Raw genomic sequence first — 144179 nt, forward strand, 5'->3', positions numbered from 1 at the left:
TAATAGGTATTGACGTGGAGGCCCAAACGTCCAGTAAGACTTCATGAAGGGCCTGTGTGAGCGTGGTGAACCAACCATAAATAATACCGCACCAGGGACGACTAGCAGGACAAAGCCATTGGCACCCCTAGGCGGATGCAGCCATGGGAAGGGGACCCTCCTAGGATGTATGACCATAGGTAGACGCATGAAGCCATTGCCAAACCACAGCCCGACAGCAGTGAGCTGGGGGAAATAAATACTCTGACCTCAAGCGCTCTCGTTGTATTCAGTCGTCGGACATAACTCCGTGTGGATTCAGGAACTCCTTACCTTAAGTTCCAGTGGATTTTTCCGAACAACGAACAACCAGCTTTGCGACTGCCAGAATGTTCAAGGACTAACTTGGAAGAGAAAGAAAACACTTAGCAGAAAATCGAATCAGCCTTTTTTCTCCCCTCTCCAAACCAAATCTGAAAGGCTCACAAATCGATGTATTGCATTTAGAGAACAGTCCAGTCTTTGACCGGCAGCTCGACTCCCATTCTGAGCTGAAAGCAGAGACGTGGCAAATTTCGTTAGCTCTGATTTATAGGTGGGAAAAGACCTATTGGGGGAGGTGAGTCCACATTGATTGCTGGTCTACAGGCTCGCTTAGTTCCTCCTGTGAGGGTGTTAAGAGGAAGTGAGCAGAGCTTTATTTGTTATTAAAACAAAAGCCAGGCTCCGTCTCTCTAGATGTCTAATTATAAGGGATACGAAGTCAGGGCATCTTCATTTCACAAATTACATCTGAACACTTCCTGTTAGGGTAAATGTATTCGTTTTGAGGCATTTAGCTGCCACTAATCCAATAAGGAAGTATTTCCAGGATTCTAGGGCTTGAGACAGCAGTTGGAGAAACATGCGGACATTAATCCTCCGTAAGCTGTGGACAGACAATGTGTCTTTTTGCTCTGAACACAGAAGCCCAGTGAGAGACAGCCGGGAACGCTCCCTGGCACTACTGTATTTGTCTGCAGAGAATTCTTTTTTTTTTTTTTAAGATTTTATTTATTTATCCGACAGAGATAGAGACAGCCAGCGAGAGAGGGAACACAAGCAGGGGGAGTGGGAGAGGAAGAAGCAGGCTCCCAGCGGAGGAGCCCGATGTGGGGCTCGATCCCACAACACCGGGATCACGCCCTGAGCCGAAGGCAGACGCCTAACCGCTGTGCCACCCAGGTGCCCCTGCAGAGAATTCTTGCCCCGACTTGTTTTTCTCCTATTGACCATCGCGAAGTGGAATTAGTCACAGATGAAAAGGGAATGCCTACTCACCCTGATGAGGTCAAATTTTTTATTCCTTTTTCTACAGATGAACACATTTTAAGTGGGTGGCACAATCAGGCAATAAATGTAGAGAAGAACGGACACTTACATCAAGTTAAAGATGGTGCTGTACGATGTAAGATCGTCAAGTTCATAGTAAGACGATGGAATTGAAGAATTGACCTTGGTGCGCCTTCTGATTATATAAATGAGAAAATCTGACACATTCAAAACCTAAGTGATTTGCCAAGTGTGCCTCAGGGAGACAAATGGCCAGGGTTCCATCCCAGATTCCCAAACTCCTTTCTGTAACCCAGGGAAGCATGATTTTTAATGAGTTACCAAGACATTTTTTGTCTGCTGGAGACATGGCGATGTCTTGATCTTCTGCACAAACAGGGCTTTATGCAAAGAGGGGACTCCACGGGCTCGTGTAAATTAAACCGGGGTGACTCTAGGCATGGCCGGGACCATGAACTCAAACAATGCCTTCAGGACCTCTCTCTGTTGGCTCTAGGTTCTTTGAGTTGCCTTTGCCCTCAAACTGGCCTTGCTCAGGTGATACCCAAAATAGGTCCAGGTAAATAGAGCTTTACTTCCGTGTGGCTCATGACCCTGGTAGAAAGAGGACAGATTTTTCCAATAATTCTGTAAAAGACTGGCGAATTCCAGTTGGACACCAGGTCACCTGTCGAAGCCTGGAGCAGGGCCATAGGCTCTGCCCCCTGACTGCACAGACAGGATGAGAGAGAGCTGATGGCTCAGAGATAGGCTCGTAGACGAACCGTGCGCTCTTTTCTTGGGAGGCACACCCATTCCTCTGAGCTTTTACTTCCTTTCCCACCTTCCCATCTGGACCCTCGAGAAGGCAAGAGCAAAAAACTAACCCATTTTTAGGAATTCGTCCTTTGGACTTTGAAGTCTCCCAATTGCCCTACGATTCTCAGACGTCAGACTCTGCACGCACTGAAATTCATGTCCGTTTTCTGACATAACTTTTCCAATCACGTGATGGTGATTTTCAGCCTCAGCAATTTCCTTTAGTGGAACGTTCATGTTGATCTAACACCAGTACTGAGGAGTCCTCTGTCCAGCACCCCGTGCCCCTTTACTCCAGGTAGTGGTGGAGCCGGGGCTGAAAGGCCCCTTTGGAAACACCTGTTAGGGAGCTACACACCTGCTTCCTGATGACCTCACCCCCCGGCCATGCAGACATTCAAGGACGGCAGCTCACAGCTCATAAATCCAAGCCACGGACCGGTCCTCAGCTCACACGTTGTATCAGGAGGCTGTCTTTCACATGACTTTCCACCCACAGTTTCTGGCAACGGAAAACTCTGATGTCTTTTGAGAGCCTGGAAATCCTGCACTGCTCACTATTGGTGGCCTTCTTTCATCATCCTAATGGCCGTGGAGGACTTATTTCTAAGTGTTGAGAAATGTATTGTCACCCAAATATGAAACGAGGGCTGCTGAGAGATGTTGTGAGTTAAAACATAGAGGGTGAGCCACAGGAAGGGGTAATATTCGGATCTTACTTAGGGGGATTATTTAGAGCCAAAGAAATGAAAAACCAAGATCTTTGGCTCTTTCAGGATGTATTACATGCTCCCCTACCTCGGGTCAAAAATCTTTCACTGAAGGCTGGGACATGGATAATACTAGCTGATAGCTATCAGCTGGTAAGCTGGGGTCAGGCTAGAGACAATTCTTCTGGAATCCACGGAAGCTGACCACAACGTGTGGACCTCTAGCTCCATGCCCAGAGGTATATTGAATTCCCTAGTGGGGCTCCGTAAAAATAAAGATTCTTGGGTCTCCTTCCAGCTTTCCTGAATGAAATCTCAAGGGAAGGGATTTTAAACAATCTCAGTTTTAAGCCAGGGCTTAGTTTGCCTAATTCATGGGGCAAGGGAAGCATTGCAGTTAGCCACAGACAACCGCAGGTTTACCATCTGGGGTTGGTGACTTTCATAAAGTGAGAGCCACCTTGAGACCACGTCTGTCCCATCAAAACTGCTAACTTCACATTTCACACTGAACCTGAAAACTTGGGTGCGCATATTTCTGAGGTCATGGTCAAAGACCCTGCTTTTAATTACTCTGCAACTCAACTACCAGTCTTCTAAGCTAACCACATTCCTTAAATGGTTTATACAGTGTTTTTCCTTTAATGGTCAACTTTAAACTCCATACAACGAGGCGTTTAAATGGTGCTATGCCACAATTTCCTCAAAGCATCCTGTTCAAATGTGGTCATTGAGTAGGACTACTTAGGGGGCCTAATGATTTCTGAACACTAGTTTAAAAGCGGATTAAAGCTATTCTGGTTTGCTTGGAATTCCAAAACTCGTGTCCGACTATGAGAATTACAATAACAAAAAGAGACACATTCTCAGGCAACCACATCTGGGGCTGAATATTTGATTTCCAACTCCTTACGCGTGCTTAATTAAAGAAGCTACTTACAAGATGTAATTCATTTCCAAAATTCCAATGCAACCGAAGTTTTAGTTCGCCTCCCTCATCGCCTTTAAGTTTTTATCTCTGGGAATCAGGAACAAAACATATGCCTTCTGGTTAATAAGATTTTCCTTTAGTGGATGATAAGGCCAGGTGATTAATAATCAGCAGGCCCTGATTGTTTTCATTAGAATGATAACATATGGGCATGCTGCTCAATGTCTTCACGGAGCCCCGAAATGGGATCATAAAAGGGGAGATGAGAAATCCTGGTTTAGATTAAAGCAAATGGCTTGAAGAATTGGCTCTGTGAGCTACAATTTACTGTTATAAAAGCTCGCAGAGATGAGCCTTCTGCAGCTTTCCTCTCCTGTGTTTGAGATTAGCTGGAGAGGATAGCGGGGGGGACCGTCATCTTTCTGTTTTTAGCAGCCTTGATTCCAATGATGTAAGTTATAAATGAGATGGGTGTGTGGGCCTCCACCAAATTCCCAACAAGCATTTAACCGTAGCCTCAAATCCAATGCACATTTATCATTATTCAACCCCACCGGTTCAGCAAAGCCCTAAAGGAATATCGGTGGGGTGGGAGGGAAGGAAGGAAGCAAGGGGAGTGTAGACATACAAGGAATGGAGTCATCGAATATGGCAGTTACCCGTGGCAGAGAAATGAGGCTTTATGGTACCAACTGCAGTATCCCAAAGAATCTGGGTGAGCGAGGAAGAGAGGCTAGTGAATAAATTCAAACCCTGGCTTTGAGACAAGGTCACCAGCCGTGGGTGGCACGTTGCTGCAGGTGTGGAGAAAGAAAATTAGTATTTTCAGAGCACCTGTGAATGCCAGACCCTGGGCTAGGCTCTCAGATACCTTGCCTCATTTATGCCTTACAACCAAGGGAAGGAGACATAATCATTAACCAAAGTGATCTGATTTCAAATTCTGATGATAATAAAAGTAATATGCACTCCATGGGGTTGTTGAGAGCAAGTAAGACAATGCATATTAAAAAAAAAAAGAAGGGGCGCCTGGGTGGCACAGTCGTTAAGCGTCTGCCTTCGGCTCAGGGTGTGATCCCAACGTTCTGGGATCGAGCCCCATATCAGGCTCCTCCACTGGGAGCCTGCTTCTTCCTCTCCCACTCCCCCTGCTTGTGTTCCCTCTCTCGCTGGCTGTCTCTCTGTCATATAAATACATAAAATCTTAAAAAAAAAAAAAAAAGAAAGAAAAGAAAAACAACTTGAGTGACTGATGCATACATAGTCAACAATATATGTCAGTCTCCCCCAACTCCCATCCCCCTAGTCCCCCAACCACTCACAAAACCAAATAACCACAGCAAAACCAAAAGCCTGCTAGAATGAGGTGAGCCCATTTCACAGCTGGGGCATGTGTATTTTCCAGGGGTCTGTCTTTGTCTACCTTTCTGTAATTTCCCTCTGTAGTCTGTGTGTCCGAACCCAAATTACCACATGTTCTGCCAAAGCAGAACATTTATTTATTAATAAATACACAAAATCTTAAAAAAAAGTCTCATTTTGGTTTTGATTTTCATTTCCCTGAAGACTAACATTGTTGGGCATCTTTTCTTATGCTTGTTGGTTATTTTTATATCTTCTTTGGAGGAATGTCTAAAGAGATACTTTGTCCATTTTAATTAATTTCTTTTTCTTTTTATTTTGAGTATTGAGGATTTTTTTTTTTATATTCTAGATACAAATCCCTTACCATACATATGACTTGCAAATATTTTCTCCCTTTCTTTGGGTTGTTGTTTTCCCTTTCTTGATAATGTCCTTTATTTCGAAGCACAAAAGTCTTTAATTTTGATGAAGTTCAACCATCTATTTTTTTCTTTTGTTGCTTGTGCTTTTTTTGCCTGCATATCAAAGAATCCACTCATTGCCAAATCCAAAATCACATGATTTATACCTGCATTTTCTTCTTGGAGATTTGGTTTTCCCTCTTACATTTAGACCTCTGATCCATTTTTTTTTTTAAAGATTTTATTTATTTATGTGACAGAGAGACAACCAGCGAGAGAGGGAACGCAAGCAGGGGGAGTGGGAGAGGAAGAAGCAGGCTCATAGCAGAGGAGCCTGACGTGGGGCTCGATCCCATAACGCCGGGATCACGCCCTGAGCCGAAGGCAGACGCTTAACGACTGCGCTACCCAGGCGCCCCTCTGATCCATTTTAATGGATGATTAGTTAACTTTTGTACAGCTTGTGAGGTAAGAACATCATTTTTTAAAGTCCCAGCTCATATGCTGTGTCCCCATTAAGTCACTTATGAGTTTACTAATTAAAGGACGATGTTAACAATAACACCAGCTACAATCAATAAAACATCTTCTAGGAGATAAGCATGAGTTTCTTTTGCTCATTTTTATCTTATTCTCATAATCCTATAAAGTTAATTGCTAAAAAGAGTTATTAAAAGAATGTTGGTTAATAAAGTGTGTTTACATCTATATTATAAATGCGGAAGGTTAAGTAACTTGTCCACGTTAGTGGCAGATCCAGGAACCAAATTAGGTCTGCCTCTACTTAATCCTGTTCCACACCGTCTTCTGAATGATACTAGCCTTCTCCCTCTTTTGAGCTCTAATGTGACTAATTGTGCTTCTTGCCCTCGGTACCCATCACATACTTCCTTGACTTATAATGCCTTTATATTTTAACTAAACTCTTGAGCTAAAGGGTCTATGTGTGCAGGAAACCCATTTATTTTGTGACCCCCATAGTCCCTATCACAGCACATAGAAAGCAGCTGGTAAATATCAACAGCAGCTCAGCTGAACAGTAAACTCAGCAGTTCACTAAAATCAAAGTCTGGAAATTCACTGTAGTTACCATTAGGTGACCAATGGGGATAAAAATAAGGTGTCGCCATCTTCAATAAGAACCTGGAAATGATACTGTTCTTTGACTAGCAAATAGCATAATAGCAGATCAAAGTAGAAATATTCAAGGTATACTTGCTTCTGGCTGGCATGGTTTGACTTTAACCTAAAGGAAGGCATTTTATGTCTAAAGAGGTAGAGGATGCACGTATCCCGCAGCAGGGCATTTATTTGGGTCATTGAAACATAGATGATTATTCTGGTTATCTATCACTACATATCTGTCTCTATCTATCACTACGTAAAAACTACTCCAAAACTCTGTGGTGTAGAACAATTTATTATTCTTTCTCATAGTTCTTTGGATTGACTGAACCCAGCTGGTTTCTCATTTGGGGAGTTTTACACAGGTGCAGACAGATACCAGATGAGGCTGCAGTCAGCTAAAGGTCCAGTTGCATTCAATGGCCAGGAAGACTCCTTAAAAGGCTGGTGGTTGAAGCCAGCTGGCCCTCTGCTGAGGTTGACAACAGGCACACCCACATGTGACTTTTCCATGTGGCCCAGGCTTCTTACCACATGGTGCGTGGATTCCAAGAGTGAGCAATTCAAGAGACCAAATGGAAACTATAAGGCTTCTTATGACTTAGTGTAAGGAGTCTTAGAAATAGTGTCACTTTTGCTGCATGTTATTGGGTAGGCCAACCAAGATTGAAGGAGAGGGGAATTAGAAGCCACTTCTTGACTGAAGAAGCAACATGCATGGACAAGAACAGGATGGTTTCATGGAGGTCATTTTGAAGAGAGCTACCACAAAGGTGGAAAGTAAGGGGTGGTAGAATCCATCCAAGGGAGAGTGTTTTCTGGATCAGGGACACGACTACCTATTACGGACTGATGATTATGCTCTTGTTTCTTTGAGGAACTTTTACTCACAACTTTCATAGACTCCAAGTTCAACCAGCAGCTCGGGATGCACAATAAAGACCAAAGGCTACCGAGTGATAATAAAAAGAAGACATATATCAAAAACAAACAGGTTTAACTGGATGCATCATGCAATCGCAATTCTTTTAATAGCTTCAGGTAAGCAAAAGACTTTCAATGGGCCAACCCCAAAGTGAAACTCTGTCCATCTGTCCATCCTTTCTTGCTGGACTTTCATCCTTGCTTGTTAATTCAGTCTCATTTTCTGAAGCTCTTCTGACCATTGCCCTTGACTCTTACATGTTTTAATTTCTTTCCCTGGTTCTGTGTCTCCACCCAGGCCCTGTGTTTGAACTGTAAACTGATTTCCCGTCCAAGAAATCCATCTGATTTTTATTATTCACCTTTTCAACATCTTGTGCTATAGCAATTACTTCTCTGATGTCACTTCATTCTTAGAATATTGAGTATTGAAACCTAAAAAAAAGGTACCTATTTTACTCATGAGTTTCAGCACACTTTAAGAGCAACTGATGAGAAAAAGGTGTGTTTCTGGATATCACTCTACAGACGATGTTTTACTTCTGAGCTGGGAAGAGGAGGGCACAATGATTCTTCAGCAATGTTTTGTTATGTGGACACTAAGACATGATCTGTATAATGTGATGAAGATGAAGGAAAGAAGAAAAAGAAGATAATAAAGCAGATTCTGCTTTACTCCTATGGCATAAGAGCTAAGCACTTCATAATATGTGGCATTTTTAAGCCTGTAACAAAAGTGTGGGGAGTAGAAATCCAGAAATAAGTCAGAGCAATAAAATTGACAGTGTCCACCACATTCAAAACAAAACAAAAAACAGCAGGTACTTTTGGATTTTAAAGTGCTATTAAATACAGTGGATATCAAAATATGAGATATGGTCAAGGCTGTAATCCCAGGAAAATGCATAGCTTTAATTGAATTAGTTAGATAAGGAAAATGCATGTAAATAAACCTTCAACTCAAGACGGTAAAAAATAACTTAAAATAAGTATGGAAATTAGAAGAAGATGCACAGAAATTACTACATTTAAGGCAGAAAAAAGTCTGCATAGCTGATAAATAATTCTAAGGACTGATTTCTTTGAAGACATTAACGAGATGAACATGTCTCTGTAAAGATTAGTGAAAGGGAAAAAGAATACATGCAAATTAAGGATGAGAGAAGACATTTACATACATAGAGGAGATTAAGAAATGAAAGAAATATATATTCTGGTCTATGTTAATAATCTGGATTAAGTGAGCAATTTACAAAGACTGTAAACCTTACTGCAGAAACATGAGATAATGAAGAGAAAAATTAGCAAAGTTGTCAAAGAACTATTTCCTCAAAAATATCTAGTCCTAGGCAGTTTCATGGATAAATTCTTTGGACTTTATGAAACTTCTGCTATTTAAATTGCTCTGGGCAGAGAAAAAGAAGGAAAGCTAACCTAATCTGCTTTTAAAATTTAGGTTAACCTTAAATGTGAAACTGGAGAAAGAAGATCTTTCAAAAAAAAATGGTATATCAGCTTTTCTTATTAACATAAATAGAAAAAATCCTCTCATATCCATAAATAAAATACACTACATGACCAAGTAGGTTTTCCTCTAGATTTCCAAATATATATACAGAAATATCTTAATAACCAAAAAAGACCAAAAAAATCATTTCAATTAATTCCAAAAAGATATATTTATAGAATTCACTTATATTCCTGACTTACAATAAGCACAAAGAAATCTAAGTAATCTAGTAATATGTGTCCTTAATTCACAGAATCAATGGAAGTATTGATACCATCACACTTTGTTTCTCCACAATACTAGGGTGGTCCCATTAAAGTTGGGGGTAAGATAAAGATGTGTGCCCATGAATTAGCCTCACACTGGTCTTCCAGCTTCTAATCTCACTGAACTTCCTCCCCTTCTCTGCAGTTGGATCAGAATGTTCCATTAATCTGTACATCTAGTCATATTACTATTCTTCATAACTTTAATTACTTCCTTTTGTTCTCAGGATGGGAACCGAAATCTTTAAGATGGCTTCTCTGTCCTGTAGGGTGTGGTTCCTCCCCAGCTCTTCTTCCTCACCTCAGTGGGTTGGTACCTGCAAATTACTTGGAGCAGCACGGGACAGACACAGAGATGGTGATGAGGAGGAGAAGGAAGGCATTCTCCCTGGGGCTCTACCTTCTAGACCTCTGGCCTTTCATCAGCCCCTCAATGGTGGTACGTTCCCTCCTTCTCAGGGCCCTCATGTGTCTCCTTCCTGCCCAGACCATGTCGCCGTTCTTCAGCAAGGTACCATCCTTCAGAACTCAGCCTCTTACAGCTCCTGGACATTGATCTTCATTTCACTTAGTGGAGCTTTAATTATGTGTTTGTGTGATTGTTTTTTCAAATCTCTAGAAAAGAGGGTCTGATTCATGCAATCCATGTGAGATCCCTCTCCAGTCTAACTAACTGTGTTCAGAGGTGACGGCCACTGTGGTTGCTGGCAAGCCCCCCATCTTCCATCTTGGATGGTGAAGAGGAGTTGCTAGTAATGAGGGGATTGGACAGGCTACTCACCATGAGCAGGGCTATTTGAAATAGTTCTGGAAGGGCTAACCAAGAAATATGAAAGATAAGAAAAAAGATACACATACACAACTGCACACATATGCATCCCCACACACATACATACACACATTCCTCACTAGGGAAAGCTTAAGTGACTCAGTAGAAAAAAAAATCTTTTAATTTTAATAAGACCATTTGTAAAGGTGTCACTTACAAAATTAGGGTATAGGATTATGATTCAAGATGACAGAATGAGCACGTATTTCCGTCCTTCCCCTCTTGTCCCAATCCCTAGACATTATAGCAAAAGGATGCCCACTTCCTAATAGTTTGAAAAGCGAAACAAAAGTGGTGACCTTTTTGGCATGAGTTATGTTGAATCCCTGAAAAGTGAAAAAGAAGCAAATGAGTTCATTTTGGATAAGCGAGTTTCATTTCAAAACATGGTAGAGCAGTTATATGCAGAAGGGGCAATCCAGAGGTGTGGACATCAAGAGTCATAGGGGTTTGGGGATAGAATGGAATAGCCCAGTGGGTAGCCCATCAGCATCTTACACCACTGCCTCCACCAACACGTGGAACTTTGGGTCAGGCAGTGAGTACAAGATAGTCTGACCCAGGAGTGCCTAGGAGAGAATGCCCAGTGCTTAGATGGTAAACATCCAGAGCAAACAGAGAGCACTTCCATGTGGATGAACAGTCCCTGGCACCTCCCACAGGGCAGCGGGGCCCATCATGTCCCTTCATAAAGAACACTGAGGTCAAGCATTTGTGAAGAGAACTTGGAACCATCATGCACTGACAGAACACTAACACCCTGAGAAAGAGCTGCTTGGCACAACTACCCAGAGAAAACAGAGTTAACACAAGACGAAGAGGACAATGGTCCCCAGAGAAATGCCAGGATATTCCACTGATGGAAGGTTCTGGAATTGAAAGCTTGATTGTCAATTTTTTTAAAAAAACAGAAAAACAAAACATAGGGTATTGTTTGAAAGTGTTGAATCACTAAATTCTACCCCTGAAACTAATACTACACTGTGTGCTAACTGAAATTTAAATAAAAACTTAAAAGGAAAACACAACACACCACAACCAGAACCCTCGATGTCATAGATGGGCTGGCAAGCAAATTAGGGAAAATGGAGAATAGGATAAAACAATTCTTACAAAATACAAAGTCAAAAGGATCAGATGTCTAATAAGAAAGTAGAAAATGAAGGATAGATTCTGAAGGTCCAGTGTCAATCCAATAGGAGTTTCATGAGGAGGAAACAGGGAAAATGTGGGGGAGAAATCCTCAAGCAAAAATAGGGGATACATGTTTCCAAATTAAAGAAGGGCATGTCTTCCAATTTCAAGAGGAGGATAATGTGGAAAAGGACTCTCACCTGTACAGGTGGAATTTCAGAATGTCAAGGACAGAGACAAAAATCTCTGAATAGGAGAAAGATGGACGGGATGTCGTAGTAGAACTAGACTCGGATGGGTGGCATTGGTGCCCTGGATGCTGAAAGGCAGGTGGGCGATACGTTGAATCATGTGGGATAAGTAACTTCATAATACAATTCTGCATCTAGAAAAACTGTCATATACGTGTGTAGACAATACAGAATCTTTCTGACATGCCAACAATTATGAATTTGATGCCCACGGACTATTCGGAAAGACTTGTAAAATAACGTGGTCCAACAATAAAGAACAAAACAAAACAAAAACCCAAGGCAAGAAATAGGATGGAAGAAACAATTAAAGATATAAATAACTAAGGTAGATAAAGTACCATATCAGTTGTATAAAGTTTAAATACATGCTGTACAATACTGTAGATCGTTTATGGACACATGTAGATACAGCAAAATATAAACCCATGAGGGGAATGATGCATTTTGAATTTAGAACAGAGGTTAACTCTGGGGAATGTGGAGTAACAGGATTGGGAGGTTCAATCTATAGGTAATGTTTTAATAAAAAAAAAAAAGATAATCTTGAGAAAATACAGCTAAGTGTTAACATCTGTTAAATTCGGATATTGAAAACATGGGGCTTGTTATATTATTATTTATCATTTTCTGTACATTTGAAAACTTTCGGAATGATTTTCAAGAGTGGATTAGAAGTGAGGGAGTGGAGAACGCTTGTGTTGATCACCTCTTAAGGTATTTGGTAGTGAAGGAGCAGAGGGGTGGGGCAGACATTGGAGTGGGTTGTGGCATCAAGAGAGAGTGTTGTCCATATGTGGAAGGGAATGAGCTGGTGCAGGAATGATACGGAGCTGGGGAGGACAGGAAGCGCTAACTGGAGGAACCAAGATGGGAAGAACGCTGAGCACCTGGGGAAGTATTTGTCTTTCATAGATTCCGGAAGTCACTTCCTCCCCTTGAACACGAGGAGGGAAGACAGAGGTGAGATAATGGACACAGGTGGGTTTATAGAACTTGATGGTGAAAATACAGAGCAATTCTCCCAAGATGTATTCTATTTTGTCAGTGGTAAGCACATTGAAACCATCATCGGAGGGTGGGCAGAGTGGTATGGAGATGGTTTTTTTGTGTTGCTAAATCAGGTTTTTTGAAGTATTATTTATAGAATGGTAAGATTCACTCCTTTTAGTGCAGAATTCTATGCATTTGAAAAACACACTTGGACACTGCCACAATTGATATAAAAAGTTCTATCATCACCCCAAATTCTGTTGTTGTTGTTGTTGTTGCTTTTTTTTAGAGAGAGAGAGAGCACACAAGCAAGCGGGGTCAGAGGGAGAGGGAGAATCCCAAGCAGGCTCCACGCCCTGTGTGGACACCAACACAGGGCTCAGTCTCATGACCCTGAGATCATGACCTGGCTGAAATCAAGAGTCAGACACTTAACTGACTGAGCCACCAAAATGCCCCTAAAATTCTGTTGTGCCCTTTACGGCCAACCCTTCTCCCTGCCCCCCTGCCAGCCACAGATCTGATTTCTGTCCTTCTAGTTTTGCCTTTTCCAAAGTATCCTATTGTTTTACATAGTATGTAGTCTACTGTTGTTTTAAATTTCATTCTGGTGTACTTAACATATGGTGTCATATTAGCTTCAGGTGCACAATAGAGTGAATCAGCAGCACTATACATTACTCAGTGCTCATCAAGATAGTTGTGCTCTTAATCCCCTTCACCCAGCTCCCCTCTGGTGACCATTTGTGTATTCTCTATAGTTAAGAGTCTGTTTTTTGGCTTCTCTCTCTCTCTCTCTGCCTTTGCTCATTTGTTTTGTTTCTTAAATTCCACGTATGAGTGAAATCATATGGTGTTTGTATTTCTCTGATTCACTTGTTTTCCTTAGCATTCTACTCTCTAGTTCCACCCATGTGATTGCAAATGGCAAGATAGCATTCTTTTTATTGGCTGAGTAATATTCCATTTTTCTAAAGAAGATATCCAGGTGGCCAACAGACCCATGAAAAGATGTTCAACATCACTCATCATCAGGGAAATGCAAATCAAAACCACGATGAGATACCACCTCACGCCTGTCAGAATGTCTAAAATAAAAAACACAAGAGGGGCGCCTGGGTGGCTCAGTTGGTTAAGCGACTGCCTTCGGCTCAGGTCATGAACCTGGAGTCCCCGGATCGCGTCCCGCATAGGGCTCTCTGCTCAGCAGGGAGTGTGCTTCTCCGTCTGACTCTTCCCCCCTCATGCTCTCTTTCTCAAATAAATAAATAAAATCTTAAAACACACACACACACACACACACACACACACACACACACACGAAACCACAGGTGTTGGAGAGAGTGTGGAGAAAAAGTAAGACTCCTGCCTTGTTGGAGGGACTGCAAGCTGGTGCAGCCACTGTGGAAAACAGTAGGGGGGTTCCTCAAAAAAAGGAAAAACAGAACTACTATATGACCCAATAATTGCACTGCTGGATATTTACCCAAAGAATAGAAGAATAGTAATTCAAAGGGATACATGCATCCCTATGTTTAAATCAGCATTATATACAATAGCCAAGATATGGAATCAGCCCAAATGTCTATTGATAGATGAATAGATAAAGAAGAAGTGATACATATGTACAATGGAATGTTACTCAACCATAAAAAAACTGGCTTTTAAGTCTGGTTTTTTGCACTTAACAGCACATTTGAAATTCATCTATGTTTTACACCTTTTACATGTATCAGTGATTCGTTCTTTTTTTTATTGCTGAGTGGAATGCCATTGTATGGATTTGGGCTATTTCCAGTTATTTCCAGGGAATTCTGAAGAAAGGCACTCTAAACATTCACGCACAGGTTTTGTGTGAATTTTCATCTTTCTTGGGTAAATACTTGGGAATAGGATCAGTGGGTCATATTGGTAAATTTATGTTCAAATTTATAGGAAACTGCTGCACTAATTTCCAAAGTGATTATACCGCAGATATGGGCTTTTGGGGTAATGGGGAAGGCATGAAATCAGCATCTGGGAGAGTAGCATATTCCTTATTCTCTGCACTGCTCCATAGCCTACGAGCCTCCCCTCCATCGACCGTGTTATCCTAATTTCCTCGTCTGCTGGCTCCTGGTTGGGATTGCCAGTGGAAGACACTGGCAGGAGACTGAGGTCAGGAGAGAGAAAACTCTAGCTGTTTTCCCCCTGCTCCTTCCAAAATCTATGCTCTTGCAAGATGGCCTCTTGTCTGTGGTTCCAGTACCCTCCATGATTCGGTAATACTCTTTCGTTTTCCTCTTGTCCTTTCATATTTTAGAAGGTAACAGCTCCCCACTTTTGCTCATCTCTGAGGATATTAAGGACATCTCTTAGTGTTTTCCTTTTTTTTTTAAGATTATGTTTATTTATTTGACAGAGAGAGCACAAGCAAGGGGAGTGGCAGGCAGAGGGAGAGGGAGAAGCAGGCTCCTTGCTGAGTAGGGCCCCCCCCCGCCCCCCATGTGGGGCTCGATCCCAGGACCCTGGGATCATGACCTGAGCCAAAGGCAGATGCTTAACTGACTGAGCCACCCAGGCACCCCTCTTAGTGTTTTTCTTCAATCTGTCCCCAGAGATCCTTTTATTTAAAAAGTCCTTTGAGCCATCTGATTCGGACCATGTTATCTGCTGGCATTTGACTAGTGTTCTGAGAAAGCACTCCTTAGGGGCCTCAGTAAGATTTCTAGGGGCTCTTGCATGCCTGTTTGACGTTTGTGTTGGAGAATTTTTAAGTGAGACCAGGCACTCTAAAGATATGATTTTATCTAGCAAATGTCAACTGTGCAGTTTTAGGCATGGAGATCAGATCAGGTTCAATCAAGGTGAAGATCGAACAAGAGAGTAGTGGCATTAAGAAGACCAGACTGGTTCTTATCCTTCAGGGCTCAGCTCAAAGGAACTATTTCTGATTGCTTGTTCTAAAGAGGCTCCCCTGACACCCTCTATTTTCTCCGCTGATTATTTCCTTCATTACATCATCACAATCTGTAATTTTCGTGCTTGTTCGCTTGTTTAGTTTTCTCCCCATAGGGATTAAGCTTGGCCTTCGTGAGATCGTCTGTTGTGTTCCCTGGTGCAGCCTCAGTGCTCAGGGCAGTGAGGGGCACGAAGTACGGGTCAATAAAGCATACTAATCTTTTCCACTCAACCCATGTTTTGCCTTGTTCATTTATCATAGTGTGTTTCCCTCTGAGAAAACAATCCCATATTCTCCCTACTGACATCCCTATTACGCATGTCAACGCATTCCTCATACGTGGTCATTTGAATCTGAATCAGTTTCTCTAAGGTTGGAAGCCTGGGGATATAAGCTGGTATCTTTTCATTAATGAAAAGGTCGATCATGAAGGTTCATACACATTCCGGTTGTGTCAGATGCAGGTATGAAGAAAGAATGAAGATATGAAGGAAGAAGCATCTATCTCTGCAGAGTGGGCAACACCAGAAGTTATAAAGCTGATTCCTTGGCCTGAATGAACATAGGGAAATTGATAGAAATAGGTTAAACCCAGAGAATTAGATCATCCAAGAAAGAAGAATTGGAAAGAATATTCCTTTCTCTCATAAAAACTTAAGTCATTTTATACATCTATGGCTCCCATCTCACAGACCTAAATAGATGACTTTTCATATAAAGAGACAAGGTGCAGCAAGGTAGTAAGACTTATTTAAAAACCAGAATTAATAGAGAATTCAGGGGCGCCTGGGTGGCTCCATCTGTTAAGCGTCTGCCTTTGGCTCAGGTCATGATCTCCAGGTCCTAGCTTGAGCCATACGTCGGGCTCCCAGCTCAGCAGGGAGTCTGCTTCTCGCTCTTCCTCTGCCTGGTGCTCCCCCTGCTTGTGCTTTCTCTCTTTCTCTCTGTCTCTGTCTCTTTCTCTCTCTCTCTCTCTCTCAAATGAATAAAAAAAAATTAGAAAAGATAGAGAATTCAACCTATACTAATATATATAAATACTATACACTGTACTTTCTGGGGGGGAGGGTTAAAGTTACTGGAGTCTTTCAATTTACATCTTTTCTTTGTTTTGTTTTGGTTTGTTTAGAGAGAGAGAGAGAGAGAGAGAGCACGAGCAGAAAAGGGAGAGGCTGCGGGAGAGAGAGAAAGAGAAACTCCATGCCCAGCATGGAGCCCAACACGGAGCTTGATCTCATGACCCCGAGATCACAACCTGAGCCAAAACCAAGAGTCAGACACTTAACTAACTGAGCCACTCAGGCACTCCTCACATTTACATCTTTGATATTTGGATATTGTTACAAGTGGCATGTATTACTATTGTATGAAGAAAAAATATAAATACTTAACATTAACAATTACTAGCTAAGCTAAATTACTTTACCATCAGTAAATAACCCAATGTTTTAACTTATGACAATAGCCGCCCTTGGAGAATGCAGGCTTGTGAGTCAAACGGACTTGGCATGGAATCCCATCTTCACTTGCCGATTGAGCTGAATGATACCAAGTTACCTCCCTAATCTCACATTTCCTCATCCGTAGAATGGAGATGATGACCGTTAGCTCCCTTTGGTGGTTGGGACACTGTTTCATAATTTGCTTTAGGTGTTCAGCATAATGTCTATCACAAATGCCGGCTCTCTCTCTAACTTCAAAGGGATGGGATACTCAGCGTGATTTTATGTATGTAGGTATGTATGTATTTTTTTTCTGAAACGAAATCACTCAACTGCAGAAAACATGCTCTCTTTCCATACCTTTCATTTTTCTGTTAATTGCACCTGTAATTCTCCCCGGCTTAAGCAAAACAAGACAACAACAACAACAAAAACTCTGGGTCCGTGTGTCTCCCTCCTTCAGTCCCCATATCCATCAATTACCAAATTCAGTTGACTTCTTTTTCATAGAACATCATATTTTTTTTCTATTTCTCCTACCACCCTTTGAGCTTCAGGCTTACCCCAGTTTCACACCAGTGTGACCCAGTCAGGCTTCCTGCTCCCTCCCACTCCGATACATGCCACCTTTCCCCTACACTCACCACCTGTCTCAGCCCCTACTCCTTTGCTATATGTGTCCCATGTCCTGGCACAGTGCCTGGGGCATGCTAGGTGCTCAACTGTTGCTGGGTGAACGAATGTTGGAGACTTTCTCAACCCCTAGCACAACCCTACCCAATTTGTGCGACCTCCCCCAGTAGCCACCCTCCCTGTCCTCCATCACTGTCCCGTTAAGCATATGACGTCATCAATCCCCTCTGCTAAAATTTACCTATTCTTTAAAATCCTTTTCACCATCCAGCTGTTTTGAGAAATCTCTGTTATATAATCTGCCTTTTTTTAAAAAAGATTTTATTTATTTATTTGACAGAGACAGAGACAGCCAGCGAGAGAGGGAACACAGCAGGGGAGTGGGAGAGGAAGAAGCAGGCTCCCAGTGGAGGAGCCTGATGTGGGGCTCGATCCCAGAACGCCGGGATCACGCCCTGAGCCGAAGGCAGACACTTAACCACTGTGCCACCCAGGCGCCCCATAATCTGCCTTTCTTCAAGCTTTTTACCACTTGCTTTTAATAGGCACCATGTAGACAAGCACACCCCTGTGCTCTCACTGGTATCCGTTACTGTTATTTTGCAAGTGTTGGTCATAACTAACGCTGCAACCAAACTGTGCCCTTCATGAGACCAGTGCCCAGGATTGACCTGAGCACAGAGCGAAAACTCTGTGTTTGCCAATAATTGATTAATACGTGAGATCTTTAGTTTTGAATACCATACACAAAGCTGAAATCCTCAATTTAAAAAATGCAGGAAGAACTCATGTGGCTGAAGCTGTAGGGATGTGTCGGATCTCTTGACTCTCCTTGGAGAATCTGAACCTTGGATTCTGGAACGGAGGATTGTGTTAATTCCTGTGGGCAGAATCTGCTTGAATATAATATCTTTAAATGAGACAACACAGAAATTATACTTTTCTATAAACCTGCTCACTGGTTTTCTGAGAGGGAGCCAGATGAGGGCAATTTGCTACATGGAACAGATTTGAGCTTGATGAATTACTGGGTCTCTTCTGTTCATCTTCCAGCCTTCCTGGAGCTCCCTTCTGGCACCCCCTGCCCCCGAACTCCTCTCTGCTTTATTTTTCTCCCCTGTACTTACGACAAACTACGTATTTCACGTGTTTGTTTCTTTGTCTGTCTTCCTCCTTGACGTGGGGATTTTTCTCTTTTCTTAACTGCTTCTCCCTTAGCACCTAGAACAGTGCCAGACACATAGCAGACATACAAAACATTACTAAGGAATAAATGAATGGATGCATGAGTGCGTGACTGCCTCTGTCAGGGACTCCCAAAAACTAGACAGGCTTGGTGAGTGATGACTGACTAGAATGGGGGCTCCCAGCTGATCTGCTCATGGGATTCTCTAGAACACGTGTAGAATTGGGTGGTGTAAGAGACGATAATTATCTCATGCCCCAGGCACAACTCCTTGGCCCACCATTGAGTCCAGCCAAGCTTCAGTGCACCGAGTTCTGAGCAAGCTCAGTTTTGTCGCTCCCCAGTACACTGAGGAGGGGAGCTCCCCAGAGCCTTCTCTAGTGCATTGGAGCCTGATGGGCCTGGGCAGGTGCAGCCACAACACACCTAAGCAAACATCCCTAGAGGCAGTCCTCCTTCCATGAGGGGCAGGAGCTGGTGGGTAAAAGTTCCAGTCCCTGTCTGTATGTTTTTATGCATCCCAGAAGGTCCTGGTGGAATTCGTTTCCCCTTGTCTGCTCCGTATGCGTTTTCTCTTCTTCCCTCTGTGACCTTTCCTGCTTTCTCATTCTAGCTTCCTGAAGTCACCTCCCACATAAACTACCTACCTACCATAAATCTCAGGCTTTGCTTTTGGGGACCCAAACTGAAGCAGCAGGGTGTACGAATTAACCCAATCGTGCAAACTCCAGCAGTCTCGCCTACCCCAAATAATTGTGTTAGATTAGGAGTCAGAAATGAGATTCTCATTCTGGTTGTTCCAACGCTTTTGACGCCAGACAGAATCACTCAATCACAAGCACTTAAGGTCATATCCTTATTAAAGTCACAACTTTTTAAAAATTCACTTCACTTTTTTTAAGATTTATTTATTTACTTTAGAGAGAAAGAGAGAGAGAGAGCGTGGGAGCAGGGGGAGGGACAGAGGGAGAGGAAAGAGAAAATTCTGGGCAGACTCCATGCTGAGCACAGAGCCTGAGGCAAGACTTGATCCCAAGACCTATGAGATCAGGACCTGAGCTGAAATCAAGAGTCGGACACTTAACTGACCGAGCCACCCAGGCGCCCCAATTCACTTCACTTCTTGATGAAATGTTCTCTGTGGGTCTTGCCCAAGACTTTTTCCTGTGAGTTGGAAAATTTCAGAGGTGGCAGGTCTGAGGAATTTCTCCCCAAACCTGTTTCCTAGTGCCCCTTAGGTTTGCTCTCATTCACAGCTGCACAGCTCAGACAGTGCACAAAATGGTACGAGGAAAGGAAAGCTGCATCCCTCAAAGGCCAGACAGTGCCTTCAGCCCCCAACTGATGGCACATGAGATGATTCTGGCCTTGAGATTTTTCACTCAATTACCAAAAGCTTCCTGCCAGGGGCTCTTCCAGTTGGTGTTTTATGGAGCCTCTTTTGCAAGTGTACGACGTGGGTTTCATTTTTTAATGATTTAGAATCATTTTTAATGATTCAAAAAGCCATTCACCAGCTCAAAATGATTTTATGCCAAACCCAACAAAATGGAGAGCAATACATTAATTTCTGCTCCCATGTCTCCTTATTACTTTGCATGCGGTACTTCCTGCCATCTCTCTGTTTATCTGAGACCATACTCGTAGATGTATGTTTTCATAAGCAACCTCATGCCTTGGAATTCAATTGTAAAAAAAGAATCAAGCACAGAATGCCCATTCACGTAAGATCACAAAAGGTAGTGCATTCCAGCACATGAATGCCGCCCACTGCATGTGATAATCCTTCCACTATAATCAGCTGTGTGATAACAGGTCCTGTAATAACAATGTCGTACCATTGATGTTTTTGTGTAAGTATTGGGTGTTTGTCACTTTTCTTTCTTTCTTTCTTTCTTTCTTTCTTTCTTTCTTTCTTTCTTTCTTTCTTTCTTCTTCCTTCCTTCCTTCCTTCCTTCCTTCCTTCCTTCCTTCCTTCCTTCCTTCCTTCCCTCTTTCTTTCTTTCTTTCTTTCTTTCTTTCTTTCTTTCTTTCTTTCTCTCAATAGGACTATTGGCGACTTCTAGATATTGTTAGTGATTCAACTTTCCACTGTTCCTCACTCAGCCTTCTGGACAGTTTCATTGAAAATTAATCTTGAGATTGTTGACCCAAGATTTCAAAAATAAACAAAAAGTAAGCAAACAAACCTATCATTTACAATGGCTTATCCCTGTGCTTTTGGATTCTCCTGTACAACCACCCAAAATACGGAGACAAATTGATTGCTGAAGCTGATGTATGACCTTCAGATTTGACCTTCAGATTTGAAATATATCCTTTTATAAAAATTGTCTCATTCTTTCATGAGTGGTATGAATTTGACCTTACAAATAGTCAATGGCCCTTTTTTAGTATTTAATAATAATTAAGTACTACTTTTTTCTACTTTATATGTTGAAGATCCCTGTAAAATTTAATTTTAAAGAGCTCTTGTTGCTAAAAAAAAAAAAAAAATTCTGAAAGCCACTCATGGGCACCACTGCAGACACAACCCAGAGTACATAAAGTGAAATCCTCTTTGTGAGATGAGGAACACCGTCTCCTCAGTCAGAATCCAACAAGCCATGACTTTCAGCCAAACTCACTTTCAATCACCCTAGCTCTGCTTCTTAAATCTCTGGCCTCTGCCTCTGTTTCTATTGATGCTAGGTAGGGAGAAAAATAAATCTGACATACAAATTTTAGTAACAACTAAAAGTTATGAAAAGGAAAACAAAACAAAAGTTATGAGAAGGATATTACTGAGGGCGCACTGTTTAGCTGACGAAACTTTCTGGAAGCTGGGGTCATTGCCCATATTCAGGTTAGCAGGTTAAATCAGTAGGCTATGTGAGCACCAAAGGATATTAAACCAAGGAATGAAGACATGCACACTGTTGCCCATAAAAGTACACTCTACCCTAAAGCTTCTGTATTATCCTGTGTGTTTTTATTCTGAAGCCTGTGATGTATCCTGATGCCTGTGCTTTTAAAATAATTTTAAAAAATCAATGCCAGTACTTACAGGCATTATGATCGTCTTCAACATAAACCATAACCTAAGCTGACATTGTTCATGATACAACAAGTCCATATACAGACATGTAACTAACTTTTTTGCATTTAAGCCATAGGAAAAAAATATATATGAGAGATTCCTTCGAAATGAAAGAATGAATTTTCATGCAAATATGCCCAGTGATTTTTGGGTCCTACTGATTGTTCAGCACCAGGTAGTAAGTAGATTTTTCTTCTGACCCTGAAGGATCCATACGGAGGAACCTTACACAGCCTCAGCTAGAACCTCAGGTATATGGGTCTCAGACCAGTCTGGACTATTCGGGGATGTGGAAAGAGACATGCTAGCTGGAATGGATAAAGATGATATACTGGAAAGGAGCCAGAATCATGATGTAGTGGGCACTTGGGCTTCACTGGATTTCCATATATAGAGAACTCCTATCCATGAATTTAATGCCAACAGTTTATTTCAAAGCCAGTGATTTGGAACTTGGAATTTAGAGTAATGCTATAAATAGTTCTTAGGCTCTTTCTGCTTGTGCTATATATTATAGTTGCCCTGCATAAAGTAATCCCAAAAGAAAGCTGAAAATCATGGTAATAATACAGAGAATATCATTGCTCTGAGCGGTCAGTCTTCTGTCTATTCCCTGGGTAAGAAAATTGGGTAGTGTTAAAACAGTAAAAGAAATAAAACAAAAATCAAAGGAATATATGGACAGCATTCCTATGGTTTTAGATGTTTATGCAAAGCACAGCTAAATAGGAATTAGAAAACCCAGTTTCTACCACCATGCACACATGGGATTTGGACAAACCAATTCACCTCGCTCCCCTTGGTTTTGACATGACGTGGAGCCCGTCCCTTTGCAAACTCACAAGTTTAGAGACGAGGACAATGCTGACTCATTTCATTTTATGTAACCATCATGTATGACCATAATGTCAAATGGGTAGGTGACCCTACATTTCTGTAGTCAATTCTAGCCCCCAATTTCCAACATGCATGGTTCACTCTTCCTTTCTCAGATCTCTACTGCCTCCTCCTTTATCTCAGAGAATAGGAGCAACCAAAGGAGATACCCACATACTTCACCCACTTACCTGCACCTCTGCTCCTACACTCCACCATCTTTTCTGTTGTTAAGGAAGGTGTTATACGCGAGTAATGAATCATGGAACTTTACATCAAAAACTAGGGATGTACTGTATGGTGACTAACATAATATAATAAAAATAAAATAAAAACAACAACAAATAAAATTCAACTATATTCAGTGGACAATAGACACACATTGAAGCATAAGGGATACTGAAAGGGTGAAAGTTAACACATGCAAAAAGATTTACCAGGCAAATACGAAATAAAAGAGATGTGGTGTGCTTTTATTAATATCTGATACATTGACTTTAAGACCAAAAACCATTATTAGAATAAATAGGGTCAGTACATAATGATTCCAGACCCGAATGTCCCAATGAAATACAGTTGACCCTCTAAAAATATTATTTTGGGGGCGCCTGGGTGGCACAGCGGTTAAGCTTCTGCCTTCGGCTCAGGGCGTGATCCTGGCGTTGTGGGATCGAGCCCCACATCAGGCTCCTCTGCTATGAGCCTGCTTCTTCTTCTCCCACTCCCCCTGCTGTGTTCCCTCTCTCGCTGGCTGTCTCTATCTCTGTCGAATGAATAAATAAATAAAACCTTTAAAAAAAAATAAAAAAAATAAAAATATTATTTTGAACTCTGCAGGCCTAGAGGGAAAAGACTAAATTCTGGAAATGTATCTTCTCTTCCTTATGATTTTCTTTTTTTTCCTTATGATTTTCTTCATAACATTTTTTTCTCTAGGTTGCTCTGTTGTGAGAATACAGTATATCATATATGTAACATTCAAAATATGTGTTAATTGACTATTTACATCATCAGTAAGGCTTCCAGTCAACAGTATAAATTTTGGGAGAGTCCAAAGTGATACGCATATTTGGTACCGTGCAGAGGGCCGGTGCCCCTAACCCCCATGTTGTTGAAGGGTCACCTATAGTCTCAAATTATATAAAGCAAAAATTGATTAAATGAAAGGATGAAACTGAAAAAAAAAAAAGGGATAAACAGTTTTCTGATCAGTTCTTTCCCTCCATTTGTCCATTGAATCTCAGGTTCTCTTGCCCAGTTAAGACCATGGCTCTTGCAACTTTTCCTCTTCCTTTTCCTTTCTTACCAGTTTTTCCTCCTCTTTTGGCTCCCTCCGTTCAGCATACAAAAGCACTACATCTCCCACCTCATACAAGCCTCCCTGGACCACACAGACTTCCCCAGTCGCCATCTGGTTTCTCTACAAGCCCCTACAGTGGAACTCCTCTGGGAAGTTTTCTGTAGTTGCTACATTCACAGTCACTCCTCCATCCTCCTCCAACCCGCTCCAATCAGACCACTCCACTGAAATTTCTTTTGTCACCAATGACCTTTCTGTTGCTAAGTTCAATGGTCATTCTCATGCCTTCATCTTACTCAATGTAACGGCAGCAATCAATGCAGTGAATGGCTCCCTTCTCTGAGACACTTCCTTCGCTTGGCTTCTAGGGCACCGTGGTGGCCCGGATTTTCTCCTTTTCAGTCTTTTTTGATGATGCCACCTCCTCTTTCCCATCTAAATGGGGCAATTCTCCAGGGCTTTGTCCTTGGACCTCTTCTCCAGTCTCATTCATGCTGGGTGATTTTATCTATTCCCATGGTTTTATACCGGTGGGCTAATAACTCTTTAATTTATATCTCAATCCTAACCACTTCCGTCAACTTGAACTTGGTGTATCCAATGGTCTCTTGAACATCTCCATATGAATGTACCATAGATATCTCAAACTTAACATGCATACAACCACACCCTTGATTTCTGCCTACCTCTCCTCAAACAAAACCAAAAGCAAATGAGCACAACTTGATCTTTTCCTAGTCTTTAGGATCTCGATATAAATGGCAGAACCGTTCTTTCAGTTGCCCAGACACAAAACCTTAGTCATCCTTGACATCTTTCTTTTTCATACTCTGAATCTAACCCATTAACAAATTCGATCAGCTCTGTTTTGAGGGTATATTGCAGGTTTGACCACTTCTTACCACCTCCACTGCTACCGCATGAGTCTCCCCTGAATTATTTCAATAATCTTCTAAAGGTCTCCTCTCCTTATAGCAAATTCCCCACAGAGAAGGCAGAGAGTTAGTGCTCCTTCGATACCACTCCTATGCTTGGGCGGGTGGGGAGGCTTCCCATCTTATTTAGAGTAAATTCCAAGTCTCTCACCACCAGTTACAAGGTCCTACATACATTTGCTGCTGACAACTTCTGTGAGCTCGTGTCCCACAGACCTCTCTCTGGCTCACTGTATTCTAGGCACACCGCTCCCTGGATTGTTTCTCAACCACTGTGGATGCTATCCCACCTCTGCGTTGTTCATTTGCAGTTTCCTTCAAGAATATGTGACCATCTTCTTTCAGATATCTGAGGGCCTCACTTACTATCCTTGTAAAGCTTAGCTTCTAGAGTGCTTTGAAGCGGTGGTGGAAGAGGGTTTGTTGGACAGTACAATCGTAGAAAGAGAAATATATTTTCGTGTCTGGTAATGCTATTTGTTATGCAGAAGGTAATAAAGCTGGACAAGGGTCTAGAAAGTGCTAGAGAGGGAGAAGGATGCTGTTTTAGATGTGGTAATCAGGGAAGGACTGTCTGGTAAGGTGATATTTGAATGACAGCCTTAAGGAAGTGGGAATTAGCTTCTTTTATACAAATTCTTGAGTGACAGATTTGGTGAATGCATGGAACTGTACTTGAATACATTTTTCCTAGTCTTCTCCGTCTTATGTACATTTACCAATCTCTCTCAAATTACTGAACCTTTGAGGAAATAATATACGATACCAGTTGTTGCTCAAAAGATTTGAGACACTGAGGTAGCCCTTCTTCTTAGGTGGTCTGTTTCCCTATGTATGTGTCAGAATGAACATTAACAGATAATGTGATTTTTTTACTCTAAGTTTTATTTCCTTTCTTGTCTTATTATATTTTTATCACTTCCAAAGTAATAAAATAGAAATAACAGGCACATGTTATTTCTTGATTTAATGGAAATACATCCAATGTTTCACCCGCAGGTAGGATCTTGATCCTGGTATAAGTTTCAAATATTGTCAATTATATCAAGTTTACTAAGATCTGTGTCTGTTCTACTGCAGAAAGATTTTGCATTTTATCACATACACTTCGACCTCTGTGAAATAGAATATGCTTTCTTTATCTAATAATGGGATGATTCCATTATCACAACTCCTCATATCATTATTACCCTGGTGTGAAGGCTGCTTGTTGGTGATGGATATTTCTATTAGTACACTCCTGGAATCCGTTTGTTTAATTCAGAGTGCTTGCATTTATACTCACAAGTGAGACTGGTGACAGTCTTCTCTTTCTTTGCTTTGATGAATTGTTAAATCAGAGCTATATTTGATCTACAAAAGAACCAAGAAGTTCCTTTTCTTATATGTTCTAGCACAATCTATTTTTTATTTTTTTAATAATAATTTTTTATTATGTTGTGTTAGTCGCCATACAGTACATCCTTAGTTTTTGATGTAGTGTTCCATGCTTCATTATTTAAATAGCATATGTCTTAGGTGGTGCCTGAAGTTTTGAAAAAAGATTTACTCATGAACCCCTTTGAGTTGGTGTTGTTCTGAAAGGTAGCACTTTAATTCACTTTATATTTTTTTCTCATGGTTAAAGCTATATTGGTAGCTTTCATTGCATTTTGAGTATTTTAAAAAAATTATACCTTACTACAAAATCACCTATTTCATCTGTGTTTTTAAATATATCAGGATAGAGTTGTATGAACTATTTACTATTTTATTGAATTTTCTCTGTATTTGTTTCCTAATTTTGTGAATTTGTATTTTCCTCTTTAATTTAATTTAATTTAATTTAATTTTTACTTTTTGTATTTGTGTCTTGTTTATTTCCTGATTGGGTTAAAATAAGTACTTCTACTGTTTAAGTACTTCTGGAAAACAGTTCTTGAATCTATTAATGAATTCTCCTGGTCTTCTGTTCTCTAATTCAGTTAAGAAACATTATGATTATCTGTGTAGCTTGTTGTCTGCTCTTACCTTTGGGAAACACTGTTTTATATAGGAGTATTTATTAGAGGAACTCAACGTATTCATTAAGCTGATAATTTTTCTCTCATAATATTTGTCTTTGATATCCTTCCTCCATACTCTAGAGAGATTTCATGAACTGATAGCTTAGCTTGCTAGTTTGAGTTTTTATATATTGTTCTATTTTCTGATTATTCATTTATTCATTTTTTCATGATGGCCCGATGCTGCTTTATCAACATTGAGTTTTGCTGACAGGAGAAAGTAAAAACAAAAGACTCTTGCAAAATGATATAGCCACTTTGGGAAAGGGTCTGACGGTTCTTTGGAAAGTTCAACATGGAGTCACCCTACAGCCCAGTGATGCCAATCTTAGATATTTACCTAAGTGAATTAAAAGCTTATGTTCACACAAAAACCGGCATACAAATATTTATAGTAGCTTTATCCATAATCAACAAGGACTGGAAATAACCAGTATAATCTTCTAAAGAACAATCAATAAACTGTGGTACGTCCATACAACAGAATAGTAGTCAGCAATAAAAAGAACTAGTGATCAATTCACACAGCAACATGAATAAATCTTAAATGCATTTTGCTAAATGAAAGAAGCCAGGCCTCAACGTCTACTTATTATATGATCCTATTTATATGATGTTTTACAAAAGACAAAACTATAAAAACAGAAAACAGAGCATTGGTGGCCAGGGACTAGGGAACTACAAAGGTGATGCATAAGGGAACTTTAGGGTCATTGAACTGTTCTGTATGGTATTGGGGTGGTGAATACATAAGTCTATGCATTTTTCAAAACCCACAGAACTATACATCATAAAAGTGAACTTCAATGTATGCAAACTAAAAAAATAATAAAAGAAAGTTGTCAAGAGAAAATGTTGACTGTGGCCAGTGAATCGAACTGTATTACATATGTAAGATAGAATTTCAGTGAGGAGATGGGGGAAAACAAGGAGCTGACCCAAGTTACTTTGGAAACAATGTTTTGACTGGAGAATGTAGGGCTGAAGACAAAAGGTACTGTGTATAATAAACACTTTATACAACAAGGCACTGGTTACACAACTTCTAGCTGAAGTTTCTCATGGAGACATGGGTTAGCAATTCTGAAATGGCTTTACTTACATACTGGGCTTGAGCCAATAAGCAAATGGCTGGAGGATAGTGGAAACCAGGTTCTGACCGCTGGAGAGGAAAAATGACAAGTCAGCCAGGAGAAAAGCCTAGAATGAACTATACGACACTGGTTTAGAATAGGAAACATCAATACAAACTCATGTTAGCTTAATACACACACACACACACACACACAGAATGGATAAAGAAATAACTATAGACATGTGTGAATACGTGTGTTTGTATACATATAACTATCTCCTAGCTCTGGCCACTGAGAGGACCTAGAAACTGTGGCATACTAGGGTATGATGGGTATGTAATATGTGGCAACAAGCATGCTTACTGCATAGATGTTGGTTTCGAAACACCATTCTCTAATAAGAGGGACAAGGGAGTCCTTGAGAAGTGGATTTTTCTTGGCCCAGACAGGAAAATTCATGTTGGAGCTGGAGTATCTTATAGCGACAGAAAGCAAGGAAGTGTTGAGGGGGGAAAAGGGGTTGGAGGTATGTGAACAGGACACAGAAGCCAACCCTTTGAAAGAGCCCCAAATAGCTAATGCTGAAGTAATTTAAGCAACCGGTAGATAAAATTGCATTGAGTGGCGCCTGGGTGGCACAGCGGTTAAGCGTCTGCCTTCCGCTCATGGCGTGATCCTGGCGTTATGGGATCGAGCCCCACATCAGGCTCCTCCGCTATGAGCCTGCTTCTTCCTCTCCCACTCCCCCTGCTTGTGTTCCCTCTCTCGCTGGCTGTCTCTGTCTCTGTCAAATAAATAAATAAAATCTTTAAAAAAAAAATTGCATTGAATTATAACCCAAAGTCTAAAAATACATGAGTGTCCACACTGATATAAATAAGTGAATAAATGAAGAAATAGGAGAGGAGAGAGACAAATCTTCTTTAAAGAAAAATCCCAGACAACATAGTAGATACACCTACTATGGGAGACGGAGCCTCATTACCCCCACCCCTTGAGTATCCATTGGGCTTGGAGACTCATTCCCAAAGAACAGAGTATGCAAAAGAAAAACTAGTAGCTTTACAGTGGGTAAACCTGGTGACCAGATGACCAAGGTTAATACCACCAACTGGGAAGCCATGTTGATAACATGCACCCCTGCTAGGGTCTGATGAGAAGGGAACTCCGCCTCTGGGGTATTTTCCACCCAGACCCATAACCCTAGTCCAATCATGAGAAAAATACATAGGCTTAAATTGAGAGTCATTCCACAAAATACCAAGTATTCTTCAAAAACATCAAGGTTTTGGAAGAGAAGACTGAGAAACTCTCGCTGGCCAGAGGGAACTAAGGAGAAATGACGACTGACTGTAATGTGCTGTCGTGCATTGGATTTTGGAACAAAAAAGGGTCTTGAGGTGAAAAACTGGTAAAAACCAAATAATGGGTGGAGTTCAGTTCCTAATTTACTAATTTACTCATGCTGGTTTCTTCATTTTGATGAATGTACCATGATTATGTAAAGGGGCTAACGTTAAGGGAAACCAGGTGATGGGTATTCAGGAACTCTGTGTTATCTTTGCAACTTTTCTGCAAATCTAAAATTATTCCCAAATAAAAGGATTACTAAAGTCGTTTTTGTTTGTTTCTTACAGAACTATTTCAGCAGGGACGGGGAGGAAAGGTTGGGGATGTTGCCTCCAAAAGTTCAGGCAAATCTTCCACTTGCCTTTCCCTCTCGTATCTAGTGCTATTTCTCTGGCTGTTGGTTCTTAGAGTGGGGGGCTTTTGTTCATTCTGGGTGGCAGACAAAGGTTCCCTCACAAATCGTGTGACACTCTACACAACTCTTTGTCTGCAAGCAACCTGTTCCTTTGGCAGCCCCAAAGCAGCTGGGACAAAGTCCTCTTTGGGAAGGACCGGGCACCCCCTCCACTGGGACCCGCCACCCAGAGTGAGCCTGAGCTCTGGCACCTCAGCACCCCTGTGATCTCGCGAGCTACAGCTTCCAACAGTGCACATCAGCCCTCGATTTGAAATCAGTGGATGTTACTGGTGGGAAATGGAGCCCCCCTTTCTTTCTCAATGGGCTTCCCTTCCACTTCTCTTGAAGAGTGGTTGGTTTGGCCTTTCCACTCCATGATCTTTCACCTTAATTGTTTCCTACTGAAACACTGGGATTCCAGCTAATGGGAGGGTCATTCTTTATGCTATGTTGGCAGTGTACAGTGTCCCTCATGTCGTGGGCTTGCTCAACGTCAATGGAACTTGGAAGGGAGAAGGGGTCAAATATGCTGACTTTGCCTTTCTAACCGAGCTCATGATTCAGAGTGCCGCATCTTAGAATTTAACAGCTTTAAGACAACAAATCATTAGAGAATGCTTTTATTCTTCTATTGGTAATCATTAAAAGCAAAGAACCAGAAAAAAATTGAACTTATATTTCTGTGTCATGTCAAGAATAAAGTAATATTTTATGATCTCCATTATGGTGAGATACATAATTAGATGAATTGAGATAAGACAAGATGTATGCTTAGTTCTACTTCAGACATAAAATTTCTCTGAAAATCCTATTGGAAGTATATATTTTAAGATCTTATTTATTTATTTGAGAGAGAGAAAGAGCAGGGAGGAGGAGCAGAGGGAGAGGGACAAGCAGACTCCGCACTGAGCACAGAGCCCCATGTGGGGCTTGATCGCACAACTGCAAGACCATGACCTGAGCCGAAATCAAGAATAGGATGCCTAACTAGCTGAGCCACCCAGGCACCCCGTATACATTTTTCTTTTTTAATTGTAAAGTTGTACTTTGTTTCTTTCAGGAAATCTATTTCAAAGGAAACACCGGGTTCTGTGTCTTTAGCATGACTACTGAGCTTTTGAATTACTACCTGTCATCTGGTCATTTTTCTGCAGCCATCACAGGTGTGCTCTGGCATTGGAAGATGGACTCTGTGTTTGGGTTAGTCTTCCAATCCCCCATGCCTAGAGAACTAGAGGCAGGGATAAGTGGATTTTCTCCAGGTCTGCTTTTTCTGATTATAAATGGACATAGAGGTCAGGAAAGAGGAAGTTGCAGCTGGAAATAGTCATAGCAGAAAATGTCACCTCTTCATTATTAGTGGGAGCCTGTTGAAAGGGAGGGAGCCGGGGCGCCTGGGTAGCTCAGTCGTTAAGCGTCTGCCTTCAGCTCAGGGCGTGATCCCAGCGTTCCAGGATCGAGTCCCACATCGGGCCCTTCTGCTGGGAGACTGCTTCTTCCTCTCCCACTCCCCTGCTGTGTTCCCTCTCTCCCTGGCTGTCGCTCTGTCACATAAATAAATAAAATCTTTAAAAAAAAAAAAAGAAAGAAAGAAAGGGAGGGAGCCAAATTCACCACTGCCCCTTCTTTACTTAACACGCCACTGGGCCTAGAATAGTCAAGATCCCTCAGGTGGGATCCCAGCCCCACACATATATCCGATCTCAGTGTGTTTTCGGAGGCATCTAGAGGGTTGTGCATTTCTTCCTGCCTCCAGGCAATCTCTCTGTGGTTTCTTTTTGTCTTCAGTCCCTGCTGATTCAAAATAGCGGGGTTTCCCCTTCTCTCTACTCTCTTAGTACATTTTCCCTTCAAGAGTGGTGACTTGCATGTTAATAACCTCTTACCTCCATCTACCCTTACCTGCTTTATATTTTCCAGGAATCCCACAAAGTTTCTGGCCCTGGATACAGTTCTTCCTTAGTTTCCAGTAGCAATGTGCATTTCCCCCTAAAGTCTCTGCTAGATTCTTTGGTCTACTCACTAGGAATTTGGGGGTAGCTGAATTTACTGGGCTCAGATTCCACTCTTGGACTGGAAATCTCTGTTTGTATTTGACTCCCCCGGTTACATCTCTCTTTCTTAGATATTAAGCTCCTCGACGATATACTTTTTTGGTTCACCAGAGCCTTGCCCGTAATAAATATTTGCTAAGTGAATGAAATGAATGGTTGGATTTAAAGGGTATCCACTTTAATTTCATCACTGAAACGGCCCCCAACATTGAAGACGCTACTTTTCAATCTTGGCTTTCTCTTGGTTACACACTGTCCAAGTTAGCAACTGGTTGTTAAGTAAGACTAATCCATGTAGTGTAATGTTTCTCGTCTACCTGGCCCTGGGCTGAGGGAGACTTTGTCACCACACGCTGCATGCTGACAACTGCTGGTGGACAAAGACGTCTTCCCCAGGAGCAAACTCCATAAATGGCCCCCCATGCAGAACCCAGCAGGAAATATGCAAGAATGACAATAAAGTTGCTCAGTGGGTCCTGCACTGTGGATAAAGAACAATTCCTGACAAAATGAGGGGGCTGAAGCAGTTTGGAGATTAAAAAAAGAAATCCTGCCTGTCATTCGATGGCACGGAGCTATATTCGAATTTTATCTGGCGGATGTGATTCTTTGATCAGGTTGGCCGTTTGAAGGGATTTGGAGCAGGACAGATAATCCGAACTTTGAGCATAAATCAGGGGCTGTGGGCTGATGGATGCCTGGCACTTTCTTATGATAATGTATGATTGGTGGGTGACCGGGGGAAAATACCACAGTCTTATCTCCGTGCAGCAGCAGCCAAGGGAGGGGGGATGTCTGGAGTCCAAAGGGAAGAGGGGGTGGGGGCATAATAGTAAGGGTTTATTTTTCTTTTTTCCTTTTTCTTTCTTTCTTTCTTTCTTTCTTTCTTTCTTTCTTTCTTTCTTTCTTTCTTTCTTTCTTTTTTAACAGAGATTGTGAAACTGAGCTAAAAATGCTCAGGGCCATGGCTGGAAATGCAGCGTTTCAGAACTTGATGGTGGCAAGCTACCAAAATATCCGGGCAAAAGCAGAGTTGACTGGCAATCCTTTCTCCCTGATTATGTTTAATTTGCTGTCACTAGAATTTCAGAGAACAAGGACTGCCTGAGCCCTCTTCCTGGAGATTCCTTAGGTGTGAATGGGAGAAGAAACTCCTGCTTGCTTCCTGTAGCATCTCCTGTAACACTCAAGACTTACGAGAAATTCTTGTCTTTTAGAGGCACACATACTGTAGTCTGGGACAACAGGTCTACCCGGGGAAGAATCCTGTTGGTACCTGGGGACTCTGGGACTGTACAGAGCAATTCTGCACCAGAGCAGATAAATAAAATCTACCTGCACCACTACCTTTAGTGCATAGGACTCCCTCTTTATAGCCATAAAAAAGAAAACAAATAGAAAATGAAATGATATTAAACATCTAGTATATTACCACTGATTTATTATTATTATTATTATTTAAAGATTGTATTTATTTATTTGAGAGAGAGAGCATGAGCTGGGGAGAGGGGCAGCGGGAGAGGGAAAAGCAGACACCCTGCTGAGCAGGGAACCCAATGCGGGGCTCGCCTTACTAGCTAACATTTGTTGCCCAGTGAGTACATGTCACACTCTATTTTAGATGCTTTATGCCCATTAGCTTACAAGACTGGAAAGAGAAAGAAAGAACTAAATATAAAAATCTCAATATATGTCTGCAAAGTGGAGATGCTAACTCAGAAATGGTTTCCAAGAAATAATCCCAATCCTCTCTTCAGTCAATTCCTTATTATGTATTATGGTACTTCTCAACCTCCAAAAGGGGTTTTATGTTTTTTTTTAAGGTTTTATTTTTTTATTTGTCAGAGAGAGAGAGAGAGCATAAGCAGGGGAGCGGCAGGCAGAGGGAGAAGCAGACTCCCCCGTGAGCAAGGAACCCGATGCAGGACTCGATCCCAGAACCCTGGGACCATGACCTGAGCTGAAGGCAGATGCTTAACTAACTAAGCCACCCAGATGTCCCCCTCCAAGGGTTTTAAAAATCTTTCTTCCCCCCTAGATTTGGTACAGGCCTATGATCACACATTCCTTCTGATTTAATATGATGGACAAAACTGGAAAAGCAAGAGGGCTCCCAGTTAGTTGCTAATATAGTTGGAAAAAGTGGACAGAACCATCAGAAGGAGAAGCTCATTTGCAGAGTCTTTGACACCTGTACAACATTCACAGAGAACTGCAGGGCACAATGGCTGGGCCAGGCCAGCACAGCGCTTCCCCGCACATTTCTGTATCGCATTCAAGACCCTCGCCTTTCACGTTCCCCTTCCGAACCAGGAAAACCGCTTGGTGGACTCCCAGCGAGTCCGCTAAAATTGAGAAGCAAACTGAGAACTGGAAATGAATGTTGCTTTCTATCTACAATCATACTGAAATAGCGGAGGATATCAGACTGTTGTAACAGCAACACATTAGATGGTAGATTGAAGAGAGGCCGGGGGCCAAGAGAAGAGGACTGCCAAAGATTAAAGTCAACTGAGGAAGACGATGGGGACCTACAGCACCTCTGTCCCTGGAGAGAAAGCAAGTCAGTGATAAGGGCCCAGAGAAAACAAGATGGCAATGACTAGTCTTTTTCCTCTCTCAGTGAGACTAGAGAAGATTCCAGCAACGTGTAATTGGACAAAAAGGCAGGCTTGGAAGAAGCTAGTCGCACAGATATCTGAGAAGCACAAGCTGGCACAACTGGGGTGGTCAGAGCCTGAGGCTGTCCTGCCTGTGTCCATATCCATGACTCAGGCTCTCCCTTGGGTGGTTTAACTCTAGGGAGGAAGGGAGGCACACGATTCACAGAGGAAGCCCCTTGAGAGGGCCTTGTCAATGGTACAATTCAGGTGGCATTCTGGGAAAGGGGGACAACTGGACAAAGAGACTAGGGCCGCTCTAGTTCTCAAGCCCCCTTGCCCCCATCCCCTCCAGGGGAGGGATAGCGTGTCAGTGGTCCTAAGGGAGGTGAGTGGGCATTTCTTTCTTTTTTCCTTTCTCCAGTTTGAAGTTCACCAGTATCCGGTCATTCCATTCTCGGCATTTCTATAATTGAATCCCTCAAGTGTGTTGACACTTTCTGTAAGTTAAAATTCATAACAATTCTGAGAGAAGTATTTCAACTATTTCCAGAAGTTTAAGAAAGGGCCATCTGTCGACTAGAAGTATTTGGTGAAACTAAATACCTGCAAAGTTCACGGAGGTAAATAGCAAAGGGGGGGGGGGGGGTCAGAGCTTGCAGGTGGCAGAGACTCACTGCTCCACCATTTCCTGTTTATAGACCAACAGCCAACACTCGGGTTTGGATCCGTTCGCCTCTGCTCACCCTCTTCTTTCCAGCTGAATTGTTCTTCTTCGAAATCCAACTATCCAAACCCCTGTCATCTCTCACTGCAGAGCCGTGAAACTGTGAAGTTTCCCTTCTTCTCATAGCTGGAGGTAACCTTTCCTTTCCCACGGTCCCCCAACAATCATGCTGCTATTACGTGCCATTGAAAGATACTAGCTAACTTCTTAAATTTTTCATTTAGCGTCATTACTTACGTACACATCGGAGCCCCCTTCTAGACTGTTCTCTCTTTAATATTTATTGAATGAGTATGCAGGAGGTCAAAAGTTTAGGAGGAATTGAAAAAAAAAATATAGGAGGCAATCAGAAAGTTTGCTGAACGCATAAATAAATAATATGTCCAGAATATTAATGAAAACTCACAACACGTGACCCTGAAATTTAGTTATATGTCCTATATCAAGTAACGCTGGTCAAATAGAATTGTTCCTATCCATAAAAACACTACCTCATCACTTAATACGTTGGACCAGCTGAATGACCACGGAAAGAGCACTGAATTAGGAGCCAGGAGAACTGGGTTGAGACCCTGATCTCTTGCTAGCTACTTGGATAACTTCAGCCAGTACATTTGATCTCTGACCTTCTTTCTGGTCCATCTTGAGTAGAATTACATGGTTGGGTGAGATGATGTTTAAGGACCCTTGAAGATGCTGTGGTTAAGGAATTAGTTCAGTTGGGTGTTTGGTGAGTCAACATTAGGATAGCTCTGCAAATCAACCATTCTGGTTGACCTGTAGAACGTTTGTTGTCAGCCATACAAGAATTCCACTGGGGAAAGGCCATGGAAATCTGGTCAGAAGTAAAGACTTCCATAAAATTGACAAAAAATCTGAAGCAAACATTCTCTCACAAATATTTGGCATTTTGGATGAATTTGTCACTTATTTTCTGTCTAACCAGTGTCAGTCACCTTGAGCTAAAGACCACCAGAAACATACCAGTAGAGTTGGGTTATTTCTCATTGCCAGGGAGGTTCCTAACATCAAACCTGAGAGAATCTACCGACTCCCAGACACTGGGGACTGCATTTCTCTTTCTCACAAGTAAGGGCTCATTAGCTAAATTATTTCTTAGCCTAATGGATGGTCCTCATCTTGAAATTAATTGTATGGGCTAATGATAACAATTATGGTTGGCTATTTGACAACACGTCCTGGTAAATGAGGTAAACATCTTTACCAAATATGCCTTATATATGTCCTCCAAATCTATGGATTTTGTTTGACTCATGTTCCCTTATGGAGGTGAAAAAAATTGAGACTGATAGGGTGCCCATTTATTTATTTGTAGAGTCCCGAAGAATTATTGAATTAATATTGATCTGATTGGATAGTAAGGTGATAAGTACACCAAATAGCTAATTACTAATTTGGTTATTTCCATTGATTAGACCAGGTCAATGGATCAACACTTTGCTCCATTTTCATCATATTTAATCATCTTCTCAGTTAAAATAAAATACAAAATCAAAGCCATTATCCGAATGGTTCATTCTTCCTGTTGTAGAAGCATAATCTATTTTTATTTTAATAGTAGACCCCAACTGACAGATTCAGGGTAGCGATAGATGGTTTGCATATTTTTAAACAATCAGTATATCATCTTTAAAGTGAATCCCACCTCAATTTATGCCTTCGGGGACACAATAGTTTATTCAAATGAGAGAGAAAATCACAGTCGGCTTCACCTTCTGACAAATTGCCTCGTGTATGAAATTTTCCTTTTTGTTTGCCCGTAGGTAATATCAATTACACTTCTCCCTATCACTCATTCCCTCTACCAATGTGTTCATTTTCTACTTCTCTACCCACTGAGGCGCTTCACCCCCTGGTGTTTCTAAGGAAGCCTGAAATTAACACAGCCATTTCTAATTACTCGATCCTTCCAGACGAAACCATCCCGTTTTGTGTTTTCGGAAAACTATGCACATCTTTATCATCTAAGTCCCCAAGGTCTTCTCTCCTCATTAATTCTATTAAGTGACTCGGTTATTCTTCAGTTTAAATAGAGACATGCCCAATTATAGGTCTAGACAAATGAAATGTGTGATTCTCCATCCTACTCCACCCCCTTTCTTCCCCTGATTTAATGCACTTGGTGGGAAAGTTCCTGATGAACAAACTCAAAACTTTTCTTTGTATTAACCAGCGTTCTCCAGAGAAAAAGAAGCAACAGGAGATATAGAAGAGAAGAGTTTTATTATAGGAATTGGCTCACATGATTTTGGAAGCAGAGGGGTCTCCCAGTCTGCCACCTACAAGCCAGAGAACCAGGAGAGCTGGTGGCATAATTCAGTCTGAGCCTGAAGGTCTGAGGACAAGAACATCAATGTTGGAGGGTTGGAGAACATGGCTGTCCCCACCCAAGCACACAGCAAATTGCCCTTATTCTGCCTTTTTCTTCTATTCAGACCCTCAAAGGATTGGATAATGCCAAGTGCACTGGTGAGCAAAATCTTCTTTACTCAGTCTGCTGATTCAAATGTTAATCTCTTCTGGAAACCCCCTCACAAATACACCCAGAAATAAAGTTTTACCAGCTATCTGGGCATCCCTTAGCCAGGTCAAATTGACACATAATATTAACCATCACATTTTTGTAAGAGTAAGACAATTCAATTTTTTAAAAAGATTTTATTTACTTATTTGAACAAGAGAGAGAGCACAAGAAGAGACCAAGCAAGAGCAGGGGGAGGGGCAGAGGGAGAAGCAGGCTCCCCACTGAGCAAGGAGTCTTACACAAGGCTCAATCCCAGTACCCTCAAGATCAGGACCCAAGCCTGAGCCAAAGGCAGATGCTTAACTGACTGAGCCACCAAGATGCCCCAGACTATTCAATTCTTTTTTTAAATATATATTTATTTTTAATTTTTTTTTTTAGATTTTGTTTATTTACTTGAAAGAGAGAGATGGAGAGAACAAGTGGGAGGAGGGACAGAGGGAGAAGCAGACTCCCTGTGGAGCAGGGAGCCCAGCCCAGCACAGTACTTGGTACTTGATCCTAAGTCCACAGGATCAGGACCTGAGCCGAAGGCAGACACTTAACCAACTGAGCCACCCAGGCACCCCCAGACTATTCAATTCTTAAGATGAAACAGTAGGAACTCTTTCTTAGCTGGAAACCTAGTGGGTTCCTGGGCAGTTTTCCAGTTGAGATCCTGCCCAGCATTCCACGTAGTGTTAAAATAAAAAAACAAGTGGAGACTAGCCTTGAAAATTCCCTGAGCAGACAAAACCAGTTTAGCCATACAAACCTTAATTTAGCTTATTTTGCAAGATCAACCTGACCTGGGTCATTTCTTGCTTATGCTTCTGGAAATCACAAGCGAAACTTAACCTGTTTCCCAGGATTGATAAAAAGTAACCATTGATCAATTCCCTACCATTTAAGGAAATTCTAATAGTATAGCCAATCACTGTGAAGAATCTCACTATATAAGCTGCTTTATCACAATACACTCCTGAGCTTCATTCCATGTTTTGAGTGCTCCCAGTTTGCAAAGAGTTTTTTTGGTGTGCGCACGATAATTGGTGATTCACTGGTTTTACTTCTGTCATTTCTGAACCTATGACTATAGAAACAGTATAATTTTGGGGAAAGAGCCCTGCAGCCAGAATCAGAAGACTTCAATCCACATTTGTCTTAAGTGTATGACGTTAGCTTTGTCACTTAATATTTCTGCTAGTATGCCTTTGGCAGGCAGTAATAGCTAACCCTAATTAAACCACAGATTTATCATCTCACACTCTACCAGTTATATGAAATGAGCAGGTTCAGGAGTACTGGTTCTAGGTTTCTTTGTAGTTTCCTTGACTTTGCTCTTCTCCAAGTGTTGGGTTTATCCTCAGGATGGCAGCAAGATGGCTGCAGTGACTCCAGCCATCACATCACACTTAGATCTAAGAACACCCAGAAGCAGTACAACTGTCTTCTCTGCCTTGAGAACAAGAAAACTTTTTCCCAGCAGCAACTCAGCATAACTGATTGGCCAGAAGGCCATCACAAACCTCCCTTAAACCAATCACTGGTGGAAAGGATGGGATTGTTATGATTGGGTTAAACCAGTGGTACAGATCCTTGGCTGAATATTAGAAACAATCACCTGGGTAACTTCTAACACCATGCACAAAGCAAACTTCAGACCAATCAAATCAACCTGTGGAGGTGGAATCAGTCATATTTTAAATTTTTTTTCAGATTGCCAATGTCGAGAACCGCTGGCTAAGATTAGTTGGAACCAGTTGATCAGTTTCTCCTAAATTAAGGAGAAGATAAATCCCTGAACTATACTGGGTTTCTGATAGGCAGGAATAATGGGAAAATGGATTATTAGGGAACTGGCATCTTTTGCTCTACTTAATTTCTCAGAGGTACACCTATAAAATGGAAGCTTGTATCTGTTCTGTTCACCTGCCAGAATTGATGTGGCCAGTTGTGAAATTTTAAGTTGATATATATTTGTATTTGTATGTGTATGTATCTGCATGTATATTTGTGTATAAATGGGTATATTATTTATATATACATTCAGCTCAAGTTTCTCTGTCATTAAGCAAAATCAGGTACAAAAAACGAGGCATGTTTCCATAGATCAGAACATGTAGGGAAAAGGTAGAAAAACATATTTTTCCATCTATTTCCAATGGCCGACGACTCGGCAGTTTGGAGCTAAACACCAGACCGGTGGTTGTCAAACATCAGCTACGACAGAAACACCCGCTGGGCTTGTTAAAACCGATTGCTGGCCCCACCCCCAGAACGTCTCATTCAGTAGATCAGTTGTGGGGCCTCATTATTTGTATTTGTCATAGATTTCCATGTGATGCTGATACTGCTAGCTTGGGACCTTTGGGAACCACATATGATGTTTTCTCTCAAGATCAGTGGTACTCAAAGTGTGATCCCAGGGCCAGCCTCTTTAGCATCCCCCAGAACTTGTTAGACATGCAAATTCCCAGGCCCCACCCCAGACCTTCTGAATCAGAAGGTCTAGGGTGGGCCCCCGTGGTCTGTGCCTTAATAAGTGCATCTGATGCTTTCTGATCATGGGGCATTGAAAAATCATCATCATCATCATACCTGGGGTTCACTCTTAGACATGCACCTTTTTATTTTTTCTTTAACTGCAGCTCAGGGATGGGTACCAGAGGGCTAGAGCAGTGCTCCTCAAACTCTTGTGAGCATACTAATTACTTGGGGATTTTGTTGGAAGTGCAGATGTTGATAAATAGCCCGGGGTGGGACCTGAGATTCAGCATTGCTAACGGGATCCTTGATGCCTGATGCTACTGAACCCCCAACCATGTTTTGAATGAAGGGTCTAGATGTAACTATACTGTGTCCCCCCCCCCCCCGCCCCCCACCTCCCAGCACAATGCTTTGGTGCCTGACACCCAGCTTCGGAGGGGTGGGCTTTATTCCCAGTGTCCCTGAGAGAGAGAGTGTAACCAGCAGGGATACCCTTAGAGCCTCTTCTCATCCAGCTTCCAGCTGGTTGCTCACCAAGTCTCCTTTCTGTGGTTTTCAGGGCTTCTTTTTCGAACAAAAAGGTTGACCAGATACCACGACAGCCGCAGCCCTTGGGCTCTGCTCAGAATCCCTTCGCTGATGAACGAGCCCTTCCCACCCCATAGGACCCTCCCCGCCTGGGATCACAGCCTTGCTCTCTTTATTCCTTGTCTACCTGGGCACAGGAGTTGGGACTCATACTTAGCAAAAAAAAAAAAAACCAAGCATCGTAGATCTTCGGTGACCTTAGAGGGTACAATTTCTTTGTGGTATTGTGATATTGTGATTTAAAAGAAATATATATTTGGTCATTCAGATGACTAAAACATACTTCACGAACATATTTGGTCTTTGTCCAAGGTTCCTGGCTCCGAAAACCCTGGGAATTTCCTAAGTGAAGAGAGAGACAGAGGTATCTCTTGTTATGTTAATGAGGTGACTCTCGGACCCCACCTAAGGGTGGAGTCGAGTTGCGCTGAGAACCAGCCAGGTAATTAGAGGGTTGGAAGTTTCAGTTCAACTCTCCTGACCTCCCAGGAAGCGAGAGAAATGGGAGGTTAAATCAACTGCCAATGGCCAATGATTTAATCAATCGTGACTCTGTAATAAAGCCTCCATAAAAGCCCAAGAAAGATAGGGTTTCAAGAGCTTCTGGGTTGGTGATCCCATGGATATTTGGGAAGAGAGGCAAACTCAGAGAGAGAGCATGGAAGCTCCGCGCTCTTTCCTCACACCCTGACCTGTGTATCTATTCCAAATGACTGTCCTTGAGGTTCTTTCTTTTATAATGAACCCATAATCTAGTAAGTAAAATGTTTCCTTGAGTTTTGTGAGCTAATCTAGCAATTTCATCAAAACCGAGGAAGAGAGGGGCGCCCAGGTCGCTCAGTCAGTCCATTAAACATCTGCCTTTGGCTCAGGCATGATCCCAGGACCTTCTTGGGCTCCCTTATCGGGCGGGAGCCTGCTTCTCCCTCTCTCTGCCCCTCCCCTCCCCCTGTACTCTCTCTCTCTCTCCTTCTCTCTCTCTCTCTCAAATAAATAAATAAATAAATAAATAAATAAATAAATAAATAAATAAATAAAATCTTAAAAAACAACAACAACAACTGAGAAAGAGGCCTTGGGAACCTCTGATCTGTAGCCAGTTGATCAGAAGCAAAGGTAACAATGTGGGCTTGAGACTGGTGTCTGAAGGATGGGGTGGGGGCAGTCTTACGGGACTGAGCCCTTAACCTCTGGAATCTGTTGCTATGTCCTGGTAGATAGTATCAGAATTGAGTTGAATTCTTGGACACCCTGCCGGTGTCTGAAAACTGTTTGTTGGTTTGGGATATGTCCCCACCATGTTGGAAGTTGAATCTCAGAACAGAAAAAAAGTACCTAAGATGAATCACACTCTTTTCCTCGACCCTGGTGTAACCTACTACATCTCTGACCCTCTCCGTGGAGGGAACAATAGGGACTTAATGTAGTGGGCAAATGAACTTCAGGAGATCATATGGCTTTTGCATTCTGTATATTTATGGATCAGGCACAGGGCTGACTTCTTTATTTTTCCAACACTGGTATGACATAGGGAATACAGAACAAATGTGAGAATTTAGGCATGGGGTAATTTGTCATTCTCACTATTTTCAGCCACAGATTCTGGGCTGCAATACAACGGGGCTGAAATTTTCAAGGGTCATTAAAGCCTCAACTGCATGGTTGAGCTCACATTAACAGGAGAGATAATCTACAGATAAATCAGAGGTGATGATGGGAAAGTCTGCCTTGCTTTCAGGTCGGTGTGGACAGACCTGCTCGTCTCTTGGAGACAGGCGTGGCTAAAACTCTCCATAACAGTGACTTTCCAAGTATGGCCCCAGCAGTATCCCTATTACCTGAGAGCTGGTTAAGGGACCAGCTTGGAGTGACCTTGCCTTAGTGGGTTGGTTATATATGAAACAGAGCTGAAACTGAACACATTCGACTCAGACAAGAAAAAAATCTGACCTCCACCAGCTCCATTCTGCTGATTAAAGGCAAAAGGTAACGGAGAAGAGTCAAGACTTAAACTTATTATTTAAAGGTATTTTAGTTTCTTCTGAATTTTTCTCAAAGCCCATGTCGTTTGGGCATGGTTGACTTGGTCGCACCTTGGTTCTCCTGTGGCCAGCAACCCTGTTGGTTCCCAAACACTTGTCTCTCCGTCCCTTAGCCTCTTCAGCTGGGTCACCTGGCCCCAAGCCAAGATACCCTCATGGCAGGCTTGCTGGCTCTCTGTTCATTGCTTTCTTCACCCTTGTGCCATCTTCTGGGTCTTCTGGTTTCCATGACCATGTTCTATGGCTGAAAAATAGAGGAAGAAAAGTAATTTTCCCTCTACCCTTCTGTCTTTTGTGGCTGAAGCCCCTCATAAGAAAGGACAGATTAACAAGAGAAAAAAAATGGAAGTTTAACATGTATACTTCTATATACATCGGAGATAACCCAGGAAAACGGAGTAAGTCCTCGGAAAGGCCCAATCCGTCCATTAAATACTATCTACAGCTAAAGACGAAAGAAAGATCTTGGGAGGTGGGGAGGCCAGTCTTGGGAGGTGAGCAGGAAAAGCAGTGTAAACAGGGAAAAGTTGTTATGCACCTTTTAGTCAGTGCCTTTTCCTCTGATAAGAGTTTCTCGTGATCTAGAGTCTTCCTTCTCTTCCTGGGACAGAGAGGGAAACACTCTGGCAAATGGAAATTTCTCTAATAAATGGAAATTTCCCTTACAAAAGAGTAAATTCTACCCTGTTTTCAGAGCTTCTGCTGTGTCCGATGGTTCTTAAAAATTATCAGCTTAAAATGATCCCAATGCCAAACAGGCATGTTTTGGGGTGGCAGATTCTGCTCCCCTTCGGCTGCAAAAAGGAGCTTCTGGATAACTAGTGCAGGGGTTTAAAGAGACATGGTGAGTACTACCTCAACCCTCTCTCTTCTACACCCTACACTCACCTCCAACTGTTGCACTCTGTTGGACGTGGCTGTAGGCAGTAAACCTAGTTCCTTCTGGGGGCCTACAACCGTCCCCTGGGTCTACCTCTAAAGCCAAGCACTCACACTGCTTATCAGGGTATTTCTGCCACATTTCCTGCCTCCCCCCTCAGGGTTCATCCCAGGAGGGAAGGAGAGAAGAAGCACTGGCATTTTACCTCTTTGCCTCCCTCCAACTATAGTCCATGCCCCTCGCCTTACCAAGCACTTTCTTTACCTCTCCAGTGGGAGGCCTATGACACATTCTTGATCTGGCATTTATCCAACCCAGTTCCTAGGTCATGTGGCACAAAGGATGCAGGGAAACAAAATATATAGTGGGATGAGGGGACTTAAGTGCAAAGTCCTATCTCAGTTATATTTGGTCTGTGGTACAGGATACTTTGGAGTTCCGGTCTTATCTGAGCTCCCCTAGTCCTAGGACTTTCTAGCCAAAGTAGATACTGAAAACATGGTATTTACCAAAAAGAAAGAGGGGTAGGGATTGGGGGGGGGGGCTGCAGGAACACTATCAAAGCATTTAGAACTGGAAATAGAGATTATGATAGTCTTTCTGTTTGCGTTTATCTGCACAGCCGCAGTAAACCACTGGTCGTTTGGGACCAAAAACGTAGTCTCGTGTTGGAATAATGCCTGTTTTATCTACTGCCATATTCCCAGTGCCTGTGACCGGCACATGTTAATGGTAAGTGTGTGGAATGAAGGATGGAAAAGGCAGACATGAAGAGAAGGAGAGAGCGGGACGGACTCAGAAATGAGTGAAATAACCAAAACTGCTTTATCTGTGGATAGGAGGGTTATCCTTCAGCATGGAGAAAATGCATCCCATCACCCCCAATCACCTCCACTTAAGATATGCAGTAGACTTGGTCCAGGAGGAATTCTGATAGGAGCCTAGACGTGAGTATTGTTAAAAATAAAACAACAGACCTAAAATGGAGTCACTTATGCTAAGTCCCACATCACCAAACCAAGACTTAATCATAGTCTTGATTCTCCCAGAAATGGAACCTTAAACCAGCCAATCAGGAATCACTAATGAGGTCATCTGCCATCCTCTAAGGGAAAGTGATCTTGCAAGAGCCGGTCTTCTGTTTTTGCCAGTATAATTTCCTTGTTTCTGCTCCCTTCTGCCTACAAAATCTTTCATCTGGTATAATTCCTCACAGCTCCTTTCTGTCTTCTAGATGGGATGCCGCCTAATTCTGAGTCAATTTTTGCTCAAATAAAGATTTTAATATGCCTGTTTATCTCCTAACAGTATCCTAACTACCCTGGGTTTTTACCAATTCTACTTTTATTCCCCCTTTTCCTTTTGTGAAGTTTTTTCCACTGCCCAGTAAATTGCAGCCTCAAGATAACAATATTTCCACTTAACATGAAACACCAGTTTTCAATAAATCCATGTGATTGGAGATGCTCCATTGAAAAACACATTCAGCAAAATCTAGAGGGTTGAGACAATATGTATCCTACCTCTTTCCAGTAGACTGAAATCATACATCCCACATCCTTATTTCCCCAATTAAAATGACACATTAATCATCTTCCTTCTTTTTGTTCTTCTTATTTCATGTTACGCTGACTCCTCCCCATTTCCCTGGCGGATGCTGCTGGGACCATCAGAAACATGCCCACATGAATCCTATATGTTTCCACTAAGCTGTGGGAAATGCATCCATGGACCACATGAAACACCTCCTCACAGCTTCCATATGTCCCAGCGCAGTGAACACCAGGCAGCCCCTGCCTTAGGCAGCATATTGAAGTGGACTCCTGTCTTCAGGGCTTCCAGAACTCACTTTTGTTCCCCATCTGTCTCTCTCGCCACTAAGTGAACCCCCACTTAGCCAGGCTCTACATCATGCTTCGCAAATTGGCAGTTCTCAACCATAAGGTCTCAAGTCATTTTTTACTATTGTGGCAAAGTAACTAAACTTCTCTATCTCCCAAACAGGGTGGTTAGAGAAGGAGTCTGGGAATTAGAAGCAAGTCCGAGTGCCAGCACGTCAGCTAGGCTCTGGCTACAATGTCACCAAATACCAGAAGTAATGTTGCTTAAACAATAGGGCTCCGGGGTTGATGGGGGTCTCTGATGACATCACAAATGTTTTTCTCTGTGACTCTCTTGGTCATCCTCTTGTGGTCACAAGCTAAAATGGCAGCTCCAAACTTGGAGTCCTCATATCACATGACACTGCTCAAAGTGAGAAAAGGGAACAGGGCTTCTCCTTGTGCCACCTTTCTGGGAATCAAAGTCCCCTTCTTCCCTTAGCAGATTCCCCTCTCAAGTCCCAGAGTCCACAATGGGGTCATGAATCCACACCCTAGCCACACAGGAGCTCAGCAATGTAAGACTCAGACCCTGTCTTCCTCTATAAAGGGAGGTAGGCTCTGTGTTACCTATGGCTTTTATTTTCTGTATTCTGATGCTCGGACATACGGGACCCTGGAAGGACTGTCCCTCCCAGGGCTAGCCAACTGTTAGAGATAGCAAACAATCTACCCATTTTTCAACTGCAAACCAACCAATCCAGAGCCCACACACTACCCCCTTAATGGGGCTCTTATACTCAGGCTGCTCTTCTCCTATCCTAATCACCCCAGGGCCAGGCACCAGACAACTAGGGACAGCCCCTGTACCCCAGAGCCCATTGAAACGATTCAAGTTAGCCAATCCTAAATCTGCTCGCCCTGCCTTGCCTGTCCCTTCCCACAAAAACCACAACAAAGGCTCTTGCCCACAGCTCTCCCTGCCGTCTCCATCTGGCTCCTGACTGACCTTGGTGCTTCTCCACATGGCCCTTCCCACATGTGTCCCTTCATCTTCGAAACTGTGAGTAACAAACTACCTTTTAAATGATAGCTGTCTCCCAATCTGTTGGCCTTACGGAAGCTCAAATTTCCTGTGAATACACTGTATTTTAGAATAAACTCTGTTGGTAACAAGCCCTTCTAGAAGTTTTTGTCTTCCAGGGAAAAATAATGAAGAGAGTCTCTCTCTTTCTATCTTTCTTTCTTTCTTTTTTAAGTATTTATTTATTTATTTGAGAGAGAGATAGAGAGCACAAGCCAGGAGGAGAGGCAGAGGGAGAAGCAGACTCTCCGCTGAGCTGGGAGCCCGAAAGATGCAGGGCTCCATCCCAGGACTATGGGATCATGACCTGAGCCGAGGGCAGATGCTTCACTGACTGAGCCACCCAGGGACCTTCTCTCTCTTTCTATATAAAATAATTGGTGCTAGTTATCTATTTCCACAAAACAAATCACTCTAAGACTTGGTGGCTTAAAACAAAAATGGTCATGTTATTATCTCTCGTGTTTTTTGTGGGTCAGGAGTCTGAGCAGGATTCAGGTGGGCTATTCTGGCTTTGCGAGGCTGACGTCATCACCCTCAGGTGTGCCTGGAGCTGCAGTGACATGGGGTTCTAGAAGCTTGGTCAGTCATCATGCGGTGCACATGTATTCTCTCAGTGAATCTTTTGTATCCATCTTTTGACATATGTATTATTTATTACCATGGTTTTACAGATGGGGACATGGCCTCATCTAGCTTATGTAGCTGGTAAATGGTGTCATTGCTCAGGATAGCAGCCCCCTTCCCTCCCTGTCGTTCTCCATCACCTTACTGCATGTTGATGTCTTCATGGTACACGCAGATGTTTGAAACAATCTTGTACATTCGTTGTGTCTTTTGCTAATTTGTCTTTGTTCCTGGTGGAATGCCATGTCCTTGAGACAGGGAGCATTGTTCTTGCTGTTCCCTTCTTTATCCCAGAGCCTAGAACAGTCTCTGGCCCATTGCACGTGCTCAGTAAATAGTCACTGAAGGAAGCACAGAGCTTGGGTTTGCTCTCTGGTCTGACAATAGAACGTCACCTGGACAGCACAAGGAGGTCCCACCTACGGTAAGTGCAGGTCCTAGAAACTGCCCCAGCTGCCCAAAGGTCATTCTTCCTCCTTGACTCTTTGGTAAGTCCCTCATCTCATCCCTAAGCATTTCTCTGGGTGAGCTTTCAGCAACTTGCTCCTGCCCATGAAGGCTTATTTCCTCCTTGTCAAGGCTCCAGATTCTCTAGTATAGTTCTATATCACCGAGGCTAAATTATGCTAAAACCTGGGGGAGGACAGGTGTTTGTGCTCCAGCAACAGCTGGAGATTCAGAATCCATCTCCGCTCTTCTCTCTTTTTCTCTTTTCTTTCCCTGTCTCTTAGTCTCAGCCTCACCTCCAGTATGATTGTCAAGCTATGGCAATAGGGCTACTTATGGCCCACAGTCTCCATAAACTCAAGCCTTTCTCCTTCACCCAGGACACCTGAAGCAACCTGCCCAACTGTGCATTCATAGGCAATGGACAGATGGCTTAGCGGGAAAAGCTCTTCACCCCCATCATTTTCCCTTGGAAAAATCTACCCAAAAAGGCTTAGTATTCACACACACACACACACACACACACACACACACACACACACACACACACACTTGTATTCCTTGAGCTTCATTTACATATAAAACATGTATTTTATGTCCTAGATGGCTTGAGTTTCTCCATGCAGCATTTGTAAGAGGCGAGGAATGGCATGGCCCATCACTTTAGAGGCCCCAGGGAGAGGACCTCAGACATTCTGGCGCTCTCTCTCCTCCTAAAAGAAAGAGAAGTGTGGGGATCAGCATCCTTTTATATCAACAAAGCTGGAGGCCTGTGTGTGAATGTGTCAGTGAGTGTGACACCTTAGCCTGGGTAATAATTACTCTTGTCCTCAGAGTAAGCCTCTAATTCAGCCTCCCTCCCCATCTGATGGGGAAATCTATTTTCTTTTATTACTTTCACTATGGAATCGGGGTTCCCAGCCCATGGTAAGTCAGACTTCTTATACATCGTGTTGTTGTGATAGGGCTTTATAAACTGTATTGAGCCTCCTTAGAAACAGACATTTTGATGGGAGAGCCGGATCAATATTCTTTGTGGGCAGGCTGGGATGGCAGTCCACAGTAGGTGTGGTGGTCAGTTGTCTGCTGACTCTTAACATCTCACAGCCAGGTGTTTCTGGAGACAGCTCATTGCGTGAATTACTAGCTTGCCCACTGCGAGCTTCCTGTGATGGTCATTCTAGAAGACACCCACTTGCTGCCACCATGATCTGTTGGATCATTATGGCTCCCAGTCCAAGGAGGAGCTTTGTGGAGAATCCTGAATTCCACAGCTTTCTGAGACATGCTGAATAGCTTGTGTTAGACCCTGCAGGCAATTGCTTTTCATAGAAAGTCTTAGGCCAGAAAAAAGAGCATAAATCCAGCTGAAGCATTTCAAAATCTGTAAGCAGAATAAATTCCAGATCAGGGTCATGGAACAGTAATTCTCTTCAGACATAATGGTCCTCACTGGCAAAATGTGTTCCCCTTCATACGTAGAAAAATGGAATCACTGAAGGAAAGAGCTGGAAGGGTCTTTGAAGATCATCCAACACAGCCCCCCTCATTTTCTTTATGATTTGAAGAGGCAGAGCATTTCTCCAAGGCTACAGTGTGTGAACTGGTTGCAAAACAGAAACTGGAACTCAGGGATCCTGACTTCTGGTCCAACAGATTCTCATTTTGCCAATTAACCCCCTGCCCTAAGAACTGTGATATTACAACACATTAGGGAAAAAAGGGCCAGGGGAAGGGGGTTCTTTGGGAAGAATCTGATTCTTCTGCTTTATACTTGAATGAACTGAGACCCAGAAATTCAGAGCAACTTATTCCAAGCAGAAGAACTAATACTTTAAGTGGATGTCTCCACAGTCACAGCCTGGAGCTCTTTCTCCCAACAGGGCTACTTGGACCTTCCTTCTGACCAACATGTCTGTATTCTGGCCTTGGTAGAATAAGGAGCTAGAAAGAAGCAGGTGCTGAAGGTTCAAATGAATTCAGGAACTTGTCATCCATAGTCCATATAAAGGAGAAAAATTGGCCGAGTAAACACAATGCAATACCAAAGAAGGAATTATTGGGGCAGAAACTGAGTCTAGTCATCCCCTCTTAGTACCTTGGTCCAGGTACTTGACCGTAGACTGAGAATGAGAGATAAAAGTAATGTCTAGACAGACAGATGAAGTTAAGCAAGGTCAGGTAAGGACCAAAGCACCAGGCGGGTCAAAGTATTAAGTTCTGTGGAAGAGACGTAAGAAAGGAGAAACAGGTGCTTCATAGAGTTCAGGCATCACAGGTCAGGACAGCAAGCTAAGAGACCCGGGAAGAGAGAGGCAGGAAGTCAGATGGGAATTCTGGGAAACAGGAAATAACAAGCTCAGGTTAAATTATGGACCAGAAGAGGGCCATCGTAGCAAGAGACCCAGGAGGACAGCACCCACACCAAAGACTCCATACTGCGGCAGCTGATTTCAGATGCATGGCTCCCCTTTAATACTTCTGCCCAAGGCCATAATTTTGCTTCCAAATGTGGGAACAAGTAGTCAAAAACTGAAAGCCGTTGCACATGTGAGGATCAGGCACCAGAGGAAGAGCGGATAGATATACACAGGAAGTGCTAGCAGCAGACATATTGGAAGCCCAATTAATTAGCAAAAGCTTGATTTGGTGAGTGTGAAATTAGAGAAAAGGGACACATATCATACTAAAGTTGGAGACTGATGGAGTTGCTGCCATCTGTCACAAGCTGGGGAGTGTGGGAGAGAGTTTAGCTTACATTTTGGCCAGAGCTAACCAATTCTTTCTGGTGCTGTTTTTCATAGACCAAGGATGAAGCCTATACGTTCATGTCATGTACTTGCTGCGTCCAGCCTAGCATCCAGCCCAGTTGGGGCTTCGAGTGATTACTCTAGGTTTCTAGTCCCATAACATATCCCTATGAACTGTATAGAGACTCCCTTCAAAGGCTTAAGGAGGAAGCTGATCATCGTTCTCAGACAAAAAAAGGAAAAAGTTGCCTGTAGGTGATAAGCTCTCTGAAGCAGATGTCTTAGGGCTCTCAGGTGGGTGCTGCTAGGAACAGAGTTCAGTCAGATTTGATTAAGTGAACTAATTAGCAAATTTATTTTCATTACTGACACAGTAATTTAGTTCTAGCCTGCCGAGGACAGAAATATGTTTCCAGCTTGAAGAAGGCTGTGGATGTTCCCATTTACCACAGACTAAGATTCATAGTTAATTGGGATACTTTATGGTTCTCTGGTGGGAAATAAATCTAAACAAGAAAAAATGTATATATTAGCAACCATTTTTCCCCAACAAGTTAATAGCCCTCTGAATTGCGCATCCTACATAAAAATGATTGTGCGTTCTACACAGCAATGATTATTTTATGAGAAATCAAGCCAAAGAGAAAGTAACAAATAGCCAATTTTTCAAACGCTGTACACAAAATAGAGGGAAATTGTTAAATTATGTACATTTTCTCCAACTGTAAAGCCTTTTTTTGTACATCCTAAGAGAAAACTGTGCATTAAGTAAAACAAAATGGAAAGTTACTGAAAAACAGGATTAAGGTTTGACCCTTACCTCTTTGCTGTCTCATAAAGAATTATTTTCTAGAGAAACTAAACACAAACACATACACAGGGGATTGTCTTCCACGGAAGATAGAGTCTTACTGAGAGGACGCCTGATGGGCTTGGGAATTCAAGACCGGGAGTAGAGCTATGTTGGTGAAATTGCTCCACATACGTGTTAGGTAAGAATTTGGAGTTTTGAGGACAGTTCCTTTTATTTATATTTTAATTGGCTGTTACATCTCTCAACTCTCTTCTACGCTATAAATTATCCTTCCATGTCTTTTCTTTTTCTTGCAGTTATGTGTGGAAGACCCTAGGTCCTTTGTCCTGCAGAACTCCCAACGGTCTGTATTTTTCCGCCTGCATCCTGGTGAGGTTGGATGGGATCTCCTAAATTTCCTGAAATTAGTAGTTAGATATAGGGACGTGGTCAGATTCAGGCTTGATACCCCCCAACCCCGCACCTCAAGTCTACCTTATGGGTGATGGTGTATAATTCCATCAGGAGGCGCATAACGTCTTCTCCCTCTTTTGCTGATGTTCGCAGCCATTGGTGGGAAACACGAGGGGCAAATCCAATCTGCTCCCTGTATTTGCAGGTTTTATTGGAACATAGCCACACCCATTGGCTTATATATTGTCTTTGGCTGCCTTTGTTCTATAATAGCAGAGATGAGCGTTGTGGCAGAGACCATATGTCCTACAAAGCCCAAAACAGTTACTAGCTTGTTCATTACAGAATGTGTTTGCCTGACCCCTGGTTTAGATCCATCCAATTATTAGGGGACGAAAAATGGTGACACTCAAGTTTGTCATTCATTTTCCACTTACTAGCTACAGGGCTGCTATAAAAACGTCCCTTTGTCAACTGTTGGTTATGGCAGATTGTGTAGGAAAGGAGAATAAATATTTTATTCTTTCCTTTTTTTAAACTTGCTTTAAAAAATTATGAGGTGTTTCCTAGCACCCTTCAAAGGTGTTCAGGAAGGCTGTTTGTTTTGTTCTGTTTGAGAATTGTTAAACCTCATGAACTAAATATATCTGATGTGTTTCAAATCATCCCAGTTATTATTACCCTTTTTGATGGTCAAACTGCCTCTTCTTTAGCCAATGGGAGCCTAGACCACAGACTGAGTCTTTTTTTTTTTTTTTAAGATTTTATTTATTTGTGAGAGAAAGAACACAAACAGGGGGAGCAGCAGAGGGAGAGGGAGAAGCAGACTCCCCGCTGAGCAGGGAGCCTGATGCAGGGCTCGATCCCAGGACCCTCTGGGATCAGAACCTGAGCCAAAGGCAGACCCTTAACTGACTGAGCCACCCAGGTGCCCCTAGACTGAGTCTTTATAACACAACCCTTAAGAGTAGAGTCTTGGATAGCCTCCTTACTTTCTGAAATGACCATTCCAGTCTCATCTTGTATTTTTCCAGCCTTAGTCCTGAAATCAGCCATTTCCCTAAGGATTCTCTCGTGGGAATGGTGTTTAGAGACCTCAGTCTGGGTGCCAATTGCTAATGGTATTGTTCCTACCTCTTTTCAGTGGACAGAGCTAGACAAGGTGTATTCCTTAAGTTACAATATGTCATGAGTTCAGAACCATGCTTCCAATTTAAATTCAAGACTACAGGGTTTTACTTAAATCTTGTTGATCTTATGCACGCCTATCCTTTCAACCACGTGGATCTTCCCACTTCTTATGGACACCCAACACAGTTATACAGTTTATGTATCCCATGCTGTAGCAGTCTCCGCACGACGATACAAACTTTACCGCCAATCGTATGATTCCCAAGAAGCTTCTTTTCCCTATTTAGTCCTTAGGCCCTACGACACCAAAATTTCACCGTCGAATTACTCTCCTTTAAACTCACATAGACTAGTTTCTTACTGAGTGGTTATGCCTCCAATTGTTTTCATAGTGATGTTCATGTATTTTATTTTACTTTTGATATCTAAAAAAAGCTCCTTATTTAATTTTGGCTTTTAAGTATGTAAAATATTTATGTGATTCTAAAGTCACATCTAAAAAACCAGATGTAGTCAAATAACTTTTTTTTTTTTTAAGATTTTATTTATTTATTTGACAGAGATAGAGACAGCCAGCGAGAGAGGGAACACAAGCAGGGGGAGTGGGAGAGGAAGAAGCAGCCTCCCAGCGGAAGAGCCTGACGTGGGGCTCGATCTCAAAACGACGGGATCATGCCCTGAGCCGAAGGCAGACGCTTAATGACTGAGCCACCCAGGCACCCCAGATGTAGTCAAAAAACTCTTATCATTACCCTGTTCTCTCCCTCTCCTACAGGTAAGCATTAAAAGAAACTTATGGTTTGTCCTTCTTTTTGTTTTGTTTAGAAAATAAGCAAATACCTTTAAAAAAAAGATAAACTGTAGAATAATATACATGCGTTTCTCTATTTTTAAATTTTTTTTTCACTTAATGTTTTTTTGAGATGACATCATAGTAGGAAGGATAGTCTCTGAGTTCTACCTGGAGGGAAGGAGTACTGAGGAGAGGCAGCAGTGGTGGGGGAGGGGAGAGGAAAGGCCAACAAGATGAAGGAGGAACAGAGTCATTAATGCAACACCTTCCCATGACCACCATGCTTGCAGTGAAATAATAAACTTGAGATATACATTTTTTTGCTCTTCTTACTTCTCCCCTCCCTTCTTTTCTCACCCTCCCTCTCTTTCCCTCCTCCTTCTCCTCTTTCTTCTTTTTCTTCTTCTTCCTCCTTCTCTCCTCCTTCTTCTCTTTCTCTCTGTCTTTCCCTCTCTCTCATTAAGAAGTCGAGGCTAAGTTCTGGGTGTAGAGATGCAGAGTGAAACAGAACATGTCAGGAGAGAAGCTGACAGGACATGAGTATGTAAGTCTCTGGGAATTAGGAGAAGTGGGAAGCATCATAGACTTTCATGGACCACAGAGTTCGTGGCATTCCAAGTCGTTTGCACCCCCTCTCTGAGGGATCAGGGGGCCCATCTGACATATGGGTCAAACCAATAAATCCTCCATATGTCCCTGTATCTTTCTCCCCTGTATAAAAACGCCAGCAGGTCTTGTCTGATCCTCCAATGTCTGCTTTATGGATGAAGGCCAGCAGCCTCCTGTGGTTATGCTGGGTGAGACTTTGACACTGGCATATAAATAGTTGAACTGACTAAGATCAATGAATGAATCACAGCATCAAAGCAGCAACAGGGTCCTCCAGGCATAACCAAGCCCCAGTTAACCTCAGCCTGAACATGCCAGACATTGTTCCGAGGCATAATTTTTCTTTGTAACAAAGCCAAGAATGTGGGTATAGTGGCGGTGACTTGGTGCTCACGTTGGCTTCCCACAAAGTAGATATTCCAAGGCAGTGATTTGGTCAAGTAGCACATTTTAAGGGTGCTTTCCCTTCGACAGCCAGAATAGCTCGTGTTGTTAGCCGACAATCGTATTCCTTCTCCCCTAACTTGTCAGTAGCACAGAATCCAAAGGCAGGGGCTGGGGGTAACCTTCCCAACCCTCGTATTTCCTAGTCAAAGACAAAGATTCTTTCTCCACCGGTGTGTGGTTTTTCTCCAATTCAAATCTATTGTTCTGCTACTAATTCTCCAATTCTCTGATACCAACTGAGTGTCCTACAATTTAATTCACTTCTGACACTGAGCACAGACACCAGAGGTTAAGGGTTCAGTCCCACAACCCTGCCCCCACATTAAGTGCCAGCCACAAAGGGATCCTAGGCTACCCTCACTTCTACCCAGCTGACTACAAATCTGAGTTTCCATGATCCCTACTAAGGTTTGACAATTTCCTAGAATGACTCAGACTCAGCAAATGCTTTATTTATGATTACCAGTTTATTAGAAAGGATACAACTCAGGGACAGCCAGATGGGAGATGTTTATAGAGTAGGTTACAGGGAGAGAGGTGGTGAAGGGCTTCCAAGCCTTCTCTGAATGTGCCACTCTCCCGCCACATCGATGTGCTCATCAACCCAGAAGTTCCTCCCAAACTTGTCCTTCTGAGTTTTTCGTGGAGGTTTCATAACGTAGGCACGACTGATTAAATCATCGACCATAGTGATTGAACACAATTTCTAGCCCTCTCCGTTTCCTCAAGGTAGGACCTGGGCTGAGAGTTCTAACCCTTTAATGGTGCGATTATTTCTCTGGTGACCAGTCCCCATTCTGAAGCTACCTAGGGGCCCACTTTCACTCACTTCACTAGCATAAACTCAGGGATGGTCAAAGGGGGCTTGTTAGGAATAACGAAGGACCCTGTTATCACTCAGGAAATTCCAAGAGTTTTAGGAGATCTGTGCCAAGAACCGTGGGTAAAGACCAAATATATACATATATTTTATTGTACTACAGCAGGCAAAAACTCTTGAACAATCTATTGGGGGAAGAGAGGATGAGGCAGAATGTATAGTGGAGATAGGTTCTAAGTCTTGGTATTTCTGGCTTGGAGTCTACCATTGGGGAGGAGTCAGGAGTTAAGTAATTCAGGTCCACCGAAGACGATCTAAGTACACACAGGCCTGCAATCTGGTGTTAGGTGGAAATTTGGGAGTGTTATAGAACAAAAATTCAACTGAGGAAATTTAAATAGCTAATTGGCTTTATTCAATGATTCATATTGGGCCCGCATCTCATCTGACAAGTAGAAGGTGTCTGATGCAAAATGGAAGACTTTTCTAGGTGTTAACAGGTGGGACAAAGAAGTTATTAGCAAAAGAAAAGAAAGGATTATTTCAGGCAAGGTCACTTTCCCTTAGGTCCTATCATACAGATCAGCTCACTAATGCTAACCAGAAGATTCCAGACTGATTGGTTTAAAGTCTGCTCCTGGGAGAAGGTGAAACTGCAATTAATAAGTCTCGGTGGGGCTTAACATAAGTGACTCCATTTGGGGCCTGTTGTTTCTGTTCAGCAGGAGGCAGTAGGGCTGGTGTCACGACTAGGAGAGACTGGCTATGACAGAGCTCAGATCAGCCAGGGGGTGAAGACTCTTCCTCCTCTGACTCCCAAAAATCAGCAGCGATCAGGGCTCCAGAGTGAGATCCAGGAATCATTAGGGAACAATCTTCAGGAATTGGGAAGATACTGGACTGAATATACGATCCAGAAAGGAAAGAGAAGGGGCAGTCATCACCACTGTAAGCTTCAAAACTGTGTTCTAGCCTGGTGGATTTGACTTGTGTCTCTCTTAACAGCAAGTAGGTGGCTGGTTTCCCTAATCCTGGAAATTTGGCCTTTTCCTCTATGAGTCAACACATTCTTAACAGGAGGCCTTTCCCTTACTGCTAAGTGGTTTCAGGTTCTAAAATATTAAAGAAATATTGTTGGTTTTCCTGGCCGCTGATGGATCTTAAATTTTCAACCCGATGCATGCAAATGCGAAGTATTAAATAATACCTAAACTGGGCTATTTTTAACTTTCTGCTCTGCTCATGCTTTCTCTTCCTAAAGCACTTTGCCTGCCTTCTGGCCCTTCACCAGTGCCTTTTTTCTCAGAGAGAAGCCAAGTCCGTACAGATTAGCTTCCTGCAAGACCAAGATGTTTACACAATTCGATTGGTCCAAACTAAAATATTGAAACTATAGAACCATTGTCGAGATTTCACACAAACCACAGTCCCTGATGATGGTTTTAAACCTATATACCTTTTATCTTAATAAAAAGAAAAGAGGATAATTTGAGATTGTTTTGTTAATGAAGGTAGCCTTGAGGGGCGCCTGGGTGGCTCAGTTGTTAAGCATCTGCCTTTGGCTTAGGGCGTGATCCTGGAGTTTTGGGATCGAGCCCCACATCAGGCTCCTCGGCTGGGAGTCTGCTTCTTCCTCTCCCACTCCCCCTACTTGTGTTCCCTCTCTCGCTGGCTATCTCTCTCTGTCAAATACATAAATAAAACCTTTAAAAAAAGAGAAAGAAAAAATGAAGGTAGCCTTGATACTTACACTGTTGACTCACAAAGTAGAGATTCCCAGAAAAAGCATTGGTCAAGTCTTCTGACTCCGTTGTTATTAGCTGTATTTTGCCTTAAAGTCCATGCCACATTGTATTGTTAGCCCAAAACTCTGATCTCTTCAGTTAACCCCGGGCAGAGCTGATTTGCTAGGCAGTGAGTAGAGGGGTTCCCCTGACCCCAATCTTCTTGGGCAGAAATGAAGATTCCCTATTCACCCAGAAAATGGTCAAACACGGAATTGGTGGGAAGTCTGAATGCTGTGAAAACAACATATGTCTTTAGTTTGTTTTAAGGGCTGCAGACAAATGACAGATAGTAGTTTTGAGGAAAATTAGTATCAGAGAATTAAAAAAAATATATCTAAAATTCTAGTACCATGGGGAACAGGCAGTCATTAGTCCTCATTCTGAAATGTGAATTCGGGTGAGATTTTTAGCTTTGATGTTAACAGGGCAACTTTCTATAAAGTACCATGTGGCTCAGATGGTAAGAAAAGGCTACCAGCCCTACCAGCCTTCAGCCCAGGACAAAGTAGTCCTGTTCTCCAGCCAGCCAGCTGCAAAGACTTCTTTCTTTCACTCAACTATAGACTCAAGACCGCAACCATATCATTGAAAACATAAGACAAATTTAGAGAGTAGATTTTTCTTGTCCTTATTTTGAGATGGTGCCCAAAGCACACCTTTCAAAGCCCCAGATAGATATGTTTGATTATCTGCCACATTGGAACGCACCAGTGTCAGCTCTTAGAGATTATCTAGCCAGGGGTTCAAGCTTCCCTACGCATCTGGACTCCTGCACAGAATAACAGGGGTGGGGTGGGGGTTACAAAGATACTGATGTTCAGGCCTCATCCCAGAGATTCTAATTCAATAGGTCAAGCGTACGCAGGCATTTCCGAAAACACACACACAAAACAACCCCCCCAACCCTTGGCGATTCTAATATGTAGTCAAGGTAGAGAATTATTTCATCTTCATTTTCAGAATGAGAAGCTTGAAGCACAGAACACTTAAATGCTTTTCCAAAGTCATGCAGCTGAAAAGTGATGGGACTCTGATTCTATCTCAGGTATTTCTGACTTCAAATTTCTCCCCACTCCCCAATATATTCAGTGTACCATATGGCCTCAATGTGGGTAAGTTGGAACCTAGACCCCAGACCCCTTGAATTCCTGCCCAATGATTTTCCTGCTATAACACATCCACTCTTTCCCCAGCTCTTGACATACTGGAATGAGACTGAACAGCAACCCCCCTTTCGCTTAGATACTGGATAGGTTCTTCCAGAGACTATGAAGTCAATTTTCTTTAGCTTAAACATTAGGCAAGAACAAAGGGATGACCGAGTTAAATAGAACAGTCCGCTTTAAAATAAACAGTGGACTCTAGTGGAAGATCAAAGACTCAAAGAAGTGAGAGTGTGAGAATGGCTCTACTATAGAAGACCAGAAAATACCCTGGCTGACTCTGGCTATGCCGCTCAGGAGGGCCTGGAGGCCATGCCATTTACTGAGATGATAAGGAATGAACTACCGTGAGGGTGTTGGGATTGTTGAGGGGCTCAGGGGTGACTGTCCTCTGGAGCTAGGAGCTCACGGCAGGAGATGCTATTTCAAACCTGGGTTCCCTAGCAGCAGTAAAGATGGTAAGATCCCAGACTAGTGGAGACCAGGAATCAACTACCAACCATTCAGAAGCACCGTGGACATGATCACCAAAGAGGGAGCAAGATCAGAATGTCAGACCAGAAGATAGTTCCCAGATCATGGTATTCCTAGGGGCAAGAGAGATGGGCAAGATTAGGGTATTGTATCGTAAATACATTCAGAATACATCAAGCATGGATGAACAGAAGACTGATGTCAGTTACCCAAAAGGAAAGTTCTCTTTCCCAGTTTCCAGAACTGAGCCAGTTCTCAGTCCCCAAAACCATACCTGAAGAAGAGGCCAGATCCACATAAGCAAAGACTGTCCAACATCATGGTAGATACATATGGCATTGATTCTTCTAGGTCCTTCCTAAAGGAGACATTGACTATTTATCCAGGCAACAGCACAATGGGGAAAAGGGAACGCTCATACCATTTGTGTGTTGTGGGAAACAAGATTCAAACTGACACTGCTGCCCAGGGACCCAAAGCATCTTCCTGGTCCCTATAGAATAAGGGTCTAAGGGAGTCATGTAATAAGTGGAATACTAATCTGGGTCTATCTCACAGTGCCCATTGGATCCAGATACACCCAATGGGCATTTTTTCAGATCTTGAATATATAATGGAAGTTGACATATTAAGATGTTGGCAAAACCCTTGCACTGGTTCCTCGACCAATAAGCTCAAATTAGAAATTATAAAGAGCTATCGTAGTAAAAAAAAAAAAAAAAAAAAAAAAAAAAAGGCCAAATAGAAACTCCTGGAACTACCCCCACACTAGCCAAGACAGTAAATGTAAAACAATGACCGTATCTTTGGGGGAATGGCAGATTTGTGTCTCCCTCAAAGACTTCAAGGATGCAGGGGTAGTGGTCCAGCAAAAACCAGTTGGATCATGGAAAATAACAGTGTACTAATGCAAACTTAACCACATAGTACAACCAATTGCAGCTGCTGCAATTTATTAGAGACTCTGGTAAGTGGCATGAGGCTATTGATCTGGGAAATGCATTCTTTTCAATACCCATCAAATAGGACAGAAGCAATTTGCATTCATATGGGATGAATAGCAGTATACATTCATGGTCTTGCCCCAGAGATATGTTAATTCTCTTTCTCTCCGTCACTAGACTGTTGAAAGGACCTGGGCCATCTGGACATTCTGTAGAACACCATATTAGCCCATATTGCTGACATCATGTAAGCTGGACCTGATGAGCAAGACGTGGTAAGACACATGCACTCTAGAAGGAGGGAGATAAACTCTACAAAGATTTAGAGGCATGAGTTAAATATTCAGGGGCCCTGTGTTCTGGGGCAAACGAGTCATCTCTTCCAAAATCAAGAGCATGTGATAACTCTGTCCACTCCCTACTAACTAAGAAAGAAGCACAGGGTTTACTTGGCCTCTTCAGGTTTTAGATGCAGCAGATGATACCGTAGAGAATCCTTCTCTGACCCATTATTTGGTAATGCTAAAGGCTGATAGTTTTAGGGGACTCAGAGCAAAAAGACCTCTGAAACAGATTCGGGCTGCAGCATGAGCAGCCCTGCCACTTGGGATGTTTTGTGAAGTTTCTAGCAAACCCCACTACTATACTAGTAGGGTTTCCTATAGACTCTTGGGTTTTTGAATGATGCTATGGATCTGCTGCAGAAAACTATGCACCATTTGAACCACAAACAAGCTGATCTGCTGTTGCTCCCTGATAGAGACAAAATCTAACCACAGAACATCAAATGGCCATGGAGCCAGAACTGCACATAATGAACTAGGTATCGTGAGACCCACCAAGTTGTAAGGTGGAGGATGCCACTGCCAGATAAAAGGAATACATTCTGGATTGAGCTGGAACAGGTCCAGAGAGCACAGGAGGCCCAGACACTAGACCTCCATGTCCCTTTCCACTATTATACCAATACCTCTCCCTCAGCTCATACTTTTGGCCTCATGGATCATTCCCAGTGTCCAGCTGGCAGAGGAGAAAAACTCCTGTGCTTAATATACAAGTGGGATCAGCTCAGTATGTCTGTGTGAGGTGAATGGGCAATTCTGTATGATAGTTCCACTTAGTGGCCCCAAAAAAACAGAATCAAGAAGAAATCTTCCCATGGGGCAGAGCTTCAGGGGATGCTCATGGCCATCCATTTTGTGTTAAGAAATCATTGATCTGAAGTTAGAATGTGGACTCATGGTCAATGGCGAATGGCTTAGCTGCTTGGACAATGGCCTAGAAGAAGCAAGACTGGAAAAGAGACAGAGAGATCCGGAAAAGAAGCATGTGGATAGATATGTATGAGTGACAGCCAAGTGTGATGATTTTGTATTGCATTTCGTTCCCACCACAGAACATCTGATGAAGAACAGGCACTCAATACCCAACTGGCATGTTGACTTAGCCAGTTCATGACAACCAACCACTGTCCTTGGCCACTCCATTATTTAGACAATGAGCTTATGAATGGGGATGCCATGATAGTAGAAATAGAGACAAGGCATGGGTCGCACAACAATGGCTCCCTCTCACCAAGTTGGACTTTTACTGCTGAGTATCCAACTGGCAGTAAGAAGAGACCATGGCACTATCCCATGAAAAGACCAGCTAGCTACTCGTGGCTGTTCAGTTACACTGGGTCCCTGCTACTCTGGATAGAACAATTCATCTTAACCAGAACTGATCTACATTCCCAATAGTAGCTTACTTATCTTCCCTGCAGTCAGTGCCATTACTCCAAATGCTCACAGAGGGCTTGATCTTGATACATGCAATCTTGTATAGCAACTTTTGGGTCCAAGGGTTGGTGAAGGAAGCTTGGCGGTGGGTACATGAGGATAGGATCTACTGGTCTTACCACATACTGCGTCACCCAGAAGCTGCCAGCCTGATGGAACAGTAGAATGAATGGCTTCTTGACAGCACGACTGAGGCATCGGCTTTGAGATGACACTTTCTAAGGATGGGACACTTCTTCTGGGGCTAGGTCTTCAATAGATAGAATACATGGGTCCAGGAACTAAGCAATAGAAGTAGCTGCATGTCCTATAACTAATCATTCCCAGTGACCCTCATGAAGAATTTGTGCTTTCTGCTCTTGAGTCTGCAAGTCTCAGCGTCCTGTTCCTGGGAAGTTTATGCTTCCATCGAAGGACAACGTGAAGAGTCTCACTAGGCGTAAGACTATGGGTGCCATATGGTCATTTTGGGTTTCTTGTGCTCATAGACCAGCTGCCAAAGGAAGTAGGTACCATGTACCTTGGGCAAGGCTGTGACCTGATCATTAGGAAGAGGTAAAATTGCTGTTAAATAAGACAATCAGGGAGGTGACCCACTGGTGATGTCTAGTTATACCCATAAATAGGAGGTACGGAAAGGGAAGATAAGATCAGTCAAGGCTTTGAGATCAAGTACAGCAGCAGGGGGTGCAAATTCATCCTGTTCTTGTAAGTTTTCCAAGAAATCGTGGCCCATCAGAGTTTGGGAGAAGCTCTGTCTAGATGGAGAGAACGTCAGAGTCAGAAGCACATAGCGCTGAGTGATACAATGTGTGGACTTCGTAATTGCTAGTTGGAGGCTGGTCCAGGATCCCTCTAGAGTTCCCTGAACCCATCCCTTGGCTGCTGTGAGTACTTGTGGCTAGCAGTTGGCAACTGTGACAGTCCCATCTTCCTTCTCGTGCTCCCACATAGTTATAGCTTCTGATCCTCATGTGACGGCAGCTTTGATGGGAACCACTTTCCTCCACTGGTAACCCCGACTCTTAACCCTCCCTCAGCACTTGGAAAGGGACCTGGTTGCCCTTGGCTCTTCGGAGCACACCCAGCTCAGGCTGGGACCGTTAGCCAGACTTCAATTCCTTTCAGGGAAAATGTCGTCCCTCACCCACAGGATGTGGTCTGGTTTCCAGAGCCCAAGGAATTCAACCTCAATCTTCAACGGTGTTCTCATGAAGTGTGGCGTCGTCAGCCCTACAGGGATGCCGTCAATCCAGCATGTGATTCAGTCCGATCCTTGCGAGTCTACCCTCCAGCACAGTGATTCTCAACCAGGGATGATTTTTGCTCCCCTCCCCCAACCCGGTAGATATTTGGCAATGTCTAAATACATCTTTGGTTGACACAAGTGAGTGGGGAGGATGCTACTGGAATCTAGCAGGTGCTGTCTAGCATCGTATAGTGCCTAGGATATCACCACCTGTGCTCTCAGTTAAGAATTATCCGGTCCCAAGTATCAATAGCGCAGAAGTTGAGACAGCCTGAAGCCTGTCCTTCCGGCCATCGTCTGGCTTTCCAACAAGAGTCAGGATACGATCACACGTTTCTCTCTCAAGAACACACAACACATTTTAGGCACAGAGCAGATTAAATCCAATTTAAGGAGAAAGAAATCTCCAATCCTAGGCTAAGCGTGTCCCTAAAAAAGGGATACATAGTTGACTTTGTTTAACCGAACATTTAACATTACTCACTAGGAAGCATCTGTATTTAGATTAGGTCACTGACCCTAGGAGAACTGGCTCTAAATTTGCTTCAAATCTGTACAGCTAGAGGGGTGCATCTTCTCTGAAGACAACTTCTATCTTCCTCCTTAACCGTAATATGAGAGCTTGCAACTCCCCCCCCTCAATAGTTTTCCAACTTCAAAAATGTAAAGCTTGGCCTCTACCAAGTATCCATCCCATGTAGAAAAGCAATTAATGCATACAAGCAAATTTCCATACACAAACAGAATAATACCTAAAACTACTTCCTCGTACCAATCATGTCTGCACAGAAGACGCATACATTGGAATCGACATAGTTTTAAATATGGAATTAAAAAAAATCTCGGAGTGGTAATACGTAGCAGTCCCTTTATATTATTTATATTTTGTAATTGTGGGATAGATTATTTTTATACATAAGTTATTAGGAAGAATACTTTACAAATTTCTATTGCTATGGTTTAGTGATTTGAGCATTCATTTTTAGTTTTATTTTATTCTGGTCAGAAAAGAAGATAGGAGAGAAATATATATATATTTATATATATACACATAAATATATATAAATATATATATAAATATATATATATATAAATATATATATATTAGCATTTAAGATATTTTATGACCTAAAATGTTAGATTCAAAACAAAACAAAAAAATTCTACAAACTGGATATTACGTGAGGGTTGTGAGAGGTATCAGTGGTATTTTATTTATTATTTATTTATTTATGTAATCTCTACACCCAACGTGGGGCTCGAACTCATGACCCAGAGATCAAGAGTGGCACGCTCTTCCGACTGACCCAGCCACGGGCTGCTCAGTGGTATCTTATCGAATGAATATTATCATTTCTGTTTACGCACTTAATTTCTGCTTGTTTGATCTGTTGTGAACAGAGAAATATGTTAACATATTTTTAGAGGTGTTATTAACCCTTTTTTTAAGAGGTGTTATTAAATTTGGCTCGCTGTTAAATTACTCTCAGAAATGCTCGTACCATTCATCAAAAGAAGGGAGCTTTTGCTCCCTCCACTGTTTCTGTCTGACCCTCAGTACCTGATGTTTAGACTTGTACCCCTTCTCCTTTTGTTTGAACTTGGTCAGTGCACTGTTGTCCGGTACCTTACTTTTTAAATTCTGTCTACCTCTGTTTTTTGTGTTCTCCTATAGACGGTAACTAGCTAGATTTGGGGGAAACAACTTGGGAGTCTTTTAAGAGAGGTACTTAACATCCCCATGTATCAGCACAAAGTACATTTCATGTACTGACATATAGTTTTATACTTTTTCAATATTGTTTTATGCTCTTGCATTTGCTACTCCTGTTTGCTCTACGGACCATGTTTTCTTTGCTTTTACTTTCTTTGATGTTTATCTTTTAATATTTCAAAAGCCCCCTTTTCCTTGACATGAACTAACTCTTGGAGTCAAGAGGGGAACAATTTTTTGAGTACACAGTCTCCCACCCTCCCTTCTCAACATTTCTCAGTCTTCATGAATATTAGCTGATGTTTTCAGCTCAGGGTTTTTTCCATGAAATCATGAATTTTACATTATGCTTAAAAGAACAGATGTTTTGATTTTAGATTCATTTTTACAACGAGACTTACATTTATCCGTGGAGAGAACTAGGTAAATATGGGTCATGTTTCCCCAGTTTTAGTGCTGAACCCCATCATATTCGTCACAATGACTCTTATATTGTTGAGATTGTGATGTTTTAGTATCCTCCAGTTGGATATAATCTTCAAAGAATTGTATTTCATGAATCTTTTTAAGCTCTTATTTAATAAAGATTATTTTTTGTTGCCTCCATTTATAAAAGAAAACTGGTATCTCCATAGTTTTTGCTCAAAACTCTGCAGGGGTTTCTCCATAATTTATTTTATTAATCAATAAAATATTTATTTAATAATTAATTAATTCTAATTAACTACAATAATTTATACAATAATTGATTATTAATAAATAAATAATGGCATTAATGCTGCAGATGAAAACTCAGAGGCCAGCCTGTTTCATCTTTTTTTTTCTTTCATATATAACCTTTTCTTTTGCTTAAGTGCTTTCTAGGCACATTGGTCCTTTTAATTTAAAAAATTATTCTATAATTGGGGCCCCTGTGTGGCTCAGTCGGTTCAGCGGTCAACTCTTGATCCCAGCTCAGGTCTCGATCTCGGGGTTGTGAGTTCAAACCTCACGTTGGGCTCCACGCTGGGTGTGGAGCCTACTTTAAAAACAAACAAACAAACAAACAAACATTACTCTGTAATTCAATGAAACATTTTCATACTGGTTCACTTAGGCCCACACAGGAACTTGGCAATCTGTGTACAGATCTCTTTTTTAACTTAAAGAATTGAAGATTGATTTGTATTTTTCCTTTGATAATTCCTTATGTGTCATAGATTCTGGCCTTTTCCCCCTGTGATCTTTACTCCTGCTCTTCCATATCTGTCATTTCTTCTCTCATCACTTCCTTTTGGATCTTTCCCTCTACATCCTCTGCATGGATTTAATTTCTTTTGCAGCATCAATTATGTCTCTCTCCTTTTTTTTTTTTTTTAATCCCCAAGGCATAATTTCCAGCAGGTTTTCATCTAGCATTGCTCTAGTCTGCAAATCTGACATCTCTTCCCTTCATCTCTATCTTGACGGTTGAGCTTCATGAAGAAAGAGAATCTGCAGCCACTCCACACTGGGCTCATTCCATCTGTGTCCTCCTCCCATCCTTTTCTCAATTAGGCTCTTCCTCTTAGAACACATTGCATATGACCTGATATCCCTACCTCCTTACGCCCAGTGCTCGCAGAGATTGAATCTCCAACTAGATTTTAGGAAGACAGGAGGTGAAATGGAGAGAAGAGGACAGCTGTAATCTTGAAGAACCTCCCATGCACTGTCCACACAGCCACCCAGGGCTGTGGCTTGCACTGATCTGGGACTGCTGATGGCATCTCTCCCTACCTTTACTGTGTCTCCTTCTCACAACAGAAAGCCTTTTCTCAGCTCATCTTCACCCGCCTTATAATTCAAGGATGCCCCCCAGACTCAAGTATGAGATCACTTACTAATCCCAGGAAAGGCTGCATTTCAACCACTGGGCCATCACAGTTGAGTCCTGAGAATCTTTGAGACTGTACAGAGGCTGATGCCAAAATGGCATCTTAGACAAGGAGAGCAGTCACTGTCCTTTACAGGAGAGAAAACAATGTCACAGCAGCTGTGAAAAAACTATAAAGGTTGTAGGAGGTTTTCCATGTGGAACAAAATGTATAACCAAATTACTGGAAAGGCAAGGATGAAGTCGATCCTCAGACATAAGTGGAGCCAGGAACTTGAACATTGCTGGCGCTCTTTCTTCATCATCTTTGCATGACATTTTGTTGTGTCTCTCTGCTCTTTCTATCTCTCTCTTTCAACTTTTAACTGATTCCTCTGGTTTATACCTGCATATCATCAAACACTGTATTTGTACCATTATATTTCTTACTGTCGTAATTGTTGAAATTACCTATTAATTTTTTGGGGGGTTAATAGTGCACCTTCAATTCTCTTATGCATTTACATACATATTTTGCCCTTTTTTCTGCCCCAGAACATTCAATCACAATGTTTGGTTAATTCATTGGTTTGAACTTACATCGTTACAAAAATGTATTATTTATTGCGGGATCACATAGTCTACTAGGAATATATTTCCTTTCTTTTTTTTTATTTTTTTTAAATATTTTTGAAGATTTTATTTATTTATTTGACAGAGAGAGAGACAGCCAGCGAGAGAGGGAACACAAGCAGGGGGAGTGGGAGAGGAAGAAGCAGGCTCCCAGTGGAGGAGCCTGATGTGGGGCTCGATCCCAGAATGCCGGGATCACACCCTGAGCCGAAGGCAGACGCTTAACGACTAAGCCACCCAGGCGCCCCTATATTTCCTTTCTTATACAATGATCTCTTTCCCTGTGAGTTTGCAGGGAAAAATTTGCCTTATTTTTTCATTACTTTGTTTTTTCCCTCAGGTTTATTAAGAAATAATTGACATAGATCATGGTATAATTCTTTTAAAAGATCATTTATCTATTTATTTATTTGTCAGGGAGAGAGAGAGAGAAAGAGCATAAGCAGGGGGAGCAGCAGGCAGAGGGAGAGGAGGAAGTAGACTCCCCGCTGAGCAGGGAGCCCTATGTGGGACTCGATCCCAGGAACCTGGGATCATGACCTGAGCTAAAGGCAGATGCTTAACTGACTGAGCCACCCAGACATCCCAGATCACTGTATAAATTTAAGGTGTATAATACGATGGCTTGATTTACATATATTGTGAAATAATTATCACAATAGTGTGCATATATACACATATGTTTATGGAATTATAACTAGTATGTCCCAAGATCTCCATCAGAATTATTGAAAACACTCTGAATCTTATTTTTCCACACGGTCAGGGATCAGTGGTACTTGGGCAAGCTCAGAAATCCCAGAAATGATGTAATGCTGAAAGAAAACCCTTTCCCGATTCCTCTGAACTGGAACTAATTTATCTTTGGAGAACCCCCGTTGATCGTATATGTATCTCTCACATCACTGACACCTTCTGCCTTATCACAGTTATGTGTCTATGGATCTTAGCTTTCGTCCTGGACTTTTTGCTTCTTGAGGGCAAGGTCTGTGTCTATTTCTTGTCCTTAGTACTCCATGCAGTGCCCTGATGAGAGGCCCCTCGATAGATACAAATAAGCGAATAAATAAGTAAAATCTAAGCCCCTCTGTAGTATTTTTACCTTTCTTCTGTGTCCTTATTGAGTGAGCACAATGGCTCTCATGGAATGAGATTGAATTTAGGGGACTTAATCTGTATATTGTGTTGAAAGATTTAGGAGAGTGTCATATAAAGGGGTCTTAAGTCACTTCTCCAATAAGTGGCAGGGCTGGGATTCGAGGCCAGGTCTGATAAAATCCTATACCGTTACCCCCAACCCAAAACCACATCCCGGGCTCAGTTCAACATCACAAGACAGGTGGTCGGTTTCCCCTTAATCACCTGAGGGGGCACTAAGATGTTTTCCAGCTCTGTCATGGAAATGCCAACCTTCTTTTCTTCTGTACAGTCCTACAGTCCACAATTTAAAAATTAATGCTCTTTAATGCTAATAAACGTCATTTTTAGTCGGTATTGTCCTTCCCTCTGAAAAGCTTCTAATATCAGTATTTTCAGTCTCAACCCAGGGCTCTCTGTGTTCACTTCGATTACAAATTTTCTAAGACAACCTCCAGGATTTGTAAAGGCTTGAAAGGATTTCTCTTGAATGAGGTATGGCCTGGTTTAAGCTTGTTTTCCATTTGGAAATCCCTGAAGACAAACACCTGCATCCTAGGTCAGCCGAAGAAGCAGGCACCCAGAATAAAAGAATCTCTCCGCTTTTGGTGGTTCGCTGTCAAGTCCACCAGTAGAGGGCGCCTAACCATCAGCGATAGTCTCAGAAGCGTCCCTAATGGGCTCAGGCATTTTATTGCCTCTTCTTTGGAGCTGTCAGTTAGGAGCAGAATGAGCTATCCAGTTTTCTCTTCATTTCACAACTGTCTTGTGCTGTGGAAATGAGAATGCCTCCCTCCAAGATTTAGAGGTGGCGGTGGGGATCTGAGTGGCCATGTGAGAGAGGAAAACAAGGCTTTCCCTGTACACTGAGGATTGGAATGAATTATATGCAAGATGTTGTTAAACCTGGCATGGTTTCTACCTGGTTCATCTCTAACAATTCAGCCCCTGGCATGTGGCTTTCTCAATCATTTGTAAGGCCTTGTACATGAAGAGATCAAATGGGTTTAATTTTTTTTTTAAAAGAAAATTTTTCTTCATGAGCTTATGCCACATGTCGTGGAATCCTATAAGGCCATACTGTTAAGCAGGGACCTTGGGGATCACTTGCACACACTGGTCAGTAGACTGATTAGAAGATCAATGCCTGAAGAGGCAAAGACTTGGCCAAGGTCTTCCAATTAGTCAAGAGAAGAACAGGTATCAAAACCCAGCTGCTGGCCATGCCCTCCCCAACTCCCCCAGTGTAGTGCTTCTGATCAGGAAATCACCTGTAACCAGTGCATGAGTGAAGCCAGAAAATAAAGTAGGAGCCACCGGAACAGCAAAATTAACTTATGAAGATTTTCAGAAGGTGCGGTAGGGGCTCAAGTGCATATACCTGGATTAAATTTAGAACTGGGGTCTAGATTGGCTCTAGGTTATGTAGACCCTTCTTGATTCTCAGGTATACCTTTGTCCTCCTTCTGGATTCTCATTTCCCACATTTCTCTACCCCAGGCCACCTCTAGGAGATGAGATTTTTTTTTTTTTATAGATTTTATTTATTTATTCATTTGACAGAGAGAGAGACAGCCAGCGAGAGAGGGAACACAAGCAGGGGGAGTGGGAGAGGAAGAAGCAGGCTCATAGCGAAGGAGCCTGATGTGGGGCTCGATCCCACAATGCCGGGATCACGCCCTGAGCCGAAGGCAGACGCTTAACCGCTGTGCTACCCAGGCGCCCCTAGGAGATGAGATTTTAAAACAGAAATTCACACCTCTTCCCAAGGCTCAACAATCTTATGTGATCTGCTGACACCTTCTTCCTTGCCTTTTTACCCCATGGGTAGGGTCAGAAGGTCTTCACATTAGCTGTTCCCTTTGCCTGCAATTCATGTCCCTCCAATCTTCACATGGTGAGGTCTTCTCCTCCAAATCTCACTCTGCCTCCATGAAACCATCCTTCACCATGTCGATCTAAGTGGTCACCCCACCACTCTCTATCCCATCACCTTGGGCTAATTATTTGTATCACCCTTAACCCACTGGCGATGTTCTCACTTTTAGATCTATTTTTTGTCTCCTTGCCCACTCCTATTACTAGAATATATGTTCCATGAAAGCAGAGACCTTGTCTGACACACTCACGTTTTTATCCCAGATCCTTTGGACAGTCTCTGACTCATGAGAGGCCCTCCAGAGACACTACAGGGAAATGGCAATTAGAGTTGTGGACAGAAACCTCTCCTTCGGCCTGTGAGACAAGATCCCAAAGCCACTTTCTGTTCCAAGAGGATTGAATATCTTCATGGTTTGGGGAGGTTTCTTTTCTTTGAGCGAACTTTAGGTTACAGTTGGCACCAACCCTAAGGTCTGGATGGCCATGAACTAGACTAGCCCCGTCTTCCATGCCAGGGACTCCTCCCCACCAGGGACAGTGAGCACTTGCCTTGGCTGACCCTCCCTCATGACTCAATGATTGCCTCACCAAGGTTGAATCTGTCACAAAGCTCTTTGTGGGGCAGAGTTGGGTCGAGGGCATAGACAGGTTGTGGGTGATGTGTGTGTGGGGGGGGTATTGAACTTCAGAGATATTGGCATCTGTAAATTGGCTCTAAGGGGAAGAGCAAAGGTAATGTAACTGATTAGTCTCATGGGGCCGTGGAAGGTCTTGGGACATCCAGGGTGTGCAGTGAGGTCTGCCCACTCATTAAAGCCAGTGCAGTCAGGATATAAGGCAAGTTTAATAGAGCAAGTTTAATAAATCCCCTTCATCTCTCTTAAAACTTACTGTTGTATCATTTGGAAGAGTGGGCAATCCCCTTCTCTCTGCTTTATATGTGGTACTTGTGGTCTAATGGGTGTGGCTCACTTAGGTACCACGGAGAAGTTTGGGAGGGAGAACGGGAAGAAATTCTATTGCACATACCTGTCTAGTTATCAAGATCACTGGCCTCCCCATTGCATTCCACATCGAAGGGTGAAGATTGAGCTGGAGGCTCTGGGTAAAGCAAGGCAACAGAAATAGGTATGACAAGATCACCAATAACCTGTCCTGGGCTATGTGCCATCCTCCATGCTTCTGGTAACCGGTTTAACCTAATTCTAGCAACAATGCTATGAAGTGTTACATTACATTTTGCAGGTTAGGACACTAAGCCTCAGAGAGGTTTGGGGTACAATCCAAAGCTATTCTAGTGGCACAGTCATAGTTCAAATTTGGAGGTCGTGCACTCTAATATTATCTATTCTTCTAGCATGCGACCCTGCCACGGACCACAAGTTCGTCCCTTTCTACAAGCACTGCCTCTATAGGGACATCTGTGAAGCCAAAGGATCTTAAGGGGTGACTAGTGCTCTATCCCTTACTCAACCAAACAAAAATACAGGAGTCATTCAGATTCAAGTCTGCATGCTGGTTAAATTGTTTACAATATAAGCATTATCGTGATAGGAGAGACTGCATTTCTTAATTTTCCAACTTATGAGTTCAAGTTTATTACTTCTTTAATTTGTTTATCTCTTTAGGGAATATTAGGTGTTTAGACTGGGTGTTAAGCCTAATGCTGGCCACCGGTAATAGAGGAGTAGACAAGGCCAATACTGTTTTGTACACTTAGGGAACTGCTTAGAGTTTAGAATTCTTGTTGGAGAAAAAGAAATAAAGAAAAAAATATTTCATAACTTCCACTGTCTTTTTTTTTTTTTTTTTTTGACTTGCTAGAAAACTCTCTCCTCCTTAGCAGAAGGAACTAAAAAATGGCTTCTATTGTCACATCTGTCCCAGCCTTTCTGTTCTTTGACTTGTTTCTAGTATCGGTCACTGGACACAGATTCAGAATAAAAGATTTCATGATGGGGAAGCCTTGGACAGAGAGGCAGATGGATTTCTTGCCCACAGCCCTGTAGTCCACCCTTTACCCAAGACTCTGATGGCCAGGACTCTGCTTGGCTCTATTTTTCATAAGGCTGCAGGGCTGTGAGGGATTAATGTGATCATTCAGCCCAGCTTCCCACTTTAAGCTCATGAACAGATGGTCAACCAGTCTATTCTTCAATATTTCCAAGGATGAGGAGTTTAATACTTCATAAAGCAGTCTCTTGCATTGCTAGATAATGCTTATGACTCCTTATATTGAGTAGAAGTCTGCCTTCCAGACTTCCCCTGGCAGAGTTAATCATCCCCTGCACTTTGTGCAAGATTCTGGAGAGTTCTTATTATTTGACTTACCTTGGGTGAGCTCCTTGATATCTGGTAAAGCACTTGAAAACTATAAAGGACTATCCTACTTGTATGAGTTAAAAGGGATAGCTGCTATTCCCGAAATAAAGAACCCAAGTAATGGAATGGAAACTATATGTGAGACCAACATAAATGGACATTTCATTGACATAAATAATTGAATCTGCAGTTGAAGAAATCACTTCAAGGAAAAAATTGGCAATGCAATCAACACTAGATATATTGCACAAGAAAGAAAAACTATCTAGAAAAAAACATGTCTAGGAAAAAATATCCCATCCCTAACGCAGATTATTAAACTGACCTCAGATTTCTCCACAAACATTCAACATTGTAAGAAAATGGAGCAATGTCTACAAATCCAAGAGAAGGAAGTATGATGCAACAATATTATACCCAGCTAAGTCATTCAAGAATAAAGGTGGCAAGCTGTCTTTCTCCAACATGAAAACATTTACGAAGTAGGGTACTCATGACCCCTCCTCGAAAAAAAAGGATGCTAATCCTTAATGAAACTCAGCGACCAATGATGGCTAAAGAAGCTGAAAGTTACCTACATCTCTGGTGAATTTCCAGACTTGGGATATGGCTCCTGTTGCGTGGATACAAGACCTTGCCAAGTTTTATGAAAATTGAGGGGCGTAGCAGAACATACCGTGGATTCTGGTTCCACCACCAACTTACCTGTGGTCAAGAGTGCGTTTCTTAATCTCTGGGCCTTAGTTTCTGCATCCAAAAAATGAGATCCCTCCAGCTACGTACCTTCCAAACACAGCGAAGGAAATGACCTTCAGCACCCCCAGATGACGGTGCCATTTTTTCCCCATCAGATCCTGCTTCCACCCACCACCTTGGATTGGTGTTCTTATTTGCTTCTCTGTTCACACTTCATGTCAGAGATATTTGGGACATTCCACAGTTGGCCATCCTTCTGGTCAGTTTACTGCTTAGTCAAGGCTTTTGTTAAAAGCCCAGGCTTATTCAATTGACGTCTCATTTTGCTCGCAATGATATCATTAATCATGGCCTTGGCCGGGCAGCCATGCTGGGACTTGGCTGAGCCCCAGCAGCTGTATTGTTAGCAGAACGTTACCCTGCAAACCATAATGCTGCTTCTCTTCCTGGGTTTTCAGCAAAGGGAGGTCATTCAGAGCAAGGGCTTTTTCGTTCCATAGTCCTTTGCCTTCACCTTTCCTCTGAAGAGGACACACGCCAGATCTGTCACTCCCTGGCTCTCCTATCACACTGACAGGAGAGCAGCTGTCGCCACCACTCCGCACCAGCATGCTTGCAAGATACAGAGATAAAAATGATGACAGAAAGGGCGTGAGAGGGGGTGACGAGCATAGCTGTCTGTTCTGTGGTCTCCTCTAGCGTCCGATGATTCTTTAAGCCAGAGTACTTACCATGCTGCCCTCCTGCTTGTTGGTACCTCTCAAGAGGTGAAGTTCCTCATCTCGGTTGTATTGCACCACTGACTCTTCATTTGGGACACCTAAGAGCACAGTTCATATTTGTTAAATAGCTAAACTAGCAGACGCCAAGGCAAAGGAATTGCAGGGGCGGAGCTGAAGGTAAGCAACATAGGTGATACAGGATTTATTGCTTCATGGAGACCAGTAAGCCATTTGTTCCACCCCGCGTACTGGACGGAGATGGCTGTCATGGCCACCCCCAACATGGCATTCTAGCATATGTTCTATCTTATGCCACCATACTCTCCCACCCTACCTCCATCCCCACCTGCCAAGGGAATAATTGTGCACTGTTCACAATCGACCTATGGACTGAAAGCCATCTGTCTATGGCTCTGCATTCTGATTTAGCCACATGGACACCCTGAAAACATCCCTTAGTGCCACAATGCATGTTGCCCGAGAAACGGCAGCCTGGCAACACGCTTCTCCTTTTGTACTGCTCATCTGGGGGCCCATGTCTCAATTTTAAACTTCCATTCCCTCACTTATTGAGCACCTTCTATATACCATGCCTTGTGCTAGGCTCTCTAGATATAATGATGGATCAGACTGAGATTCTGCCCTTTAGGGGCATCAAACCTAACCACTGACTCAGGCAACCTTGTAGTATTTGTAGATACTCATAGCACGGCCCCTTGGGTCAACTTGCTCACATCCTTCTAGGGATTTCCTTCCATTTAGTGATGACATCAGATGAAGCAATATAGATGCAGAAAAGTATACAAGTTTATTATTTAGAGAGACCATAACCAAAGCCAACAGGAAATACAACACATCAATCAAAGCCCATCATATATCTGAACAAGCAGAACCAATTTACCCCCTTCTAAACACAGAACTCAAATTCTCATAATCTCATCTTTAGTATACAAATTTCTCCTTAATCCCCTCAAAATGTCTCCCCAGAGTGGAACAAACTGGACTGTTATTGCTTCTACTACCCTTTACCACATTTTCATGTGGCGCTTTCGGTCACCATCAAGAGGGAGCCATGTTGAAAGGGTAGACCGGAGTGCACGTATAGTGAGCACTTGGCAGAACCTTCCCGGCCAAGTGTTTGCCCTCCAAACCTGGTCTCGGGCATTCTCACCCTTAAGATTACAGGAACAGAAACGTGTTTCTGCTTCCTCCTCTTTATTTTACCTTTTCCAAGAAGTCTTATTAGCGGGCTCTACTGTTCCTCCTTCATTTACCAATAATTCATTTTATTCCCATTTCCCAAACCTGAATAATTTTTCCCTCTTCCCATACAACAGATTCCTCTTCTGCACAATACCACCCAGCCAACAGAGGGATCTAATTCTACAGGAGTTAAATTAAAATTGTCTTCACCCTCAATACAAGAACTTTCCCCCAAGTTCGCCTTTCCACCATGATGCCACCACTCTCTAGTTTCCTGTGACAGAATAGTGAGTTATCTTGTCTTTCCTTTTTTCTTTATCTCCCAGTCAGCCACCTTGTCCATCCTATGTTTTCTTGAAATTTCACTGGGTTTCACCCCTCTCTCCAATGCTACTTTAATCTCCCCAGTCTATAAATAAACGTACACACACAATGTTCCACCATCACCACCATCACAACCACATCGTACATGGATTATGGTCATAAATGTTGAGCGAATCTTCATGCCGGCAGATTCCTCACATGCCAAACCATTATAGACCCTACCCTCAGCTCAACTATCTGAAACCTTGTTTTCTCGAACTCGTAGTCAACACTCTAAATCTACCACAGCATCACCCACTCCTTCCTGCCCATCTGATTGCCTACATCAAGAGCCTCCTCATCTCAGGTGTTACTTTCTGACCACACACCATCCATGCTCATTTCTCCTGTCATTAAATTCCTATGGACACTGTGTCTGTATTTGGCTCTTCTTTGTTTTCATGTGTGAGGCTCGTCCACTCTTTCCTCCGGCGCCCTAGCATTCTGACGGTCTACAAGACATAATTCAACACTCAACATTCTTCGATATTTCATGTTTCTTAGTCTTGTCGCCCCCAAGACAGATCTGGGCCACTTCACATGGCTTTTTAAAAATTCACAACGGGAGAGCCTACAGGTAAATTGGTTCCTGATTTTAATCTTTGGAGCCACTCTTCAGCTCTGCTTTTGGAAATGCCCCCTCTCTACCTCTCCGTTGCCTAGAGGTTTAATCTTCTCACCATTGATCTCATTCCACCCCACCCCCTTCCTCTCTCTAATGGGATTTCCAGCTCGGCTGGGACAGCCTCTGCCTGCATCCTCCCATCTTTCTCCCTGACCTCCTCACGACTGAGCAACAGCAGAGCAATACACACTAACGAGAACTAATATTTATTTGGCTCTAACTATGTGCTCGGACTGTGTTAAGTACTTTCTCCCATTTAATCCTCCCCCCCCCCCAAAAAAAAGAAAGAAAAAAAGAAAAAAAGGAAAAAAACCCCTCTGAGGTAGGTAAATGTTTTCTGGAAGGAAACCATGGAGGGCCTGTGCAACTTCCATGGAAACAAAGGCTGTTTTCAAACACTGTTAAGAAACTGTTTCTATCTTAGGCTTTCAATGACCTGGATTGTCCATGTGTGGAGGGGGGAAAAAAAGTGAGAGAGAGAGAGACAAAAAAAAAAAAAAAAAAAAGGAAAGAAAGAAAGAAAAAAAATGCTAGAGGAGCTCTTCTTTTAATGCATTGGTTAATTAATCAATTAATTTTGGGTTATGCACAGGGACTTGCGTCTCTGCACTTAGTAAAAAGCAGGTCTTTGTGTTTCTGGAGAGTGTTCTGATACTGAAAGGTGCAGGCCTTTGCTGCTAAAGTTTTTCCTTTTCTCCCCAAGACCCGTCCTAGGTATTTCAGTGTTGAATAAACAGGCCTTCGAGTTGTGTGCCCGGCTCAGGACACCCCGCTGAGACCATGTCCTTAATAACAACAATGCCACACATTTATTCTAAGCTGACCCCACTGACCCCCAAAAGTTTGTTCCCTCAACTGGGTCTCCTTGGCCCTTTCATTCCCCTGAATTCCCCACACAAAGCCCTTGTCACATCTCCAGTCCTCTTGAAACTAAACTGGGATGGAAAAGAAGCTGGAAATAGCCAAACCTTGATCTTCCACCTAAAAGAAAGTGGGGGGCATTTGCATGTTAAACGCGCGGCACACATTTCAGCTTCCTCTCATCCGCACCCACCCCCCCACCCCCCGTTTTAACACATTCTTTTCTGAAATCCTGAGAATTGGGGCCCTGCCATCCCCATCTGAAGGCGAGGATAGGTCCGCAGATAAGCAGCCCCGCTGTGAAGAAAGTTCTTTTCTCTTCTTTACATTAGCAATTATCAAAAGTTTTTTAAAACATTTCTATTCCAAATGGAAGGCCCTGGCCTTCAGAGAGAGGGGAAAAAGGATACTTGTGGCTTTCCGGAGTGCCTTTTCTCCACTGCCTCTCCCCCTTCTCCTGCCCCTATGTTGTTTGTTTATCTTTGATCTGGGGAGGCAGTGTTTCAAGGAAGAATGACATCATCAGGAGCTGTGGAAAAATATTTTGTTTTTTGCTTTTCCTCATTTTTAAATGATCAAATTCTTCTCTGACACTCACCCAACAGGGATGGACATTGCCTGAGAGTTTGGGAAGAACTGACCGATTTCCAAAAAGAGTCTGAGCCAACCTCTTATTTTTCTTTCTGTTACTAGTTTGGTCTCTCCAAAGCCACTGTAATTGAGAACTTTCCCTTGGGTACAAGAGAAGCAGATAAAGAACTTGGAGGGTACATTTGTGTTTTTCCACATGCCTCAGTGAAGAAAAAAAAAATTAGCTCAATACATGCTTTTACGTCATTAGCATTCATACGTGAGCCTTGGTGGGTTCATTTGAATCGCCCATGGTGCATGAGACCCTACAGTCCGGTGTTACTAGGAATCGCCTCTGAAAACATGCAACAATGGTGAAGACCTGTGATATTTGGGAGAATTTGAGGAAGATGTGAATTATATATTGAAGACCCCCTGATTAACACAGGGCATTTGTTTGTTTGTTTAATCCAGGGGAAACTCACGTAACACAATTTTGACCCTTTTAAAGAGAATAATTCATTGACATACAGCACATTCGTAACGTTGTGCAACCACAACTCCTGTCTAGTTCCAAAATCTTGTTATCACCCCCAAATAAAATCCCCACTCCTCCCATCCCTCCCCCCCCCACACCGCCCCCATCACCGGCCCAAGACCCTGGCAATCACCACTCTGATTTATATTTCTGTTCTGGATATTTCATATAAATGAATCCACATATTATGTGATCTTTTGTGTCTGGTTTCTTTCACTTCACATAATGTTTTTGAAATTCATCCATGGTGTAGAATACGTCAGTATTTCGTTCCTTCTTTATGGCTGAATATTCCGTAATTTTGTATCTATTCATCTGTGAATGGGCATTAGGGTTGTTTCTACCTTTTGGTCACTATTTTCCGCCATCATAGGGTTGCTACAAACATTTCTGTACAAAAAATAAATAGATAAATTAATTAATTAATTAAAAATAAAAAAAAATAATTTAAAAATTAAAAAAATTTAAAAAAGACATTTCTGTACAAGTATTTGTTGGTATACCTATTTTCAGTTCTTTGGAGCATAGACCTGGGAGAGGAATTTCTGGGTCATATGGTAATTCCATGTCCTGTGTTTTGAAGAACTGCCAAACTGTTTTCCATAGTGGCTGAACCATTTTATAATCCCACCAGAACTGGAGGAGCATTCATATTTTTCTATATCTTCACCAACACTTGTTATTTTTTCATCTTTTTTTCTTGTTATAGAAATTGTAGTGGTTGTAAATGGTACCCCACGGTGGCTTTGAGTTGCACCTCTCTAGTGACTGAATAGCGTTGAGCATCTTTTCATGGGTTTGATGGCCATTGGCATCTCATCTTCGGATAAATGCCTATTCAAGTCATTTGCCCAGTTTTTAATTGTTTGTCTTTTTGCTGTTGAGTTGTAAGAATTCCTTATATATGCTGGATACTCTTTTCAGACAGTTGATTTGTAAATATTTCTCTCGTTCTGTAGGTTGCCTTTTCACTTTCTTAATAAAATCCTCGGATGCACAGAAGTTTTTAATTTTGATAAAGTCCAGTGTATCTGTTTTTTCTTCCGTTGCTCTGTCTTGGCATCTTTGTTGAAAGTCAATTGACTATAGATGTACGGGCCTATTTCTGGGCTCTCCATTTTATTCCTTTGCTCTATATGTCTATCGTTATGCCAGTACCACACTGGTTTAATTGCTGCCTCTTCGTATTAAGTTGGAAATCAACAAGTGTTGAGTTTTCCAATTTTGTTCTTTTATTTTCAAGATTGCTTTGCCTGGTCAGAGTCCTTTGTAATTACATATGAATTTGGGGATTGGCTTTTCCATTTTTACAAAGAAAGAACATTGTAATTTTGATAGAGACTGGATTAAATGTAGATTGCTTTGTGTAACATTGCCATTTTAAGAGTATCCACTCACATTCACACAACTGTCTTGCTGTTTATTTAGGTCCTCTTTAATTTCTTTCAGCAACGTTTGTAGTTTTCAGCGTATGAGTCTTTGGTTGAATTTATTCATAGAAATTTTATTCTTTTGCATGCTATTGTAAATAGAATTGTTTTCTATTTGTTGAATAATATTTCTTTTTCATGTTGTTCATTCTGATGTATTGAAACAAAATTCATTTTTGTGCATTGATCTTGTATCCTGAAACTTTGCTAAATTTGTTTATTAGCTCCTGTAGTTTTGTGTTGTGTGTTGTTTTATGTTGTGTGTATGTGTGCACTCAAAGTGTGTATTCTTTTGGGTTTCCTGTATATACAATCATGTCATCTAAGAATAGAGATAGTTTTATCTCTTATTTTCCAACTTGGATGACTGTTATTTCGTTCTCTTGCCTAATTACTCTGGCCAGAACTTCCAGTACATTGTTGGATGGCACTGGTGAAACTGGGAAAAAGTGGGAATCCTTTCCCACTTTCCTGTCTTGGTCCTGATCTTAGGTGAAAGCTTTCAGGTTTTCATCATTGAATATGTTAGCTATAACGTTTTTTGGGTTTTGTTTTTGTTTTTTAATCAAATACTTTTAATCATGTTGAAGAAGTTCCCTTTTATTCCTAGTTTTCTGAATGTTTTTATCATGAAAGACATTGGATTTTGTTAAATGCTTTTGCAATGTCAATGGAAACAATCTTTTTTTTCTTTTGTTGTATTTATGTGGTGTATTCTATTGCTTGATTTTCTTTCGTTGAACCACCCTGTATTCCTGCTGTAAATTCCTCTTGGTCTTGGTACAGAACGCCTTTCATTACAAACTAAATTTTAATAATACTGATTTTGGCATTTATCTGTATAGTTACCTTTACTGGAGTCCATTTGTTCATATGACTTCACCTTACCGTCCTTTAGATCTCACGCTTTAGCCTTTCCTAGCGAGTCTGCTAGTGAGAAAATCCCTCGGCTTTTGTTTATCTGAGGATATTTTAATTTTTCCTTTATTTTCAAGGGTAGTTTTGCTAGGTATAGAATTCTTGGTTGGCTATTTCTTTCTTTCAGCGCTTTCAAGATGCTATCCCACTGTCTCCGTAGTGACTTCTGATGTAAAATTAGCTGTTGATCTTACTGAGGATCTTTTATACATGACAAATCATTTTTCTCCTGCTGATTTCAAGGTTCTTTGTCTTTGGCTTCTGACAGTTTGATGATAATGTGTCTTGGTATAGATCCCTCCGAATTTAGCCTGCCTAGAGTTTTTGTCTTGGATTTGTTTTTTCCTATATTTCACCAAATGTAGGACGTTTCTGGCCATTTTGTTTTTTCCAAAATTTTTTTCTTCTCCCTCTCTAACTCTCTACTCCCTCTGAGACCCACATAATGCATGTGTTAGTATGTTTGATAGTGTCCTAAAGGTTCCTTGGCTCTGTTTATTTTTCTTTATTCTTTTTCCTTCTATTCCTCAGTATGGATAAATTGAGTTTTCCTATCTTCAAGTTTGCTGATTCTTTCTTCTGCCTTCTCATAATTGGCTATAGAAGCTCTGTCATGAATTTTTCATTTCGGTTCCTAGACTTTTCAGTTCCAGATTGATTTCTATAAGTTGTATCTCTTTATTATCTTTATCTCTTTATTGCTTTTATCTTTATCTCTTCACTGATGCTATTTTTTTCATATATTCTTCTGGTTTTCTCCAGATCTTTGTTCGTGATTTCCTTTAGCTGTGGGAGTGTGTTTAATAGAGTTGACTTACTTTGTGTAGTAAGTCCAATGTCTGAGTTTCCTCAGGAACAGTTTCTGTCAATTTATTATACTCCAGTGAATGGGCCACATTTTCCTTCTTCTTTATGTGTCATGTAAATATTTTTTTGGTTGAAAACTACACAATTTCAATATTATAATGTAGTAACTTGTGAAGATCAGTGAGCAGAAGGTGGCAGCTTCTGGAGTGCTGGTAATGTCCTAACCATAGACGTGTGTCAGATCCCCTTCTCTGAATCTCCATCCATTAGGCTTGAGCAAGACTTCTGAGAGTCAGAGGGAGAGAGAGGGGCTCTGGCTGCCCCCGCCTTCCCTGGGCATCTTGAGAACGGCATGTATTCATCTCATGATATAGCTGTAACCCACTTCTGGCACCCATATATTCTACGGTACTCCAGTTGAAAAAATTTGTATAATATGTTTGTAGACAGAACATGCCCATAAGAGAGGAAGTTGGTCAGTCATAGAAACATTAAAGAAGAAGGAGAAGAAGAAGAAGAAGAAGAAGAAGAAGAAGAAGAAGAAGAAGAAGAAGAAGAAGAAGAAATACATGGAATCCAAGCAAAATAAAGGAAAAGAGTACTTTGCTTAAATTCATACTTGAGTAGGATGCTTTTGATTGCCGGTAATGAAAAATCTTCACTCAAATAAATGAAGCAATATGGAAAATTTACTTTTCAATGGGTACCTTGATTCCAGGGTTGTTTAATTCAATGATTAAACAGTTAGTCATAGATTCAGGTTCTTAATGTTTTTCCATTATGCCTTCTGCACCATGTTGGTTTCTCTCATGCTCTCAATATGGCTGTCTACAGTTCCAAGAGCCACATGCGGACATGATTAAGTCAGAGAAAGAAGGGAGAGGTGAAGTCCACATCTACCCTGTGCCCTTTTATCAGTAGGAAATTTTATCCAGATCTCCAAAAGTCTTCGGTTCAAACGAGAACTAGGTCACATTTCACCCATCAACTATACAGTGGCCTTGAATTTTATTTTGTGTGATGTTGGTACTTCTCTATCTGATTTTTAAGACTATTATTTTCACAACAGTTATAGATTCACAGCAAAAGTGAGCAGAATGTGTAGAGATTTCCCTTGCATTCCCTGCCTCTCCACATACATAGCCTCCCCCATTATCAATATCCCACACTAGAGTGGCACCTATCTTAAAACTGATGAACCCACACCGATGCATCATTATCTCTCAAAGTCTGTAGTTTACATTAGGGTTCACTCTTGGTGGTGTACCTTCTGTGGGCTTGGACAAATGTATAATGACATGTATCCACCATTATGTGTCATATAGAATATTTTCAGAATTCTGTGCTCCACCTACCCCTCGCTCCCTTCCCCCAAGCCCTGGCAACCAGTTATCTTTCTACTATCTCCACAGTTTTTCCTTTCCCAAACTGGAATCATACAGTATAGATTCTTTTCAGACTCAATCCTTTCACTTAGTAATCAACATTTAAGGTTCTTCCTTGTCTCATCTGATTTCTTTTTGGTTAACATTTTCCTGGCATCATGGTGTTTTTATTTTCAACAAAAGTAGTTTTGTTTTAGCTGTATTAAACATAGCATGTTCTTTCTTCAAAAAAAATAGGAATTCTTTCACTAAAGAATTTAGCTGAAATATCCAGAAAAGGCAAATATACAGAGACATAAAGTGGATTCATGGTTGCCCGGGGCTGGGATGGCAATGAAGAGTGCATGTAAATGGGCATGAGGGGTCTTGTGAAGGTGATGGAAATGTTCTAAAATTGCACAGCTCTGTAAATTTTCTAAAAATCTTCGACTTGTATGTTTTCTAGTATGTAAATCATACCTCAATAAAGGTGATTTTGTTTAAAAGAGCTAAACTCATTCTCATTTGTTATAACAGATTCTTGAGGTCTGCTTCCATCTTGTTTTGGATTTGTTTGTTTACCTTGGAAATAGTTTTCCCTCTCTTTGCTATATGGACCAAGTTTTCTTGGTCTTTTTTTCTTCAGTAATCTTAAAATTTCTCACCATGATATTATTCTATTGGTACGAGTAACAACATCTATGTTCTTCCACACCACAATATAAGGACAGTGACGGTAAGTATTTACTTACTTTTGTAAAAGATGAAATGGAAAGTACTTTGTTCAACAGCCCTCACTTATTATTCCTAGTGCTTCCTAATTTTAATGAATAATTCTGGAATTTTCAGATCAAGAATACGTTTCAAATAATAAAAGCAATATCACATAACTCCAAGATGTGTGCGATTTTATAATCTTATTAAGCCCGCTTTTATTTTTATTTTTTTTTAATTTTCATTTATTTATTTGACAGAGAGAGAGCACAAGCAGGGGGAGTGGCATGTAGAGGGAGAGGAAGAAACAGGCTCTCGCTGAGCAAGGAGCCTGATGCGGGGCTCAATCCCAGGACCCGGGGATCATGACCTGGGCTGAAGGCAGCCGGTTACCTGACTGAGTCACCCAGGCGCCCTGAGCACTTTGAGTATTTAAACCAGCAAGTATTTATTGTGCATTTAATATGAGCTACATATAGCGGTAAACTCTGGCAATGTAGTGCTGGAGAGAATTCATTTCCACACCCCCGGTCATTATTGCGTATTAGACGTATGGGTGACATACATGTCGAAACTTCACATTCTTACGTGTCAAATAAAATTTTTAAGAAAGAGAAGAGCTATGCGTTGCATGTTCTGTGTTATATGTCTGAGACTATATTTCTGTCTCATAAATATTATAGTTTGTTTGTAAAGTTCTCGGCCATGCTTTCTTCTTCTCAAAACTCTGGACGTTATTCCATTTAGTATTGTAGAGAGGGCTTTTACGCCACACTTGTTTCTTCTCTGGGAAATTTGCTTCAGCTTGGTTTTTATTGTTGCTGTTTTTTTCTTGCTTTTTTAATTTTCAAAATTAGGGGAAAATTGAATGGAAATATGACTGGATTTGGATCTGTTACTTCTCCCTGGGAATGAGTACTGAACCCTCTGACCTCAAATCCAATTTCTTTAATTTGTGCTTTGATTACTTCTGTTACATTTTCTATTTTGGTGATTGTATCGATTATAAAATATATAAATAATATCTGGGATCTGTTTTATCCTCATTGCTAAGCTATGCTGCTGTAATACAAACTTCACAATTTCAATGGATTAAGTTTTATTTATTGCTTAAGCAAAGTTTGGTACATGGAGGAGTTTCTCCAGGGTAGTTCTCTTTGCAGCGAAGAGTCAAGATATCCCAGATTGTTTCCATTTTGTGACTCTGCCATCTCAACATGTAACGGCCAGTGTGGCTAGAGAGGGTAGAGTGAGAATTCAGAGAACTTTCCCTGGCCCTTCACTACTTGAACTTGTCATTTCTGTCCATTGGCCACAACGAGTCATTACTCTCAACATGGGAAGCTCACGGAATATTTGACGAACACCCTGTGAGGTCATTCTGACATCAGGGTGACTTGTTTTAGTTACAGAGATAAATGAGATAAATTAGAGATTTTCTCAAGGGGAAATTATAAATTATCTCAGCTTTGTCCCCATTTCTGTTGCTTCTTATGTTTCACGACATCTTTCTCTCTCTCTCTGCTGAGATTTGAAGGGGGAATCCCATGCTTGTCCAATATTGGAAGTTGAGATGGGTTCTGTCAAGGATCATGTGTGGCCCTTTAGAATTTTTCAGGTCTGGATGAGGGGAAAAGTGCAGCAGAATAGGATTATTATAGAGTTCTTCAACTGGCTTAGAGATCCAGCAGCTTTCAAGGAGTGGGGAAATACCTGGCCCAAACAGGGCCAATGCCAGTGTCCAAGCTAATTGCAAGACGGAGATTTCATTCTCTCCTGACAATTCACAGAGGAAATGCAAATGATGAACAAATACATCAAAAACCCTTTCACTTATTATCAAGGTGACCCCCTTCCTTCTAACTGAATGCTTTGTCCAGCTGGGGCTGTCTGAACTGAAAAACAGAAGGACGTTCATTCAACAGGATGTATGGATTCCAGTGCACATCCTAGGTAACCACTTACCACTCACTGTCTGCCTTCCCCATGGGTCTTACCACCTGCCCCTGATGTTGCCCTAGAAAATATTTTGGAGGACCCATCCATTTTCTTCCCCCCTTTCTTTCCAGAACATTTTCTTCATGTGTGGTGAATTGCTGGTTGGCCAGATCTTTCCTTGGTTTGGTCTTATTAGTAAGATATCTGTCTATACCAATATGTATGTCAATGTCATTATCTGTATTGATATCAGTCTATATCTGAAATCCTTTAGATTTCTGTAAATAATAGAACTCTTCCATAGTTCCCAGTTCTGGTGGAGACTTTATCTGCCAATGATATTTCTTTGTTCAGTTACTGTTTTTATTTTTTTAATTTTTATTTTATTTTTTTTTAAGATTTATTTATTTATTCAACAGAGATAGAGACAGCCAGCGAGAGAGGGAACACAAGCAGGGGGAGTGGGAGAGGAAGAAGCAGGCTCATAGCGGAGGAGCCTGATGTGGGGCTCAATCCCAGAACGCCGGGATCACACCCTGAGCCGAAGGCAGACGCTTAACCGCTGTGCCACCCAGGCGCTCCTCAGTTACTGTTTTTAATACCTACTTTTCCGATTATGAGAGTAAGATAGGTTTTGCAAACAATCCAAACATTTTCTGAATGTGTGACTCTAGGAAAATGAAGGTGAGGATGAAAGGGTTGGATGGTAAAAAAAAAAAAAAAAAATTGACATGTTTTCTTTTATGACATTACAGTGCCGACATTTTATAAGAACTTCATATATCGCTTGTGAATCTGAAAATAAATATACACAGAAGACATTTTTAATGGAAGTCTCAAATCCTAATGTGACTGTTGTAGTTTTGTGTCTATTATACACACACTTATGCATTTATTAACCGACTTATGAATTCATATACATATATTTCCATGTTTATTAACTTACATATTTAGTATACTTACATATTTCTATTTATTTTACAAAAAGGGGATATTAATCTATAGCTTCCTCTATCCATTTAATATATCTTGGGTATCTTTCCATGTCCCTACATATAGAACTGTCATCATACTTTCTGTGGCGACATATTATTCCTTTTCGTCTTTTCAACAAGCATCGTGGACGGGGAGGAATGAAATGTGTGCTCAATTGCCCTCTTTTCCAGAAATCTATCCTGTTGCTCATTGATTCACAGTGAACTTTCCATGTATGTTGACTATGGGAGTTGAATACAGATTTCCAGGGGGGTGGTTTATCTCATATGTGACAGTTCTGTTCTCCCGAGGAGCACTGAACCCTTTTGCTTTCAGTAAGTAGTCCTCACAGCCCTAACATTTCTCCATCACAGGAATTTCTGTCTGCACAGGGTGTGCATACATACAGCCTTCCATCTAGTCCTTTCCTGGTCCTGAGTCACAGAACCTGAAGCAATGTACAGCAGCAATTCTGAAGGTAGAAGGGGAACATTGAAGATATGAGGGCCACAGAATTATAGCAGCCTCCCCAAGAAACCCCTGCTCACATGTTCCCACGCATCCATTTTTAGATCCAGAAATTCAGATAACCCTGATGAGCTTCCGAATCATACGGCCCCCACCACGCTGGGGTTGACTTCTCTCTGGATCAATCCATGCCACTGTTTCACTGCTTACATAACGGAGGTCAGCATTCATATCTCATGTAAACATTACAGCAATGGGGACAGTGAAAATAAACACTCGTATTTAATGCCAAAGGTGAAATTCAGTTCACAGCCAGTTAGAGGACCCACATACAACAGACATGCTGTTTACTAAAGAAATGCCTTTGGTGAATCTCCTTCGACTTCCCTTTGGCTCTGTGTTTGGCAGCAGTCAGCGTTGGTCTTCTCAACAATGTGCCACAGATGAAAAACATTTGTCCTTACAAAATAAAGTCAGTGAGAAAGGCCGTGTGTTTGTAATCATACATTTAACATACTCCTCGTGGCAGTGACTGCACGGGACTTTCTCATGGGGGTCATCCTCCCGCGAACCCTTGTCCTCCCGTTACCCCCAAATCCTTGGCCTGCTGCCCAATGGGGACCCACCACCCCTGAGCCTGTTTTCCTCACCTCATTTACGTGTCTAACTTTTTCATCCCTATCGAGATACACCTGTGCCTGGTTACGAGCTTTCAGGTAAAACATGGCTAACCTGATCAACGAATCCATGTCGGAAGCCCGATCTCCACAGCTTCTGTTGCCAACCCAAGTCATAAAAAGGAGCGTTTTTAAGACTGTGAAATAACGGCCTGGATTTTCACACTCTTGAAAGTCTGTTTATTTATCCATTTCACACTGCACTCACCATTTGGAGTGTAGACGATTTATTACACCCAAGTCCCTCCACTCAGGTTGTAACTCACATCCATGGACAGAGTGTAGATATCACGCCTATTGACAGCCTTTCTTTGCTCAACGTAGTCCCTATGAGTGTTTCTCGGTCAGAGCTTGCTTCATACTGCCATCCCTGCATTGTCTGTTCTTTTTCTGTTGGCTCCTGGTCCTTTGGGGGGAAAATGAAAAATTTTATGACTGGACTTAGACCGGGATTTAATTTTAAAATGGTTCCCTGAAGCCATCTGGGACTGCACATTGGCTGCTCCTCGTCTTTCTAGGTTTTCTCACCTTGGATCTCCTAACTCTTTGTGGGGTCCTTGGCTCCCCTGAGCTCACTGCATAGACTAGATCCTTACTTGTCCTGAACTCCTTTCTCTTTCTGTCCTTTTCCCTCCAGGCTCCCATTTTACAAACCTCTCCCCTTCATTGAGTCCTCCTTTTCCCACCATGATGTGCTCTTCTCCTCCAACATCCTTATGTCCTCTTTGCCCGGGATCTAATCCGGAGTGTCCATTATTATTTAGTATCTTCCTTATCCAACTACAAGAGGACTAAATATAAATTTTATTTTTAATCTACCTATTTAATTCTAGTGCAGTTAACACTCAGTATTATATATATATTTTTAAAGATTTTATTTATTTATTCAACAGAGATAGAGACAGCCAGTGAGAGAGGGAACACAAGCAGGGGGAGTGGGAGAGGAAGAAGCAGGCTCCTAGCGGAAGAGCCTGATGTGGGGCTCGATCCCATAACGCCAGGATCATGCCCTGAGCCGAAGGCAGACGCTTAACCGCTATGCCACCCAGGCGCCCCAACACTCAGTATTATATTAGCTTCAGTGTACAATACAGTGATTCAACAATTCCATATATTACTCAGTCCTCATCAAGATAAGCCTATTATTAATTAATCCACTTCACCTATCTCGCCCATCCTGTCACCCACCTCCCCTCTGATAGCCATCTATTTGTTCTCTATACCTGGTTCGTTCATTCGTTTATTTGTTTTGGTTTCTCTCCTTTTCCCCCACTCTGTTCTTTCGTTTCGTTTCTTAAATTCCACATGGGAGTGAAATCATGTGGTATTGGTCTTTTTCTAACTGACTTCGTTCACTTAGCATTATGCCCTCTAGGTCCCTCCGTGTTGCAAATGACAAGATTCATTCTTTTTATGGTAAATAATATTCCATTGTATATATATACCAGCTCTTCTTTATTTATCAGTGGACACACGGGCTGCTTCCATCTATTGGCTATTGTAAATAACCCTGCTATAAACATAGGGGTGCATATATCCTTTCAAATTAGTGTTTTCATATTCTTTGGGTAAATACCCAGTAGCGGAATTCCTGGATCAATGGTAATTCTATTTTTAACTTTTTGAGGAACCTCCATACTGCTTTCCACAGTGGCTGCACCAGTTTGCATTCCCACCAACAGCACACGAGGGCTCCTTTTTCTCTACATCCTTGTTTCCTGTGTTGTTGATTTTAGCTATTCTGACAGATGTGAGGGGATATCTCATTGTAGCTTTGATTTGCATTTCCCTGATGATGAGTGACGGTGAGCATCTTTTCATGGACCTGTTGGCCATCTGCATGTCTTCTTCTTCTTCTTCTTTTTTTAAGATTTATTTATTTATCTGAGGGGGAGGCAGAGGGAGAAGGAAAGAGAAACCCTAGCAGGCTCCAAGCTGAGTGTGGAGCCCAATGCGGGGTTCGATCTCACAACCCTGAGATCGCCACTGGAGCTGAAACCAAGAGTCAGACGCTTAACCTACTTCGCCACCCAGGTGCCCCAGCCATCTGGATGTCTTCTTTGGAGGAATGTCTGTTCAGCATAGATTTATATTGAAAACAATGCAACTTTCCTCTGTTTCTCACAGTAATACCCAGACTATGCAGATCTTGATGATTGGCTTGTATGCAAATGGCAGCAGGCTGGTAACTAGTTTTTCCTTCCGTTTCCAGGTCAGGAGGGACTCCACGGAAGTAGGTCTTGCAGGAAACCAGACAATCAATGATGGATCAAAAATAGAGTGCATGAAAAATACTTCCAAGGCCCCTCCCATTTTATTCTGTAAGTAGCATTCTCCATCTCTTGTGTGCTGGTCAATTTTGACTCACCATTCAGGAAATGACAGTGGCTATTTTCGCTCAGACAAAATAGACCCTTGATCTTTTGACTGCAGCCAGAATAAACCAATAACGAAAGGAGACAGTGCCCCTGATTGAAAAGTAGTCAAACATATCACTGTCTGTTTGTGTACAAAGCACTGTGCTGGAGACCAAAGGCATAGAGAATACTGTTAGGAGACCTACTATCCCCCTTGAGGAGATGTTTACTCGATTGAGGAGATATTTATGGAGAAAAACGCTTTAGACCTTCCATGCCATGATTCTGATTATCTAATATGTGGAATTTGTAGGAAGTCAAAATGTGAAGTCCGCTTTCTGAAATAATGGAAGCAGCTCAAGGGACGTGTAAATAGTGAAATCTTTTAAAAGAAAAAAAAAAGATAAGTAATGTACACTGAGAGCCAGTGAGAAAGAAAGACAGTCGTCCTGGTCTGGGACACAGCTGGAGTCAGCCCGGTAGGCTAGGTCAAACACATGCGTGAAGCTTCCACCTGCTAAAGCCAAAGAAAGTCTGGCATCAGATGACGTTCCAGCTCTTCGATGTCATGCATTTGCTCCTCTGATTTCTATTTATTTGACAGAGAGAGAGAGAGAGCACGCACACAAGCAGGCGGAGCAGCAGAGGGAGAGGGAGAAGCAGGGAGCCCGATGCGGGACTCGATCCCAGGACCTGAGCCAAAGGAAGAGAAGACGCTTACCCGACTGAGCCACCCAGGTGCCCCGTTTGCTCCTCTAATTTCTAAGAAATGGGGTGGGCGTCGTGAGATTCATTCCTGGCTGGACTACGGAGTCTGACTTATGGAGAGCCCTGGAATGGATGAGCTCATAGTATTGACGGTGAAATCGGAGAAAGAAGTGTTTAGTTTTATAGGTGGTTGGCTTTCTCAAATCGCAGTTCTCTATTCCCTTTGGCATTAGAGGGTATGAAAACGTGCAGCTCGTCGTGGGAGGTGCTGGACTTTGAAGTCATACACCAGGCAAGGGAGAGAGGAGCCCGGGGCAGGGGGGCGGGGGGCCGCACACAGCCCATGCGAAACTTCCACAGAAAATCTCAGATGCCTCAAGCCCCCACCTGAATCCGCTGAGCTACGGAAAAAAGAGGGCATGGTCGAAACACCGGTAGCATAACTTTCTGGGGAAGTGGAGACGGCAGATGGCACATCTGTGGTGCTCTAAAGTCAGAAGAGAAATGAGCAAGCTTTTCATCTTCAAAGTAGCCTGTTTTATGCCAAAGAAGTTACTTAACGCTGGTGAAAGAATGGGTTATCAAATGAGGAAAGGAGGCTCGGGAGGGAGACGTTTGGTAACACTGAGCTGTTCCCAGTATGTTCTGTAAGATGACAAAGACAGGAGTATGAGGGGGAGAGAAAAACCTCCTAGCAGCTGTTTCCCATGGACAGGGAATGAGACGGAGGGGGTGGGTAGATTAGGAGAGACAGAGAAAGAGGGAGAGAGAGAGAGACTTCTCTGGAAATCTTTTGAGTATTTGAGTATTTGGGGACAATGCAGAGGGCTTGTTGCCCAAGGATGCTCACCCTAGTTTTGCATTGAGATCCACAGATTCTGTGTGACCATATAGAGGTGATCGTGAGCAAAACAGCACAACCACACATGCCTCTTGTCCTGTGAACCTTTCTCACCAGAAGCTTCCTTATCAAAGAATCACTAGCGTCAAGATGATTGGACAAAATAGAAAATAAACAGGTTTTTTTTTCTTTGTGTTATTATAGGCGAAAGAAAAGTCAATCTGCTCTATCATTCGTCCCTATATTGTCAGGTCATCAATTTCCTTCGTCTCCGACAGGCTCACGGTAAGTCATTTCTCATAATAGCTGGAGGTTATGCACATTATAAGCTTTTAAAATATTTATTTAGTAGAGCTACATTCAAAGACTTTTTTTTCCTCTTTGAAGACCTTTTGGATCACGTAGTCCAATGAAATCCTTTGTGCTTTTTTTCTCCTCCAAACCAATGGTAAACTTAACCAAAGGGGGGAAAAAGATTCCCTCATTTTCTTTTGTTACTTTTTAGAACTAAGTTTCTTTTGTGACTTGGTCATGCAAGCTTCTCTACCCTTACAATAAGGCTTTTCTCTCAAGAAACAAAAACAATAAAAATAACTTTTAAAATGTTACATGCAAGACATTGAAAATGAGATTTTTAAAAGGAGAAAGGATCTGGGATACATGGAACACAATTCCTCCCAGGGCCATTTGCATCATAAAATGTAATTCATCAGCCATTACATATGCCTGGTTCTTCAACTGATGGACACTGATTGCAATAACCAGGGGACGTTGCTATTCATGGTGGGTAATGAGCAAATCTCTTAGCCACCCTGCCAGTCATGGGTCAGGCAGAGGGTTGGAATTCCTGGAAACTCAGACACCTAACCACCACCAACAATACCTTACACACACACGCACGCACACACACACACACACAAAAAGCCAAAGAACAAAAACACTCTCCCTCTTATTCCCAGTTCTATCTGAATTTAGGGAAAATTGCGATACATTTCTATTTTTTCTCCTATAGAACGTATCTTGCAAAAGAGTTCACACATTTTCTTCCATGTAATGAAAGGTATGTGGTAGTAGAGTTTGCATAGGAAAGACAATCCTTGAAAAATTGAAAGACTTGAGCTCAAAGTCTAAGTGGCTTGAAAAAATGAAATCCTCAAAAGATTAAACACAGTTGCTAGTTTCTCGCCAACTCCGTGGTGTCTGAATCAATTACTTTTCTCCTCTTCTTCACCATATGGTTTAATATGTAGCTGTCTGAAGACTTAAACTGCACACCAGGATAGACGGACTCCGGAATTCTAGCAGAACTGAACTGTGGGTGCAAGGACGTGTGTACCCACACATCTATTCCAAGGTTCGCTCAGTTTAACTGAGTCTTTCCTGTAGCTGTAGATGATTTTTGCAGACTTTTATTAAATTTTCACACTATTACACTAGAAATTACTTCACACTATTTAACCCTATTACAAAAAGTTAACTTTACAGCGTAGGGGTGAAGTTTAAGAGGAAATGATTGTCTAATACCTTGTGCAAGACTTACTTCCAATTTCTGGTCCTGGGGAAGTATCATGAGCAAAGAACACATTTTCCAAAACAAAACAGAACCGAAACCCTCTATTATATTTCTTTTGGTAGAGAAATGCTCCACCTATATTTGCTAAAGCAAAAAATCTGATGTGGAAAAAATAAACTGTCCCTAAACGACTCCAAAACTAAAGACAGATTAATTGAATGTTTCAAGGGGATTTTGTCAGCCTTTCAAGATTTCTCAAACAACCTTCAGAATATTGCTGTACAAATACACACACACACACACACACACACACACACACAGACATTCACATACACTCAGAGACAGAAACACAGCATGTAGCTGGTTGAATTAAATGGTCAATTTAGTTAAAGAACTAGTAATTTTGAACAATAACTTGGCTGATTTTGTATTTTGATGGGCTAATGAAAATTCTTAAGTGCATTCTTCTGAGAAAAATAAGACGTATTTGCATCCTGTTGCTAGAAGGGAGTTTTTCTCTTTCTTCCAAAGTTTCCTTTTAAGGATTTTAAAATTGCTGGAATTTTTTTCTTTCTCTGGTCCCCACTTTTAGTTTTTGATCTTTAAAACAAAAGTTATTCCCTCTTCTGGACATTTAAGGCTTACCTATTTAAGGCATTTACCAACGGGACCCCCCAAAAGACTGATTGTATGTAGAGACAACTGCTGTAAATGGCCCTAGATCTGTTTTTGTCATTATGCAAAGGAAAACATAAAAGAGACAAGTGTGCCCTTGGTGCTTTGGGACATTTATTGATCTCAATAAGCCTTTGCTGGAGGACGAGCTTCAAACAAGAAGTCATCCTCGGAAGGCACACACTTTGTCATGACCAGATGCTTTTGAACACACGAATTAATCCTGTATTACGGCATGGATGATTGATGTTTTTACTCTGAAAGCACTGAGGCCCCTGCGAAATTTCTGTCCGATTATACGGGGACAAGGATAACCTTGGCATCATTGATTTTGCTGTGAATTGGGTTAATGGTATGATATGCGCCATGTCAAAACGTAAACTCGAACAATACGCTGTGCTATTTTAGAAAAACCAGCAAGATTCTTCTCCCTGTAAGCAACGAAACGTCAACAAGCTAAGAAAGAAAATGCTCCAGTGGCAAACTGCCTTCTTCTGCACATGCCATATGTGTCTTCAGCAGACGACGCGGGACACCAAGCTTCCGAGCTGAGAGTACATTGGATCAGTGTTCATTTTTTGTGGAGAGACCAATTTCATTTCTCTATTAATCAAGACACTGGGGGCTAAGGAGGAAATCCAGATCAAGCTTGTTTAAGTAATAAGGGGATTTATATGGTCGGTCAAATGGACGTAGAGAGGTGCATCTGGGCTGAAACAAGCTCCCACTTCATCTTAGAAAGAGCACTGTCTCTGCCCTTCTCTGCGTTGGCTTTGTCGTCAGACTAGCTCTCACAATGTGGTCACAAAGATGGCCACAAGCATCTTACATGTTGCCAGTTTGGCGAACGCTTGTGGAAAAGAAAAGCACGTTCCCTGTCCTTCCAGCAAAAGTCCCATGATTGACTGGCTCAGTTTAGGCCTGTGTCTCTCCTCGGGGCTTGGGGGGGGGGGGAAGGACAGTAGAGGGGACATTATTTTAGGGTGTGACTCACTTGAATCTCATGGACAGACTATATCCCCAAATGGATGCCATTCAAGAAAGAAAAAGAAATCTCATAACCAAGCTTCTTGTTGTAGGGAACTTTCCACCATATTCTTAATTTATTCTTGTTTCAGTTTTTAATGAAATGCTTATAAACTTTGAGTATCTATGAATTCATCAGTTTGTAAAGAATAAAATTTATCTGGGCTATATTTTCCAGCGGAGTCCAACATAATTCAAAAGTGACAGTTTTGTTTCATTTTAAAATCTGTATAAATTTGTTTTTAAACTCCAAACCACTTGGAAAAAAAAAAAACCCCACAAATATGTCTCAAATTAATCCTGGGTAAAAGGAAATCAAATTTAAAAATAATGAACTGGTCAGAAAATAGTAACAACAAATACTATTTTTTCAAAAACATAGTAATACAACCAAAGATTAGGGGAAAATCCATTGCCTTGCAATTTTATTCAAATAGAACAAAAGTAAACATACATATCATTAGAACTAGACCAATGAAGTGAAGAAGAAAAAGAGAAATAGAAAGTTCTGAATTGGGAGAGAGTGATAGCATTGATAAATTCAAGAACAGACACTTTGAAAGCTCATGAAAAAGAGACAAACTTTGGTCATATCAAATCAAACTTTTGTCATGTTGAGTTTTGTCATATCAAATCATATATACATGGAAAGAGAGATCATTTTTTTTAAGAAATCTGAAAGGACATACATATACCCATAAATAGATGTTTTGCGTGTAAGTGACCAATATTGACTCAAAAAGAGAAAAGCCATACTAGATTAATGGTTATGACAATTTACTCAATTTCTGCCAAAGAAATATTTCCAAATGAGATTCCTGACTCATGTTAAAGGATAATTTAGGGGAGAACCTTACATCGTAAGTAAATCCCAAGTTATATAAATTGTTTCACTTGATATCCAAAGCTTCTTATTTGGCTTTAGATAATTCCAGAAACTTGAGAAAGATGCAACCAAAAAGAAAAATACATGAATTTTATAAAATTGTACAAATGCTAAAAAAGGTAAAATCAAGTAATATCTCATAGTATTTGAAGAGAATATCACATCAAGTCTAAGACGGGCTTTTTCTAGTAACGCAAAGATGTTTCAATATGTGAAAAAGTACTGATATAATCCATTACATCAATAGATAAGATGAAGAAAGTGATTTCTTATAAAATCATTTTGGTAAAATATGTCATCAGTAAATAAGCACTGGGATATATCCTTAATATTATAAAGACATCTTCTGAAAATCTTGCTCTTCTTCCAATGCCCTTAACAAGTCAAAACAAAACTCTTATCTAAAATTTTGTATTATTAGGGGCGCTTGGGTGGCACAGCGGTTAAGCATCTGCCTTCGGCTCAGGGCGTGATCCCAGCGTTATGGGATCGAGCCCCACATCAGGCTCCTCCGCTATGAGCCTGCTTCTTCCTCTCCCACTCCCCGTGCTTGTGTTCCCTCTCTCGCTGGCTGTCTCTATCTCTGTCGAATAAATAAATAAAATCTTTAAAAAAAATAAAAAATAAAAAAAATAAAATTTTGTATTATTAAAATTTAAGCTACCCTTATATCTTTTGATCCAGCATTTACACTCTTAAGAATTTATCTTTAAGTATAATCACGTATATCCATGATGAAACAAGATACTGGAAACAGCAAGGTATTGTGCACAAACTTTGTCTTCCAATGGGATACATACTTTTTAAGCACATTATATCTGAGAAAAAATATATATACCATGAAAAGAAATCTCTATGAGCTGGTATGAAAGATCTCCAAGATAGTATGTATATAAAGGTTTCCCTATTTCTCTCTCACACACATACACATAAATATATTAGTTCAAATGGCAAGGGTTTAGAGAGCAAGTCCAATGCGATGTTAACTACTTTCTTCCTTAGTTTCAGATAGTGAGATGTGAGTCAAAGAGCATTTATAATAGACAATGTATCTGGGGCGCCTGGGTGGCACAGCGGTTAAGCGTCTGCCTTCGGCTCAGGGCGTGATCCCGGCGTTCTGGGATCAAGTCCCACATCGGGCTCCTCTGCTGGGAGCCTGCTTCTTCCTCTCCCACTCCCCCTGCTTGTGTTCCCTCTCTCGCTGGCTGTCTCTATCTCTGTCGAATAAATAAATAAAATCTTAAAAAAAAAAATAGACAATGTATCTGAATCTACATGGATCCCGAGCTTTGCCGATGAGGTGTGTGTATGTGTGTGGGGGGGTGTAGCTATAAAAAGTTTTCAGAAGGACATAGTATCAGCTAGGTTTCTTCTGGTTGCAAGTGACAGAAAACTCAATCTAAATTTGCAACCAAGGGATTCATTGTCGGACTCTGATTTTCTCCACATCTTGGCTCTTCATTCTCTTTGCTGGCTTTTATTCTTGGACTCTCCGTGTTGGGATCTGTAGCAGCTCTGGACGACATTTGGGCAATACCGAATTTAAAGGTGTTTCATAGCTTAGTAGCCCAAATAAAAATCCCTAAAATTGAGTTTTGATGGCTCTTGTTGGCTTGACTTGTATCCTATTTCCATCGCTGTTTCAATTTCTGTGACTAGGGAAGTATTTCGACTCAAGGTCAAGGTCAACTTCACACAAATGGTATGGACTTCATAAAGCTAATAGCATGGTCGTTTCTGCAAAGCAGAATGATTATAGATGCTGCCTGGAAAATGTAGTTGTCTACTGCAGGTCCAGAACAGACCAGCAACAACAATAACTAAAAACTATTAATAGTGTTTGCCTTCGATGGGAGTTGGAATTGTGTATGGAAGGAAGAGCTACTTTTCTTTCGTTTCCCATTTGTGGCTTTTCCCCATGCGCATGCATTATTTTTCAATAGGAAAAACCAGCTTGAAACACTGTGGAAAATGAAAGTATGGCAAAATGAAATCCTTACATCACGCTGTACACTAAACAGCAATTCTAGACAGATTAATAATTGAAATACAAAGCTAATCACATAAAGCGTGCAGAAAAGTACGTGAGTACATATTTATAAAATCTTGTGCTCAGAAAGATCTCTCAAAGTAAACTGTAACCAACAGAGTGCGCAAAGGGAAACAGAAAGATAGATATTTTTCTCCTTTTATTGTAAAAATAAAGCATGAATATCCAAAACCACAGACATATATGGCTTAAAGAGTTACTATAAAATGAACACCCTTGTAACCCTCATCCAGGTATAGAAATAGGACTTTGCCACCCATTCCCCAAGCCTCTCTATGTGCCCATCCTAATCTCAAGCTCCTCCTTCTTCCCCACAAAGTGACTCCCGTTCTGGTTTTTATATTAGTTACATTGTAGTTTTTTCATCCTGGACACAGCAGTGTCCATTAAAAGACACTTGTCTTTTAAATTTCTTTTACTCTACAAGCTTCCCCTTCATTCCTGTCTTTTCCTTGCAATCTTTCTTTCTTTCTTTCTTTCTTTCTTTCTTTCTTTCTTTCTTTCTTTCTTTCTTTCTTTCTAAGAGAAAGAGCAGGAACAGAGGGAACGGGCAGAGGGAGAGGGAGAAGCAGACTCCCTGCAGAGAAGGGAGCCCGACACGATGCGGGACTTGATCCCGGGACTCTGGGATCATGACCTGAGCCAAAGGCAGACACTGAACTGACTGAGCCAGCCAGGCATCCACATTGCAATTTTTCTGTTGAAGTGCCCAGACCGTGGAATCTGTGTGGTCTCCCACAGTTGAGATCTCTCTGACTGCACTCCCATAATGCTGTTTAGCACATTCCGCTACACACTGGCAGTGGGACTCAGACATTAGATCAACCTCATGACTGGTTCCTAGGGCAAGACTATCAGTGGCATTGGGTTCTTTCACCAGGAGGGACAGAATATCTGTGTCTTTTTTTTTTTTTTTAAGATTTTATTTATTTATTTGACAGAGATAGAGACAGCCAGCGAGAGAGGGAACACAAGCAGGGGGAGTGGGAGAGGAAAAAGCAGGCTCCCAGCGGAGGAGCCTGATGTGGGGCTCGATCCCAGAACGCCGGGATCACGCCCTGAGCCGAAGGCAGACGCTTAACCGCTATGCCACCCAGGCGCCCCTATGTGTCTTTTTTTTAATGATGTTGGCAACTGTTTGATGCTTACTATTTTCATCCATTCATTTAAAAGGGCTTGCAATGAAGTGCCTGGGTCACTCGGTCAGTTGAGTGCCTGCCTTCGGCTCAGGTCACGATCCCAGGGTCCGGGGATCAAGCCCCACATCAGGCTCCCTGCTCAGTGGGGAGTCTGCTTCTCCCTCTGCCTGTCCCTCCCCCCACTTGTGCTCTCTCTCAAATAAATAAATAAAATCTTTAGAAAAAATTTTTAAAAGGGCTTTCAATATGGTGGTATTCTAATTCTATCATTTATTTTTCATTTATTCACTGAAATACGTTTATAAAGAGGCAGTACCCTTCATCCACTACTTGAACACCCCAAGTGACAATTCAGATGGGAAGGACAAATAAATGCTAGATTTTTTTTTTTTTTTTATTTACCAGTCTTCAAGTAATTGCATAATTCCCTACTAACTTGCACAGGTGATTAATCAGGGTTTTAAAAATACGTTATTGTGAATTCAAAGATTTAAACATTTTTGATGGGTCTCAATTTATTGCAATTATTATATAATTATTATCTTATCAAAACTCAAGTTGTATATTTGGTCAGTAGGAGGAACCTCGAATTGGACTCTGAGTTCTTTAACATGGACCTGGTAGTTTGGGATAGTGTCCACACTGTTAGGTATGGCGAGCTACTCCAAGGTCGTCTAGTACATTTCCCGCCACAAAGGTAGAATTAATCATTTCTTAAAAATTAAAAAAAAAAAACCCAAAAACATCTGATTTAGTAGGAAATGATATTTCAAGATAATATCTGGGCACTAGAGATGCTGTTACCAGATTGGCCATTGAGCATCTTTTCAGTAGATAGAACCAGGAGAAATGTATGTACTCTATATAAAATAGAATACCTCATGAATTCATGTAAAATTTACAATTCAAATTTGAGACACAGGGTTGGTGTGTCTTAAAAAACTCTTGCGGCTTCTATGGTCCCCCTCTTTCTTCGACACTGAGCATCAACGTTCTGAAGGACACGGGGAATGGCGGAATTGGAATATCCCTGAATGGCTCACCTACCTGATTGCACTCCACATAGACAACAGTCTCAGAATAACTCAGAATAACAAGAGTAATAGTACAGCTATCAATTATTCTTTTTGAGAAGAGCTTAAAAATTGGTCTTATATACAATCTCAACATTCTTTTCTAACTTTTTTTTTTTTAAAGATTTTATTTATTTATTCGACAGAGATAGAGACAGCCAGCGAGAGAGGGAACACAAGCAGGGGGAGTGGGAGAGGAAGAAGCAGGCTCCCAGCGGAGGAGCCTGATGTGGGGCTCAATCCCAGAACGCCGGGATCACGCCCTGAGCTGAAGGCAGACGCTTAACCGCTGTGCCACCCAGGCGCCCCAACATAATTAGACTTAAAGGAGAAGACAGGGGCATGGGGAGTGGAAAAAAATAAATTATTGAAGATAATATTTGAAGAAAAAACAGCCAAAAATTTTTAAAATTTGATGAAAAACACAAATTTACTGATCCAAGAAATTCGGCAAAATCCAAACTCAATAGATATAAAAATAATGGCACCTGGGCTCATTGCAGGCAAACTACTGAAAACCAAAGGTAAAGAGAAAATCTTTAAAGTTATAGGGGAATAAAAGAGATATAAAATACTCCATATACTAAAGGACAAGGCTAAAAATAATTACTGACTTCTTAACTAAATTCAGTGGAGGTTGGAAGACAATGGTAAAGCAGATTTATCATACTGAAGAAAAGTAATTATCACCCTAAAATTATATGTACAGAAAAATACTTTTCAAAAATGATAGTAAAATGAAGATATTCTTAGATAAGTAAAAAACTGAGAGAATTATTGTAAGAAAACTTGCTCTATAAGAGGTTTAGTGACAGCCTTTTCAGGCTGAAGGAGGGTACCAGATTGAAACTTGGGTCTCTAGAAAAGAATGTAGAGCCCTGGAAATAGAAATAAGTTGGAGGGCGCCTGAGTAGCGCAGTCGTTAAAGCGTCTGCCTTCAGCTCAGGGCGTGATCCCGGCGTACCGGGATCGAGTCCCACATCGGGCTCCTCCGCTATGAGCCTGCTTCTTCCTCTCCCACTCCCCCTGCTTGTGTTCCCTCTCTCACTGGCTGTCTCTCTGTCACTCTGTCACATAAATAAATAAAATCTTTAAAAAAAAAAAAAAAAAAGAAATAAGTTGGAAAATATAAAATACCGTTGTTCTCATGATTTCCTTAAATAACTGACTGATTAAAATTAGAGACTATGGACTCTGAAAAACAAACTGAGGGCTTCAGAGGGGAGGGGGGTGGGGGAATGGGATAGGCCGGTGATGGGTAGTAAGGAGGGCATGTATTGCATGGTGCACTGGGTGTTATACGCAACTAATCAATCATGGAACATTACATCAAAAACCAGGGATGTACCGTATGGTGAATAACATAATATAATAAAAATATTATTATGATGGGGTGCCTGGGTGGCACAGCGGTTAAGCGTCTGCCTTTGGCTCAGGGCGTGATCCTGGCGTTATGGGATCGAGCCCCACATCAGGCTCCTCCACTATGAGCCTGCTTCTTCCTCTTCCACTCCTCCAGCCTGTGTTCCCTCTCTCGCTGGCTGTCTCTATCTCTGTCGAATAAATAAATAAAATCTTTAAAAAAATATATTATTATGGAAAAAAAAATTAAAAAAATAAAAGAATGTTATTTCGAATAAAAAAAAGAAGAAAATAAATAAATACACTATAGGGGTGTCTGAGTGACTCCGTTAGTTAAACATCCAACTCTTGATTTCAGCTCAGGTCATAATCTCAGGGTCATGGGATCTAGCCTCACATAAAACCCCACATCGGGCTCCGTGCTTAGCGGAGAGTCTGCTTGGGATTCTCTCTCTCCCTCTCCCTCTGCCCCTTCTTCCACTCTTGCACGCAGTCTCTCTCTCTCTCTCTCAGGAAAAACATTAAATACACTATAGAATGGGAATTACAATGTTTACAGAAATAAAAGATACCACAATGAGTATACAAAGGAGGGGGCATGAGTAAGTGGAATGACACTGTTGTATGTACGTCATATGCGTGAAGTGAAAATGGAAAGCAAATAGTGGGAAGAGGCTGGTGTGAACTGAGGAAGTGAAAGAGTGAAATAGGAGGTGTGAAGTGTCCAGAGTAGAGGTGAAGGAGGACAATATTCCATCTCAGTAGAGTCTAAGATACTAGCATCTGTTCGTGCTAGGGCAGTAAGTAAAAGACAAACAAAAGAAGTGTATCTAAGGAGGCAAAAGAAGAAATACAACTGAACATGGACAGTTACTCAGTTAACCCAAAGGAACGAAGGAAAATAGCAAAACAAGCAAATACAAGATAAAGAATCAAGGGGCGCCTGGGTGGCACAGTGGTTAAGCGTCTGCCTTCGGCTCAGGGCGTGATCCCAGCATTCTGGGATGGAGCCCCTCATCGGGCTTCTCTGCTGGGAGCCTGCTTCTTCCTCTCCTGCTCCCCCTGCTTGTGTTCCCTCTCTCGCTGGCTGTCTCTATCTCTGTCAAATAAATAAATAAAATCTTTAAAAAAAAAAAGTGTTGGAAATATTTGGCTAGAGGTGCCTGGGTGGCTCAGTCGTTAAGCATCTGCCTTCGGCTCAGGGCGTGATCCCGGCGTTATGGGATCGAGCCCCACATCAGGCTCCTCTGCTATGAGCCTGCTTCTTCCTCTCCCACTCCCCCTGCTTGTGTTCCCTCTCTCGCTGGCTGTCTCTATCTCTGTTGAATAAATAAATAAAATCTTGAAAAAAAGAAAAGGAATCAAAAGCAGGAGGTACAAATAGAACTGCAAATGGGTGTGGATTTTCTTTGTGAGGTGATAAAAATGTTCGGAAATTAGACGATGTCGATGGTTGTACTACGTTAGAAGGTACTAAGAGACATCCAACTGTATATACTCTAAAAGGATAAATTTTCTGGTATATGAATCACATCTCAATAAAAATAATCAAGGTGGGCCAAAAATTGGACAAAACCTTTAATAAACACTTCACGATACAAATATATGGATGACCAATAAGTATGTGACGTCCATTTTCGGACATCAAGGAAATACAAATGAAAACCACAGTGAGATAACACTTTGTACTTTAAATAGAGTGTGATCACAGTCCTGACTGATCCAGACGCAATTGTTCAATGCTCCGGGGTGCGTGTTTTATTTCTCAGCTGTTCTCTGGACCCTAGGCTCCTGCTGTACTCTTAACCCAAACCGGGAGTCTTGCAAATGCTTATCTGTGTCTCACATGAGAGGATCAATGCTTGCACTTGGCGATAATTAACTTAAAGCATTAGTCCTACTTTTCCAAAAGTGGACTGGGGCATTATCTCTGAAAATGACGTGCCGTTCTTTGTGTTCTAAACTAGAATTACCTAGTCCACGGAGCAGCAACTGATAATCCTACAGTTGCACCAACTTACTAAAGCGAGAGATAATAGAAACACCGTACAATTGGGGCCCCTGGGTGGCTCAGGGGCCCCTGGGTGGCTCAGCCCTGCATCGGGATCCCTGCTTGGCGGGAGGCCTGTTTCTTCCTCTCCCACTCCCCCTGCTTGTGTTCCCTCTCTCACTGGCTGTCTCTCTCTCTGTCAAATAAATAAATAAAATCTTTAAAAAACAAGAAAAAGAAACACCATACGCTCATTGTCACACGCTAGTGCATAATCAAAAATATCTTTTTAATTTTAAAAACCATTTTTCTGTGTTTTTCTTTTTTTTTTTTTTCCTTTAATCCAGAATCCACATTGTGGGTAATGATAATTCATAAGGTAGAGGTGATCTTTATAATTTTTCTCATGGATATTCATACCTGGATGGCTTTAGGCTTATCCTTTTCTGAGGGCAGTGCAGTCAAACAGCCTGGAAGTCTCTCTTACCTAATGTCCAGAAGGTTCTAGCAGGGACCCAGATGTGGCTGTTTGAGCTCCTGATTCAAAAGGGAACAGTGGTCAGGAGAAGCTCAGTTGGTTTCGACATCAAACAGTCAAGCGTGTAGATTCATGGCATTAGGGTGGGGTTCCTTCTGTGCAAAGGCAATGGCCTGGACCTTTGTCTCAGACTTACGACCGCAAATGACCTTGCGGGGTGTGGAGGACTCGGGACTAACTTGCTCCTCTCTTGGAAAGCCAATGGCTGCTTGGAAGCACATGCTACCTTCCTCCTTTTTTGCTGAAAGCACAGCCCATCACAGAGCAGAGGATGACCCAAACCCCAGAAGCCTTGCAGCGAGCAACCCAAACCGTAAGTATCCTCTCTGCCTGCCTCGTTCTCCAGATCCACACAACTACAAAGAGAATACTTTCTGCCTTTAAATTCCCTAGACCTTTAAAACATTGAGCCAACGATTTAACGACCCAGTTGTAAAACTCTGACGTTAAAGCACCACCAAAAAGTTTGAATTACACAACTTGCCATAAAAGCATTTTTCTCACCAAACATTCATTTTATTATCCTTTTTATTGGAGGACTGAGATAGTCAGGCCTCAGGTCCCGCCTGCGATTTGGCCAGAACAGCTAGGGAGGGAGGGGAAGGCTTATGATGACAATGGAGCATACGCGTTTCTTAAAAAGCACGCCGGGTGCTTCTAAGGTCAGAGTTCACCTTAGAGCGCTGTACTTCTTGAAGACTAAAGGTTACTGTTGGATGAAGGGATGGTTGCTGACGGTGCATTATTGTACCAAAATGTGAACAATAGGTATAATGGGGGGGAGGAGCACCTGGGTGGCTCAGTCGGTTAAGCGTCTGCCTTTGGCTCAGGTCATGATCTCAGGGTCCTGAGATCGAGTCCCGCATTTGGTTCCTTGCTCAGCAGGGAGTCTTCTTCTCCCTCTCCCTCTGTCTGCTGCTTCCCCTGCTCATGTTCTCTGTCTCTGTCTCTCTCTCTTTCTCAAATAAATAGATAATTTTTTTTTAAAAAATTGGTATAATGGGAAGGGAAAGTGTATAGTAATGTGGATATAGACATGGGACAGAAATGACGGAGGCAAGGGTGTGCAGACGTAAACCCTGGGAGAGAAGCTGTCTGGGACTCTGCGTAAAGAGCTAAATCTATGTTAACTCCCCTCTCCAGCGGAGTGAAGAAGTGAATGAACAGACCCAGGGTGCCAACGATGTGCCAACACCAAGCACATGCTGTCACATGGATTTTCCCGTTTATGTGGTGTATGTACCCAGAGTGATGGTTTATACTTTTCTCCCATCTGTGGCTTTGGCTGGCCCAGGATTACTTACTGCAGAGCTGGCGAAGAGGAACGGGCTTTCTTTATCTATCTTTTCATAAAATCTTATGACAACTATATACTCTAAGTGCCCACAGAGTGCTTAATAAAAATAAAAAATAAATAAATGGTACACGTAATTATTTTAAGTGGGGCGCGTCAAACCAGATTTTCCAAGAATCAGCTCTAAGGCTTTTGGCTTCTAGCTTTATGGATACCCAAACTGCATCTGAAATTTCCCTTTAACTGTCTTCCTAAAATAATAATAATAATAATAATAATAATAGTAATAAATAGCTTCCTTTTCTTTCCTTTTCATTTGGGTTCTACCAACAGTTTTGTTTCTGAGGTGCAAGACAGGTAGTTATATGTATCTTTTTCGAGAAATATGCATTTGTCAAGGTGCAAAATCAAGAATAAAAATGTCTGAGAATCCAAGAGTCAAAATGAAAAACCAGAAGATTTTACTCCCTCCGCAGACTCGTTAAAAGAAATGAGTATTTGAGGGGCGCCTGGGTGGCACAGCGGTTAAGCGTCTGCCTTCGGCTCAGGGTGTGATCCCAGCGTTATGGGATGGAGCCCACATCGGGCTCCTCTGCTATGAGCCTGCTTCTTCCTCTCCCACTCCCCCTGCTTGTGCTCCCTCTCTCCCCGGCTGTCTCTCTCTGTCAAATAAATAAATAAAATCTTAAAAAAAAAAAAAAGAAATGAGTATTTGAAAAATACTGACTTAGCCCAGCAACGCATCACACTATCTGGTCAATGAGTAAAAGATCCGTGGACAAAATACTCACGGAGATATTTGTAAATTCAAGAAAATACTGCTTGTGACAACTATTTATCTTTATACAGGTTAAAGCAATAAAAACCAAGAAAAGCCCTGAATAGTAGAATTATTAATTGAAAGTGATCCAATTTGTTTTACTTGCACAATTCCAGACGCCCAAAATTTAAAATGCAAAGGATACAGTCTGTTTCTTATGTTGTCAAATGGCCTGGGTTGATGTTTTCAACACATATTTGGGGGCCTGCATGCACTAGGAACTTTCTGGGATTTAGAGATACAGAGGTAGATGTCATCTTGATACTGACCAAACAATCGCACAGATGAACAAGAACAAGTGGCCAACCTCTGCATTGAAGGATCTCCAGGGGCAGTGCAAGGTGTCAGGAAGGCAGAGAAGAGGGAGAGTGGACTCCGTTGGGCAGATAAGAGAAGGACTATGCCATTCAGGCCGCTATAACAGAATACCAGAGGCTGGGTAGTTATAAACAACAGAAATTTGTTTCTCACTGTTCTGGAAGTGGGGAAGTCCAAGATCAAGGTGCTGGAAGATTCAGTGTTGGGTGATGGCCTGTTTTCTGGTTCATAGATAACCATCTTTTTACTGTCCCCTCATGTGGTGGGAGAGGCAGCAGAGTCCTCTGGGGTCTCTTTTATAAGGACGCTGGTCCCATTCATGAGGGCTCTCCCCTCAAGATCCCACCTCCACGTACCCTCACATTGAGCGTTAGGATTCCGCATCCGAATTTCACGGGGACACAAACATTGGGTCTAAAGCAACGTCCCACTGAAGTTAGAGATCTCGGGGGAAGTGGAGTTTCTAGGGAAGGATGGAGAGGTCCAGGCAGAGAGACTGGGGGGTATACATCTTGAGTTTAGAAGGAACGTATCATGTTTCCACAATTAGAAGACATTGTAGCTGGGGACACCCGAGTGGCTCAGTCTGTTAAGCGTCTGCTTTTGGCTTAGGTCATGATCCCAGGATCCTGGGATTGAGTCCCGTATCTGGCTCCAAGGAGTCTGCTTCTTTCTTTGCCTGCCACTCCCCCTGCTTGTGCTCGCTCGCTCTCTCACAAATTAATAAATAAGTCTTTTATTTTTTTTTTTAAGTACATTGCATTATCTATGAGTCATTCTTCCCCAGATGGACAAATCATTACAACTTCTATTCCACAATTTCTCATTTGGAATGAACTCAGTCCTTTTTTGTACAGGTATATCTAGTCCTGGATTTCAATAACAGTTGACAAATCTGAACAGAATTTCCTAAGTCTGGGGGAATTATTAGGCTTATGACCCAGACTGTCAAGAGCCTGGTTCAAAATCTATATAAATTCATTGCAGTTAATGACAAAGAAAGAGAGACAGAGACAGAGAGAGGGAGAGAGAGGTGGAGAGACAGAGAAGGAAGAAGAGAGAAGAAAAGGAGGGAGGGGGGGAAGAAAAAACACTCTTGGCCATGCAGACAAATCTTTATTGTGTCAGTAATTCATGAAGAGAATAAGAGTACAGCTTTCCCATTAAAGCCAGATGGGCTAAAGGTACTCACAATGAAAGGGGGGAGAAGGATGGAAAGGCAATGAAATATAACAAATACGACTTCTGTTTAGAAAGCTACTGGTATCTGCTATTGACGTCAATTAAATCAAATATGAAAAGTTCTCAAGACAGTTACATTGCTGAAAAGGACTGTGTATTTAAGCCTTGAGACCCTAATTATCTGTCAGCAAGAAGTGGTCCCCAAGGAAAGCAAGTTCCAATGCCTGATTCCAGGCATGTCCTGTCTTTAGATGTGACCAGAGTAGGAGATGGAAAAGAGGGAACCTCCCTGAAAAGGGTGACTCCAAGGGCATCAAACCAGAAGACATGAGGACTAAAGCCAGAAATATTCTACACCCCTAGAGGAGAGGTCACCACGAGGTCTCAGGGGGATTTCAGAATTACCAGACGATGACTGCCCTTTACCCCCATTCTTCCTGTTTCACTACTTCCTATTGAACGTGTCTGGACGTGGATACTTTGTCTTTTTAGTTCACAGCGCCCTGGACCAAGAGGAATCACATCAGTTCGATAGAGAGACAGGGGTTGTCCCTTTGAGAGCCCAGACAATGAGTCAGATGCAATGAGTTTTGTTTCCCTCGAGGACAGTATGTGTTCTGCTTGTGAAAGACAATTTGGTGGAAAGAAGAGAAGACTATAGTAAGTATTAGTATGGTCCACTAAATATTTCCAGTTTTTCTTCCAGGTATATGGTAGGATGTACTTCCCTTCCCCCCTTTGAGTTGAGTTGGGCTATGTGACTTGCTTTGGGCCAATGAAACAGAAGCAGATGTGGGACAATGTCTCTTGGGTATATAGCAAGGAGTGGAATTGCTGGGTCTTGTGGAAGCTCTGTGTCTAACCTTTCGAAGAACTTCTAGACTCTTGTCCAAAGCAACTGCACCATTTTACATTCCCACCAGCAATGCATGAGGGTTCAATTTCTCCACATCCTCAGCAACACTTGTAATTATATTGTCTGTTATAGTCAGACCAGTGAGTGTATCGTTGTGGTTTTCATTTGCTTTTCCCTGGTGACTTACGATGTTGAACCTTTTTTCATGTGCTCATTGTCCCTTTGTATCTCTTTTTTGGAGAAATGTCTATTCATATTCTTTCCTATTTCTTAACTGGGTTATCTTCTTATTAGTGAGTTGTAGAAGTTCTTTATATATTCTAGATACAAGTCTCTTATTACATATATGATTTGCAAAATTCTCTCCCATTCTGTGGGTTGTCTTTTCACTTGCTTGGTAATGTCCTTTGGAGCACAAGTTCTAAATTTGGCTGATGTACAAATTTATGTACTTTCTCTTTCGTTGCTATGTTTTTGGTTTCTTATCTAAGAAACCATAGTCTAATCCAAGGTCATGAAGATTTGCACATATCCCTTCTAAGAGTTTTGTAGTTGTAACTCTTACTTATAGGTCTTTGATCTATTTTGAGTTAATTTTTGTGTGTGGTGTGAGGTAGGGGTGCAATCTCATACTTTAGCGAGTGGACATCCAGCTGTTCGGCAGCAATGGTTTCTTCACCTCTCTTTTCTCTGTTGAATTGCCTGGAAACGTTCTCAAAAATCAACTGACCATAAATGTGAGGGTTAGTTTCTAGACTGTCAATTTCAGTCCACTGAACTATGTCCTTATATTAGCACCACACTGTCCTGATTACTATAGCTTTTTAGTAAATTTTGAAGTTGGGAAATGTGAACAGCTTTGTTCTTCCTTTTTAAAGGTGGTTGGTTATTCTGGGTGAAATTCCAAGTGAATTTTACGACTGGCTTGTCAATTTCTGCAACAGAGCTAGCTGGGATTTCACTAAGGATTGCATTGAACTTGTAGATCAATTTGGGGGGTACTGACATCTTAACAATATTAAGTCTCTGATCTGTGAATATGGGATATCTTTCTATTTAAATATTTAGGTTTTTAATTTTTTTCAACAATGTTTTTGTAGATTTCAGAATAATGTTTATCCTTCTTTCGTGAAATTTATTTCCAAGTATTTTCTTTGTGATACTATTATAGACTGAACTGTTTTCATCTCATTTCATTTGTTCATTGCTACTGCATAGAAATACAAGCGATTTTGATACATTGATTTTGTGTCCTGCAGCCTTGCTAAGCTTGTTTATAATTTCTAATCGTTTTTTGGTAAATTTCCTAGGTTTTTCTGTATTTTTATATTTTTCAAGAGCAAACACAGAAAATTTTAATTCCTCCTTTCCAATTTGCATGCCTTTTATTTCACTTTCTTGCCTAATTGCTCTGGATATCTTATCCAGTATAATGTTAAATAGAAGTGGTGAGAGTAGGGGCGCCTGGGTGACACAGCGGTTAAGCCTCTGCCTTCGGCTCAGGGCGTGATCCCAGCATTATGGGATCGAGCCCCACATCAGGCTCCTCCGCTATGAGCCTGCTTCTTCCTCTCCCACTCCCCCTGCTGTGTTCCCTCTCTCGCTGGCTGTCTCTATCTCTGTCGAATAAATAAATAAAATCTTAAAAAAAAAAAAAAGTGGTGAGAGTAGCTATTCTTGACCTTTTCTGATCCTAGGAGAAAGCATTCAGTCCTTCACTATTAAGTATGATGTTAGCTGTGGATTTTTTCATAAATTCTCTTTATCAGACGAAAGAAGTTACCTTCTATTCCTAGTCTGCTCACTACTTTTTTTTTTTTATCATGAAGGAGCATGTGTCAAATTCTTTTCCTCTGCCTATGGAAATGTGTCGTGAGGTTTTTAATTCAGCATTTGTCTTGTCACTGGGTTTTTCTGAAATCTCTCTTAAGAGATTTGTTCCAGTGACATGATGACTTCAGTCTAGACTTAGGCATGCTACTGGTAGGGGGAATATTTGAGGGACAATTTAAGGAAAAAAATACAGCAACCAAATTTGCATGTGGCACAGTGTAAAACATATTCCCAAAGCAGCTGGAAAATCAGATGCAGTAGTGTTTAAAGGAATAGTACATCTTGACTAAGCATGCTGAGATAGGTCAATATAAGAAAATGCATAAATATTACTTTTATAAGTCAAAAGAAGTAAAGAAGAAGAAGAGGAAGAAGAAGAAGAAGAAGAGGAAGACTACAACGTCGGAAGAGAGAGCCTGGTTACTTATGATCATCTATTGATGACAAAGATATTTGGCACAACTTACATTCATAATAATTTAATACATTGAGGTACTGAACACATCTCTGGCTTCTATCCGCTAATGCTAGTAGCACCCTCAGGTTGACAAAGAAAATGTAAAACAGGCATTTTATTCAGCACTGAAATGCTAGAGACATTTCTTCCAAAACTTGGGTACTCATTATTTCCACCATTGTAACCATTATTCAACATGGTTCCGAAGATCTCAACAAATGCAATTACACATGAAAATAAAAATGTGTAAACATTGGAAAAGGAAATGAAAGTATTACTTTCATGTATTTTAATTGCCTAGCCTGGTAATCCAAGGACCACATGGGAAAATGCTTGAGTAAGATTTCCTGTAAAAAAACAAAATGTCGGGGCGCCTGGGTGGCTCAGTTGGTTAAGTGTCTGACTCTTGATCTTAGCGCAGGTCTTGATCTCAGGGTCATGAGTTCAAGCCCCATGTTGGGCTCCGCACTGGGTGTGGAACCTACTTAAAAAAAATAAAAGTCCATACATATCCCATACATTATCCCTATACAAAGGCAGAAGACAATGGGAAACCTGCATCGATAATGGAACCAAACAATGTCCCGGCAGAGAGGACACATGAGAAGAGGTACTAATACCTGTGTGACACAGTTCAAGTTAAGCTAAATAACACAGAGCCTTATTCAGCACTGAACCTCGGGAGGCATGACATGTCTCAAACTTTGAGGAATTCCCCATAAATCATAGTGCAGATAAGTCCAGATTTAATGAATTTGCAAAAGCTAAGTCATAATTCTTGTTCATGAGAAAGACGTGTCATGCCTTGGGAAATAAGCAGAGAAAATCCTGGCAGAAGGCCAGTAACACCTTCTAATTTGGAGGTGCCAGTCCTGGCAGCAAGTGGGAGAGTGAGGATAAGTCTGTCTAGAGACCCCCTTTCCTCTGCAGATCGATACATTCAGAGACAGCTGTAGGCCCGAGAGGAAGCATTACAAGGCCACGTGTCAACTGTGGGACTCTCTCCAAGTGGCCCATGGCTTCCTTGAACGTTTGGCACTTTCTCCAAAACAGAGGCCTGGGCCCTCAATAGACAAAACTAACAAAAAAGACAATTATTTGACAACGTACAAAAAAAATAATAATAAACCAAATGAAAACAAATGACATATTGAATATATGGGTGACACAATTCAATGTTGAGTTAATATTATTAATATTAATATGCCAGGACCCCTGACAAATAAATTATAAGACACCCAGTAAAATTGGGCCAGTATCAGGGCACCTGAGTGGCTCAGTTGGTTAAGCGTCTGCCTTCAGCTCAGATCATGATCTCAGGGCCCTGGGATCGAGGCCCCCAACAGGCTCCCTGCTCAGCGGGGAGTCTGCTTCTCCCTCTGCCCCTCTCCCTGCTTGTGCGTTCTCTCTCTCTAGCTTGCTCTCTCCCAAATAAATAAAAAATCTTTAAAAAAAAAAATTGGGCCGGTATCTTCTAGTATATAGTGTATGTGTGATTATTGCTTATATATGCATGTATATGCATTTTTATGTATTATATGCAAATATATGTGCAATATATATGCAATATATATGTAATATTTATATGCAATAATCACACACACACACACACAGACTCAAAAGGACCTATACATGAAAAGATGTGGCCTTTCACTAGTATTCAAAGACATTGGTATAAACACTGAGATTTTGGGGCGCCAGGGTGGCTCAGCCATTAAGCGTCTGCCTTTGATTCAGGTCATGATCTCGGGGTCATGGGATTGAGCCCCGCATCGGGCTCCCTGCTCCGTGGGGGGCCTGCTTCTCCCTCTCCCACTCCCCCTGCTTGTGTTCCCTCTCTCGCTGTCTCTCTCTGTCAAATAAATAAAATCTTTAGAATAAAATAAAATAAACACTGAGATTTCATTTAGCCCGTCAGTTGGCACATAGTTTAAATATTATAATACTGTAAAGAATACATCTATGGCTGGGGGGGTGAAAATTGGAACAACTTATCTGAAGGGCAGTTTGACAAATATTTCAAAAGTCTTCATACAATGTTTTTATCCCAACTGAGTAATTCCACTGCAGGAAATTTAAGCATTATGACATAGCACGCAGTTAGCTATAAGAATGTTGACCGTAGTGCGGTTTGCTGGGTGAAAATTTGGAAACCGGGGCGCCTGGGTGGCTCAGTCTTTAAGTGTCTGCCTTCGGCTCAGGGCGTGATCCCAGAGTCTTGGGATCGAGTCCCGCATGGGGCTCCCTGCTCTGCTGGGAGCCTGCTTCTTCCTCTCCCACTCCCCCTGCTTGTGTTCCCTCTCTTGCTGGCTGTCTCTCTCTCTGTCAAATAAATAAAATATTAAAAAAAAAAAAAAGAAAAGAAAATTTGGAAACCATTTCCATTCCTGACAGTATGAACTGGTTTTAAAGGGTTCGAAAACCCCCCCTATAAATACAAGGACTATTTGGTTTTCAAAGAAGAGCTGCGTGATAACCTCAAAATGTATCCTAAAACACTTTTATTCACACACGCACGCATATGGAAGTTCAGAGAGCCTGACGTCTCTTTTCTCTTGGTAATGAATTTTGATCTCCCTGTTTGTTTTTAAGAGCACAAGGCATAAAAGTTTGCTAATAGATAAAAATGGACTCCGTTTAGGAAAAGGTGGGCCAGGTGAAAAGGAAACCCGCGATTTCTGCAGGACTGAGCTCAAGGGGCCCATCACCATGGGCTCCCATCAAAGAAAACGTGTCTGCCTCTAGGCCTGGCCGAGGCAGGCATTTGTTTGGTTTGGATTTCATTCACTGTGTCAAGACAACTCCTTATTCTCTTCCTGAGTGGCCCTTCAAGCTCTTCCTGCAAACAGGAAAGGCGGGCTGCTGGACAATGCCCTGCTTGCTCAAATGCTTAGCGACTTGAGTCTCTTGCTCTTTACTGTGGAGTTCGGTGTTTGGACTGCAATCAAATCAACCCCGAACAATGCATCTAACCAAACAAACCCACGAGGTTCTGGCTCTGGACGAGGAGAAGCGTCTTGAGTGATGGACGGCTCATTGTCTGCCTTTTCAAGGCAGCCGAGGACAGCGGCAAAGGGCAGGAGAGAGAGAGAGAGAGGAGAGGAGGAGGAGCTTAAAGGACCCTGGGTGGGCAGCCTGGGCTGAATTGTGGAGCCTCCCGTCCTTGCAGATTTGAGCATCGATTCCAGCCTCAACTAACCCATTTGGGGCAAACGGAATTGCAGAAACTTCATAGATGGAGACGCGGGCAGGGCGGGTCACAGAACACATCTCATAAAAAAAAAGACCACAACAAGTGGCACCACTTCCTAAAACCAATGCAATCTCCTTGGAGTTTATGACACAAAGCATTTCACTTGGGCTATCTTCCATCTCTGGGATAGCAGAGCGAGGAAGGAAAGGGCAGAATTATCTTGTCTCTTCTTCAGATGTAGAAATCGAGCCTCAAAAACGTAAAGGCATGGTCCGAGGTCACGTGAGGCTTCTAAGTGGCAAAACAAAGTGTTCTAAAATCCCAGAATAGGGGTGCCTGGGTAGCGCAGTCATTAAGCGTCTGCCTTCGGCTCAGGGCGTGATCCCAGCGTTCTGGGATCGAGCCCCACGTCAGGCTCCTCTGCTATGAGCCTGCTTCTTCCTCTCCCACTCCCCCCGCTGTGTTCCCTCTCTCGCTGGCTGTCTCTCTGTCAAATAAATAAATAAAATCTTTAAAAAAATAATAATAAAATAAAATAAAATCCCAGAATAGGGCTGTTTCCATATGGGGGTTTATTTTTTATTGTTTTTATTTTTTTTTAAGATTTTAAAAATTTATTTGACACAAGAGAGAAAGCATACAAGCAGGGGGAGAGGCAGAGGGAGAATCAGGCTCCCCACTGAGCAGAGAGCCCCACGTGGGGCTCGATCTCAGGACCCCAAGATCACGACCCCAGCAGGAGACAGACGCTTAACCAACTGAGCCACCCAAGTGTCCCTCCATCTTGGTTTTTAAAATCACTCACTAAGGGGCCCCTGGGTGGCTCTTTCAGTTACGCGTCTGTCTTCGTCTAGTGTCATGATCCCAGGCTCCTGGGATCCAGCCCTGCGTTGGGCTCTCTGCTCAGCAGAAAGTCTACTTCTCCCGCTCCTCCCTGCTGGTGTCTCTCTCACTATCTCTGTCTCTCTCCATCTCTCAAATAAATGAATAAAATCTTTTTTGAAAAAATAAGAAAATAAATAAAATCGCTCATTAACAGGGGGAAGGAAGCTGTCTGAAGGGGTTTTGAATGCCCCAGGAGGGGACAGGACGGGGAGGGGCATTCTATTCAGGGTGGAATGTATTTACAGTGTGTGCATGACATCGCTCGACTCCGCTCCCTCACTTTCTCAACTAATATGTATTGATCACCTATTGTGGGTCAGAAATTGGGCGGGAGATTTCACATGTGTGCACATGAGCGTGTCCAGAAAATGGATCGACTTTCAAGACTGATCTCAAAACGTTACATTTCAATACCATGAAGCGATCGCTCTTTCCTATTACTACTGACTTCAGCCTTCTTCCTAGTCTAGGGGTACGTTTTAAGTGCTAAATCTGTTATTTCTAAATATAAATTGAAAAACCACTAGTGACTGCAGACCTTTCTACTGAAAGAGATTTTCAGCTTGTATTATAAATTGTAAAGAACTTTAGACACAGGGTACAGGTGCGGTAATGCGTCTAGCGTGATTTGTTGGTGAATGAGGGTTCATAAATGTTTAAATGACAGTTTTTCTGTAAGACCAGAGAGCCACAAGCAGAGATTTTTAGCAATCTCTCAGAGACGCTGCTGTCATCTGAAATGATCTTCACCTTATGTCGTGGCTTACCGGAGCAATTGTCATAATCATCCTTCATATTTTATTTACATTAAATTCTGATGGCACCTTTTTTTACAGCATTTTTTCTATCAGTGCATGAAAGTATTTTTTTATGTAGATGGATGTGTGGCATGAAGACAGACAGCTGTAGGCAATGGGAAACTATTAAATAATTTTTAAATTGCAAAAGCAAGAAATGCTGATTATAGAAAATATTAAAATATGTAGGTCTGGAAAAAAAGACAACTAAAATTAGTTGTATTCCCATTATCCAGAAATACTACTATTAACATTTTTTTTAAAGATTTTATTTATTTATTTGACAGAGATAGAGACAGCCAGTGAGAGAGGGAACACAAGCAGGGGGAGTGGGAGAGGAAGAAGCAGGCTCATAGCAGAGGAGCCTGATGTGGGGCTCGATCCCAGAACGCCGGGATCACGCCCTGAGCTGAAGGCAGACGCTTAACCACTGTGCCACCCAGGCGCCCCAATATTTCTTTTTTTAAGTAGGCTCCATGCCCAGGGTGGAGCCCAATGCGGGGCTTGAACTTAGGACTCTGAACTGAGACCTGAGCTCAGATCAAGAGTTGGACGCTTAACCAGCTGAGCCACCCAGGCGCCCCCACCACTGTTAATATCTTAATATATACCATTCTGCATTATACTCTATATGGTACCTTAAATTCTCTTTTAGGTTAACATGCAGGTAAAAAAAAAAAATTCTCATTATTAAACAGCCCCAAATTTTCTACGATATGGATACACCATAACTTACCAATTTTCCTATATTTAGTCACATAAATTTCCAGCACTGGAACTACAGGGTCAAAATTCACAAACATTGGGGCACCTGGGTGGCTCAGTTGTTAAGCGTCTGCCTTCGGCTCAGGGCGTGATCCCCGGGTCCTGGGATCGAGCCCCGCATCAGGCTCCTCTGCTGGGATCCTGCTTCTTCCTCTCCCACTCCCCCTGCTTGTGTTCCCTCTCTCGCTAGCTGTCTCTCTCTGTGTCAAATAAATAAATAAAATCTTTTTTAAAAAATTCACAATCATCATAAAGGCTTTTATTTATTTCTTTTATTTTTTTTAATTTTGTTTTATTTTTATAAAGGCTTTTAAAATTCATGTTGCCAGTTATCCTTCAGAAAGATTATATTTCACATGCCCAACAGTGGTATACACCGGAGTATTTGTCTACCCAAACCTCAACCCGCACCAGACTTCTCAAGTGTTTGCCTATCTAATAGGGCAAAATGATTTTATTCACATTCAAATTTTTCATTTCTCTGATAACTGGTAAGTGGTCTGCTTATATCCTTTTTTTTAAAAAAAGATTTTATTTATTTATTTATTTATTTATTTATTTATTTATTTGAGAGAGAGAGAATGAGCAGTGGGGAGGGGCAGGGGGAAAGAGGGAGAAGCAGACTCCCTGCTGAGCAGAAAGCCCAACGAAGTCTGATGTGGGACTTGATCCCAGGACCCTGGGATCATGAGCTGAGCCAAAGGTAGATGCTTAACTGACTGGACAGAGAGAATCTTGGGCCTGGAGCCCGATATGGGTCTCCGTCTCAGGACCCTGAGTTCATGATCTGAGGCGAAATCAAGAGTCAGACACTTAACCAACTGAGCCCCCCAGGTGCCCCTGAAAGGATCTCTATCTAACGGAGATAGTAGAACATAGCCAAGAATAATTGCTTTAGCACTGTGGTGGGGGAGATGAGCGTGTGTAAGAAATGACACTCTTGGGAAGGTAAAGGGCACGTTTCCACTTCTTAATGGAGGAGGAACGAAACAAACATCTGGTCACCTACCAAGTATATATTAGTTATGGTTTGCTACGTAACAAATTAACCCAAAACTTCGTGGCTTAAAGCGACACTGAATATTACCTCCCACAGTTTCTGCAGATCATGAGTTTAGGAGCTCATGGCTGGGTGGTTCTGGCTGAGGGTCTCTCTTGAGATTGCAGCTGGATGTCGGGGGGGCTGCAGACACCTGAAGGCTTGGCTGGGGCTGGAGGATCCTTTTCCAAGGTAACTGATTCACACGGTAAAGGATGTTGGCGGGAAGATCCAAGGTTTCCTCCATTTGGGCTCTTCCATAAGGCTGCTTGAATGTCCTCCTGACCCAGTGTTGATTCCAGAGAAAAGGAAGAAACTGTCATGCCCTTTCTGATTGTCCTTCAAAAGTCACATAGCATCACCTCCTCCATGCTCTCTTGCTCACACAAGACTAGCCCTGTTTCAGTGTAGAAGGAGATCATACGAGAACATGAATACTGGAAGGTGAAAACGATCGGGGACCATCTTGAGCGCTCCTTTTCAAACATGCCAACTCCTCTGTATTATTTTCATTCCCCCTACTTTGTGGGGATAAAAGGGCAAAAATAAGTACAGAAGCTTCTAAGTGACAGAGCCAGGATTTAAACTCGGGACCATTTGCTCCAAAGTCCATGCTACTATGTACAGGGCACAGTGAGCCTTAGGGAAGGTGGCTGGATTTGCATCATCAGGGGCTTTGGAGGAAGGGCAGAGGCGTCAGGAGTCCCAGTGTAGCGTGGCTTTCCAGGGTTAGTAAAGGGCTGAAGAAGGGTTTTAGTAAAGGTTAGTTGAGTTCCATTGGTGGCTTGACCCCGTATGGGACATAGGAAGCAAGGAAATGGAACTCTCTGAGCCCTGGAATGAGCTGTATGTTGGATGGGCAGGAAAGGGTGACTGAGAGTAGAGTCGAGAAGAGTAAAATGTTGGGACAAAGGCCAGAGGGGTTGCCTTTGGCCAGTCAGTGGTGACTTTAAGAGGACCTAGAGCCTGTGGTTGTGGGTGTTGTACGAGGAAAAACCTCAGTTCGCCTCCTTCAAATTCCTTCACTCTCACACAACTACGATACTCACAACACTTCTGACACCAGATTTGGTGGGGGACTGGGGAAGTTTCCACACCAAGCGATTCTCTGTGGCAACCGCTGGGTGTCCTACTATTCAACTCAATTCTGACACCGCCTATATCTGGATCCAGCATCAGGTCCCACAGGTTAAAGGCTTGGTCCCACAAGACTGCCCCCCTTCAGACACCAACCTCAAGGAGTAGGTCTCCAGGTCACCCACAACTTCTGTTCAACTTCTTCGTAAATAAGAGGTTCCTAAGAGCCCTTCCTTGGGTTTGATTAATTTGAGAGCCCAGCTCCTAGAAGTCAAGGAAATGTTTACGTAGGTTTTATCAGTGTATTCAAGGACACGATAAAGGATACAGATAACAGCCAGATGAAGAGACACAAGGGGGAGGTCTGGGAGGATCCAGAGGGCAGAAATTTCCAGCCCCGTGGAGTTGGGGTGCATCAACTTCTTAGCACATGGGTATGTTTACCAGCCTGGAAGCTCTCTGAACCCTCTACTGTTGGCATTTTTATGGACTCTCCTTCACGTAGGCGTGACTGATCTTTAACTCCATTTCTAGTCCCTCCCCCACTGTCTGGAGGATGGGGGATGGGCTGGAGCTGAAAATTCCAAGCTTCTAATCATGGCTTGATCTGTCTGGTATCTAGCCCTCCTGCAGAAGACATCCAGAGGCACCCCGTTAGAACATAAGACACTCCTGTCATCCAGGACATACAAGGGTTTCGGGAGCTCTGTGCCAGGAATGAGGGCAGAGACCAATACATTCATCTCCCATTATCTCACAGGAGTATCGGCAATAACGAAGAGGGTAGTTTCAATCAAATCGTGTGTAAGACTACAATGGGGCTAAGGTAGGGAAGCCACGTGAATTTGGGTAGGTTGACTTTCTTAATTAAAAGGGGCATTTCCAGGGGCACCTGGGTGGCTCATATGGTTGAGTGTCCAACTCTTGATGTCAGCTCAGGTCACGATCTCAGGGTCCTGAGATCGAGCCCTGTGTTGGGCTCCGAGCTCAGTGCAGAGTCGGCTTGAGATTTTCTCTCTCCACTGCCTCTCCCTCCACTCACACTCTCTCTAAATAAATAAATCAGTAAAATCTTTTAAAAAGGGAGGAAGGGCAGTTTGAATGCTGTCCAGGTGTGATGGCACACTATGATCGTGCCTCCAAGGTCCCCCTCTGATAAGAAGCTTTGTTGCATGGAACAGCCTTGAAACAGACCCACTACCCTCTCTTCCATGTCTGTACTCTTCTGAAGCTAGGCTTGTTCTAGAAAGAACTCAACCCCTCTCTTCTGATGTTTCTCCTTTGGAGAGCTCAGTGAATTTTAATTGTGATTTGTCTGATCTTTATCTGCTTGGGGGAGACAGCACGAGCCCCTGATGTTTCCCGTGCAACGGATCTCCCGAGAACTGCGGAACCCGTGGGAAAGTTGAGCTTTCCGAGGTAATGGTGCGGCCAAGGTGAGGCTCTGTTACCTGCTTTTAGCTTTGGAGAAAGTGTTCTTTAAATGGAAACAGATTGAATGGGCAAATCGCAGACCTCCAGCTCTGGAGCTGTTCTCCCCCATTAGCCAAGCCTAAAAGGCAGGCCTGGAAATCCCTTTTCGAGAGCTGCCAATGACACAATTTCAGTTTAACATGCTACACGTCCTTACGGGCACATGCTTGATTTCATTTTTCCCTCTGCATTTCTGATGTCAAGGAACCCAGTGCAACTTTTAACTTGGGCAACGTCTGAACGCCAGGCTGCTGGATTCTGAACCAGACCATTGGTGGAATGTGCTCTTTTCATCTCTCCTCTCTAAATCTACTTTTTATTTGCCTGCATAAAGGAACGAGAGTCCCTTTAATGTGATGTGGATAAAAGCCACAAGAAAGAGATAAAGCATGGAGCATGTACTGGGCCCTTAGGGGTAGAGAGAGCAGGGAGTTTTGGACGGCTCTTTTCACCACAGAAAGGCGCTTTGCTAGTTGAGACAATTACAGACAAGATAACTGTGGTTTCATTTGCATTAATTGAGGACTATCCCATTGTTCAGAAGGAGGTTTCACCAATGACACACGAAGACCGATGTGCGTCTCCAACCCACGGTCACGTAGGTGATTATGACGTCGATGGGGAAACAAATAACTTAAAACATTGTTTCAAAGCTATTTGCTTTTGGCTCTAGATGTGGCTGGGATCACCAGGCATGGCTTAAAGCAGCGTGCTTGCTTCTAAAAGCTTCCTGCTTTTTCCAGATTCTTTATCGAAGGCCAAGAATGTAATGCCATTGGCACGATACTCTGTCAGCTCGGCACACATTTCTCTTAAGCCACTGCCTTGGTATTAATTTCAAGGGCCTGATTGTGGATCTGCTCACGGTGCCCTCCCTTGTTTGACTGTATTCCATCAGCCCTCCTTACTACTTTTAAGACGAGCAGAAGGAACAATTTATCCTTCTTCTTGTTAAGTTTAGGAATGTGTCCTTTTCACATTACATCAGCAGTAAGCGCAGATGAGAATTTTATTAAGGTGGACAAGGCTCTCCCTTTCTATCCTTTGGGTTCCAAAGTGGAGTGGAGTGGAATGAGGTCATATTCTATGGGGAGAAATCCACAAACTTGCACATTTTTTTCCAAATGCCTTGCTTTGTCATGAAGCTTTCGGCATTTACCCATTGCATAGATGGGCAAATAGAGACTTGTGAGTCCAGCAATGTGATAAAACCCAAAGGAAAGTTCCTGGTAATAAAATCCAGGAGAATTTCTAACACCCTATTAACGAGCCACAAGCCTAAGGCTTAATGGAAATCCAAGCCCCAATAACTTTTACCTTTCATTCAAATGACGGAGAAGCTATTTTGACATTTGTGGAGCCCCAGAGAGATCTCGTGCTTGTGAGCTGGGCTTTAGAGTATTATTGGACATGCTCCATTGAATCTTAAGGTTGGGGCAGCATTTTTCCAAAAAGCAGAACATTCAACACATTTCTCTGAAATTCACCCTCGCCAACGCCAGGCTGCTCTGTGGAAGCACTTTTGCCTTGCTTTCTCCAGAGCCTTCTTCACACACTCAAGTAAACAAGCCACCCCAAAGGACTCAGATCACAAACAAAAGTCAAGGGGGAGGCCCCCAGGGAGGCCCTGGCATTCCCACATTTCCATATTTCCAGATCTGGGGTTCTGTGTGCAAAGCAGGAACTCTCTCTCTCGCATGTGCTGCTCCGGTCGGTCTGCCTTTCTGAGCAGTGAGATTTGTTGCTGGATGATTCTAAATGACCATCGGCTGCTAACAAGGCCATCCTATTTAGATGTGGGCATATGAGCCAGAAAATGGGTGGTTCAGGCCGATTTCATGAGGCCTAATAAATCTTCAGTAAATTACAGCTCATCCCCCGCGTCTCCCCTCGTGCGCTCTTTGTCTTGCTAATACACGTTAGCCCTGCCTGGCTTCACACTTTCACTCATCCTGGAGGTGAGGCCCGTACAAAGCTTCCAAGGCGGACATGAAGGAGACCTTTGCCCCAAATGTGAGCCATTAACATCACCGTGGCCCACAGAAGAATTTTACTATGGTTCTCAGACTCAAAAGAGCTCTCAACTCACAACTTGGGAGCTTAAAGCAGCAAGAGGAGAGCTGGAGGAAGCCACTGTCGGTTTAAAAATTGTATGGTTTTTCAGTTCCTGGGTTTCAAATATGCAGAGCGAGAGCAAGGGGCCTGGGCTTTTTCGTTACAAGAGTAATACAGTCACGGGATCTAAAAAGCGGCGAGCTGAATGGTGGTGAGAAGTGAAAAGTTAATTACCTTCTCTCCCGACATTTTGATAAGTAATGTTCCATTTCTCACATGTGCTTCAAGAAAATGTCTGAGCACATCCTCGCCTGTGATCACCTTTGAAAAAGGAACACACACGAATGGGACCTAACTATCTTGCAGGTTCCTTCAGGCAAGATAAGTAGGAAACTGGGAAAATATCCATGATAAAGAATTCATTTCCTTAAGGCATAAAATACTCTTATAACTCAGTAAGAAAATGAATAATTACCCATAGGGGGAAAAAATGGGCAGGGTGTATAAAGTAGCAGCCTACAGAAAGAAAGAAAAGTAGTCAGTGAAATTCGACTCCCTTAGTGGAATAAATATAATATTAAACAAAGAGCAATCATTTTTCTCCTATCAGATGGGCATAAACGTAGAAGCTTACTAATACCCAGTGTTATCAAATATGCAAGAAAACAGACAATGTTCTTATCATTCTGGCGGGAGTGTGTACTTTTGGACAGCAGTGTGAATACGTCCCAAGTAAGACATGCATATATCCTCTGACTCAGCAACTCCACTTTTGGGGTTTATCTTATTGACACGACTTTGTACAGTTTTACAAATACGTGTGCCAAAAAGTTTAACTGCAAACGAAGGAATAGGAAAAATGAGGAGAAAGTCTAGATGTGCCTACATAAGGGAGAGTTCACTTTTTATTTTTTTTTAAAGATTTTATTTATTTATTCGACAGAGACAGAGACAGCCAGTGAGAGAGGGAACACAAGCAGGGGGAGTGGGAGAGGAAGAAGCGGGCTCCCAGTGGAGGAGCCTGATGTGGGGCTCGATCCCATAACGCCGGGATCACGCCCTGAGCCGAAGGCAGACGCTTAACCTCTGTGCCACCCAGGCGCCCCAACTTTTTATTTTTTTTATAAAGGTTTTTGTGTGTGTGTGTTTGAGGGGGTGAGGTGGGGCAGAGGGAGAGGGAGAGAGAGAATCTCAAGCAGACTTCCCCCTGAGCCCGATGTGGGGCTCGATCTCATGACCCTGAGATCAAGACCTGAGCCGAAATCAGGAGTCGGACACTTAACCAACTGAGCCACCCGGGGACCCCAGAAGAGAGAGTTTAAATAAAATGCAGAATCTTCATGCTATGCCTTTGCTCGGAATAAAATCCATGCAGCGATTCCTAAAACTGGAGAGGATATTAAGGACTTTATTCCCAGAGATTCCCTCACAGCGGAGAAGTGCCTCCATATTGCGTATACGGTGACCGTGAACCAGTACAGGGAACCATTCCAACATGGCAGCAAAGAGCTGACTCTGAAGTCAGCTTTCTTGGGTCCGAATTTTAGGTCAACCGCTTTGTCTTGGGGGGAACTTGGACAATGTGCTTAAGCTCTCTGAGCCTTAAAAATATATAAAATGAGGGGCGCCTGAGTGGCTCAGTCAGTTGAGCATCCAGCTCTTGGTTTCAGCTCAGGTCATGATCTCAGGGGTTGTGAGATCAAGCCCTGCGTCAGGCTCCAAGCGTGCGCCCTCTCTCTGTCTCTCTCTTAATTTCCTACTCTTCTGTTTTGTGTTCAACACCTTTTCAAGCCACTCTAGAGAGAATAATTCATGTTGGAAAAGCTGCCTGTGCTTTGGAACAGTCATAGCTACTAAAGACAGCCCCCCCCCCGCCGCCCCCCAACTGGCACAGTCAGCCCCCTCGGCGCCATGACTGGGTGATCTGGAGGAGAGCTCCAAGGCACCAGCCATGGGGACAATGGCACTGTATGTCACTGATTCACGGTAACTGTAATTGGCTTCAGGAAATGCACGGTCTCTGGACAAACAGTGGTACTTATGCCAGAAGCAGGGTCCTGTCCTCATGGGAAGAAGATTCTATGTACTAAAAATTTTGCTTTGGCAGTATGAGTCTATGTCAGCCACCCAGAGCTTCTTCCTCGGTCTGTCTCTTTACCTACAAATTAGACTTCCGGATTCAGCGGTGGCTTCTGAAGGTCCCATGGCCTCAGCCCCCTCGAACAAACAAGACATGGGAGCCAAGTCTCTTTGAAACTCTGAAAGGCATTAACCCTTTGCTGGATGTGAGCCCATCTCCTCCTACCTTGGGCTGCTCCCTTTCCTGAAACCTCACAGCTTCACTTCCTCCTACATGTCTCCACGGCGCCCTGGGCAAACTTGTCCCACAAAATAACACCTACCTTTTCTTGATCTTTTCACAAAACAGTTCCTCAAACTACCCTACGGGCCACAGCTCAGGAGCACAAGGCGATCTTGCAAACTCCATGCTTTCCTGATGCCTCTGTTCTTCCATTGCACCCACCCGGGAAGATACCAAATTTAGGGGAGCCAGAGCAAAACCTCATCAGGGCAGCCCCGAGCAGCTGATGTCTGCTGGAAAAGGGACTTGCAAGGTTGAGCAAGGGTTTGAAGGGACTCTACCAGGAATTAGCATACATTTCTTGGTGTGCTGTGCTTTCTGTGGGAACTGCTTGTGTGTTGGCCGGAGCTCAACCTTTGACTTCCACCCCCAACAAACAGACAAGACGTCAAGTTCTACCACCAGAACTGTAAACCCTCCTGCATCTGTCCTACACCTTCTTCTCTCTTCAGTTACAGTGGAAGACTTTCTTCTCCATCATTCTTGTACTGACTCCTTCCTCCTTGTCCTTTTCAGTGGACCTTGTCTCCTCTCTCACTCCCATGCTCCATCCTTCCTTCCTCTCTGTCTTGCTGCCTCTCTCTCTCTCCCTTCTTGATCTCTGCCTACAGTATTCAAACATGTGTCAGTTGTCCCCATTTTCAGAACTATCTCACTGTGTCCTGCTTCTCGTAAATGCACACCATCCCCCTGCCTCCTCTTCCACCCAGTCTTGCACCCTGCCATTCTGCTCAAACTGCCTTGGATACGGTCAACGGTGAGCTCCAAGTGGCCAAATGGGAGAGACTCCTCAATTTTTATTTGCGCTCCCGGTTGACTCCTCCATCCTTCTAGAACATTCCATTCTCCTGGCTTCCATGACGTCACAATCTTCTGATTTTTTCCTATTTCTCTGGTGTCTATTTGATTCACTTTTCTGACTCATCTTCTACTCCATCTTTAGAAACTGGGGCTTTCCCTCCTTCTTACTCTATGCTGTCTTTAGGCAAGTTTTCCACTCTTTTGTGCTTACAAATGCTCAACTTTTTTTTTTTAGAGAGGGAGAGAAAGAATCTCAAGAAGACTCCCCACTGAGTGTGGGTCTCAATCTCACGACCCTGAGATCATGACCTGAGCCAAAATCAAAATCAAAATCAAAATCAACCGACTGAGCCACCCAGGTACCCCTCGGATGCTCAATTTTTAAATTACTACTATTATGACCACTCTTACCAATAAAACTAAAACAAGATTTAAGTTCTTGGCACATACTAGCTTTTCAGTCATTTATCAGGAGGATTCTATATGAATATTCTCCATTACATTAAAAAGGAAACAGGCACGGAAGGCTGAGGAAATTTGCCCAAGGTCCTATAATAAGTCATGGGGCTGGGACTCAGACCAAGGCTACCTGACTCCAAATATTCTTAATCATCGTGCGATATTGCTGGGCTCCCAAGTGCACACACCAAACCCCCATGTATATCTCCAATCCGGACCCCTCTTTTGAACTTCTAGTCACATAATAATAAGCTGCCCATGTGCCATCTGCTTCACTGAATTATCTCTGCCTCAATGTGCTTGGTGCTGAATGCTGAACCCCACCCTCCCCCAAACCTCTTCTAAGTCTGCGTCTGCCTTGACTTCTCCATCTCAGCAGATAGCACCCTCTTGGGCCAGTTGCTCAAACCTGGATTCATTGATGGCACCTTCCATCATCATTTATCCAAAGTGAGAGAGGGGGAGGGAGAGAATTCTCTCCCAGCTCATTCCTCTCTCACTTGGACCATAGTTATAGCTTCCTAACTAGTGTTTCCTACATCTTCTCTGGTCTATTTTCTAACAACTAAATGAGCTTAAAATAATACAAATCAATTATGTCATTCCCTGCATAAACTCCCCCGCAACAATTTAATGGTAAAGTCTAAAATTATTCTCATGACCAACTGTGCTCTCTCTGACTTGGCTGCTGCTTACCTCTCTAGCCTCGTTTCTCAAACTCTTCCTGATAACGATCTCTCAGGACCCTTGGAATCTTCTATGAATGTTCTTTCTGCCAGATCCCTTGTCCCTGTAGCTGCCTCTTCACCCTCGCTTCTTGACCTTGAGGCCCCAGGTGAAATTCCTTCCTCATTCAGGCTCATTGCGCCTTGAAATTTCCTTCATAGCACTTACCGCAATTTTAAAATCATATGTTTATCCACATAAATATGTTTCATACTGTCTTTCCTGAGAGAGGAAGTGATAAGAGCAAGGAATGAATCTCTTGATAACTTCTGTATCTGGAACCTGGTAGAATGCCTGAGAGGTCGTTGACATGCAATAAATATTTGTTGACCGAATGAATCAAACGGAGGTATGATGGTGTACCAAGCAGAAATATCAAAGCCATCAAGGTCTAAATCAAGGGCTCTCCAATCGGGGTCTCCAGATCCGTCTATGCTGATGTTGCCATCCCAGCGCTTGTAGGCAATAGCTTCGTCTGTAAATGGGAAAAGTTTCTACCAAACAGGGCTATTGAGAGCATTAAATTGCAGCATAGATGAAAAACCATAGTACCTTGTAAATAACTGGTCCTCCGTAAACACTAGTATTCTTCCTTATTTTCTATTGCTCTCCAAACACTACTGCTATGCTATTTAAGAGGAGGCATAATAAACAGACAATTTAGAGAAGTATTATCTGTATGGAGACTCTTAGAAGCCAGAGGTGGGATTAAAGGCCTTCCCTTGACCAAAATGGAATACACAGGGTCTTTTAGGACTATCCCCCCCCGATTTCTGTCTTTGGAACAAACAAACAAACTTCCTCTGTACTCTCTTTTCAACGAGATCTTAGCTTAGAAGTAATCTAGGAGAGCTAAACCACACGTAAACCCTGGTAAGTAGATAATGGTCCCCAGCAACTGTCAGTATTTCTGGAAAAGGAGAAGATCAAACACGAAAAAGGATTTTCTCCCCTAAAGCTCCCATATATGAGTTATTCTTCTGTTGCCTCCTGCCGGGTAGTTACAAGAGATAGGTTAGGAGCCCACATCTGCTTCGGAAAGATAAACCCAAGATAGTGTGATTGAGTGTGGATTTTCCCCCCTTATTAGTCTTGTCAGACTCCAGCTTCTAAATTTATGGGGGGGAAATACTGATATCTAATGGCTTTAGGAAATGTTGGCTGGAAACATGACCTCCCCTTGGTACAGATCTCGCCATCAGTTAACTACTAATTTAAGATTCAGCAAAGGGAAATAAATTCAGATCTCAGTGACAAAAATTGCCTTTGGGGTCTTTCATCTTTGTTGTTCATGCTAATGGCTAATAAGGGGTGCAGAATCCTTAACCCAACTCTGTCATTTTTATGGCAAAGGGCAAATGGAACACCCTGGAGTTTTAAAGCCTAGCCACATCAGGGGTTGTTTGCTCTTTTCTGTTTCCCCTGGATAGTTGACTTCATTACCGCCTGTCCATAGACACCGCCTCCCATCGGGTCCTTGGTGTCCAACGTCTTCCTCTCCCAAGGAAAGATGGCTGCCCTACTCGTCCCAATTCATTTCATTCAATGAGATGGCACGTAAACGACGCAACCAGCAGCTGGCATCGCCACCTCTGTGATGAGTAATTGAGAGTGATATATCAAAATAAAGATCTTAGGTTTCTATTCCAATCCCACAGAGTGAAGGGACTTCCAAGGTTACACAGGCTGCTTGTGGCAGAGAAGAGGGTGGACAAAATGTCATAGACTGTCTATCACTGTGGTAGTCTGAGCTCTCACCCACCATAAAGATTAAAATCACTACCTATTCCTGTCATGGTAACAAAAATACTAAGCTTCTAACACGAAAGGGTATTTGAGAGGAGCTCTAAGGGACAGTCACCATTTTGTTTATTCCAGAAAGTTTTGAGCATGTGTCACATATTAGATACTTTTATAATGCTTAGAATGCATCAATGTCCAGAACAATACCCCCTTCCTGTGTGCAGCTTGCAAATAATGGGTGTGTGTGTGTGAAAGAGAGAGAGAGAGAGAGAGAGTGGGTGTGGAGAGAAGACAACCAACAAAAAATAAACATAATATGTAACTTAAATCATCTGTTAGAAGGTGTTACAAACTGTGGGAGGTGGAATCTAGAACAGGAGAACGGAAATCTTGAGCCCCAAGGACATTACAGTTTTATTATTATTATTATTATTATTATTATTATTATTATTGGACATTGCAGTTTTAATGATGATGCTCCGGGTAGGCTGCAGTGACATGACAGTAACCTCTCAAAGGTAAAGGAGTTACTGGAGTGGATAGTTCGGGGATACGCTCTCCAAGCAGAAGGAATAGTCGGGGCAAATGCTCCCGTAATAAAAATCACCTCTAAAAATGCAGCTGAGCTTTCTTGGGGCTCCTGGGTGGCTCAGTCAGTGAAGCGTCTGCCTTCAGCTCTGATCATGATCTCAGGGTCCTGGAATCGAGTCCTGCATCAGGCTCCCTGGTCAGTGGAGAGTCTGCTTCTCCCTCTGCCTCTCCCCCTTCTCACGCTCTTGCTCTTGTTCTCTCTCTCAAATAAATTGATTAAATATTTTTAAAAAACAAAGATAAATAAAAAACAGTAAATAAAAATGCAGCGGACCTTTCTTAAGATCCTTCTGTCCTTCCTGCCTCTATTCTCCTCGATAGAATGCCAGGGGACCGTGCACTCATGTTTTCAGAGATGGAGAGGAAAGACACAGGAGGCATTTAGCTACTCCTTCTGATAGGATTCTGCCCTTATTTTTTTTTTTAAAGATTTTATTTATTTATTTGACAGAGATAGAGACAGCCAGCGAGAGAGGGAACACAAGCAGGGGGAGTGGCAGAGGAAGAAGGAGGCTCATAGCGGAGGAGTCTGATGTGGGGCTCGATCCCATAACACTGGGATCACGCCCTGAGCCGAAGGCAGACGCTTAACTGCTGTGCCACCCAGGTGCCCCGGATTCTGCCCTTATTAGCAATTGCTTGTGGCTTCACAGAATGTGACTGGCAGTCCTGTATTATCTTCTATGTGCCAGGCATGTGGAGAGCTCATTCGACCCCACAACCGCGCAAGGAGTGATGGGTGCTGTCTCCACCTGACTAGGGTGAAACCAAGATTCACAGAAGAGAAATCATCCGCCCGAGGGGACATGACCCTATTTTCAAGCCCTACAAGTTTGCCCCCCATACTAAGCTTCTCTCTTAGAAAAATTCATTAAATACATCAAAATATATACAAATATTCTATGTTATGATTACCCTGACGATTCTACAGACGTATCAAACACAATTCCTGCTTCTTAACCCTGGGCCATCTCTCTAAAAGTAAAAAGGTTTAGCTCTTTGTTGCATATCTTTCTGGAAAAGTTATGCATGTGAATGAGGTCATGAATTTTCCTCCATGATACTGCATTTAAGGTATAAGGAAAGGAAATCAGTTCAGATCTCAGAGGCGAAACTTGTTCATGATTTCTGCCACTTTGGGTTAAATAAATGATTTTTCTTCTAACATTTTTTTAAAGATTTTTTTTTACTTATTTGAGAGAGAAAGCACATGTGAAAGAGCACAAGCAGGAGGAGGGGCAAAGGGAGAGGGAGAAGTAGAGTCCCCGCTGAGCAGGGAGCCTGACTCGGGACTCGATCCCAGGACCCCAAAATCATGACCTGAGCCGAAGGCAGACACTTAACCGACTGAGCCACCCAGGCGCCCCAAACATAATTTTTCTAAATAGAAGCTGTCGCCTTGGTGGCCATGACATTAAGTCCAGGTCATGTTTTGGGGGTCCTACCCTCTCTCCATGTCTTCAGAGTTATCTACTGTCCAGAATATTTGGGGGAAGTGTCCCTTGGTCTTGGGTCCACACTAGTCACCCTGGTGTGGTCATTATCCAAGCTTCTCTGTTTTCTTGGAGGCAAGAGAAACTGGTCTCCTGTCTACCTGGCACCCTGTACAGCCAGTCCCATCTGAGAAGGGCCTCCTTCCCAGGAACTCCGCACAGGAGAAGAGCTTGGAGCCCTTACTGCTCATGGAAACTGTGTCACCTCCCTCCCCTGGGCTGTCTCTGAATTTCTTTTTCTTTTCTTTTTTTTTTTAAAGATTTTATTTATTTATTTGACAGTGATAGAGACAGCCAGCAAGAGAGGGAACCCAAGTAGGGGGAGTGGGAGAGGAAGAAGCAGGCTCCCAGCAGAGGAGCCCGATATGGGGCTCAATCCCAGAACGCCAGGATCACGCCCTGAGCCGAAGGCATATGCTTAACAACTGAGCCACCCAGGTGCCCCGTGTCTCTGAATTTCTAAGATTAGCCATTTCCCTTCAAGCTCCAGGCAGTGGACTCAATTTAACCCCCTTGGGCCCCCTCGTAAAGTCTTCTTCGACAAACCTGACCTTCAAATGCTTTCTGTGCTCCTTTGAAGAAGAATGTATTGGGGAAATACTGACCTCTAGGCACACAATCTAAGGTCTCTGCACCTGGGCGAAGGGGTGGGGGGAGGAGATAAATATTACTTAGCTTTTCTTCCGTAACAATTCATATTCATACACATATATATAAATAAATAAATTCATATAAATAAATAAACAAACAAATAAATACAGTGCACTTTGGTGATGAGATCCTTACAGTTAAAAGCTGGTGGCTCAGTCAGTTAAGCGTCTGCCTTCAGCTGGGTTCATGATCTCAGGGTCCTGAGATCGAGCCCCGTGTGGGGTTCCCTGCTCAGCAGAGAGCCTGCTTCTCCCTCTGCCTCTGCCACTCCCCCTGTTCATGCTCTCTCTCTCTCTCTCTCTCTCTGTCTCTCAAATGAATTTTAAAAAATAAAATAAAAATCAATAAAAGCTGGTGGTAGAATTGCTAAGTCATTGCTTAGGGTATGTGTGCTTTAAACATGGGTTGCTATCAATAACTGCCCTCCAAAAAGTTGTTCTGATTTATGTCCCCAACAAATCAAAACCGTATCTGTCTCTCTACTGCCTTTCTTACCTCTAACACTTCTTTGGCGCACCTTACGTATCAAACTCTGTTCTCAGTGCTTTTCCTATGTTGTCTCATTCTGTCTTCCTCACAACTTTGGGAGTTCGGTAATATTATCTCTATTTCGTTGAAGAGGATGTAGACACAGAGAGGTTAAGTAATTTACCTGAGGCCACACAGCTGGTAAGTGATGAAACCTGGATGTGAACCCAGATAGTCTGTTCCTTCCCTACTATAAATATTGTCCTCCAGCTTTATTGAGATACTACTGATATATAACATATGTAAGTGTAAGGTGCACAATACAATGACTAGATCCACACATACGTGGCAAAACAGTTACCCCCATCAGATTAACAAGATTAAGATTTCGCGTGGGCCGATAAGGTTTAAGATCGACTCTCTTAACAACTTTCGAGTCTACTGTAAACCTTTATATTTACCAGTCTTGCAGGTAAAAAGTGACATTGCATTGTTGACATTACACGCACTTCTTTAACTATGAATGAGAGGTATTTATTCACTAGTGATACTTATTTTTGTAAACTGCTCATTCCTGCTCCTTTTCTATTTTTCCATTGAATTATATTTTCAGTTAATTTGTATGGGTTCTGAACACCTCAAAAATTAGTCCTTCATCACATGTTGCAAGTTTTTCTTTTTATTTATTTATTTATTTGAGAGAGAGAGCACACACGCACACAGGTGGGGGGAGGGGGGAGGGGAGGAGGAGAGAGAATCTTAAGCAGGCTCCACACCCAGCTTGGAGCCTGACACAGGGCTGTTCTCTCACAACCTTAAGATCGCGACCCGAGCTGAAACCAAAAGTCAGACGCTTAATCAACTAAGTCCCCCAGGCTCCCCTTCTTTATATTTATATTCTTTCATATATATCTCTCTATATATCTGCATCCTAATATATTCCTATATGTATACATAATTTCCTTTATGTTTTCTTTGTCTTGATTTCGTATATGATATTAAAAAACATTGCTGTGCAGGATGCAAGAATTTTAAATTATGTGGTTAAATTGAACAATTTTGGTTTAGAGGATTTCTTTTTTTTCTTTTTTTTTTTTTTAGATTTTATTTATTTATTTGACAGAGAGAGACAGCCAGTGAGAGAGGGAACACAAGCAGGGGGAGTGGGAGAGGAAGAAGCAGGCTCCTAGCGGAGAAGCCCGATGTGGGGCTCGATCCCATAACGCCGGGATCACGCCCTGAGCCGAAGGCAGACGCTTAACCGCTGTGCCACCCAGGCACCCCATGGTTTAGAGGATTTCTATAAAGCTTTACAAGGAACTTCCACACGAGATCATTCAGGGGAAAAAAAGTTTCCCGGATTGTTGTCTAGAATATGTATGGTATTCTCTTCAGTATTTATGTTTTCAATCAATTTGGTGTAACAAGCAAAGGGAAGTTCCATTCTTCCCCTTTGATATCACTCCGCTTGAGCCAGTATGATCTATGAAATATTTCAAAAGGGACACCCTTAGCACCTCCTGAATTCATATTTCTTTATGTATATTTACTGTAAAATTAAGTGGTTTTGAGGACCTTCACAGCATTGTGCAATCATCACCCCTGATCCCAGCACCCCATGTACGTTGAGGCTAATTCTGAACTTGCAGTCCCCAAGTCAGTGTACCTGTGTCTGTTGGTGTGTTAATAGCAGAATCTTTTACTTACGGGCCCTTTACAATGCATTTTAACAGGCAAATCGATACATCGACTCTTAAAGCGTTTCCTTTCTTGGAGGCCAGGAAGAATTAATTGTTCTGTAAAACATGAATCATCTCTGGGATACAAGTAACCCTAATATGTTTACTTTGTTGAGAACAGGCTTTGAAGGGGCTCCATGCACCGCAGACACTCTATGCCTATCAACCCCTTACTGCTTCGGTTTCTGCTCATTTATTATCCATAACGACACGCGTGTCTCCTGCTTCTCTCCCCATGAAAAGTAGGCCCTCTCCTTACAGAATGACTTTAAGTGCTTGGACATTTGCTTTCCTGTCCCCATAGAATTACCTTAAATATGTGGATGTTTGCACTCCTGTCCCCTTGCGTAAGTCACAAGCAATCCCATCTCCCTGGGTCCTTCCACCTGCACGCTCAATGGGCATCTACCCCAAGCAAAACCTGAATGCCAGGATTAGGACATCTGCGTCATTTCCATAGTTGGCCCGTGTGACTGCATCTGTCTGCGTGTGGCGTGGCCTCACCCCCCGCCCCCCACGCAGGTTGGGACGGCCGAGTCTCCCTGTCACGTTCCTAGACAACAAGCTAGGCTCTGTTCCGCTTGCTTGCCGGTCCCCGCCCCCCACGACAGCCCTGCACAGGTGGGTGCCGGCTCCCCCCTGATAAAGTAGTAATGAGCACCTAATTATGGATAATTGCATAATGAAGGGTGCTCCTGCCTCTGCCAGTTCCCATTTGCAGCTGGTACCTGAACGACTCCTGCTTGTGGCAACAGGTTCCTTTCTTCTTGAATCATTTGAGGGGAAAAGGCTGCGTGCCAGCACACCAGCTCGGATTAAATTATCAGCAACAAGTCGGTACCTGATTCCCGTGTCTCCGGGGCAGGATGGGGAACTTGACTAGTCATTCTCCTAATTATCCGGGGAGATTAGTCTGTGCACCGGGGCTCTGGACTAATAATGATGACTTCCATTCCGAGAGGGGCTTGCATATGTGGGCTCCGCAGCCACACCCTCCTGAGTTTCTAGTAACCAGCTGCCCACGTGTCCCAGTGAGCGGTAACCTGCAGCACCGTGTTACCCAAACGTGTCTGCTCCTGCAAGTCACCTTGGGCATTCATTAAGCGTGTACACTGCCCAACCCCCATCCCAACCTCCCGGATGAAAATCTGCCATCTGTTCCCAGCGCTGCCACTCGCCATGACTTGGGTAAGTCACAATTTCTATTTGTCTTCGTTTTCCGAGCTGTAAGATGAGAAGAGATCTCCAAGATCCAAGAACATGATTTTTTTTTAAAGATTTTATTTATTTATTTATTTAAGAGAGAGAGTGAGCGAGAGAGAGAGCACAAGCAGGGGGAGTGGGAGAGGCAGAGGAAGAAGTAGGCTCCCCACTGAGCAGGGAGCCCGACATGGGGCTCAATCCCAGGACCCTGCGATCATGACGTGGGCCGAAAGCAGATGCCTCGGTGACTGAGCCACCCAGGCGCCCCCAAGAACATGATTAAATGACACATGGCCCCAGTACCTAGGAAGTGTCACTGGACTATCCAACCTAAACCAGTCACCCATTGACGGGCTACGTGTGGTGGATTGCACTTTCCAGAGATTGCCAGCACGATCTCTCATTCCATGTGTTTTGTTTTGTTTCAGTGTGCCTGGACATTCCTGCCATTAACCGATGGTGTCTATGTTCTCTCCCCTTGGATCTGTGTGGCCTCGTGATTAGGACATAAAACGTGATACAACTTCCTCCTGGTTCCCTTGGGATGCTGACACTTGGAACCCACCTACCATGCTGTGAGGAAGCCCAGACAGCCTGTGGACATGAAGAGACACCCATCCCACCGTCATGGCGGGGCACCAATGTGCCATCTGTGGGGGTGGCCATCTTGAAAGTTGATCGTCTGGCTCCAAGTCAGGTGTTCTAGCTGATGCTACATGGAACACAGACGTTGACCACATAGCCCTTCCCAAACTGCAGTTCTGTGAGCAAAATAAACGATTGCTGTTGTAAGCGTGAACATTTGGGTTGGTTTGGTAGTCAGCAAGAGATAACTGATAGCCCATGAGACAAGTGAGTGTGAGGTATGTGCCTGATCAACAAAAATAAAGTGGGTGGCTATTGTCAGGCCAAATGATGGATAATTTTAACGAGGGGGCTGGGTTGGATCTAATTGGCAACGTTAATTATAAGAGGTGTGCCAGATGGAGGAGGTTAGAAATGACATTAGAGGCAAGCGTGATGGTCAGGAGCCCACCGCGTTTACTCCCATGTGAGCCGATGAAGTCCAGACTTAGTCTGTGATGGTGGACAAAGGAAGGTGAGACAGTCCAGGCGTTATTAAGATAATCAACAGGGCACATTGTCTGACTATAGAAAGGAGCTATGAGGTGAAGATTCATGCTGCCGAGCCCTTGAGCTCAGCTCACTTTAAGAATCTGGAACTCTTGGGGCACCTGGGTGTCTCACTCGGTTGAGCGTCCAACTGTTGATGTTGGCTCAGGTCATGATCTCAGGTTCCTGGGATGGAACCCTGTGTAGGGCTCCACGCCCAGCATGGAGTCGGCTTGAGATTCTCTCTCTCCCTTTCCTTCTGCCCCTCCCCCTGCTCACACTCTCTAAATTAAATAAATAAATAAATAAATAAATAAATAAATAAATAAACAATCTTTAAAAAAGCAAAGTAAAGAATCCTGGAACTCTTGACAGAAATGGGAACGTTGGGAAAGCGGTGCAGGAAAAATTTTCCATCAGTAACAGGTTGAGGCATGTTCAAGTCAGCTTGAATTTACTAAGCATTTCTCTCATGAATGACATCTGAGACATAGTGAACGTGGGTCATCCGGAGATGTTTAAAGGGGAGAATGCTGGTTGCGGTCAGGGCACTCAGGATGGCCGTCTCCCGCAAGGCCTGGTCAGGTGGCATTTTCTGGTGACTTTGCCATGTTCAGGGTTTTGTTTCCAGACTCACAGGTTGAGAGACTTGTTGTTTCAGCAGACTGGGGAGCAAAGGCATCAACCAAGTTCAAAAGACTAACTGATAGAACCCATATTCTAACGTAATAATTTACAGGGAGAGATGTCACCTGTTTGGAACCCACTTCTCAGCATGACCAACACCTCCCTTCCTTATCCATGTACATACAGATATACCTACCAATACATAATCACAAGTCTTATTGGGAATGAAATCAAAAGAAGAAGGGGCACCTGGCTGGCACAGGAAGTTGGACAACCGACTCTTGGTTTTGGCTCAGGTCATGATCTCAGGGTCCTGAGATGGAACCCTGCATCGGGCTCTGTCCTCAGTGCAGAGTCCGCTTGAGATTCTCTCTCCCTCTCCCTCTGCTTCTCCCCCCGGTGCTCTCTTTCTTTCTAAAATACATCTTAAAAAGAAAAAAAAATAAAAGAGAAGAAGCAGCTTAAGTTACTCTTTCATGACCCAGTTAATGCCTGATGCAGGATTCCTCTGTGATAAGATGGCTTCCAATGGGCATGGAAACCCCATCCAACCACCCAGTCCTTCCCTCTCGCCGAGACTATGCCAAGATCTTTAGGGACTCTCCTTTCTCTGTACTTCATTGGGGCACCATTGCACGTCCCTTCCAGAGTGACACGGTTCTGCTTTAGACAATGCCCAGGGACACTCTGCTTCTCTTCCCTAGGGTCTCGCTGACCAGACCCAACATTTGTCAATTCCGCAATACCAATTGAAGCCAATCTAATGTCCACCTTTTTGTCAGGAGTAGTGCCTGATGGGAGTCCTGACCATCTTCAAAATACGTGGACTAGAAAATAAGACTGAGATTTCTTCTTCTTCTTCTTCTTCTTTTTTAAGATTTATTTATTTATTTAAGAGAGAGTGGCAGGAGAAGCGCAGAGGGAGAGAGAGAATCTCAAGCAGACCCCAGGCTGAGTGAGGAGCCTGATGCAGGGCTCGATCTCACGACCCTGAGATCACCACCCGAGCCAAAACCAAGAGTCAGACGCCTCACCGACTGAGCCCGGAAAACTGAGATTTCTGTGAGAGATGGATTTCTAAAGCAAGGGATGAATGGGTGGCTGAGGGTGGAAAGAGGCGCTCCAAGGGAGACCTGTGTACAGGTGAGTAGAAGACTCGAGGTTTGGGGCACATCTGAAGTGTGGGGATGATCCCAAGAGCCAGGGGAATGTAGACAGTGAGATGACGAAAGACGGAGAAGAGAGAGCGGTTCCAGAAGAGAGAAGCCAGGAGCGGTATAAGCGATTGGCACAGATGCAGGTAGGTCTGACAATACAGTTCCTTTGCAGATTGAAGCTTGTTTGTTCCTTTTTTAAGTTTGCTTATTCTTAGGCAAAATCCCTGAAATTTGGGGATGTCAGGCGAACATGTACCAGTCTCAACAACCAGGTCTGTGTTTTCGCATGTGATTCCCTAACAAAGATTTTTTTTTAAGCCGCAGATAAATGCATCCATTATAATTAGAGATGCATTTAAAGGCTACCCTGGGGAGTAGGAGTTAAGCAACTCGCTATAATTTAGGTGTTTCGCGTTTATCATCGATCCATCTAAACCTTGGCTTAAGAGTCGATCGGAATGCTGCTTCTTTCTGACGTATCAGAATCTGTATTTTGTAGTCTCCTGGGATAGCGTAAAAATTCAAAACAGACTTGTTAATAAAACTCCCTTTCAACTTCTAGAAGCGTATCTCAGCCTCGACCCTACATCACGTGTTCGCTCGGAGCAGGATGTGAAAACTGTAGGATTTGCCATTCTTCGATTGATTTAGAGCCCCATCGGGCATCGTTGCAAGATACCACGTCTTTCCCCCTAATCAGAAGCTTTTCTGATAATTTTTTGATGCTAAGAGGAAGGAAGCAAACTTTGTGCTCTTCACATGGGACTTGAGCCAATAATTACATGTCCCGACAGGAGGGTAGCGACCCTCTTATCTTCTGATGATCAACCAAGTTTGCATCAGGAGCTGTAGGGGGACGCTGACCCTTTGGGAACACATCTAAAAATTGCCACTTAAATACCAATTTAAGGTATGTTACTTTTAAACAAAATGACCAAGCACCAGGGACATCTATAATTGGAGGAAGGATCCCAGGTTTATGCCAAAGAATGTGACAATCTTCAAGAAATGTGTCAGCAGCAAGAAAAGTCAGACTGAGGGAGAATGTTGAAAGAAAATATTAGTTTAAGAAAAATCGTGCCCTAGAATAGACGGTCTCTCAGAATGCCTTTCGGTAACAGTCTCTTGCCTCTTTAAAAATAAATAAATAAGTGATTCTCTCCTAGGGCATAAGACTCTCGGTAGACACTGTCCTCCGGCTTACCATATAAGCCATTATCCTTTTAGCCCAAAAAATGAACACCAGCAAAATTAGGAAGTGTCTAAGTTGCATGGCAGATGAAAAAGGAGATTTTTTTAAAGTTAAAAAAGAAGAACACAAAAGCCTGAAAAAGAGGAAAGACGGCTTTCAGGTGTGGACAAGTCCCTCAAGTTGGCTAATTTCTAGTACCTTCTTGAAGATTCCACAGACTTCGAATTTTTCAAGAGTTAAGCTTTTCCCAGTATGCGCACATGAATGCCCTTGGTGATGAAAGTCTCCTGCCCAGCTACCAGATAGGAGGTGTTTACAGAAGGGCCATAGAAGCATACCGGATGCCCAGACTTCCAGAAAAGATATTTTTGGCTGTTCCTCTCTGAACCCTCCAGCCCATGAACTTATGACACTCTTCCCTGAAGGGATAGGATCACTGTGGCTCACTCTTCTTGGGGTATATTTCCCACCCCCCAGCACACAAGGCCTTAGAATGAAAATAGCCGAGCTCCTGGGCAGCATGCAGGCCTCAATTCAGGCTTTGTGGGGACAAGCAGCAAGATATACCCCTTCCCCTTCCTGTCTGGTTCCCGTCTTTCTGTATCCCCCTCCCAAATTTATCTTCTATCTGGGCTCCTGCATCAGAAGCAGGGTGCTGACACCTTCTCCAAAGGCCCCAGGAAGGTTCCATCTCCTGCTATAAGAACCTCCCCCACCCCCACCCCCCCCACCCCACTGCCTGGCATGTGTCCTTTCTTTCTTGCAGACATGTTTGGAACGCAACAGTGACCACCAGCAATGGTACCAACACAGCCCGGGGACTTGCCATTTTTCCAGGGCCAATCAGGGGCCGTGAGCAAGTTCCGAGAACTCTAGAAAGGTGGCTTGCAGCTCTGGGGAAGAGCCTTTCACCTGTGCTCCGCTCTTTTGTGAGCCCCAGGTGAGTACCCACTCACAGAAAGTCCTCGGCCCCTGGAGAAGGCGGTGGTGTTCAAAGAAGGGAAGATGCCATCGATAGGTTCTATCAGCAGCTGGGTTATAACAGCGTGCCTGCACGCCAGGCAACGTTTACCGCCGTTGGAACAAGATCTAACGCTAAATACTATAATCGTTTCAATCACCAATTATTAAACCCAGGTACAGCGTGGTGCATCACCGTGGTGTTCGTGGGCAAGGTGTGAGTGGCTGGCTATTCTCGTAGACTCCAAAGCAACAGATGTCTGCCTCCCCCCCATCCCCCCCACCCCCTGCCCAGAGCTTAAGAAACACCAGCCACAAAAGCCTGGGCCCTGGGGGTCTTAACACCCCATTAGTGCACTGCCTTCAGGAACCCCATTAATTTGCAGTGATCCCAGTGTGTACAATGTCAGGAATGGGCCAAAGCAGACATAGGGGGCAGTTCCTCTTGTTTTACTGAGCATACATCCCTTGCCTGGCTGGACAGCCCAGCAGCTGGGGATGTGGGGAGCTCCTTCCTGCACAACCCCCAAGCCCCAGGCTCCATGGGAAGGGCAGACAAGCATGGCTATATTAGCGGTTGGGTGTTTACGGTGGGTCCCAGCATACAATTCAATTCTCACTCAAAGAAGCAAGGACTCTCAGTCCATTCTACAGATGAGGATACTGAGGCGGAGTGAAAGAAGATGACTTATCTACTAAATGGCAGAATCAGTGTTGAGAGCCCAAGGGCATGCTGGGATTCTTTTTTCTTTTTTAAGATTTTATTTATTTGACACAGAGAGAGTGAGCACAAGCGGGGGTGGGGGAGTAGAGAGGGAAGGAGAAGCAGGGGTCCCCACTGAGCAGGGAGTCCGACGTGGGACTCGATCCCAGGACCCTGGAATCACAACTTGAGCCGAAGGCAGACGCTTAACCGACCAAGCCACCCAGTGGCTTTGGATTCTAAGTACTTACTAAGTCATAGTCCCCATGAGTGGCTTTTCATTTTGGATAGGTCTATCGTTTATGGTGGATTGTGCAGGTTGACCCCCTCACCCGAAACACAGGATTTCCCATCAGAAGGACTCACCTCTTGAGTGGGTCAACCTCTAAGTCAGAGCTTGGTTACACTTTGGAAGATTGGTTTAAAATACCGATGTCCCGGCCACACCACAAGAGATACTGATTTAACTGGTTTACAGTAGGGTATTTTTTTTAAGTCTTCCAAGGGATTCAAGCATACAGCCAGGATCTAAGTGAACACCTCCCTCCAACAGAGAAGATACCTGCCACTCTGAATTCTCCTTCCCGTCCCCTGTGGACTCTACCTGTCCCTTTGCCCAGAAATCAGGAAGAAGTTTCTGGAAATTTCTAGAAATTTTGCGAAGAAAGGGGAGAGCATCCCTCTGTGTCTGGACGGGACAGGTCAGTAGTCTCTGGGGGACAGACAGAGTCTGTGAAGTCAGGAAGACACCAGGTTTAGGAAGGGAAGCAAGTGGAGGGGAAGGGAGTTTGGCTATGCAGTGGTAGAATCAGTGGACATTCCCTCCTGCTACAATGTCTTGGGTAACTTCACGACTGATGAGGTGGGAATTTTAAAATTGTGCCAGAATTTTCTGGTAAAACTTCTAGGAGTATTCATTCCTAAAGCAAGTTGGTCTGGGGCAACGAGTGACTCACCGGGATACATTATTGCCGAGGGGCGAATCATGTGAGCGGCCTCTCTTGGGTACGTGATAAACACCTGTTCTCCTGGGAGGTGGGTCTTCGGGGATCTGGCGACGCACGGAGGCAGGCTTCACGCACTGAGCTGGTTGCTTCGGGAAGAGACAGGTACATTTACTAGGACCTGCATTAGGTCCCCATCTGCTTTACCAAATGACCATAGACGTAGCAGCTAAAAGCAACACACGTTTATCTTCTTACAGTCTGGAAGTCAGAAGTCTCTAATGAGTTGGCATAAAATGAGCTCTGCTTTCCTTCTGGAAGCTCAAGGGAAGAACCCGTTTGCTGCCTTTTCCAGCCACAGTAACATGTCTCTCCAACCTCTGCTTGCCCAACATCTCTTCTGACGCTGCCCCGGCTGCCCCTCCCCCACCCCAAGGACCCCCTGTGATGACATGAGGCCCACGCGGACAGTCTTGTAATAATCCAGGATAATCTCCCCATCTTGAGAGCCTTCAGAACACCTGCAAACCCCTTCTGACTATGTAACGTAGCATACTGACAGGTTTGGGGGGCCCCAGCGTGCGGACATCTCTGGGGGACCATTATTCTGCTTACCACGGGGAACTCAGTGGAAGGAAATGAACCGGGATGTGCACCATCTTGAAACTCAGTGTCACCAGAGTCTCACTCAGGGACTGTAATGATCCCGGATAACCTGCTGGCAGCAAATTATGTCAGGGGCCCCCAGGGCACTCGCTGTCCCACGAGCTATGTGCATGGGAGGTCCCGGGGTGCATCTTAAGCCAAGCTACATCCGGGGCCTGCAGACCCCACCACCCTGGCACAGGGTCATGCTTTGGGAACACTGTCCCATCCTGGGAAACGAGCAAGATCAAAAAGAACAACTTGGCCGAGCCCCCCCTGGCGGGTTCATTAAGGATCATGCCGTGGGAGCACCCCTGCAGCTGTGGGCCCGCAGCGGCCCGGGGCCTTACCCCTGTCTGCCCCAGGGGCTCTGTCGGGGCCGGTCAGGCTTTCCCAAGGGGGAGAAGGAAGGCTCTGGAGAGGCAGGACTTCCTGCTGATATGTACAGATGATATTTGCACGGCTACTTGGAGAAATAAAGGACTTGGCTGTATTTGCACCCTGAGTGGTGATGGGGGTGATTTAGACCACAACCCAGTGCTCTGAAAATCACCCCCCGAAGGCAAGCACAGGGGACGGGGCTCAGAGTTTACAGGGCTCACAAAGACCTATCCCCGGGGAGTCTTGTCAAGGCTGAGCCTCTGATTCAGTGGGTCTCGGATGGGGCCCGAGATTCTGCATTTCTAATTAGCTCCCAGGGAATGCCTATGCCAGCAGTCAAGTATGACGTCAAGTAGCCAGAACGTGGAGCAGGGGGGGCTTTGTGGCCTGTGACCTGTGCCCTCCCATGGGCCCCCACCCTTAGGAGGACCCTGCACTTGGTTCCATGCTGTGCCACTGCCATTTTGAAATTCTTAATTCACCTTTTCATTTTATAAGTGGGCCCCCAAATGTATGCATCCAGTCCTGATGTAGCGTCAGAGCTGGGTTCAAATCACAGGCCTCTGCCTCCCTAATGCCAAGGGCTGGAGAAAGGTCCGTGGCTCCCACACTCATTCCCTGTGACTATAAACGAGACTGGTGGTAGTTGCTGGGGGGGTGAGTCGGGATGCGTTAAGACCCGGACTGGGAGGTTCATGGGATGCCAAGCCGCTGCTGTTCTTTTCCATTGGATCTGACCCCCATTACCAAAAACTGGAGAGTGCTAATTTCTGCCAGTCCTACACTATTCCTGTTACTGTTTTTTTGGCCATTTAATTCTTAGTAATCATTTCCTCTTTAATCTCATTTAATTGGTATTAAGGTCTTGTGGTTACTTTTGTTTTAACGCTGATCTGGCACCATTGTTGGCTTATAGCAAACAGAAAGGACTTTTCAAAGGGAAACGAGGTAACCCTGAGGCCAGCCATTTCTTCCTAACAGCATCAACCTGAATTCTTTCTCGATGTGAGTCGCAAAATCCTTCCTGGACTGGTCACACCATCAGCCACAAGTTTGCCCTGAAATCCAAAGCCCCACGAACTGATGCTCTCTGACCAGGTAACACAGAAGGTGCTAGAATGCAGGCAGAAGTGTTTAGGTCAGAAGTTCCAAAGGAGGGGGTGTCTGGGTGGCTCGGTTGGTTAAGCGTCTGCCTTCGGCTCAGGTCATGATCCCCAAGTCCTGGGATTGAGCCCCGAGTTGGGCTCCCTGCTCAGTGGAGATTCTGCTTCTCCCTCTCCCTCTGCCGCTCTTCCTGCTTGCGCTCTCGCTCCTTCTCTCTCTCTCTCAAATAAATAAATAAATAAATAAAATCTTTAAAAAAATCAAGGTGTGTGTGATAAATTAGGTTTTTTCCTGTAAGAAACGAGAATGAAAACCAAATAAAGCATGAGAAGAGTACAATTGTTTGGGCAAAGGGTGAAGTCACCAGGAGCCCAAAGTCACACATGGGTTAATCCAATGTGTTGCTATAATTCATCCATTTGAGTGATAGAAGTTCGCCTCCTTCTTTCTCGGTTCTGGCTCACTTGGAGTGATGGGCCTGTAGAGAAGTGTCCGCGCCCCATCTCTCTTCACTGTTCCTCTCCAAAGCCTGTGTAGAGGATCCTGTCTCTACTGCTTCCAAAGAAAAAGCACCCTAGAGGCTCGATGTAGTCACCTGACATTGTAGGACAAGTCTTCTCCATCCTGGTTGCCCCTTAAGCCGTACCAGTGGCGGGGCTCCTGGGTGGCTTAGTTGGTTAAGTGTCCGACTCTTGATTTTGGCTCAGGTCATGCTCTCAGGGTTGGAAGATGGAGCTCCGTGCTGGGCATGGAGTCTGCTTAAGATTCTCTCTCCCTCTCCTTCTGCTCCTCCCCCTGCCTCCTCTCCCTCTAGCTCCCCCTCAAAACAACCAAACAAAACCCCAAAAACCACATAAACATACCAGCGTCTGGGTTCCACCTGAAAAGATCTTGATTCAGTTGGTTGGGGAAGGTTCAGGCGTTAGCACATTTTCAACCTCCCACTAACGCACAGCCAGGTTTTAAATGGACAAGATTGTTCCAGCCACAGCCCATATGCAAGCATCAGAGCACCAGTGCTGGGCTCCCACTGCTTGCGTTCAAATCCCTGGGCTGCCCCTTAGCTGCTGTGTGGGCTCTGGCAATCTACCGAAATTCTCTGTGTCACACTTTCTTCATCGTGGAAGATGGGAGAGAGAATAGTGCCCCTTCACAGAGCTACTGTGACAATTTAAGTTTTCCTCTGTAAAGCATTCTGGATAATTCCTGGCACGGGGTAAGCGCTATGCAAGCTTTTGATAATTAAATATACTTTACATCTGTAATTGACAAGAAGGCGTCTTATTACCTTAATATCTTAGGGTATTGTTGCTGGTTACTTAGACCAAACGATTTAAAAACCTTTATGAGGTGTGAGGGTACCTTTATTTTCTGGTTCTCATTTTGAAGACTTTCTCCGGGCTCCTTTTCCATCTTTTTCTTGTCTCCAGTTTGCCTGTGTCAGTGAGAGGGCAAAAAGATGTCAGAATTTCTTCAAATCCCTTTGCACAGACTTTATTGCTCACAGGTCTGTCCAATTACAGCTAATTAGCGAATGTATATTTCTCTTTTGCACAAGAGTGTATAGAAAAGCCTCTCATCATTAGCAAGGCTTAAGCTCCAAAGATGGTGATCCTCCCAGAGTGTTCGTGCTGGTGGAGGCAGCGGGATGGTGGTGGGCTGGGAGTCGGGGTCCTACA

The sequence above is a fragment of the Ursus arctos genome, unplaced genomic scaffold (genome assembly GCF_023065955.2).
Source record: "Ursus arctos isolate Adak ecotype North America unplaced genomic scaffold, UrsArc2.0 scaffold_14, whole genome shotgun sequence".
NCBI lineage: Eukaryota > Metazoa > Chordata > Mammalia > Carnivora > Ursidae > Ursus > Ursus arctos.